Source organism: Mya arenaria, chromosome 14 (genome assembly GCF_026914265.1).
Source record: "Mya arenaria isolate MELC-2E11 chromosome 14, ASM2691426v1".
Lineage (NCBI taxonomy): Eukaryota > Metazoa > Mollusca > Bivalvia > Myida > Myidae > Mya > Mya arenaria.
In genome coordinates, this window is record NC_069135.1 from 22240750 (window position 1) to 22384928 (window position 144179).

The 144179-nt window shown below is 35.3% G+C and overlaps 4 protein-coding genes across 8 annotated transcripts; 3 read left to right on the plus strand and 1 right to left on the minus strand.

Moving 5' to 3' along the window:
* Positions 1-18957: 18957 nt before the first annotated feature.
* Positions 18958-68587, minus strand: LOC128216607 (neuroepithelial cell-transforming gene 1 protein-like). 2 transcript variants are annotated; one of them, XM_052923226.1, is made up of 14 exons: positions 68460-68587; positions 63518-63584; positions 62874-62945; positions 35605-35694; positions 34026-34250; positions 33159-33221; positions 28399-28495; positions 27589-27665; positions 27218-27374; positions 26524-26582; positions 24582-24722; positions 23403-23471; positions 20094-20277; positions 18958-19600 (listed from the first exon to the last, which is right to left on the minus strand). In XM_052923226.1, the coding sequence occupies exons 1-14, from the start codon at positions 68480-68482 to the stop codon at positions 19395-19397; spliced, it is 1530 nt and encodes a 509-aa protein (XP_052779186.1). In that variant the 5' UTR covers positions 68483-68587; the 3' UTR covers positions 18958-19394. The 2 variants fall into 2 exon arrangements, with proteins under 2 accessions (XP_052779186.1, XP_052779187.1); XM_052923227.1 differs by lacking the exons at positions 62874-62945; positions 63518-63584; positions 68460-68587 and adding an exon at positions 37071-37626.
* A 5262-nt stretch (positions 68588-73849) lies between these two features.
* On the plus strand, positions 73850-88014 carry LOC128216602 (uncharacterized). Of its 3 annotated transcripts, none has more exons than XM_052923219.1 (11): positions 73850-74039; positions 75287-75445; positions 76204-76261; positions 78490-78648; positions 79172-79338; positions 79896-80013; positions 80516-80682; positions 80876-80935; positions 81157-81244; positions 83971-84114; positions 84491-88014. In XM_052923219.1, exons 2-11 carry the CDS (start codon positions 75320-75322, stop codon positions 86131-86133), a joined length of 2730 nt encoding a protein of 909 aa, XP_052779179.1. In that variant the 5' UTR covers positions 73850-74039; positions 75287-75319; the 3' UTR covers positions 86134-88014. The 3 variants fall into 3 exon arrangements, with proteins under 3 accessions (XP_052779179.1, XP_052779180.1, XP_052779181.1); XM_052923220.1 differs by having other exon boundaries at positions 83992-84114; XM_052923221.1 differs by lacking the exon at positions 75287-75445.
* Positions 88015-106134: 18120 nt separating this feature from the next.
* LOC128216611 (protein Wnt-2b-A-like) lies at positions 106135-132645 on the plus strand. 2 transcript variants are annotated; one of them, XM_052923233.1, is made up of 7 exons: positions 106135-106257; positions 126524-126626; positions 127331-127463; positions 128402-128685; positions 129668-129784; positions 130469-130622; positions 131776-132645. In XM_052923233.1, exons 1-7 carry the CDS (start codon positions 106136-106138, stop codon positions 132012-132014), a joined length of 1152 nt encoding a protein of 383 aa, XP_052779193.1. In that variant the 5' UTR covers position 106135; the 3' UTR covers positions 132015-132645. The 2 variants fall into 2 exon arrangements, with proteins under 2 accessions (XP_052779193.1, XP_052779194.1); XM_052923234.1 differs by lacking the exon at positions 106135-106257 and adding an exon at positions 117239-118498.
* A 6911-nt stretch (positions 132646-139556) lies between these two features.
* Positions 139557-141305, plus strand: LOC128215915 (uncharacterized). Its single transcript, XM_052922520.1, has one exon. The coding sequence runs from the start codon at positions 139557-139559 to the stop codon at positions 141207-141209; it is 1653 nt and encodes a 550-aa protein (XP_052778480.1). The 3' UTR covers positions 141210-141305.
* Positions 141306-144179: the final 2874 nt, after the last annotated feature.

The window sequence follows — 144179 nt, forward strand, 5'->3', positions numbered from 1 at the left end:
ACATGAAACTAGACAAAATGAGAAATCAGTGTTGTCAAAATAGGGTTCATCAGCTAAACGCTTGTCTACGTTTTATAAAAATTAAAAAGACCAAACAAAAGCTATTTTTTGTCACCTTAGTGCAAGAACTCAATATCTGCTTCTATTTCTATATGCAGTTATTGAGTTATTGCACTAAGGTGATGAATTTTTGTATAAGCCAAATTTCTACTACACAAATCTTACTACGAATTTCTTTATTTTGACAGACACTGGCGATAAATTTTCAGTATTTTACCAACTATTTCTCTAAAGTATGGTCAAGAATTCCTTACAGAGTGGTTAATATAAAACAGTTTAAAATGAACAAAGCTGATTATCAATTATGTTGATATGATTTATATTAATATCATAATAAACATGTACCAGATAAATTGGTAAAATATGGTATTGTTAAAAACAATTCATAATCAAGAACTCGAAAAAAGTAATTTTATATTGATGACAAAAATTTAAAAAAATAGGGTGTAGAAAATGAACTCTTTGAAAAAGGCGCTGAAATATTACATTGGGACATTTTCAGCTAGCACAAGACCATAAATTAATCAAGCGTGCATGATGGTTCAAGGGATTTCTGCACATTAAGCTGGTGAATCTGAGGACATGTAGCTATTAATAGAAAACCAAATTTATGAAGGCTAATATTTTTTTAACTGTACACTAATCATACACTGTTGTTTTTTTTTTTGCTTTGATGAGTGAAAGATAATTATGCATCAAAATAAATATGTTTCTTTTTAGCATCAATCAATGTTTTACGCCTTTAAGGTGTTTTATGAATACCGCACAGACATGTATAAAATATTAATCAGACCTTTAACAAACAGAAAGAGTTGTTATCCTAAAATGATACAAGGAAGAAAATTGAAAACAATTATGATTTCAAACTTTTCAGTGTTTAAAAATGTGAAATAAAGTGGCTGTGCCCATAGTAAGACATGTATCTAAGCCACAAACATACAAAAATGACTGCAGTTTTGCATGATCCAAAAACAATTTTCTGAAAATGACAAATTCAAAATAGTTATATTTTCCGCTTGATACACCCCATTCATTTTGAAATATTTACCAAATACAAAAACCTCAAGGCCTCTATACAGTTCATATAAGGAATTATAAGTTGATCATAAACACAGAATGCTTTGACAAATGTGTAGAGATTAAAATGTCTAGATTTAAAAAGCCTTGAAAACAAAATCGAATAAGTCATTAAAATCATATACTAGTAGATAAGACATTTCCTGGTTAAGGACAGAAATTAGGATAGAAAGAAAGAATAAAAAGATGCCAGTATAAACACACACAAATTCATTGCAACAAAATGACTATAAAGTTATACATAATAATGTATATGGTTCTTATATTACTGTCAAAAATATGTTTAATGGAAATGGGCATAACCGTTCTATAACTAACGCTTGGCTATAATACAATGCCATAACAGTTACGTCACCCACAACCCTCAGGATTAAAATGATACACTCACAGCTGTATAATCTCAAGAACTTGACTAAATTCGCTTCCTGTAATCACATATTTTGACAATAATATAAAAAATTACAATAAAAAGGTACACCTATAAAATAATACATATAAAAAATAAATGGATCTACATGGTATATCAATATGACTACTGTAAGCACTATTTCAACATTTCATTGTTTTTACAAGTTTTTTTAATGTGAAACAATATAAAATATAGACAAATAACTCATTTTCTATGGCGGTATTTTATATTGTTTCATTTTAAAATTTAACAAACAGGGGCACATGAAAGGAATTGATGTTAGAGGGGGCGTAACTTAAGGGTGCAACCTTTTGACATGCAACCCATCCTCAAAACTGAAACTCGTATGGCGTGTAACGTTGGCAAGGGAGTTTTGGGGTAATACCTGAAGAAAATTCTAACAATTGAAATCTGGCACTTTGGCAATTTTATTACTTCTTTCTCTCCAGTATTGACCTAAAAAGTAACCTTGGGACAAATTAAGGGGGGACCGCGCCAGGTGCATCCCCCCACCCACCCCTAAATCTTCTGGTGATAAAAGCAATAGAGCTGACATAAGTCATCTGATATACACATACATGTATATAACTAATACAATAAAAGCACCAAATCAAACATTGTTAAACATTAGAACATAATTATATGAAACACAAACAAGAAATCCTATTACATTTTACACCATTTTTTTGCCCTGTTGCGCAAAAAAGGAAAAAGAAAATATTAGATGCACAGTGTCTATCTAAGGATGTGTGATTACCAGATTCAAGTATTTTTTTAAAAAATTGTTCAAATTTTGTGTGAAAAAACACCCTCATACCAATTGATAAACTTAAAATGTTTTTGACATGAATCATAAGTTATAACATCTCTTTTCAGAATTGAAATTTTCATTCAAGATTAGGGTCCTCAGCTCTTCTTAATATAAATGTACAATTTTCTTTCAAAGAATTTTTATCCATGAGCCTCGAGGTGTACATAAAGTGCTGACGACACACCTGTCCATTGTTATATGCATGTAAAAGGTCTTTTAATATTAAAACATATATAATGATTTAATTGATAATGCCCCCTTCTGCATATTTTTGAAAAATCCCCGTTTTTTTTAAATAGAGTAGAGAAACAACCATTCTTTAAATTAAGGAGGGAAAATCCTTCATTTTTTAGTAAGTGGGGAAATCCCCAATTTAAACCTCTGCATGTATGGTTATTTTACTCTAAACTACACATCACATACTAGTTTACCATGAAACAATCTCTAACCTAACGATACAAATACATATACTGGCCACAGCGTAAAAAAAGTTAAAAAAACACATGAAAACTGGACGTCAATATATATAGACAGTAAATACTAACTTAACCGTATGAATATATTGTTATAAATATATGCATGCATTTAAAGTAATATCTGCTTCGCAATAGAACACAGTAGTTAACCACACATGTGGAAAATATTCGGGGGCGTTTCAACAGGAATCCAAGCCGCCATTTCTATCCTATGAGGGATTTGCAACTGTGAAGCACTACTGAATAAAAAACTCTCCTTTGTTCTAATCGCACCTGGGATTTTTCTCCCCGGGTTCTACAAATTTTCCGACAAGATGAGCCAAAAAATGTTATAAAAAACAAAATCATTGTGAGGAAAGTATTAGTTGAAAAACATTTCAACATTGTCACAAAAAAACATGTTCACATGTTTTTCCTAAGGCATACGGTGGTGTAAAATGTACACTAAATCTAACAAAAACATATACTGTAACTACTTTTCCTATCATCAAATTTCAATTTTACACTTGATATATTTCATTCAATCTGGGCCCAGATGGTACAACATGAAAAAATCTGATAAACATTGGCTTGAATTTCAAATGATTTCATATGGTCTAGTTTTTACATGTTCAGTTTAAAATCAGCCAATTTTAAAAAAAATGTTTACCGTGCAACAACCCAGTCAGTAAGTGCTGGCCCACCAACGAGCAACACTGTTAACTGCCCCTTTGAAACCTCACCCATATACCGACCATTTTTCAGCAATTATCCTGCTGTTTTCAAACAAAACCCCTGCATGATTACAACATATTTTGCATACATTTATAAATCTTTATGTACCAGTATGTTGCACCTCTCAGAAAACACCAACATTTCCACCAACCCCCCTATAAACCATGGTCACACTTACAAGTCTGAGAAGATGAGAATGCTGATCGGAATGAGCCCATTTTGACCTCTCCATCCTTGAGATCCTCAACAAGGTCGCTAATGGGGATTGGGTCTCGGTAAACCTGGAACCGCTGATATCCCCCCTGCGTTACCAGCCGCGTGAGTACGAGTATTGTGTCGAACAGGAATAGTTGAAGCTTCTGTGAATTCAAAAGCAATATATAAGTAAGTAATATTAAACCTGCACTCTCACAGATTGACCTATTTTTTTAAATTTTGTCTTCAAATGGGCCAGTTGTTGTGCAAACGTATTGTACCCAGTAATATAAGACTGCTGACAAAAGATCAGAACACAGCTATTCATAATTAAGTTTGAAAGTTGATGCTTTATGGCTTAAAGCGTTACTAACGCTTGTGAAAAATAAATTTTCTACAATTTTCCAAACAATGGAGTTCTGTTCTATAGAGAATTGTTTATATGACTCATTTGAAGGCACTGATGCCAAATGAAGCTTATTCTGAGACAATTTTTTTTTTTAAAAAAATGTCAAAACTTTTTTTGAATTACCGGTAATGATGATATAATATTAATATTTGACCCTTCGGCCAGTATTCAATACTGATCTTATCTTTATCCTAAGACATGCCTCAGTAATTCCATTCAGCCTATCGGTCAGCTAAATATACAGGCCAATCAAAACTCTTAGTTTCTAATCTTAGATTTAAGTTCAATCTAAGTTGCTCATTGAATACGGCCAGAGACTAGTCTTCTTTTTTCCAAAAAGTTAAAACTTTCCATTTGAACTACGAATTTATTTATACCATGAATAACAGTTCTTTCATAAAAGAACAAAAGGAAAAGAACAAATATCTCTAATAATAACAGTGACAATGAAGTTAATACTATTTGAGTTATTATAAGTTCAACAAACAGTTAATTTGACTGTGTTCATTATCACCTTTACAGTACTGAAAATACTACTGCAAGTCATTCAATAACACATCTGACCAAATACGTTCATGAAAAGGTTATTTATAATGTCACTTTAGAAGAGGATTGCTCTGGTTATAATTATTTGTCTATGAATCCAGACAGAATCTATTTTCAAAAATGGCAACAGGAAAATTGGGTTAGTTTTATTGTATTGTAGAACTTTTCGAGCAAACATAAACGGTCATACACGGTGACAATTAGGAAACTCCCTTTTATATATAGATTTATATATAGAAAGTTATGCTTAAATGGATTTTTAGGACTTACCGCCAACAATTTTACAAACTTATCACTGATGACTTAAAACACCTTTAACATTTTTTTCTGACAGGTGCTCGGTTCATATGTGCATCAACATGTTGAAATAGAGATAGGGACTCGCACACTCTCAAATTTGTTAAATTTAATGAAATTCTACACTGAGAAAAAAAAATTCTTCTGTTTATTATATGCTTTAAAAGGATAAAATGACTGTTAATTTTAGTTTTTTAGAAAGGAGTGCCGAATTGTAAGAGAACGTTATGTCATTTCGGAAATGACGTAATTGAAAATGTGAACCAGCCCCTTGCGTACTGAAATTTGATTTGGAAGTGAGGCTTATGTTCAAAACAGGGAAAAATATCAGTTTGAAATAGAGAAATATCCTTTTTATTTCACTAATAAATCTCTATGAATCATTGGAAAAAGATATAATAAAAAATGTTTAACTTACGCTGCCTTTATTGTTTTTCAATGTCCCATTGCACAGCAGGTTTGATGCATTTTCGATGTCAGCATGTTTCTGTAAGACAAACAAAACAGCAGTAAGTTACCATAACAACAATATTAACCATTTTCCACAGAAGATAACTTTATGAATATGGCTTTAGACTATGGGTTACTGAGAAATCTTGTTTCCTAATGGAATGGGTTTTTTTATGCCGTGAAATATCGTGAATTTCTTTTCGTTCTAGCAATTTCTTAGAAATACTAAATCAAATGCACTAAAATAGTTACTGAATGCAAAGTCTGCAACAAATGCAGTGGTAAAATTAAAAGGTATTTAAAGCCAAGCTTTGTACATTAATCAAACCCACATTTTTGCCTGCTTATAGAGTTAACCGATATAATCTGAACATCAGAGTTTGTTGTTATATTAATTATCAAATTTCCTTGAAACAGAAAATAGCCGCTAACTTGTTCCAAACCACTTAATTTCTATTCCCCACCTCATAAATGAATAAAATGTTCGAAGAGAGAAATATTTCTTCTCAAAAACGGAGAAATAAAAATCTGATCATAATAAATATCAAGGGTTTTGCACTACCAACATGAATAAATATTAATGATGACTTCATCCTCAAATTCCTATTTTGATGTTAAAGCTGAAGTCTCAAAGGAAAACCATTGAATAGAAATGTGGTGGAGGGTTGGAAGCAATGGACATAAAAAAATACAATTCTAAATCGAGAATGTCAACAAATAAACAAACAAGTTCCCCCCCACCCCCCACATTTTTCAAGGTTTTTGGCATTTTCTTGCAGACAAATTTGGTTACCATGAAATTAAGAAATAATGGTGGATTAAATCATGTTTATGTACTTTAATGGGAATTATGATGAGTTGTTTTTTAATTAACTTAGCCAACATGATCGAATGAAATTCTTCCATACCTGATTATAATAGAGATGAACGTTATTAATTCACATAGCAAACAGAGTCAACAATTGATAAATACCCAAGTTTGTTTGGCCTCATCCAACCATCCACAAAATTACCCAAGTCAAAATGTGTTTTTTTTAGCTTCTCTGGGAGAGATGGTATTTGTAAGCTCTAATACAAAGCTCTTCTCGGCTGGCAATGTGACATTTAGCCTTAACGACATAAAGTTGTTGCATACCGGTCTGCTGCAAGCCCCAGACTTTCGGCAGTGTAAATATGTTCTAGCCTGGCACAAAAAATTAAGTCAAGCCATTTAAACATAACATATTGTTTTGAAATGCAAGATCACAACAAGATCGCATTGATCATTTGGACCAGCTGAAAAGATGCTCCGTCAGTTTAGTACCCTGTCTACCCCGATTGCGAAATACCCCAAGGCAAAGCCTTATCAAACTCAACACTTTTGCAAGCTTCAGTGTAACAGGGATCATGACAAGCTCTTAGTAAATATAGTGAGGGAAAGCAATAAACAAAGCCTTGTTATATTGTCGCTCTACCATGATAGCCATAACCCAAAGAAAAATAAAAAAATAAAGAAAACCCACTGTTTTGTAAGCTTCATGATAACTTGGATCATAAAAGCCCCGAAGGACCAGTAATGAACAAAGCATTCTTTTATACCCCGATCTACCATGAAAGCGAAAATCTAAAGAAAAGCCCATGAAGATAAACCCACTATTTTGCAAGCTTCTCTGTAACAGGGATGATAACAAGCTCCAGTGCCCATGAGGGCCAGCGTAATAGATGTACTCACAATATTCCAATTGAGAAAGGTAGATTAAATAATATTGAAAGGGTTAACATAATCGGTCAGCTGTGTCCTACACATGCGTTCGGTGATGAATTACATTATATATGTGAATGTTCATATTATGTGCCTCTTTTTCTTGGAAGGCCGAATCCTATAAATTTACAACAACTTTTTCAAAACAATGACCCTTAAATCCTTCTTATTTTTTCTGAGAAAAATAAATAATGCAAGTTGTACTATAATCCCACCTTCCTTATCCATTATAGTACGGTAAAATATAATTTCATAATGTAAATGTTGTTTTCTTAATTAACAAATACAATGTATTTGTGCAACCATGTGTTCATGCAAATTTATGTTTGTTGATTATGTATTTTGTTTTTAAAATTGATGCCCATATGGACCTAGTTTTTGAATAAAACTGAAACTGAACCTTTCTGAGTAGTTGCCATGGCAAACATTTCTGGATAGCAGGGTTGTCGAACCAGTTTGAATCCGTTTCCTCCTCGATGTCAGTACTGAAGCATAACTGGATGGTTCCAGCGAATCTGGTTGGTACAGACGACATTGATCTAAGAGGCAAACACAATTTTAATCTGCAGTTCAACGTTATATATTTTATAATTATATCTAACATGTACCCAATGCATTGTGTCATATTAATTTCTTCTTGCCAAGTCCAGATAGTTTGTGTCAATGAATTTATCTAACCATATCATAATTATCTGCACATATTGATACTGCTGGGTTGTTGTACCTGGAGGTACCTGTAGTACTGTACGCTACCAAGATATTCATAACTGATGTATCTGATATGATAAAAGGGTGTCTCTGAGTTTTAGTTTTAAAAAGTATGATTTCGATATGTTGAACTTTATTTTTATTTTCATTTCCATCAGTATAAACATCAACAAGAGTGCTATGGGCCGATTGTCAATATTTGTCTGTTATTTTATTGTCAAACAGGAACTCCAACTGTCACAAAAGACACCCCTTCTAATTTTAGGACATGAAATTAGGTGATAATTGAGTGTACGTTTTTCAAATTAAGAGACATTGTTGAAATAGTTTGTCATAACACTAGAGTGCCTTATATGGTCTGGCTCGTTACAGCAAATGCTCCAGATATTCTGTCCATAAACATATATCTTTAGAAAGTCTGAAGGTATCGTTCTATTCATAGAAAGACTATTCTTTCTGCGTGACAGTTTGTACGGCGTGTGCGATGCAGCAGGAGCTAGCAATGTGACTCAAAAGCAAAAACGTATATCGTATATAGCTAGAACTATTAGGATGTGCTAGAAAAAACAAACGACAAACCACAAATAGTCAAAAAGAGAAAGAATATCACAAATTGTCACGAGTAAGAATCTTAATTACTCTTTGTCACAAGAAAGATTTGATCTTTCTGAAAACCTTGCAATTTCTTCTGCCAAGACGAGCATTGCCGCCCTTGAGCAATCGCCACCAAAACAAATTCCATTTTTTCATTTTTTGGAAAAATTAACCAAAGCTTCTGAGTAAAAAGAATGTGACGTCCCCATCATCTACAGTATCTACCGAGCGTCGACCAAGGCATTCCCACTGACGAATGGGTCACCTCCTGCGATGTTCGTGGCACATCCATTGACGACCGGGGTACCTCCAGTGACGACCGGTGCACCCCCAGCGACGATCGGTGCATCTCTAGTTACGACCGGGGCACTCCCACGGTAGACCCGGGCGCCTCCACCGGCAATCGGGGCACTTCCAGCGACGACCAGAAAACCTCCAGCGACGATCCAGGGACCACCGACAAAACGACGCAAATTCGACCATTCCGACAAGTTTGGGTTCGATCCTGAATGGCTGATACACCACACTGAGGAACGGTTATGTTTTGTCAGCTGTGCCAGACACACAACTCAACAGGACGTAACGGCTCGAGAGCGTCTTTGTGTCTAGACAAGGTGAAGCAGCAGCCAACACAAGAATGGGATGGTCGCAAGTCTGAACGAAAATGACTCATCCATAGCAGAAAAAATCAACACATCAGCGAGTGCTATTCATTCAGCAATGAGGGTTCCACATTTCATTCTCGCTAAAATCCTACCGCTGTCCCTCTTCGATGTACTCGAAAATCAAATTTCATGCCGAAAAATAGGTAAAAATGTCAATGAGGAAAGACAAAATAAATACATTTTTGAAATGTATGAATGGCAAATGAAATTTGATTTTTTCTTAAATTGTCCATTTGTTGCTACATGTTTGCATGGTTTATATAACAATAAACAATAAGTTAAAGAACAATGTTTAACTACACATAGAACCAGTATTGAAGGCAAACAAGGAAACAGGTACTTTCATTGTTTACCACAACAGTGTGTGTGTGTGTGTGTGCGCGTGCGTGCGTGCGTGCGTGCGTGCGTGCGCGCGCGTGCTTGCGTACGTGCGTGTGTGTGTTCTTTGTCTACGTTTTATGCATTTGTATGTTATCTGCCTCTTTTTATCTGTGTGTGAGTGTGCGTACGTGCGTGTGTTATCTCCCTCTAAATCAGTGTGTGTGCATGCTTCTTCTACCTCAATATTTCTCTTCGTGTTTCTTTGCCTGTGCATATGCATGCTTTTTCTACCTCTCTAACTGGAGGTGTATGCTCTATTCCTCTGTTTTCCCTCTTAGTGTGTCTGTTTTATCTATTTCTATTCGTTCATCTATTTTTCTCCCTCTATCTTCCTCTGTCTCGTGTTGCCATCCACAGCCCATCATATATGTTATAACTTGATACATGATTGTATAAATATTATGTATAAAACCAATAATTTTCTACCATTTGCAATTGTATTTCATAACTTGGCCAGTTGCATAAAATTTAAGGTTCACGATTGCTTCTTGGTTGTCACCAAAAAAGCAATATTAGGGAAACATTTAGCCTCCCTACTTGGAGTTAAGGTATACACCATTTCATTACATTAAAAAGGTATTATATGTACGGACCCATGAACAGCATCATTTAAACGAAAATAATAAGGCCCTTTTAAGGGGTATGAAGTGATGATAATACTACAGTTATGATGGACAGACGGACAAAATTTTAATAGAATAATGCCATACATTATTGAAATCACACCCTATTACCACATTGTAAGAACACATGTCCTCGGAAAACATCTTAGATATCGAGTCAAAGATGAGCCTATCTAGACCTGACAACTGCTTGTCGCCTTATAGAAAGCATAATAGAGACATTCTAGTCTTTGTATATGTAATGACGTCAGTCTTTTGGCTATCGCCTGAGAAGAAATTAATGCGGACGATTTAGTTTCGAACTGAACAAATAATTACATCCGTCTACTGTATCCCCCAAATAGGTACATTTAAGGGAAATACCAGACCTGAGCTGATCATAAAGTGACATACACCTGCAGGTTGAAGCCATAGGAGACATAATTTTACAATAAGGACATACCAGACCTCCGCTGAACATATTGTGACCTCCGCCAACTGGTTGCCGCCTTATACAATACATTTAAGAGATATTATAGTCTATATCTGTAAATCTAACGACCTCTGTTTACCTGTTATCGCCTTATACAATACATAATATGGACACTCTAGACTAAAACTGTGTATTTAATGACCTCCGTCTAACGGGTGTCGCCAAAATAGGCACATAATAGGGACATACTAGACCTCGGCTGAACATATAGCACATGTACCTGTCTACTGGCTGTCGTCTACTACAATTCATTAAAGGGACATTCTAGTCTTGAACTGTATATTTATTGTCCTCCGTCTACTGATCGTCGAATTGTAAGACTCTTATTGGAACGTTCTTGTCTTGAGCTGAACACATAATAACCTCCGTCTACTGGTTGTCGCCATAAAAGACACAGGAACATACTAGACTTCAGCTGAGTATAATGTTACCTCCGTTTACTGGTTGTCGCCTTGAAAGACCCTAATACGGACGTTATAGTCTTTAACTGAACACATAATGACATCCGTTTTCTGGTTATCGCCTTATACATACATTATAGCGACATTCTAAGCTAAAACTATAAATTGAATGACCTCCGTCTACTGGTTCTCGCATGGGAAGACTCTTATACGGAAGCTAAAGTCTTGAACTAATTTTACAATGACCTCCGTCTACTGGTTTTCGTCCTAATAGGCTCAAAATATGGGCATACGAGACCTCGGCTGAACAATGACCTCCGCCTACTGGTTTTCGTCCTAATAGGCCCATAATAAGGACATACGAGACCTCGGCTTAACAATGACCTCCGCCTATTGATTGTTGTCCGAACAATGACCTCCGCCTACTGGTTGTCGCCCTAATAGGCTCAGAATATGGGCATACGAGACCTCGGCTGAACAATGACCTCCGCCTACTGGTTGTTGTCCGAACAATGACCTCCGCCTACTGGTTGTCGTCCTAATAGGCTCAGAATATGGGCATACGAGACCTCGGCTGAACAATGACCTCCGCCTACTGTTTTTCGTCCTAATAGGCTCAGAATATGGGCATACGAGACCTCGGCTGAACAATGACCTCCGCCTACTGGTTGTCGTCCTAATAGGCACATAATAAGGACATACGAGACCTCGGCTGAACAATGACCTCCGCCTATTGGTTGTCGTCCTAATAGGCACATAATAAGGACATACAAGACCTCAGCTGAACAATGACCTCCGCCTATTGGTTGTCGCCCTAATAGGCACATAATAAGGACATACGAGACCTCAGCTGAACAATGACCTCCGCCTATTGGTTGTCGCCCTAATAGGCACATAATAAGGACATACGAGACCTCAGCTGAACAATGACCTCCGCCTACTGGTTGTCGCCCTAATAGGCACATAATAAGGACATACGAGACCTCAGCTGAACAATGACCACCGCCTATTGGTTGTCGCCCTAATAAGGACTTACTATACCTCAGCCGAACAAAAAGTGATCTCCGCCTGCTGGTTGTCGCCTTATACAATACATTAAAGGGATATTATGGTCTAGAACTGTAAATCTAACGACCTCTGTTTACCTGTTATCGCCTTATACAATACATAATATGGACACTCTAGACTAAAACTGTGTATTTAATGACCGTCTGAACATATAGTACCTGTCTACTGGCTGTTGCCTTCTACAATTCATTTAAGGGACATTCTAGTCTTGAACTGTATATTTATTGTCCTCCGTCTGCTGGTCGTCGAATTGGAAGACCCTTATACGAACGTTCTTGTCTTTAGTTTTTTGCATAAATATTGAGCTGAACACATAATAACCTCCGTCTACTGGTTGTCGCCATAAAAGTCACAGGAACATACTAGACTTCACCTGAGTATAATGTTACCTCCGTTTACTGGTTGTCGCCTTGAAAGACCCTAATACGGACGTTATAGTCTTGAACTGAACACATAATGACATCCGTCTTCTGGTTACCGCCTTGGAGGACATTTATACGGACGTTCTAGTTTTAAACGGAACTCATAATGACTTTCGCTTACTGGTTATTGCTGTGGATATAATGACCTCCGCCTACTAGTTGTCGCCTACTGGAGGTCTTTCTTGGCCTGTTATTAGAAAGTGTTTCGAATCATGTTCAATGTTTTTTGGGTGAATCGTTGATCGAATCTTATCAACTTTAATGGAATAAAGTTAAAAACGTTATCGCCAAGGGTATTGCATGAACGGTACGGCCCCTTGTGCGTCCATATACTACAGGCCTTGCTTAAAAAATGTAGCTATATGGGCGTTATCACATAACAACGTTGTTTTTTGCAGATGCCAGGTGAAACGCCGATGAAGAGTTTTTGTGTGCTCTGCAAAATCAAAACAGAAACCAAACTAACTGATATCTTTGAAAATGGAAGGATAAAGCGCGTGACGGGGACATGTGCAGTTTGCGGCAGAAACAAATCTACGTTTGTCAAAGAGATGCACTCGGATAAGGGAACATATTATGTGGAATGACAGAAAAACATCACTACTCCTATAACAAAAAAACACAAACATTGGTTATCATGAAATGATACAATTGGCAACATATACATACATACAGCAGTGACGGATCTAGAGGGAGAACTCACCCCTATCAAAATGGTTGAAATTGCGCATTTTGAGAAAATCCTCTACTCCTTTGAACTGATTTTTGTTTGGAAATATCTCTTTTAACAGAGATAGATACTATTAATTCATGCATTGTTTCCTATGTCTTCATTCAGTTTCAAAGAGTTCGGACTCTTGAAAATAAAACTATACCAAATAGCTTAAATGTATTACAATATAATTTATTTGCATTTTTGTAACCCTGAAATAAGTTTCATCTACCACCTTTAATTATTTTTCTGAATAACTTTCTTAATTGACAAGATATCATCAAGAACTCTTAAGACATTGTTGAATATGTAGTCTGGGGTATTTTGACATAAACACGAATATCGACAGACTTCCGAAATAATGTGGATGCTTTTTGATCCAAAATCTGATAGAATCATCTTTTGTAAAACTTGTTTAACTCCTTACTACCCCAAAACATGTCGCCATGAATATCTGGTTCAATCCCCAAAAAGATCGTTCCTTAAAACTAAATAAAACATGTACTTTTTAAACGTTTTAGTTTAGTTCTGCACTTATGCATCGCATCGGGCCCTTAATAAAGGCAAACAAGTTTTGTAAATAAACTTGACCTAAATTTCAGCATTATGTGACTTAAATTGCGTAAACAAGGCTTTTGAACATTTCATCCAGTCACTTAATTTTTGACCAGATGAGATGATGATCAATATTCAGACTTGACCAACAAATAGCGACAATACCAGTTAAGTTCCAGGCCAGGTAATAATGTGGCCTCTCTTGCTGGAAAGAGTTGTCAATGATATTTGACATAATGAACCATTTTCTTACCCTACAAAACCCATAATTGAACCTGATACTTGCTCAAAGGGAACGATCAGACCAAGTTTGAATATAATCTAAGCAATTCCTATCAAACTATGGATCCGATGAACTGTTTCCAGACAAAACATTTTAAGCTTTGACCTAGTGTTCTAATTTTTGATGACATGTGATCCAGTTTTAAATATGTCCACGAGTACATCAAGGGAAACATTCTGATTAAGTTTAATGAATATTGGACCAAAAGTAATGCCTCTAGATTGTTCCAAAGGTTTGACCTATTGACCTAGTTTTTAGTCCCATGTGACTCACTGTTACATGCGATGAAGATTCCATTAAGGGGGACATTTTGACCAAGTTAGAACATTATCTGACCAATCCCTAGCACGATATAGTTCCGGACAGAAAAAAGTGTGACAGACTGGGACACGGACAGACCATGCAAATAAGTTTCCCCTCCCGAAACCTTCTATTCGGCGGCGTATCACCAGCAAAATGTTGATGAAGCTGCATGATCGGTCCCTATTGTTTATAATTAGGTCTATTGAGCTAAACAGAAGAGGATTGTCTTTTTGTTGGTATGTTTACGTTATGTATAATTGATATTTTAATGATAGCACAGGCAATACAAGAAGACGAGGCATAGCGGTCTTTGCTATAAAAATGTAGTTCTATTACATATAAAGACAGTTTTCAGTGGTTCATTTGTTTTGCTACATGCATGAACATGTATATACGTGATTGTTAAGTAATTGTTTGTTGGTAAGTCAGGTATTATTTTTCTAAAGAAAGTAAACTAGACAATTGATTGAACGTATTCAGTTTACTCCAGGCGTCTAAATTTTGCGAGGGCAGGTTAAATGGTTTGTCAAGCTGAGTAACTGCAAACCTTTAAAAACATCCTTAAAGCAAATTACTATCTCTCAAAATTACGACACACACAGCTTAGGTATTATTACATTTATTATATTCATAACATAATCAACAGTGTGATCTAGTTCAATTGGTGATGTTTCAAACATGAAACTAGACAAAATGAGAAATGTGTGTTGTCAAAATAGTGTTCATCAGCTAAACGCTTGTCTACGTTTTATAAAAATAAAAGCCATATTTGTAAAAGCCAAAATTCTACTACACAAATCTAACTAATTTCTTTATTTTGTATTTTGACAAAGACATTGGCGATAATTTTTCAGTATTTTACCTACTATTTTTCTAAAGTATGGTGAATAATTACTTACAGAGGGGTCAATATAAAAAAGCTTAAAACGAACAAAGCTATTTATCAATCATGTTGATATGATTTATCTCAATACAATAATATCATGTACCAGATACATTGGTAAAATATAATAATGTTAAAGACAATTTGTAATCAAGGAACTCAAGACGAGTTAGAAATTTGATATTGAAGGCAAAAATGTTAATAAAATTGGGCATAGAAAACTCCTGAAAAAAGCGCCAAAATATCACATAACATGCGATTTCTGCACATTTTATAACTGGTGAATTTGTGGCCATGTTACTATTAATTGAAAATCACATTTATAAATGCTAATATTTTTTAATCTGTACACAAATTATATGCTCTTGTTTTACTTTGATCATTAAATAATAATAATGCATCATATTCTATCTTTCCCACCTTAAAGGTGTTTTATGAATACCGTCATGGACATGTATTAAATATATTTAATATCTGAACTGAAACAAACAGAAAAAGTTGTTATCATAAAATGATACAAGGAAGAAATTTGAACAATTATAATTTCAAACTTTTCCGTGTTTTAAGATGAAAAATAAAATGGCCGTGCCCATAGTTAGACATGTATCTAAGCCACAAACATACAGAAATGACTGCAGTTTTGCATGATCCAAAAAGCAATTTTTTGAAAATATCAAATTCAAAATAGTTATATTTTCCACTTGATACACCCAATTCATTACCAAATACAAAACCCTCAAGGCCTCTATACAGTTCATATAAGGAATTATAAGTTGATCATAAACACAGAATGCTTTGACAAATGTTTAGAGATTAAAATGTCTAGATTTAAAAAGCCTTGAAAACAAAATCGAATAAGTCATTAAAATAATATACTAGTAAATAAGACATTTCTTGGTTAAGGACAGAAATTAGGATAGAAAGAAAGAATAAAAAGATGCCAGTTTAAACACACACAAATTCATTGCAACAAAATGACTATAAAGTTATACATAATAATGTATATGGTTCTATATTACTGTCAAAAATATGTTTAATAGAAATGGGCATAACCGGTTTATAACTAACGCTTGGCTATAATACAATGCCATTACAGTAACGTCACCCACAACCCTCGAGATTGATATGATACACTCACAGCTGTATAATCTCAAGAACTTGACTTAATTCGCTTCCTGTTCACATATTTTGACAATAATATAACAACTTACAATAATAAGGTACACCTATAAAATAATATATATAAAAAATAAATGGATCTACATGGTATATCAAAATGACTACTGTTAGCACTGTTTCAACATTTCATTGTTTTTTACAAGTTTTTTTTATGTGAAACAATATAAAATATAGACAAATAACTCATTATCTATGGCGGTATTTTATATTGTTTAATTTTAAAACTTAACAAACAGGGGCACATGAAAGGAATTGATGTTAGAGGGGGCGTAACTTAAGGGTGCAACCTTTTGACATGCAACCCATCCTCAAAACTGAAACTCGTATGGCGTGTAACGTTGGCAAGGGAGTTTTGGGGTACTACCTGAAGAAGATTCTAACAATTGAAATCTGGCACTTTGGCAATTTTATTACTTCTTTCTCTCCAGTATTGACCTAAAAAGTAACCTTGGGACAAATTAAGGGGGGACCGCGCCAGGTGCATCCCCCCACCCACCCCTAAATCTTCTGGTGATAAAAGCAATAGAGCTGACATAAGTCATCTGATATACATACATGTATATAACTAATACAATAAAAGCACCAAATCAAACATTGTTAAACATTAGAACATAATTATATGAAACACAAACAAGAAATCCTATTACATTTTACACCATTTTTTTGCCCTGTTGCGCAAGAAAGGAAAAAGAAAATATTAGATGCACAGTGTCTATCTAAGGATGTGTGATTACCAGATTCAAGTATTTTTTTAAAAAATTGTTCAAATTTTGTGTGAAAAAACCCTCATACAAATTGATAAACTTAAAATGTTTTTGACATGAATCATAAGTTATAACACCTCTTTTCAGAATTGAAATTTTCATTCAAGATTAGGGCCCTCAGCTCTTCTTAATATAAATGTACAATTTTCTTCCAAAGAATTTTTATCCATGAGGTGTACATAAAGTGCTGACAAAACACCTGTCCATTGTTAGTATGCATTTTAGTATTAAAACATATATAATGATTCAATTGATAATGCCCCCTTCTGCATATTTTTTGAAAAATTCCCGTTTTTAGAGTAGAGAAACAACTGTTCTTTAAATTAAGGAGGGAAAATCCTTCATTTTTTAGTAAGTGTGGAAACCCCCAATTTAAACCTCTGCATGTATGGTTATTTTACTCTAAACTACACATCACATACTAGTTTACCATGAAACAATCTCTAACCTAACGATACAAATACATATACTGGCCACAGCGTAAAAAAAGTGCAAAAAAACACATGAAAACCGAACGTCAATATATATAGACAGTAAATACTAACTTAACCATATGAATATATTGTTATATATATATATATATATATATATATATATATATATATATATATATATATATATATGCATTTAAAGTAATATCTGCTTCGCAACAGAACACAGTAGTTAACCACACATGTGGAAAATATTCGGGGCCTTTCAACAGGAATCCAAGCCACCATTTCTATCCTATGAGGGATTTGCAACTGTGAAGCACTACTGAATAAAAAACTCTCCTTTGTTCTAATCGCACCTGGGATTTTTCTCCCCGGGTTCTACAAATTTTCCGACAAGATGAGCCAAAAAATGTTATAAAAAACAAAATCATTGTGAGGAAAGTATAAGTTGAAAAACATTTCAACATTGTCACAAAAAAACATGTTCACAAAATCATGTTTTTCCTAAGGCATACGGTGGTGTGAAATGTACACTAAATCTAACAAAAACATATACTGTAACTACTTTTCCTATCATCAAATTTCAATTTTACACTTGATATATTTCATTCAATCTGGGCCCAGATGGTACAAATAATGATATACATGAAAAAATCTGATAAACATTGGTATGAATTTCAAATGATTTCATATGGTCTAGTTTTTACATGTTCAGTTTAAAATCGGCCAATTTTTAGGATTTTGTTAAAGTAAACATCAGCATCAGCATGGATGACATTGTTGTCAACCTCAAGGTGAAATATTTGACGATGTGTAATATATATAAATACAGTTGCTTTAAACTTTGTTACAATTTCAGCAGATCACAATTGTATCCATTAAATTATCAGAGCAGCAAAGATTCGAAAGTTAACAAGATGACGTTAGCGTTGTTAATTTGAACCTTAACTAAGTTCTGACCAATCAGCCCAATGAAAAACAATGTTGCAATCGATTAAAAATAAAATCCTTGATAAAAAGTGATATATTCAAACCAATTCAACATAAAATCCTTGATAAAAAGTGATATATTCAAACCAATTCAACATAAAATCCTTGATAAAAAGTGATATATTCAATAAAATGAATTTCATAAAACCACAAGGTTTAAAACTACACTAAAAGTAGAAATGAGTGTAAAGAATGAAAAAGTGCAGTTTAAAAAACCCATTAACTTATATTGAAGATTAAAGATTTTACCACAAGTAAAAGTCTAAATAAAAATGTTTTTGTGCTAATGTACACAAGTCGTTTATTGTTTACAACACAAATATCTTTTTAAAAAAAGGAAACAAATTTAAAGAGATCTATTCCATTAAACCATCTTCCATTTCATATTATCTTTTGTTTACCATAAGACATATAACATACAAAAGTTTGACTTAATTGCCACATACAAACAATTGTCAGATGTCACTCAAATACTTTCTAACATTGATACATGTACATAAATGTTAAACATATTGATATATGTTCTGACTTATATGTAGCCACAGTTCAACTTTCGTGACATAATTCCTTCATCAGCCATTTACATATCTTTTCTCCACTCATATCAGCTGATTGCAATTTTCCAGTCAATTTACTACCGTTCCGTCATATTGCACAATGCTACACCTTAGCAATTTCAAGTCCGAGCTTCCATTACTTTCAATCAATTCATACAAGAGAAACAACCCTTGCGAAGAAAACTTTGACCAAAATTATCTCCCTTGAGTAATATTCATTCCCCTTCAGAACTGTCTGAATGCAAGCGAACATTTGGAGCCAAATGGACTGCTACGATTTCTGGTGATTCTTTCTTTACGTTGTTCAATGCAGACCTGATTGAGTTAAGCCATTGTCGCTTGTCGTGCTCGTCGTTGGACATCAAAGTGTGTGACTGGCCCTTGCCTGATTCAGTGAATGAGACTCGGAACACATTCTTTGCTGAAAGTACAAGATTAGTTTTAAAATGAGATTAACCAGATCCATTTTTTTATTCTTGTTTTTTAAATGGTAAAAACGGTAAAGGTATTTTAGGCTATAGAGATTCAAATATAGAACTTGCTTAGTTAACCTTAAACACCAACTATATTTAAAATGAAATTCCATTAAAAATTTCATTGAAGATTGGATTAAATGCTGAACACAATGAAATATAAACAATTCTCCATTGCATCATTAAAACCCCGATATCCGTGCAACAATCCAGTCAGTAAGTGCTGGCCTACCACCGAGCAACACTGTTAACTGCCCCTTTGAAACCTCACCCATATACCGACCATTTCTCAGCAATTATCTTGCTGTTTTCAAACAAAACCCCTGCATGATTACAACATATTTTGCATACATTTATAAATCTTAATGTACCAGTATGTTGCACCTCTCAGAAAACACCAACAATTCCAGTAACCCCCCTATAAACCATGGTCACACTTACAAGTCTGAGAAGATGAGAATGCTGATCGGAACGAGCCCATTTTGACCTCTCCATCCTTGAGATCCTCGAGGACAAGGTCGCTAATGGGGATTGGGTCTCGGTAAACCTGGAACCGCTGATATCCCCCCTGCGTTACCAGCCGCGTGAGTACGAGTATTGTGTCGAACAGGAATAGTTGAAGCTTCTGTGAATTCAAAAGCAATACATAAGTAAGTAATATTAACGCGAATTGTTGTGGAAAGGTATTGGACCCAGTAATATAAGACTGCTGACAAAAGATCATATCACAGCTATTCATAATTAAGTTGGAAAGTTGATGTTTTATGGCTAAAAGCGTTACAAATCCTTGAGAAAAAATAAAAAATAAACAAGAGCTGTCACAGTATGTGACAAATGCCCCCGAATGTTACATTGACCTATGAACAAGGTCAGTACATGAAAAGTTAAAGATCAAACAAATACATATGGCAAGTTATTTTAAATTGCCTCTGTACATAAAAAAATACCACCCATACTTGACAACCTACATTCTTATGTCCTTATATTCAGCATTCCATTGTGAATAAACACTAAGTGTATATTTCACCTTAAAGGTAGGGACATGGGTCTTGCACGTGACACGTCGTCTTGGTATGTCGAACACATGTGGCAAGTTATTTTCAAATCTGTCCATACAAGAAAAAGTTCCAGCCGGGACATAACAACCAATACTCTGTATCCTTATATGGAGCCATCCATTGTGAATAAACACCTTAGTGTGACCTTGACCTTAGAGGTAGGGACATGGTTCTTGCACGCAACACATCGTCTTGGTATGTCGAACACATGTGGCAAGTTATTTTATTATCTGTCTATACAAGGGAAAGTTACAGCCCGGACACGACAACCTATACTCTATGTCGTTATATGCAGCAATTTATTGTGAATAAACACTAAGTGTGGCTTTGACCTAAGAAATAGGGACACGGGTCTTGCATGCGACACGTCTTCTTGGTATGCCGAACACATGTGGCAAGTTATTTTAAAATCTGCCCATACAAGGGAAAGTTACAGCCCGGACACGATAATCTATACTCTATGTCATTATATGCAGCATTCCTTTGTGAATAAACACCTAAGTGTGACCTTGACCTAAGAGGTAGGGACACGGGTCTTGAACACGACATGTTGTCTTGGTATGTCGAACACATGTGGCAAGTTATTTTAAAATCTGTCCATACAAGGGAAAGTAACAGCCCGGACACGACAACCTATACTCTATGTCCTCATATGCAGAATTCCATTGTGAATAAACACTAAGTGTGACCTTAACCTTAGAGGTAGTAACACGGTTCTTGCACGCAACACGTCGTCTTGGTATGTCAAACACATGTGGCAATTTAATTTTTAAATCTGTCTATACAAGGGAAAGTTACAGCCCGGACACGACAACCTATACTCTATGTCGTTATATGCAGCAATTTATTGTGAATAAACACTAAGTGTGGCTTTGACCTAAGAAATAGGGACACGGGTCTTGCATGCGACACGTCTTCTTGGTATGCCGAACACATGTGGCAAGTTATTTTAAAATATGTCCATACAAGGGAAAGTTACAGCCCGGACACGATAATCTATACTCTATGTCATTATATGCAGCATTCCATTGTGAATAAACACCTAAGTGTGACCTTGACCTAAGAGGTAGGGACACGGGTCTTGAACGCGACATGTTGTCTTGGTATGTCGAACACATGTGGCAAGTTATTTTAAAATCTGTCCATACAAGGGAAAGTAACAGCCCGGACACGACAACCTATACTCTATGTCCTCATATGCAGAATTCCATTGTGAATAAACACTAAGTGTGACCTTGACCTAAGAGGTAGGGACACGGTTCTTGCACGTGACACGTCGTCTTGGTATGCCAAACACACGTGGCAATTTAATTTTTAAATCTGTCCATACAAGGGAAAGTTACAGCCCGGACACGACAACCTATACTCTATGTCATTATATGCAGCACTCCATTGTGAATAAACACCTAAGTGTGACCTTAACCTTAGAGGTAGTAACACGGTTCTTGCACGCAACACGTCGTCTTGGTATGTCAAACACATGTGGCAAGTTATTTTAAAATCTAGCCCGGACACGAGTTATTGAGCCGGACACACAGACAGACGGAAGGACGGACGGTGCGATTTTAATATGCCCACCTTGGGGGCATAAAAATGATTGATTTGAAGCCAAAGGAAGCTTATTCTCAGACAAAAATTAAAAGAAAATGTCAAAACTTCTTTTTGTATTAATTAATGATGAATTGATGATATAATCATAATATATGACCTGACTCATTTTTTTTTCCATTTTTTTTTAACTTTCCATTTGAACTATAAATTTATTTATACCATGAATAACAGTTCTTTCATAAAAGAACAAAAAGAAAAAATATCTCTAATAATTCCAGTGACAATAAAGTTAAGACTATTTGATTTATTATTAGTTCAACAAACAGTTAATTTGACTGTGTTCATTATCACCTTTACAGTACTTAAAATAATATCGCCAGTCATTCAATAACATATCTGACCAAATACATTCATGAAAAGGTTAATTATATCAATACAAAACTTATGGCATATTGTCACTTTAGAAAAGGATTGCTCTTATCATAATAATTTGTCTATGAATCCAGACAGAATCTATTTTCAAAAATGGCAACAGGAAAATTGGCTTAGTTTGATTGTATTATAGAACTTGTTGAGCAAACATAAACGGTCATACACAGTGACAATAAGGAAACTCCCTTACATAAAGAGATTTATATATAGAAAGTCATGCTTAAATGGACTTTTAGGAACGGCTTACCTCCTATAATTTTACAAACTTATTACTGACGACTTAAAACACCTTTAACATTTTTTCTGACAGGTGCTCCGTTCATAAGTGCATCAACATGTTGAAATAGAGATAGGGACTCGCACACTCTCAAATTTGTTAAATTTAATGAAATTTTAAACGGAGAAAAACTTTTTTCTTCTGTTTATTATATGCTTTAAAAGGATATAAAATGACAGTTAATTTTAGTTTTTTAGAAAGGAGTGCCGAATTGTAAGAGAACGTTATGTCATTTCGGGAATGACGTAAATGAAAATTTGAATCAGCCCCTTGCATACTGAAGTTTGATTTTGAAGTGAGGCTCATGTTCAAAACAGTGAAAAATATCAAATTGTTATTTCACAGTCTGAAACGGAGAAATATCCTTTTTATTTCACTAATAAATCTCTATGAATCATTGGAAAAAGATATAATAAAAAATGTTTAACTTACGCTGCCTTTATTATTTTTCAATGTCCCATTGCACAGCAGGGTTGATGCATTTTCGATGTCAGCATGTTTCTGTAAGACAAACAAAACAGCAGTAAGTAACCATAACAACAAAATAAACCCTGTTCCACATAAGATTAACTACATATAAATATGGCTTTAGACTATAGGTTACCGAGAGATTCTGTTTCCATATGGAATGTTTATTGTTATGCCGAGAAATATCAAGAATTTCTTTTCGTTCTAGCAATTTCTTAGAAATACTAAATCAAATGCACTAAAATAGTTACTGAATGCAAAGTCTGCAACAAATGCATTTCCCTCATTAAGTGGTAAAATTAAAAGGTATTTAAAGCCAAGCTTTGTCCATTAATCAACCCCACATTATTGCCTGCTTATAGAATTAACCGATATAATATGAACATTAGAGTTCGTTAATACCCAAATTTCCCTGAATCATAAAATAGCCGCTAACTTGTTCCAAACCACTTAATTTCTATTCCCCACCTCATAAATGAATAAAATGTTTGAACAGAGATTATTTTTTCAGAACCGCAGAAATATAAATCTGATTATAAAAAATCAAGGGCTTTGCACTACCAACATGAATTTTGATGATCATTAATGATGACTCCATCCTCAAATTTCTATTTTGATGTTGAAGATGAGGTCTCAAAGGATTTTAAAGCATTCAATAGAATTGTGGTGGAGGGATAGGAATCAACGAACATAAATAAAATACAATTCTAAATCGAGAATGTCAACAAACAAGTTTTTCCCCCTCACATTTTTCAAGGTTTTTGCTATTTTCTTGAAGACAAATTTAATTACCATGAAATGAATAAATAATGGTGGATTTAAATCATGTATATGTACCGGTACTATAACGGGAATTATGATGATTGTTTCTTAAATTAACTTAGCTGATATGATCCAATGAAATTGTTCCATACCTGATCATAATGGAGATGAACGTTTTTAATTCACATAGCAAACAGCTTCAACAATTCATAAATACCCAAGTTTGTTTGGCCTCATCCAATCACCTCACAACATATCCCATGTGTTTTTTTCCCCCACTTTTCAATGTTCAGAAGAAAAAACAAAAGCCTACAAATGTGGGTCAGGTAAGATCAAACTGTTTTTGAACTGTAGTCTCATTGTACGAAAATTAATGCAAACCTGATCATCATAGAGATATGTGATGCGTGACCGATAGTAAACACATTTTGCTTCTCCTGTTCTCTTGTCTGCATCTCCAACAATTTCTTCTGCAAGCCTCACAGCCTCACTCAGGTTTTGGGCATCCAGCCAATCAGATGTCTGTGATAAAAATAGCAGCCAATAAAATGTGTTTTATTCAAATTACAGCCAATGAGATGTCATTATTTAAAAAGAGCAGTAAATAAGATGCATGCAAATTGAAATTTAAGTCAATAAAAAATGTTGTAAAAATAGCAGCATATAAAGTGTATGAGATAAATCCCTTAGCATATGCGAAGGTTATGATGGATAACTATTTTGTGCATGTGACTATTTTTTACGATTACTTTAGTTTTAGTTATTCCATTGTACATTAACAAGCAAGTTAGTGGAAAAAAACTTTCTAGAGCTAAATGCAAACCAATGTAACTTTTCAAATAAATTCAGCTGATAAGATCACCATTGGGATAAGAAATTGTGATTTTGACCATGACCTTAACAATGCCAGACACAGCTGGTTCTACCCAGAGTCATAGATTTGTTATTGATATAATTATTTCGTAATACGATAAAAACGTGACGAGTGGCGCAAAACACGTAATAACAAATAGGAAGTATCTTCCTAATGTTTGAACAACTGCAATATATTTCATGCCAGATTGACCAAAGATAAGGAAAACACAGTGAAAAACCATGATTAAATTGCAAAAGACAAACACAGCCATCAGTTTGCCATGATGAAATGAAGATGATTAATCTCTTGTTTTGAAAACAATTCTGAAAAAAACCCCAGTGTTTTCCTGAATAACCAGAATTATGTCAATTTATGATGGACTTATTTATGCAGTTCCAAAAAGCAGTTGTTGTTTTGAAAACTGTTCGAAATTCAAGTCTTGACTTGAATGAATGGGTTATGTGTCTTTTTCTGAAAAAGCAGAATTATCTAAAGACATTTTACTACATTATTATACTAATTCATGATTTTCAAAAAAACATATATATACATGTTGTTTTTTAAACAGATCAAATTTATTAAAGGATTGATTTTTTTCTTATATACTTAATGAGTTGATTTTTCATGGGTTAATTTTTCTTTTATTCTTGAATTTATGGGTTGATTTTTCTCATCTTGAATAAATGGGTTGAATTTTCTTACATCCTTGAAATATGGGTTAATTTTTTTTTTAAATTAATGGGTTGATTTTCCAATATTCTTGAATTACCGTAATGGGTTGATTTTTCTGGTCATTTTAAATCATACAATTTAAAATGATTCCTTGAATTTTAACTACGGTGGTTCTGAAAACAGATCCAAATTCCAGTTCATCCCAAAATGAATTAATTTCTTTTCTGTTCATGACATACAAATCAATTTTGGCATTTTCAGTCAAGTTCAATATACCAGTAATAGTACTTGACAGTCTAATAAGTTTTATGTATGTATTGCATCTGAATAAGGAAGGTCTAGCTATGACAGGTTTGAACTAGGATGGGAGACTTGTATAATAAGTACAGATAAGCCAAAGGTCATTCATTCGACATCAAAGACAATTGACATATGACTTTGACATATTGCATAATAGATTATTCATGACTAGCACAATGGGGTGTATAATTGAACCTGTTGAAAAAAACCTTTGAAATTGTTTAGTTTTATCTGCAGTTTAATTAAGGGGGTAAGGGGTCAAAGGGGAGATTGCCTTTAGAGGGGGTTGTCAGAGTTGAGATGGGGGTCAGAGGGCAGAGTAGGGGATCAGAGGGGAGTGTAGGTTTGGGTGTTAGGGGTCAAAGCGGAGATTGGGGTCAGAGGGGGTGTCAGAGTTGAGATGGGGGTCTGAGGGCAGAGTAGGGGTGGGGGATCAGAGAGAAGATGTGGAGAGGAAAATAAATGTCAGTATGAAATGGGGAAAACGAAACCTACGTATTTCAAAATGCTCTTCAACAGTAGTGGGTACTTCATGAACCGGCTTCTTGCTCCATCTGGAATATACAAACAAAACATTATTACAGTTTTGATCCCAGGACAATATGAATATTGTCCTTAAGATTCCCATTGGAACATTCAATATTTTAGTCAAAATTCCAGAGACGATAACAGACCAAAAATGCCATTCCTGAATACCCTGATAATTTAGTTTGAGAATGGGTGATTTAGACTCAACACAAGGTCAAGGGCTTGAACCCCTTTTGAAAGGGGCTCATGAAATGGGAAGCATTCGATGCATATTTGTCAATCATGAATGTGATTAAAAATAACTTAATCAATCTGAATTTTATCATGACTTCCAATATTTTTCAGGTCTTTCTTGATTTGCATTATCTACATACAATAGGAAGCAGAATATAACACATTTTTCAAAAATTTATACATCACTTAACAAAAGGACATTTATCCATTGAATTATAGTGGTCAGCTTCACAACAAACACTTCGGAGAGAGGTAATAGTATTGAGTTTCATCTATCTCCTCAATTCTTTCCACAACACATGACCACCCTCTTGCACAACATTGTGCCAACCAAAGTGACTTTGTAAAAGTTAACAGAATTTTCTGGACAATCGTTTTTAAAATAAAGTTTATAAACTGAAATACAATATTTATCATGATTCCATACCTAATAGTCCCCAAAGGTCTAATTTTCTACTGAATGGCGAGTCCTGACATCGTTGCAGGAAGTCGTCAATTGCCGGTTCCTCTTTCTTATCGTCCAGTAAAACCTTGCCGAATACTTGGTTTGCACAGAATGACACATATACACGCAGTCTTGGGATCTGAAAATTAAATCAATTAAATAACTATTTAGAGTGAAGTGACTATTTTTTACAATTCCTTTTGCTTTGTTTTTTCCAACACAGTGTATAAAAACAAGCACATAAGTGGAAAAAAACATTCGAGAGCTAAACGCCACCAATGAAGAACAGCTACAGTATGTTACACTGTATTCATCTATGCTTTTACAATACCTTAAATGTAAAGCTACTGTACCCAGTCTTTCAGCTCCTGGCCAATTTCTGCCGTTGTTCCATCGGGTCTCCGTTGGGTTTTCATTCTGTTTACCAAATCTGTGATGAGATACATCAGACAATGAAAAAAAAATCATAAAAAGAGGACATCTATTTACATTGATTCTACAGGAGACACTTTAATTTTACAACATCAAGCTGTGAACTACATGAATTTTATTTATTTGACAGAAGTGATAGGAATTGTGTTTAATTAAGTTATAGTAGGTTTCAACTGCTTAATATATAAAATTTATATATATACTTATATTCATCTTTGTGGACATCTTTTTATGAAATAAGAAAATAAATGTATTCTAATCTTCAGCAGTGCACGAGCTTACATGGCAATCTACAAATGTTTAAAGTTTTAGAGTTATGCTGAGGGACAAAGTTTGATTGAAGGGAAATAAACAAAAGAGCACTGAAAATGTCCATTAAATATAATCAAACCTTTACCTGAACTCAATATATTCACCAACTTGATGCTACCATGAACTCTATTTAAACTGTTAACCATTACATTTAATTATATGTTTGGCGCCAAAAGGGATAACGCAGCAGCTGTGAGCTAAATCTCAACTGACATTCAACCAGAATTCATATGGTATATGGGAGTAGTTTCACTATAAATGTCTCATATTTTTTGTTACAATTACTGCTGACGAGAAATCAAAAATGGCTGATAATTTCTTTTTGTGACACGATATTGAGTGCATCAAGGTGACAGATTATACCTCATCTATTTCTTCGGAAAAAAAGAGACATGCTTATAAAAAGCTAGAAAACCAACCTTCATGTACAGGTATGAGGTTGTCCAGGTTTCCGAATATCTGCCCCAGTTCTCCTTCTGTCATAAGCTGAAGCTTCCTCATACAGTCCTGATATGTCTGCAAAATAAAGTTTGATTTTCAACGTGGTGTGAACACAATATTATTGGAGAATAAAGACTTTTCTAATAGCACAGGAAATGTTTTTTTTATCTAGAAAATCTACACTTGCATTGTCAGTCTATGAGCATGCAAAACAGTGATAATATTTACTGATTTGGCAATTTATGGTGGCCATCTTGGATTTCTACGGCCACACAACCATTGGCATTTGATGGCACCAGTTCCATATATAACAGACTGTGACAACCATTTTAGTATATACCATGACTTTTTCTACTTATGTCTGTCACCCTTCCCTAACATCAACCAACTGTCACAAGAAAAAAATCCACCAAAAATAAGGCCATTCCTTGACAGTTTTTAAGGATGATCCTTCAACATGATCATCATGAATACTAAATTCAGTACTTGGGGAAAAAAATCTACTTTTCCAGACTGAATGAAAACTTAATTTGCTCTTATAAGAAGACTTAAATATTCAGGCGTGTCATGAATGTTTAATCACGCTCTGATCATAGTATATTCCTTAATAAAATGCACCTATGATATTAAAAGTCACTGCTTTCCTTTTTTTGTCTGTAACTCTATTTGAAGCTCGCCAATAGTTTACAAAATTAATTAATAGAAAGGGCGTAGGTAGAAGATTTTTCATGCAAAGCAGAAATATTCATTAGTCATTCATATTTTTTTTATTATCTTGCTAACATCGCAGAAGCTTTAGTTGTGTTTCACTCTAAAAATGGAAATTTATGTCTGGCACAAGTATGTATTATACATAATTTTATATCCAGATCTTCTTTCAAAGGAGACACTACATAAAATTTTATTATATTTCAATAACATTTTCATGGATAAACAGGCATCCAATTAATAATGCTGTTTTTCAATTTTGTCTGATACATGCAGTTTTTTTAACTAAGACTGTATCATTCTGAAAAATTACTTATTAAGGAATCTGACTCTCAAATAAAATAATTCCCTCAAACTATAATGTTAAATTTTGCCTGGTGACCAATATAATTATAAAATAATTTGAAAGATAGTTTCTCGCTTATAACAAATATGTAACATAAACGACCATACAGTACAGGGGTCTATTACACATAAAACTAAAAAAAAATTGTATATTATTTCCTCAATAACTGAAATACAACATAAATTAACCTAATCTGTGAAAACAAAACAAACCCACGCTTTAGTAATGAAATTTTCAGCATTTTTTTTACTTTTCTGCACACCAAAGCCCTTTACGTGATGCCATATGGGGTAACCAGGATTCCATATACCGTAAATGACTGGGTATTAGACACACTTTTTTCCCTCAGAATTTGATGTAAAAAAATGCCTGCGTATAATACCCAGTAACAATTTTTTGAACTTTTTGTCTGAGGTCAATTTTCAAGACGAGAGTTTGTCTAGTTTTATGTAGAAAGGGATGTTACTCGAGTCATATTGATCGAGTATATACGGGTTAAAACGGCAGTTGAAGATCGGAATACGGTATATCGTAAGACGTTAATAAGTTAAACAAAAATATTTTTAGATTAAAGTTATTCAATATTATTTTGAATAATAAATTGAGTTGAACAATAATTAAACATGCATATAAAAAGCAAAGTTTCGCACTGTCAAAATATTTTTTGTCAGTTGTTTGATAAGGTGTGAAAAACTCGCATTGCATTTTGTTCTGTTTAACATACCAATACTACAAATTGATGCGAAAATGGTCTATTTTTTTTCACACATTTACGCGAACTATATTCTTTTCTGTAGGTGTTGACATTTTGAGAACAAACCCCGTACAATAGAAGGTTTATGCATAACTTAACTTCATTCTCGACAGGTTATCGTTTACGATATACTGTCAAAAAGAAATCTTACATATTTTCATAAAAGGCACCTTTCAGTGCTATCCAGAAACAAATGGTGACAATCAGTTCTTTTTAATAAGTGCCTTTCCTAACATAAAACAAATTAAAATGAAACACATTTTGCATTATCATTGTATGGTTTTAAAGATAGCCATCGCCATTTTCACGAAAAAAATATTTTTCGTCACTGTCAACAAACATGGTGGCCGAAATTGACAGACGTTTTTGACATATTTTCTATGCGTCCTTTAACCCAAAACATAGATTTTTTCCTCATATTTTTCACGGATTTTTTTGTCTGTGTCTAATGCCCCCTATCGTCTTATACCCAGTCATTTACGGTAAGTTGATCAGAGTCCTTAAATGTAAGAAATTCTTACCAATATCAAATGTCTACACGCTGATAATTGTCTAAGTAACTAAAAAAGACATTCATTGGAAAAACACTACACTAATTATAAACACACAATTTATAGGAGCGATCATTTCTTAATTATAACAGATAATGCAAGTAAATGGCAGTTTTATAACCATTTCCTTGTGAGGAACTCATTTCTTTAAGAGGAATTTGTGGTCTCAGCAGTCGATAATACAACCATAAATCTCTTAGCAACCCAAGAGCTGTGATTAGCGAAGTCTGACTTATTTCTGATGAAAGATAATAGAAAAATTATACTGCGTCTGGTATGTCATTAATGTTGGTGTTTCGTTTAGTAAGAATCGTTAGAAGCACACCTATTGACTTTAGAGGGCCATGAGAAAGTAGGTATTTTTAAATATATGGAAATTCAGCAAACATTTAATAATGAGGAAAGAAAATAAAATCTGGCCAATATATTTAGATTAACAGTGACTGCAGTTACAAGATAAAATGATTCATGTATTTCAAGGTTGTTCAGTCCTGGAATAATGCTTTTTCCTTAGTGCAAGCTTGCATATGTTTCCTTTTCGGTAAATAATTACTTAAATAGACAACGCCTAAGAATATATGGTTGCTGATTTCTGCCATATGCCAAACGGCAGGAGGAAAATATGAAACAATAATCCGCCATAATTTTGCCATAACGCATGTTGGTTTTTGTCCAACCACTTGGCTTACCTTCATATTTTTGAGACCCCCATAAGTTTATCATAATATACGTATTTATACATACATATATATTTAGCTTTTTTTCTCCCTGACCTCTGATAAGAAAGAAGGTTGCTGTTTTCTTTGTCACGACTTTGACTCTTTAGAAGGGGTAACATTTCTGCATTTGACATTTCCTTCTGTTTTTGACATTCAAAGATGCAACGCTACATGGATCAGGCACCTAATGTAGATAGGTATAATAGTCTTCAGAGTCATGAAAAGAGCCTTTAGGCAGTCAGCTTCCTTTGAAGTGTGAAATTGATTGAAATGCCCTAGATGTCGCACTGGATTTGAAATTCAATCATTTGGGAAGAGCATAAGTCACAATCAAACGATGCTCCAAAACCTTCAAATGCTAATGTCAGGTAAGGGATGCTATTGAGACAGCAGCTGAGGGGCTGAAACTATTTCAGCGAAGGATATAACAAGGTATATAAGCGAAAGCGAAACAGGTTTTCAGAAGCTTTTTTGAGGGCTCTTCTGGTTCCAAATTTGAAGAAAACTGAGTGTCAATACTAACAACAAATAAAGAAACAACCAAATTCAATTAAAAATAAAATTAAAAGTGTCTTCTTTATTTTTATTTTATTTTTTATTTATGGTTGACGGTTGGATCTGTGGAAATCGGTGAATAAATCACCTCCCTTAGGGCTTAGTAATACATCCAAACTTAAGAGAGAAGTGACTTCTCTCTAGTTAAAAAAAAGGAGATGTTACCTAGGTGGATGGAGAAGTTTTCCAAAATGGGTATGAATTATATAAGGTATAGATGATCTAACCTATCAATCTTAACCTATCAATCCTAACCTATCAATCTTAACAACAAAACTATAAATTCACTCCATTATCATTAGTGTACACATCACATACAGACTGTCTGCACTTAAGTAAAGCATATGGATACTGATCATACAGTTCTAAAATAAAAATATTTTTTTTTTTTTTTTTACACCTTCAGCAAAATGCACTTTTCTCTAAGCTTTGTAAAAAGTAAAACCCTTCAACAAAACCGACAACTGCCCACGTCACTTTGTAAGACAAACCTTGGGCCTAAGAAAATAAAAAAGCGACATCAATAATTTAAAAACAGCCTACTTGAATTCCTCCTTTAGTACACAATAATATTTCAAGTACTCTCTTCGCGATAAAACCCAGGTAGATAAATCTTTCATAGAAATGGACAATATATTTGTATTAAAAACTCTTACAATTTCATCTTTCATATTTCCACATTAAAATGGTATTACACCTGAGACCACTCATGTCCCCATGTGGGTAATATCACATATTTGTATTACAGTGATGAAATGAATCTTACTTATATTGAACAAAATATCCAAATATAGATATAACCATGCTGTCATGACATTTCTGAACTCTTTTTACTCTCTCAATACTTCAGGATTTAATTATTTAACAAAAGCCTTAACAAACAATGTTACTATATCTGATAACAATATCGGATGTAGTTTTTTTCTTCACAAGAATCTAAATGCATTTAATCAATTCATTGACAAACACATTCCTACCTGTATTTGGACAAGATATAACCCGAAGCACACAATTTTGGCGGGGTGGGGGTGGGGGTGGTGGTGGGGGGCGCTATACTTTTAGACTAACTCACCCTCAAACCACATTTTACAACATATAAACTTACATTTTTAACAACATTGAGGTCCTCGATCAAATCTAGCTCTCCCTGGTACAGTTCATATATAGCCTGAAAATAAAACAACAGTACAGTCATCACTCTTATTGCAGGATATTTCTTTTTCTTGACCAACTTGAAGCCGAATTTCAGCCGCATTGCCAAACCTAAATTTTAACAAAGACAAAAAGTAAAAAAAAGTAAAGAATTCTTCAAGACATTGCATCCCAGGAATAATTAATGACTTCTTAAACAACAACCTTAATCACATTCTATCATCTTTTCTGTCTAGTTTTAAAAGCATTCTTGTTCATTTCTTGGAAAATTTGGAAATCCCAAATCCGTCGAAATGATGACTTTTTTCCCTATCAGAAAGGTCCCAAATGATGGGGGAAAAAAACTGAATTGGAATTCTTCAAAACTTTTCTGATGTTGTAGTGTCATTTTTTGCTGTTTTAGTAAAATGAAAATGTTGCATTAATTTTTATTCATATTGTCCCTGGGTTATTCTGAGACAATTCACATCTCTGATATAGCCTTTCAGACAATGTAATTGTTAGATGATAAGAATTAAATCTTAATGATTAAGAATGGGCGGAGTGAGCATAGCGAACAAGCCCTTCTTAATCGTTTAGATTTTTGTTCAGGTCATCTGATTGAATAATAATTCAACCTCATTGGCTGATACGCAACTCAAAAATCTGGCGCAGGGAGAGTGTATCTGATGAGTGGCAGTGGGCGGACCTTTAAATGCCGCGCAAGTTTAAATAATGATTAAGCCTAGTGCCTATCTGCAATTTTATTGGCTGTAAATGTAAGTTGTATTCTTATGTTCATGATCACTCAGTGAGAGAGCAGATAACTACAAGGTCATACCTCCTGTCGTTTAATATCCTGGCACGAGAGTGTAGACAACATCGTCCCATCTCCTGTCATCATGTCGCTCCAGGTTCGCGCCAGTCGGCATCTTCCCGGAGACGGGGGTGGGGCTTTGTAGGGCGATATTGTGTTGTTGTTGGTGGTTGTGTTGTTATGACTGTTGCCATGGTTGCGTTGATGGTGGTTGGTAGGCACGAGGGGCACTTTGAAACTCAGTGTGCGCTGAAAAAAGTAAGACTTAAATTTATCAAAACCAAAAAATGAGTGTTATTTTCAAATCAAATTGCTAATATTTTGTAAAAAAAACAAAACACTACTAGTGCCATTCACTTATTTCTTTATTTTACAATTAAATTTATTTGAATATATAATTACTTTTCAGTCATTATATATAAACCCTAAAGCTGCTGTATATTTAATGCCTATTATATAATAGCTTAATATTATTATTATTATTATTATTATTTTTAATATTATCATTAATATAATAGCTTATAATAATAAGCCACTAACAATGGCTTATCAGCCCTGAATAAATACCTTGGAATTCTAATCAGTGTTCCATGAATGGTAATAAATACATAATGCTTGATATTACAGGGATATTAAGTCATTAAACTATAAAAAAAATTGATTCATCGAAGATCACTCTATCAAAAGACAAAATCTTATTCAAAATGATACAAAAAATGTTGAGCGAAAAAGCTACATTGTAGGCAAATTTCAGATCAAGATTGGGACCTTAGCTGTACGATTCCAATAATGACAGGCCGCATTTATGCAATATTTAAACACTTTTCAAAGTGAACTTTATATGATCTTCATGGTCACCAACATGTCAGAAGGGAACAATGTTACAAGGCATGTCTCATTAGGAAGGTGGAAGTCTTTTCTGTTCAGTAAATTGTGATATCATATGCCATTAGCAGATTCTCACGATTAGCAGCTATTATGGTGAACTAATGAATCATCGTCATATTGTGAGAAAGATGCGGTCAAAAAGTCCGTTTTCTGACAACTGTTAAAAGCAATTTGTACTACAACCATTTAATGATACTATTGTCCAGTCCATAAAGGTCTGGCTAAAAGTGCTTATGACTTATAATCAAAAGTGTTGTTTGTAATTAATAGCATACTGATAATGTACTTTTGACTCCGCAAACAACTATCAGTTCCAAACTAGGCCTAAAAATAATAATCTGGTTCTGGTTACCCGTCTCCACTAACTGCTTTCATATGTTTAAAAGATAATTTGTGTGTTTTAATATGTAGTCTAAAAAGTTTTACACTCAAGATTACTTTAATTCCCCGAAGATAACAAAACTAAGATGAAGCCTGAAATGAAAAATAATTAAAATAAAACTGTCCTATTTACCCTTCCCCTTTTTAGGACATAATGTAACTCTAACCAAACACTTTCTTGGCCTTTTGTGTCTTCAAAGCTTTTATGGGTGAATAAGCTTCAAGACAAAGGACTCATAAGAGACAATTGATTGCAAGTGTACTACTCATTAGTGACAAAAATCGCCTAATTTCCCGGTTGGTCAAATAACAATATTCTTTTTTATTATTGTACCTTGAATGTTTCTGGTTTTCTGCTGGCTTTTGGCGACAGCAGATTAGCCAGGGATGAAACACGCAGCAAAGACTTCCGTCGACTCTTTTTCTGTAATAAATAAAAACATTTTAGTCTTAAAACATTATTTATCACATAGTTTCAGCAAATATTCACTTATTGTCATAATTTTATCAATAAATAAACGTTACTAAGCAACGAGCTTGGTTAAGACTTAAAAATGTTGTTACAAGAACAGGCTAGGGGTCACTTTTCTTCAATTTTAGCCAATAAAAACCTTTGGGTCATCACACAAAAAATAAGAGTCTGTTAAGGGTTACCGGAAAAAAAACAGTTTTTGCTTGGCCTAACTATTGTTGGAATTGAATTGAGTGAATTGTCAAACAAAATCCCAGTTCCACAACCTCACATTCTGACCAATATTTCTATCAAGTTTCATAATTTAAGTCTCATACTTTTATATTGGGCACACTACTTCTTATATGGACTGTTTGCATAAAAAAAGGAACATTATAAAATTACATGCTAGATTAAGAGGGATCATTAAGAAGCGCAAATTTGATTGATCATTGTGCGTTGACATCAATGACAAGTGTAACCCTGACAACACCTCCTTGCATGGTATTCTATTTTCTTATCTTACGGAATAATATTTACTGACCAAAAACGGCTTTTATGAACATTTAAGAGGTATCTTTTTTGAACCTCAGATTTCTGGTGCATGTAAGTACCATATTAAAATTCAAGTGCAGAAAATATCTTCCAAGTTGTAAATCCATCAAAACTAATAGCATAACAGACACAGTTCTACAAAACAAAATAAAACACTTGGTGCACACACGTTCTGCATCCTATTTCAATGAAACTTGCATAAAGTCCCATAAAATACAATTTTAATATGAATAAAGAAAACTGGCAGATAATTTATCAATCACGTTTATAGCCTTACGGTATTAAAACTTCAATTGATGGAGTTTTAATCAATATGTTTACTATTCTGCAAATAATAGCAGGTATTGAAAGTAATTAAAAATAATTATTAGGATTAATATTTTTGCAGATTTGCACAGGTGAACAACTTTTCAAACATTATCACGGAAACCAGTGTTAATCATATACAATGCATTTCAAAAGCATATTCACAATGTTTGAGATGGCAATAATATTAGTTAAAACAATTACAAAATATTTCCTTTAAACCCAAATTTTCTGCCACCTATAACAAAGCAAAAAATTGCACAACATGGGATACCCATTAGAAATATTCTAGAACAGAGCAAATATATAAAATTACCAGAGTATACAATGTTGTATATTGATATTCTGTTTTTGTGTTTATATTACATAATAAGTCCAGATTCATAGGTAAAGCACATTTAAAATTATCACTAGAACATTAAGAATGTAAAATATTAGGCAATTCTTTTTTCCAAATATTAAATCTATTCTATCCAAAAATGAATTACCTGTAAATCTCTCTGAATTGGCCAAAGATAGTTTGCGTCAAAATCCACGATATTAATCGACACACCACAATGCAAACACGATTTAAAACTTGACAAAACCAGAGTCTCCATTTATTGTCTGTCAGATTTTGATAAATTCAATCACAAAGTATTTATCATTAATATCCGGTATACTGATTTCCCTGTCCCTCAGTAATAGTTCTTCACATTAAATATTTTATGTTTCATAACATCACCAAGCTCTGACTATGTTCTGAACTATTCTTAGCACTTAAACTTCTTAAGAAACTGACAAAGAAATAAAACCGCCCAAAACAAAGTCTGATATTTCCTTTGCAATGTTTCAGCCCAAAGAACTACCCTAAGAACTCTTTTGATAAGAAAATCCTCTTTTAGAAAAGTTCAATATTCCACAACAAACAGAGAAAAATTCTGCTAAATGATAAGACCAGCATGTGTCTAACAAACCCTGATGAATGCACAATGCAATTTGTCACCGACGAACAATGTTTATGATTACTTATCCTTGAGAGTCTATCAAATTAAAGAAAAATTTATTGCGCTGTTTGTTTACTCAGCCCGTTCAAAATATTGACACCTTGTCTCTTTCGCTGTAATACAGATACTGAGGACTTTTCATCGGTTATCGTCACTAGGTACAGCAATCAGCAGTATAGAGTTCACCAATATGTTTCTAGCAACCGTAATGAATAACGGCTCATGAAAGATGCCGTAATTATATTATATATTAATCACCTTCTATACAGAAATGTTTCCATACTATTGATTTACGAGAGAAAAATAATGATGCAAATCACAAAGGAAAATTAATATTGTGTACAAATTTTTTATGTACCCTCTACTTATATTGAACAGGAAAATGATGTTTCAAGATATGAATTTTCTGTCTTTTAATTGAAAATTTAAATAAACATAGAGATGCAAGATCCCCATGCAACAAATGCCAATGCTAGTCTGGTGTTTATCCCCTGGCCCCAATTTACAAATCTTTTCAAGCTTATCTGGCTTAAGTAGCTTATTTCACTAAGCCAAAATACACACAATAAACTTAAATTCGATTAAAATAATTAAAAAAGAAAAATTGTTCATTGCCATTATTTAAAATGTATGGTAAAATCTCTGAATATATTACACAAATTATAGGAGTACAAAACTAGTGATTTTAGCTAATCCTGTAATAAGGGAATTAAGAAGTTTTAAGAAATTGGTGCCAGATGAGCAAGGGGCATTTCTTGAGACTAATAGAAGCCAGAGTTATTGGCCTTGCTCAACATTAATGTTTTGTTACTCAGGTAACGTAAGTACCAAATTTCAATTGAATACTTTGAGATAAGGCCAAGATTTTTGCCCACCTACGGCACCAAAGCTATGATTTTTTTTCTTTCCAAAAACTGACAAGTTGAAAATATGAATATATGTTAAGACAAGAACTGTAAGTTTTTTTTAGTTAAGTCATTTATATTTTGAAACAAAAACAACAAAACCTAAAGAACTATAAGTCGCAAATACTATCCTGGTTTTTCATGGGTTACATACTGCATGAAATTCAGCGTAACTCTCAAATATGATTTAATACTTGCAAATAGTAGTTTAAATGACAAAGGTTTGAAAAATTTTAAGACAGAAGCCTTGACAGCATTGCTAGTTATGGAATCAAATATCGGCCAACCATCTAAAAAAAATATTAATTTTTAAAAATATTTTTACAATTTTCTATTCATTTTGGCTCATGGACCCATTAGATCTGTGAAAATCAACGAACAAATCACATCCCTGACTACCTCATAACAGTTGTAGCAAAACTTAGTTAGATTGATTGTGAGAAGCAGCAACACTTTAATACAAAGAGTCCATAAAACTGTTCAAAAGAAAACTTTTGATCAATGTTTGGTTGTCAAGCGAGAGGATTCCAACTCAGCTTCCAAGTCGATCAACAAAACCACTGAGCATGTAAACAGACCAATTTAAGGTGGCGGAATTGATTTTGGCAGGGAGCATTGCAGGGTGTCGGGATAGTGTTAAGGTAACCAGGACAAGTGTTTGTCAAAACACAACCAAACAGTGACATGCTGTTATTTACGCAGAAACTTTGTGAGTTTGTTACAGACACATGCTGAGAAAGGAATCTATTACATATTAAAAGGATTTTATGGGATAGTTTTATATAACAGAATTCACCAACTGTTTATATTTTTATAGTTTTTTTTTATAGTTTTTTTATTTTATTAATTGTATTTTGAAAAATTTGCTTCTAAAAAATGGTCTTGAATTTAGATTTTTTTCTCAAACAATGTTTCCTAAGAAAACACCCCATAGAAGATAGGGGTTTAGTTTTAGTTATAGGGTGCTGCACCTGTCCTTTTTTGTAGCACCTAATTGAATGCTTAAAACAATCAAATAGTTCCTTTGTGTATATAAAAAGGCTTATTGAAACATAAAACTACCTCAATTAAACACATTTCTAAAAATGGGCCGATTTTTTAGAACTTTGTTAAAGTAAACAACGTTGTTAACGATTTTGTTGTTAACTTTTAAAAGTTGAACTTTATAATATGCTCATATATTTAAATAGAACCAGTACAGCTGAAACAATTGCCTCAAACCTAGTACATCACTACTGGGTGGGCACATAAAGGTTCTAGGGGATTTTTTTTTTTGAATGTTAACAATGATGACGTTAACAACTTTGTTAACTTTAACAATGTTCTGACCAATCATGCCATTGTTTATGAAATTCATAAAATCAAGTTCTTAAGAGACCCATACAATGTGCTCTTTTCAGCCTTTCCTGCTGTACCCTGCCCTCTTAAATACTGAATAAAACCTTTGAAGAAATGCCGACAAACATTGAAATGGTTTGTTTTGGTTTGGTTGCAATGATGATGTATCATGGTTAAAGAATTCAACATTTTCCAACACTCCATTAGCTTTTATCATTTTTGCCAATGTTTTTGATACAGAGATATCCAAATAAATACTCATTGCCAACTAAAGGTTACAGAATTGATTTTGATGTAGGAGCATAAAGTAAGATGCCGCAATTCTGAAAAGGTAACCAAGACGTGAGTCCAAACATGACCACGCAAAAGAAGGTGTCTCGTTGGAGACCAAGGAATTATTAACTCATGCAGAAAATATGTGAACTTCACTGTGAAAGAACATACGCACGCCCAGGTGGAAGAATGTTTCAACTAATGTTTTGAAGTTAATGATGAAAATTATGATGTACGCACATTAAATAAGATTTCATTAAATTAAACTGAAATTTTGAAATGATTTGAACAAAATGAAAATTATTAGCTGATACAATTTTTAAAGAAACAACTGACATGACAATAACTCTGATTAAGAGAGCCATCATTAATTACATCCTTATCATGACGGACGTTCATGGCTACATCTCGTTCATGGCTACATATCGCCAACTCTTTAATTTATAACAATAGCTTAGACTAAGTTACCTTTAGGATTATCAGTAATCAACAATGATACATTAAAGGGACTAGACACCAGATGGTCCCCAAGGAGGCAAATTCATTACTGCCTCATAACCAGCCAAGAATTGTTGATGCCAGCTTATTCAATCAGTATGAGGCCGATAATACCTCACTTTACATGATTGAAAGAATATGTTGTCACTGTCTCAAGTAGGTTAACCCATTTAAAAATAGCGCATAATGGTTTCCCAGTTTATAATGTGTAAATTAAGCATGTGAAATGATTAATACAGTTACATAAACCGCTTTTTTTTAAAAATTAACTGGTATTCATATGGTAGACAACCCCAGTAAGTTTCAAATTTGAAAAATACGCAAAAACTGTGAAAGATACAAGTGTCCATTAGCGTATGTAAGATTCAATGCACTGCATGTTGTACACAACGATATCAATTTTTTGTAAGTTTTTGACAATTTTTATTTTCCCTTGCAATTATTTCATCTGGTGTCTAGTCCTTTTAATTTGCTTCTGTCCTGACTGATTAAGAAAGTAAAAATCATACAACATAATAGCATGTTTTTTTATTTGTTTTATTTCATTTGGTAGGTAAAATAACTACCTACTTTTTTAACAAAATAAAATATTTGATATCAAATCCACTTGCATTTTATTTCTCGAAGGTTATTATGTAACTAAATTATTTTTTTTAGTTTAAATGTTATGAACATCTATAATACGCTAGGGTGGTCTGGTGACATGTCTGGTTTCTGCCGTTAAACAAAAAAAAATAACAGAACGCTTTTTAGTACTAATTAATCAGTTCAATTCTTCCAAGAAAAATATTCTGTTCACAACAATTTTACGATTAAAGGCAGTAAAACTGTTCTTTCATAGTGACACATAGTTATCTTTATGACCAGGAACAAAAAGTATGATGACTCGATTTTTTTTTCTAATTTTTTTGCAATAAGATACTTGTATCTTGCGATCTTAATATTGTTTCTGGTTTAATATCAGAGAGACACATTTTCTGAGACTGAAAGTTATTACCCAGATCATTCCTTTAATGTCAACTTTATTTTTTATTGACAATGAGAAAAAACTAAGTTAAATATGCGCATAATTGAAATTCTGTATCAAATTTGGTAAACATGGTATCAGTTATTTTGTGGAACCATTTAAGGTAAGCCATCCATCATTAGAATGCATAAATGTGTTAGACTAAAGTGCATTTTAAATATTAACATCAAGATTATTTCTTTGTGTTATTTATTTTGTTGTTTTAGAGTTAAACTTTGAATGGCTTGGCTTGCATTCCTTGTTTGCTTGAACTGGATGTTAAGAACCAAGTGCCCGCTGCGCTTGAATTTTCTGAGGCTTGATGTATTTTCACCGGTCCCTGGGAGTTCAAGCAAATGGGGTTTGACTGTATTTGCATGGATATCATGTTTTAAATGACACCATAAGGACACTACTATTATGATATGATACATAAAAGGGAGGTAATTTAACAAAATTTAACACAATTATACAAACATTTTATTAATTTGTTTCCTTAATTATGTCTACATATATAAAATACTTTTTAAAAACTTTTTAAAATAAATATTCAAAGTTAACATTTTGTAACTTTAAAATGAAACTTAACAAGCAGCAGTTCTGTATTAATGATGGAAGGATAACCTTAAATATGGTAACAGCTCAAGGGAGTGAAAATGAATGAACATGATAAAACATAAAAAAAATACAAATTCTCAAGCAAGAGCTCGTTGTTATAGATTCTAAATCCAGAGTTATGCTTCTTGCTCTACAAGCTTCATTTAAATATCTTGAAAAAAACCCAGTAACATCCAGGTAAAAAAAATCAGGCTGAAGTTAACAATGATACCAAGGATCAGGGCGAAGTTGACAATGATACCAAGGATCAGACTGAAGTTAACAATGATACCAAGGATCAGGGCGAAGTTGACAATGATACCAAGGATCAGACTGAAGTTAACAATGATACCAAGGATCAGGGCGAAGTTGACAATGATACCAAGGATCAGACTGAAGTTAACAATGATACCAAGGATCAGGGCAAAGTTAACAATGACACCAAGGATCAGACTGAAGTTAACAATGATACCAAGGATCAGGGCGAAGTTGACAATGATACCAAGGATCAGGCTGAAGTTAACAATGATACCAAGGATCAGGCTGAAGTTGACAATGATACCAAGGATCAGGGCGAAGTTGACAATGATACCAAGGATCAGGCTGAAGTTAACAATGATACCAAGGATCAGACTGAAGTTAACAATGATACCAAGGATCAGGGCGAAGTTGATAATGATACTAAGGATCAGGCTGAAGTTGACAATGATACCAAGGATCAGGGCGTACCAAGGATCAGGGCGAATTTGACAATGATACCAAGGATCAGGCTGAAGTTGACAATGATACCAAGGATAAGGCCGAAGTTGAAAATGATACCAAGGATCAGGGCGAAGTTGACAATATTACCAAGGATAAGGCTGAAGTTGACAATGATACCAAGGATCAGGGCGAAGTTGACAATGATACCAAGGATCAGGCTGAAGTTGACAATGATACCAAGGATCAGGGCGAAGTTGACAATGATACCAAGGATCAGGCTGAAGTTGACAATGATACCAAGGATCAGGCTGAAGTTGACAATGATACCAAGGATCACGCCGAAGTTGACAATGATACCAAGGATCAGGGCGAAGTTGACAATGATACCAAGGATCAGGGCAAAGTTGACAATGATACCAAGGATCAGGCTGAAGTTGACAATGATACCAAGGATAAGGCCGAAGTTGACAATGATACCAAGGATCAGGGCGAAGTTGACAATATTACCAAGAATAAGGCTGAAGTTGACAATGATACCAAGGATAAGGCTGAAGTTGACAATGATACAAAGGATCAGGCTGAAGTTGACAATGATACCAAGGATCAAGCCGAAGTTGACAATGATACCAAGGATCAGGGCGTACCAAGGATCAGGGCGAAGTTGACAATGATACCAAGGCTATCATAATACCTTGATACCTCAATATGCCTTTGATCATAATTATTGGATCTATTGCAGTGGTCAAAATTAGCACAAGCCTGCAAGAACTGCCCAGGTAAAATGTCTTGCAGGCTTGCTCAAATTCTGAATTTTATATAGCAGGGCTTGTTAAAAAATTTGATGCCAAGCAATAGAATAAGAGTGTTCATCCAAAAGTCTTATTTTGATGACTGCAAATGAACTGCTTGAAAAACACATAACATGTTAAAAATGGAATAGAAAAGTGGATGTCCCGAAAACTGTTTAAATTTTCAAACACTGTTTCCACAAGATTATGCATCAAAACTCTTCGTGGCAAATGCAGGACATCATGCCTTTTCATTGGGTTTACTATGTGAAGATTTCAGGTTGATTCGGCAAGGGGTGAAAAAGTCTTTTAGACCTTCTTATTTTGTATACTGGGTATATGGAATTTAAGTAGTCAGGTTTCAACTAGAACTCCCCAAGTCGGATGTGTCGCCTTACAAATTATTTACTGTCGACATTAAAGCTGTTAGATTGGCATTTCATTCATTTATAGACAATGATGTTGCCATTTAACTTTCAAGTGTAGGTGGCATTTGAACTGAAGGTAACAACGTTAAGCCGGACAAATAATAATAACTCTAAAAATATGTAAGCAAGAGCTACGGTTCTTGTGCACTGCACTTGCCCTAAATGAGATTTATCTATCTATTAAGTTTCACGTTGATACCTCTTATAGTTTACGATATATGCCTCTGACAAAATTTAAGCTTAAAAATTAACAAAGGGCAATAACTCTAAAGATATAGATGCAAATTACGGTTTTGTGCACTGCACTTGTCCTCAATGAAATCTATCTAGCTATGAAGTTTCAAGTTGATACCTCTATTATTCTTTCAGATAATGCCCTGACAAAACTTTAAGCATGAAAATTAACAAAGTGCAATTACTCTAAAACTAAGAAAGCAAGAGTTACTGTTATTGTGCACTGCACTTGCACTCCATTAGATCTATCTACATATGAAGTTTCAAGTTGATTACTCTTATATTCAAAATATGCCCCGGACAAAACTTAAAGCATGAAAATTAACAAAGGGCAATAACTCTGAAAATATGGAAGCAAGAGTAGGAGTTCTTGTGCACTGCACTTGCCCTCAATCAAATCTATCTACATCTGAAATTTCAAGTTGATACCACTAATAGTTTACGAGAAAAGGGCACATAGTAGCAGACTGTGATGCACTTGAACAGGATGAAGCACCGTTTGTTGGCGCACAAGAGTTGTGTGTGTGTGTCACCAAGCTGGATAAATGGGTTTCCTCCGGTTACTCCTGTTTCCCCAACAACACAATGCCTAAACACTTATGTAACATCATGCAAACAAGAGGGATAAATATTATGTTGTAATCACTTGTTTCACAATTGTAAAATAATTAAGCTTAAACGAAGCACCCTTCCTTTCATAACTCTTTAGCTCAAACCATAGTATATAATTATATTCAAATACAAAAAATCATTATCACTGACTGAAATCCTCACCTATTTTTGCTATAGTATAAAATGTTGACTAGAAAGTACAATTATTTTCTATATTTTTTAGCAGAAACATTGCCACCATTTCAGATTACGGAAGTGTCATCACATCGCTGGCTGGAAATACGACTGCGATTATTTACTAGTAGGCGCAATAATTTTCTATACTTTTCAGCAGAAACATTGCGACCATCTTAGATTACGGATGTGCCATCAAATCGCTGGAATTATGATGCTTTTAACTTTTTACTGCTCTTCACAGATTCAGCTCCTCAGATTCCAACTTCCTTGTTTTAATACATAACACTGCTAGATTAAAGGGAAATATCCTTCAAGTTGATTTTCCTTCTATATCTAAGATAGAGTATTAGCTGAAGGGTTATGAAAGGCAGAGCTCCAGACAGGATCTGAAAAGGGTAGGGTGCTATGTCAGAAAGGCCTCTCTTGATGCCCATTAAATGAGGCTTAATGGGGCACTGGCAATGCCAATGTTCAATTCTGATTGTGTATATGTTGTTATTGCTTCCAAAACGAAAAGTCTGTTATGAAAACCTAAGCTGTTATCTTAACTTTAGTGTCAATTTTTTTTATTTTTTTTTATTTATTTCTGAAAATTTACCCTGTCAAACTAAAGGGCACAGCAGGGTTCTGGAAATGGTAACAGGGTTCCCCAGCCTGCTATTAAGGCCTAGCTGGAGGAGCACTGGAAGCGATCTTAACCCTATCCTTCCTTCCCCCCTCATCCAGACAAGCACCAGCACCATTCTGCCTTTTTAGAACTAAATGCCTAAGACTGTAAAATATTCATTTGGCTCTGATTATATCTTATAATATAATTATAATTACATGCAAACGTTTCATATTTGGCAGTTGAAACCTAATATAACTTCAATTAAACACAATTTTTCAATTATTTCTTGTCAAATTCATAATTTTCTCAAATTCCTCAAAAGCAGATACAACTAACACTTTTCCCTTAACGAAACCTTTATTAAACCTGACAAAAACAGTGTATATACCGCTTATGTAATATTTTTTTCAGGTGGTATATGGAGATTTATCAGTGAAATAAAATTATATTTCATTGCTTAAATAGTGAAATAACATTTTGATACTTTCACTGTTTTGACATTTTAGCCCGATCTCAATTTCGTTTTTTTTTTTCGCCACCAAATTTCTCATACAATTTGATGCGCTTTTCAAAAAACAACAATGACTGTCATATCCTTTTTAGACATTTGATGAAAGGTAAAAATGTTCTTTTTAGTGTAAAACTGCAATATAATTCATCTTGAAAACACCAAAATATATACAACTTTGGTGCTCACATGGTGAAAGCTTCAAAGGTTTTAAACTACACATTAAAACACACATAAAATAAAAAAAATATTTTTTTATTTTTTACCAACTGACTATAAAGACGGTAGAGTCGGCACCTATATCGAAGGTAGGGTCGGCTAACCGGAACCAAATGTTGTTGTTTTTTAGGCCTAATCAATTGCGCTGGTCTAACTTCTTGCTACGACAGGATATTTCCCTTTAGGAGGAAGGAAGACAAACAGTTTAATTGACGTCATATGTCTGAATTTGATATAAAAGCGAAACTCTCATAAGAGCCATAAATATTCGATCAATTACAAGCCCATTTAGAAATCTGCTCAACACAATCAATCGTTATCAAGTTGCAAGATCACTCAAATCTGATTGGTTCAATGGAATTTCTCTCAAGTAAATTTTATCTATTTATTCAGTATTCATTTAAAATTTAAATCGGCAAAAATCATTCAATCATTAGTACATGAATACTTGAATCTGATTGGTCTCTTCCTTATTCTTATTATAGTGACACTCTTAATATTTATTACTGATAAGAAGATTGTAAACGTGTATTTACAAAAATATCACATGATTGGTGAATGCTAAAAGATTTACTGTGGTCTACTATAGTCTAATATGGTAGAAATACCACGTTTATTTCTTTCAAATTAAACTTGGTATCCTTCATAAGAACCTGCCATGATTGTTTTCAACATTTATTTTTCCTTTTTGGAATATTAAAACAATATTTTTAATCTGATATGGGAGTAAGAGTGCATCTTGAAATGTTTTTTGGTTGGATTTACTTCATCTCAAATTTTATAGTTCCCGTAATCAAAAACTTGCTGACATATAAGGCAATGATAAAATTTCACTAGCAGATCCAGAGGGGGGGATCAATTATCTCAGTTGAAATTAATCTTCATTAAATTTTATCAGTAAATTTAAAGATATCGTAATTCCAACAAGAGCTGTCACAGAATGTGACGAATGCCCCCGAATGTGACATTGACCTATAAACAAGGTCAGTACATGAAAAGTTGATCTTGTCCATACAAGAGAAAGTTACAGCCCGGAAACGACAACCTCTACTCTATTTCCATATACCCAGCATTTCATTGTGAATAAACACCTAAGTGTGAGCTTGACCTTAGAGGGAGGGACACAGGTCTTGCACGCGACACGTCGTCTTGGTATGTGGAACACATGTGGCAAGTTATTCTAAAATCTGTCCATACAGGAGAAAGTTACAGCCCGGACACGACAACCTATACTCCATATCCTTATATGCAGCAGTCCATTGTGAATAAACACCTAAGTGTGACCTTGACCTTAGAGTAAGGACACGGGTCTTGCACGCGACACGTCGTCTTGGTATGTGGGACACATGTGGCAAGTTATTTTAAAATCTGTCCATACAAGGGAAAGTTACAGCCCGGACATGACAACCTCTACTCTATGTCCTTATATGCAGCACTCCATTGTGAATAAACACTAAGTGTGACCTTGACCTTAGAGGTAGGGACACGGGTCTTGCACGCGACACATCGTCTTGGTAAGTGGAACACATGTGGCAAGTTATTTTAAAACCTGTCCATACAAGGGAAAGTTACAGCCCGGACGCGACAACCTATGCTCTATGTCCTTATATGCAGCACTCCATTGTGAATAAACACCTAAGTGTGACCTTGACCTTAGAGGTAGGAACACGGGTCTTGCACGCGACACGTCGTCTTGGTATGTGGAACACATGTGGCAAGTTATTTTAAAATATGTCCATACAAGGGAAAGTTACAGCCCCGACACAACAACCTATGCTCCATTGTGAATAAACACTAAGTGTGACCTTGACCTTAGAGGTATGAACACGGGTCTTGCACGCGACACGTCGTCTTGATATGTGGGACACATGTGGCAAGTTGTTTTAAAATCTGTCCATACAAGGGAAAGTTACAGCCTGGACACGAGTTATTGAGCCGGACGCACGGACAGACGGACGGTGCGATTTTAATATGCCCACCTTTGGGGGCATAATAAATTTCAGACAAAACCAAGCCAGATATTGACAAACAACAACTTGCTTTAACAAGATAAAAAAAAATGACGTAGAATTACTTGATACATTAAAAAAAAAAATCATAATTATTCTTTGACGTTTATTATTCTTTGACGTTTACTTAATTTCAATTAATTTCAATGCTAAAAGTGTTATGGTCACAGTATTTATATAAGAATCATATAAAATTTTAATGAACCTCAATGCTTTTTAACCGATAAAAAAACCAAGTTTCGCTACCTAGTGTGCGTATAATCAGTACGTAGTAAACAACAATTTAAATGGCTGGCAAATAAACAAATTGAAACGGTCAATGCCCAAACATAAGATAATTAGAGACCACAAGCCAAGCTTTCTTTAAGTCAAGATTCATGTACCATATTTGTCCTAAAAAACGTGCATGTCATTTTAAATGCGCCAAAGGGTCTTCTGCACGGATGTTATTTAACATGCAATTTACTACTATGGTGGCCCAGGTTTTAGAATTCAAAAACCATGGTGGCCCAGAATTTAGAATTGAAGGGTCCTGGTGGCCCAGATTTTAGAATTGAAGGGTCCTGGTGGCCCAGATTTTAGAATTGAAGGGTCCTGGTGGCCCAGGTTTTAGAATTGAAGGGTCCTGGTGGCCCAGGTTTTAGAATTCAAGCACCCTGGTGGCCCAGATTTTAGAATTGAAGGGTCCTGGTGGCCCAGATTTTAGAATTGAAGGGTCCTGGTGGCCCAGATTTTAGAATTGAAGGGTCCTGGTGGCCCAGGTTTTAGAATTGAAGCACCCTGGTGGCCCAGATTTAGAATTGAAGGGTCCTGGTGGCCCAGATTTTAGAATTATAGGGTCCTGTGGCCTAGGTTTTAGAATTGAAGGGTCCTGGTGGCCCAGATTTTAGAATTGAAGGGTCCTGGTGGCCCAGATTTTAGAACTCAAGCAGACTGGTGGCCCAGATTTTGGAATTGAAGGGTCCTGGTGACCCAGGTTTTAGAATTGAAGGGTCCTGGTGGCCCAGATTTTAGAATTGAAGGGTCCTGGTGGCCCAGATTTTAGAACTCAAGCACCCTGGTGGCCCAGATTTTAGAATTGAAGGGTCCTGGTGGCCCAGGTTTTAGAATTGAAGGGTCCTGGTGGCCCAGATTTTAGAATTGAAGGATCCTGGAGGCCAAGATTGTAGAATTGAAGTACCCTGGTTACAGTGCACTAAGCAGTCTGTGAAAGGCCCTGCTGACAGTATCAGGCTTAAGTTGAATGACACACCTCCCTGGGTGTTTATTAGTACAAGATTGGTAGCCTGAATTTTCATTAGTGGCAGTCTTGTCAGATGGTTAGTGTCATTGGAAAGTTCCGGAAAATCTCTCAACTTTCACAAAAGGACAGATACTGGTATTTTATAATGATGTAAACAGCTGGATTCCTATATGGAAGTGGTGTACAGCCCATTAATTGCAGGATAGCATTAACCAAGTTGTTTTTCTGACACATGTCTGACCGAATTTGTTTACTCTTACTTAGACATTGTGAGCTTTTGCAGGAATATAGTTGAAGTTTTGTCATATTTGTCCATATTCTGTATTTCAAAAACTGTTACCTTTCTTACAATATCATTTTTTAATATCCAGGTTGTCTGGCTAGTGCTTCTCAACACTTTATTTTCTGCACTTTGTCATGTTTGTTGCTTTTAATAAAAGTTGTTCAGGCTGGTCTAATAATGACACAACAATGATATTATAACAATATTACCATTTTATTATTATTAGTATTATCATTTTTAATATTAACCAGGGCTTCCAAAAATTATTGATATTGCAATGAGTCAGGGTCTATCCACATGACCCCCCCCCCTCCCCCCCAAAAATAAATAATATCAGCTATTATTTCGCTCTGAAATTGATCTGCCTAATTGTAAACAAATTCCCCAGGAGTTTACTCAATGGTATATCCAAAATATACTGTGAAAATAGCCAATGCCAATCTTGGTTGCACTAACACAATGTGAAAAATTTGGTTGATGAATGCAAATAAGTTTAAAATAAAGTTTTTTAATGCGTTTTCATATGATGATATCTATATATTGCTTTGTACTGCTTACCTCTGTTGCTTTTTATGTAATCTTTAAAACCGTTTATGAACCAATGGAACAGCGGCATTAAACAAAAAAGGCCTTTTGTCAGATTTTTGTTTGTAATAAAGTCAATCTAGGGAGCATAATTTGAAGCTATCATTGAACAGGTCGGTTGAAGTGAAACCAATGCAGACTACTCATGTATGGATGCTTTGCTTGGGTATGAGCCCGTCTCTTCAGTAGTTAGATCAATGTGATGAATATACGCCAAATCGTTGAGCCCTACAATCAGTTTCGTTGATATGGGAAGTCGTTCAACAGGCGTTTCTGAGATGAGGGACTTTATTTGAAATTCATTCTATTAAGGAGGACTTAATGCGGCCACCATCTATGCTCATGGTCATAATATTCTTTTATCAGTGATATTAATAATAGTGATATAAAAACATTGCATCACCTTAATGCAAAACCCTCAATAACTGCTTCAATTTGGTTATGCACATAAGGAGTCCTGCCCCAGGCTGTCAGATAATGGATTTAAGTGCAGTTGCAGTTATCTGCCTGGTAGGCTGCATGTCCATTCTGGCAACAGTGACGTAATCATTTCTAAGGAGCTTTTCTTAATGGAAAAGAATAAAACGTTTTAAGGCTTGAGATAACAGCATAAGGAAAAAGATGCAGGATTATGACATGAGCGGACAAAATCTTGGTGTTTGGATAACATTTATATTAAATCAGTTAATCAATTGCGTAATTATTCTAAATTTGGCCTCCCCATTTTTCCCAGTCACCCACATTAAAACACATAAATAATTATTATCAGGCAGAGAGTACAATAAATCATTAACTCGACTATTAAGGTCTGCATCTAACGAGTCGATCCAGCATGGTTTCCAGCAATTAACTAAAGAAACACTGACACTTCTGACGTCATCCCTAGAGACTGAAAGAGGTAACAGTCTCAATGCAATCTTGGGAACTTCCGTCTTGAGCACTTCACCGCCTTTTTACTCGATTTCCATCAGGTCAGGTTTGAAATCATGTGACCATAATGGTCTAGTGGCCGATTCCTATCAGGTCAAACATGTGTCGCTATTATTGCCAATGTCTGATGATGAAATTCTGGAACTTCTAAGAAGTGAGAAACAATTATTATACCATAAGAAAGCAATTCCCTTAAACGGGAAAAAAACACCTATGATTAAATTTAATGAATCAAAAGATAAATAAAACGAGGTTTGAGTCAGTCAAACAAGGGAAATAACCTGACAAAAATTAAAGCCAGAGTTCTGGGCCATGCTATACATGTACATATGTTTTATACCGATTGATTGCAGCTCCTTTTATATTATGCATTTCAGGAATGACAGTTTCAACTGAACATGTAACAATACGTAGCCTTACACACAATATGACCAAAATTTTCAGTTAATCATAATGAATGTGTTGTTCGGAGTATTTTAAAATAAAGTTTTTTAACTAAATATTTTATCATGAACTTAGTCTAAACATACCATACTTATATGTTTCAACTGCTTGATATCTTGATGATCATTAAAATGCAAAATATCATGAAGTAATACAAGAGTGCAGCCTTGCCACCAATGCTCCACTGTTTTTTTCATTTTAAAAGGGGCATTACTAAACAATTATTAAAGTGAGACATATGAGTCTTGTGTGTACAGTGTCAGGCAACATGATTGTGTACCATGTTTCATATCTTGAATAATTTTTTAGTTAAGAACAATGTTCAAGTCAACAACGACCACACCAAGTTAATGACAATATCAATACTTTTTTCTTCAAAACCCAGACAAGTTTGAATACGATTATTCTGAACATTGTTAAAGTTAACAGCCTGATTAACAACAGCCTGATTAACAACCGCCTGATTAACAACAGCCTGATTAACGACAGCCTGATTAACAACAGCCTGATTAACGACAGCCTGATTAACAACAGCCAGATTAACAACCGCCTGATTAACGACAGCCTGATTAACGACAGCCTGATTAACGACAGCCTGATTAACGACAGCCTAATTAACGACAGCCTGATTAACGACAGCCTGATTAACAACAGCCAGATTAACAACCGCCTTATAAAAGACAGCCTGATTAACGACAGCCTGATTAACGACAGCCTGATTAACGACAGCCTGATTAACAACAGCCTGATTAACAACCGCCTGATTAACGACAGCCTAATTAACGACAGCCTGATTAACAACAGCCTGATTAACGACAGCCTGATTAACGACAGCCTGATTAACGACAGCCTGATTAACGACAGCCTGATTAACGACAGCCTGATTAACAACCGCCTGATTAACAACCGCCTGATTAACAACAGCCTGATTAACAACCGCCTGATTAACAACAGCCTGATTAACGACAGCCTGATTAACGACAGCCTGATTGACAACAGCCTGATTAACAACAGCCTGATTAACAACAGCCTGATTAACAACAGCCTGATTAACAACAGCCTGATTAGCGACAGCCTGATTAACAACAGCCTGATTAACGACAGCCTGATTAACAACCGCCTGATTAACAACCGCCTGATTAACAACCGCCTGATTAACAACCGCCTGATTAACGACAGCCTGATTAACGACAGCCTGATTAACAACAGCCTGATTAACGACAGCCTGATTAACAACAGCCTGATTAACGACAGCCTGATTAACGACAGCCTGATTAACGACAGCCTGATTAATGACAGCCTGATTAACGACAGCCTGATTAACAACAGCCTGATTAACGACAGCCTGATTAACAACCGCCTGATTAACAACCGCCTGATTAACAACCGCTTGATTAACGACAGCCTGATTAACAACAGCCTGATTAACAACAGCCTGATTAACGACAGCCTGATTAACAACCGCCTGATTAACAACCGCCTGATTAACAACCGCCTGATTAACAACAGCCTGATTAACAACCGCCTGATTAACAACAGCCTGATTAACGACAGCCTGATTAATGGCAGCCTGATTAACAACAGCCTGATTAACAACAGCCTGATTAACGACAGCCTGATTAACAACAGCCTGATTAACAACAGCCTGATTAACAACAGCCTGATTAACAACAGCCTGATTAACAACCGCCTGATTAACAACCGCCTGATTAACAACAGCCTGATTAACGACAGCCTGATTAACGACAGCCTGATTAACGACAGCCTGATTAACAACAGCCTGATTAACGACAGCCTGATTAACGACAGCCTGATTAACAACCGCCTGATTAACAACCGCCTGATTAACAACCGCCTGATTAACAACCGCCTGATTAACAACAGCCTGATTAACAACCGCCTGATTAACGACAGCCTGATTAACGACAGCCTGATTAACGACAGCCTGATTAACGACAGCCTGATTAACAACAGCCTGATTAACAACCGCCTGATTAACAACAGCCTGATTAATGGCAGCCTGATTAATGGCAGCCTGATTAACGACAGCCTGATTAACGACAGCCAGATTAACAACCGCCTGATTAACAACAGCCTGATTAACGACAGCCTGATTAACAACAGCCTGATTAATGGCAGCCTGATTAACGACAGCCTGATTAACAACAGCCTGATTAACGACAGCCTGATTAACGACAGCCTGATTAACAACCGCCTGATTAACAACAGCCTGATTAACAACAGCCTGATTAACGACAGCCTGATTAACGACAGCCTGATTGACAAAAGCCTGATTAACAACAGGGCTGTTAACTTTTAAACATGAAATACTTGATGATGTGCTCACAGTTTTAAACATTAATGTGCTCACAGTTTTAAACATTAACAAGTTCAGCAGGAACAGCTGTCTTAAATATTGTTAGAAATACAGCAGATCAAAAGTGTACTCATTAAACTAACAAAGCAGTAACGTTTTGACAGTTGACAACAATGATGTTAACAACGTTGTTAACAGTAACAAAGATCTGAACAATCAGCCAAATTATGACCAAGAAGAAATTAACCAAGATTATCAAAAGCTTTAATCTATTAGCTGCGATCTTGTTGTTTACACAAGATAAATTCCATCTAAGTAGCCGTTTTACCAAATTGGCTCCTATTTTGCATTTTATAAGATTGTCACAATATCTTTCCTCAATCAGGAACCGATTTCCTAGTAAGGACAAAAACTCCACAATCAGTGGCCTTGAAAAACGTGACTTTGTCTCTGTCATAACAGTTCTCATTACCGCTAGATTTAATAGTTTTCTCATTACGGAATTTTCCTGCATTGGAACTTCCAGGAAATTAAATGCTTGGTGAATGTCATTGTTTTTAGCAATGCAGGTCAGTTCATGTATATGCACTCCTATTTGATTCCACTACATGTATATGTACTCTTATTTGATTCCAGTACAGGTATGTGTACTCTTGTTAGATTCCAGTACATGTATATGTACTCCTATTTGATTCCAGTACAGGTATGTGTACTCTTGTTAGATTCCAGCAGAGTTTGAATTTAACTTTTTTGATTTGCGAGTGTTTTAATTTTCAACTCGCAAAACCAGACACTCAACTCGCATTTTTTTAAAGCAAACCTTTGTGTTTGCCAGGAAAAAGTATATATTGTATGGAAAACAATGGTTTAAGGTATAGTGTAACTGTTTTAATGAATGATCATGTAATTGTACATTAAACAATATCATCATATATGTAACACTGACAATACGTTCCGAGGAAGTCTGATCAGGCCAGTATTGGTCTGTGCAAAATATTTTGAAAAAGTTCCTTAATTCATCATCTGTGTTGAGGGTCAAATTAATGTTCAGCTCCCTCTTCCACATCGAAACAGTTTTAACTGATGGATTATTTCATTTTTGCTTCATTTTTTGGAACTGATTGACCATTGCCATCAGCCATCGGCTATTTCAAAATCAACACGCATAAAACACTTATCTTTTTGCTTGTCATCATAATACTGACTGTGTCTCCATACGATTATTGCTTAATATGCTGCCAAAAATGAAAACGAAAGACCAGTCTACAAAAATACATAGTAACGAGTACCTGCCACATAGTAACGAGTACCTTACCTGTGTGCATAACGTTAATCTATGTCATCAATTTCTGTGTGATTATCGGAAAACAAAAGTAGGCATTTCTAAAATTAGTTTTATACCTACTGTGCCGGAATTGATCAACGATTATGTTCATATCTATTTCAAGGATTGCACATTTTCTGCAAATTTTGAACTCGCAATTTTCAATTTTGGCAAGCATTTTGCGAGTGTGCGAGTGCTAAATTCGAACCCTGTCCAGTACATGTAGATGTTCTCCTGTATCATTCCAGTACATGTTGATGTACTCCTATATGATTCCACTACATGTATATGTACTCCCTATTTGATTCCAGTACATGTATATGTACTCCTATATGATTCCACTACATGTATATGTACTCCTATATGATTCCAGTACATGTATATGTACTCCTATATGATTCCACTACATGTATATGTACTCCTATATGATTCCACTACATGTATATGTACTCCTACCGTATTATATCATGTATAGGACGCTAGCATAGATAGGACGCAGGCAAAAAAATAGTTGAGAAAACGGGTAAAACCCCTTAATATATAAGATAGGACGCAGCGGAAAAATGTTAAAATCGGAGCCGAAAAATTGAGGTTGGTAAAGTATTTATAACATATATTGAAGTAAAAAACAAACAAAAAATTGTATATTAGGCATATTTCGATAACTGTCTTGTGTATTTCGATAATTATCGTCGTATTTTGGTAATTTAGCGTACATAACAAAGATATATGTCTTGACATTTTGAGAACATTCACGCATATTATAAGACTTATACAAATGCCGTAATAGTCCCGACTGAGAGTCAACCGTTGCAACCGTTGCAATAGTCCCGACATGCCTTCTGAATGACAGTCAACCGTTGCAACCGTTGCAATCGCAACAAAACTGTATTGTCAAAACTGAGGATTGTTTTGATAAGGCTTGTCGCTGCGCGGATTAAAGCATGTAGGCATAATTAATGCGTGTCGGTAATTAGTCTTGCCAGCGGAAGGCACGTCAGGTAAAGTGCGAACAAACAACCATTTTTCTAATGACAGACAGCGGGTGTTTTTCACACCTTCGCACATTTGAAAAGATTTGATATTGACAATAATGCTACTTTGCGTTATGCACATTCCTTCATTAATTTTTTAAAACAGTAACATACAACAAAATGTTTTGTAAAATATCGAAACATTAAAATCATGAACAACGATTAATTGATATTTACCTCATTTCCCGATTTTCCGTTGCCGTTATAACTCAATCCAGTCAAAATGCTGACTCACATCGAGTTTTTGTGAGTAGCGTCCCTTTTATAAAAAAGTAAACACTCGTATTTTTTTTTCAATTTATTTCTCAATAAATCATTTTAAAGTAAACATTCAATATATTTCTGCGTGTGTTAACTTGCGTGATTTTACATATGTCAGTTGTTCTCTTCGGTGACGCAGTACAGATACTTACTATTACCGCGTTCTTCCCCGGTCCAATATTTTCGACCCGAAATGGACTTGGAAAAAACAGATGCAATTCTAATAGCATAGAAAGGACGCAGGCACTTTTTAAGACGAGAATTGGGGGTAAAAAAGTGCGTCCTATGCATGATATAATACGGTATATGATTCCAGTACATGTTGATGTACTCCTATATGATTCCACTACATGTATATGTACTCCTATATGATTCCAGTACATGTATATGTACTCCTATATGATTCCAGTACATGTATATGTACTCCTATATGATTCCACTACATGTATATGTACTCCTATATGATTCCACTACATGTATATGTACTCCTATATGATTCCAGTACATGTATATGTACTCCTATATGATTCCACTACATGTATATGTACTCCTATATGATTCCACTACATGTATATGTACTCCTATTTGATTCTAGTGCATGTATATGCACTCCTATTTGGTTCCAGTACAGGTATAATGCACTCAAATTTGATTCCAGTTCATGAAATGTACTCTTATTTGATTCCAGTACAGGTAAATGTACTCCTATTTGATTCCAGTACATGTATTTGCACGCATATTTGATTTCAGTACATGTATTTGCACCCCTTTTTGATTCCAGTAAATGTGCATTCAATTATCAAATGTGTATGTAATTATAAAAAAACACCTTGAGCCTGGAGTCTGTTTCATAATTCAAAAAGGTATTAACCTTCACAATACAGTCAAACCTGTATTAAGTGGCCACCCTTGGGAAATGATCAAAGTGGCTGCTTAAGACGGGTGGCCACTTAATCCAGGTTTGACATTTTCGCCACTTTAGCTTTATTCAGAGATGGAGTATGTATCTTAACCACCACCTCACACCACAATCAGTAACATCGGTATCAATATTATTGAAGAAGGTTGAATACAAATCCATTTGTAAAGATAAAATAAATTTATTTCAAATTTATAAATAAAATACATTAGATAAATGTTGAAACAAGGCATAAACAAAACGCACCACATACCGGTCTACACATTTCACGCTTATGCTTAAGTAAGAAATTGATTTGAGTCCTTCCACAGTTAAATTCCTTGGCAACACTTCTACGACCGTTTTCTAATAACTTTATACACTTGACACGTTCTTTTAGAGTCAAACACTTTCGATTAGTCTTATTTTCAGCCATAATGAAAGTTAAAAAATAAATATCAAGAACAATGCATTGTTAATATCCGTTCGTAGAAACATATTGAATCCGTGCACTTTGAAAAATAATATTGAAGTGAATAAAAATCGTAACTCGGTTCACGCCTTCGATTGACAATGCAAACTGTGAATTCATAATAACCGGTGTTTTTGTCGGTATTTAATAATTAACTTCAGTATTTAATAATTAACTTTGTAATTATTTAATTATCTTCTTAATTGTGTCATTAATTGGTCAATTCTGACCAAAACATTCGCCGACGTGTAAAAAACATTATTTTTCTATGAGTAAACACGCATGGCAATCGTGTGATGCAATATTCATTTTCATTGGATGACGGAGATACCTGATGCAGTCGTTCTTTTCCGTAAACTTCTATATGCAATTAAAGCTGTGTATTGGAAAAATTTATAAACGGAAGTGTAAGTGACAAGGGATTAGTGGCCGCTAATTAGTGTTTATATGGCCTCATGGGGACAAGAATAAGTGGCCATGGCCGCGTTCGACAGTTGGCCGCTTAATGCACGTACATTATATACTAAAAACGTACGGGGGGATTTGGAGTGACCAGTTAAGGCAGGTGGCCATTTAAAGCAGGTGACCGTTCAACCAGGTTTGACTGTAACTGCACTCCAAATTCACATTCCAAATTTTTTGTTGTTGTTTTTTCTCTCAACTTTTCACAAGACAACAAACATAGTTATGTAAGATGGCATTCTTTATCTCTAAAAACTCTCCAAATCGGTACATTTGCTTCATTTCCATGGTTAAAATACACTTTTCAAACAGAAATATTTTTAAATGAATGAGAGTCTAGGATTCTGCAGCATGTTGCTTTCCGTGCAGAACAGTGCCGTGGTCAAAGGGCCTTGAAAAAACACTATAATTTTTATGAGGTCACCAAACATGTTGAATGTGGGTGCAAAATGAGTGCAGTACATGGAGTACTGGTTTACACTTTGTACTGAAATGGTCAGTATTCCGGCAAATATCCCTTTTCTTACAAAAATTATGTTAAAAAAATGCTGTTTCCAAATGAACCATGTCCTCTTGATATTCGTTCTCATGAACTGTTAATCAAAAATGGATAAAGTTTTTAAAGGCAGTAGCAATTGTGATTCCCTTGATGAATATATGACAGCAATAGAACACACACATGAAAAGCAAATATTTTCCTGGAAGTGCAGAAAGTTGCCATGATGTTAAAACTAGGTTAACTTAATGACAATTAACTACCATTATCAGAATATGTAAGGAGGAAAATCACTTAAATCTGTGATAAAACCAGGCGCAGTTGTGTAATAAAGTAAAATTCATTTAATGTGTCTCTTGGACTTGTAATTTTTTCTCTCATAAAAATGGGTTCAGAGTAGGGATGTGATTATCCTAGCTGGCATCTGAAGTGCTGAAACCGCTGTGACAGGTTTGGGCAACACATTAGACCCCAAATGGAGGTTAAAGGGGGTGAAACACAACCAATATCAACCAGCTAAAATATCAGTTAAAACAAACAAAATGTTAAAACATTTATTTTTCTCTTGCTCCCTGGCATATCACACCCCTGATGGCCAGGTGCATAGGTTAATTTACAATGTTCAGTGCATCCTGCCTATGTAAAGAATGGGTTCCTAAGAATTCAATGTGTATAAGAGCCCAGATACGCAGAAAAAAGAGTCACTGGTTGGTGTTTCTGCAATACAGATTGTTTTAAAACCAGTTCATTATTGTTTTTCAAGTTTTAAGGGTATGGGTCATTTTTCTAAAATATCGGAATAAAACACCCTGATTTTAATTTTGTTTTAAGCGGAAGAGCTAATCCACAATGAATAGCGATATATAACTGCATTATCAATTAACATCAGAACAGAACATCATTATGTACTCAAAGGAAATTAACCAAGAAGACAGGCTTCATAATTTTGTTGCCTCAGGGACCAATAATCCAATTGAAATTGCAGCCATTCTTCATCCTTCAGAGTGGGTCACCAGCGTGTCTCGGAATCAAAATAAAGCATAATATAACTACAGGCATTCAACTCATTGCATGTGTCTAAAATGTGAAATTACATCATTTTAGGGAGAGTCAGACAACGAGTAATGGATATGCAATTTAATTCCACCCAAATGCATATATGTCTTCAGTTAGAGAAATGCGTTTGAATCCAAAGAAATTAAGAGTAACGACACTCATTTGGTCATTTTTATCGATAATGCAAAACCCTCGAAGCCCAATTCATTAACTGTATACCAGTGAAGTAAATTTTCATAAGATTGTCCCATCAATTATAAATCTGTCAATACTTTCTTTTAGAACATCTAGTAATTGCATGACACTTGGGCCTGCAATTAATTGACCAAAATAGAAACACTGCAGAATCTTCTTGAGAGATAAATGCCACAAAATAGCAACTTGTTTTTATAGCTATTGATTAGGACGGAGAATTATAGAATCGAAGGCTCATTATTGGTTTCAAGGCAACTGAGATTCGTTTTTCTTCGATGTAATGCAAGCTATGTATCAGGGGTTCTTAAGCTGATGACAGATTGTTTCCTAAGTCAATTATATTAATTTCAAGGTACTTTGTAGTTATTGATGCAAATGTCTGAGTACAAAACAGTCTTTACAACTGTACAACAGACTGAAGTTCAAGCTCTCAACTCGGATGCACTCGGTCTGGGTTTCAGACTGGAGCGCATTGGTGAGAAGCGAGTGCACTTACTACTGTGCTTTATTTGCAACCTTTTGCAACACACTTTGAGGACACAAATGAAATTCATTTGTTGATAAACTTATTTGAAAAAACTATTGGTTACATTTGCTCATGTACATTGAGAAGTAGAAGAAATTTGAACAAAGCACTTCCTAGAACTCAAATGTGAGCAGGGCTTTTCTGTCCATTTCTGGAAAAGGACCCTAGACAAATTGGAAAAATTTACACATTTGGGAAGAAATTTCAGGCATTTAATTTTCGATTTTTGGGATAGATTACCTGTTTTTTTCCAGTCATGTAATAATTGGCAATATTGTGAATAAATATCATCAACAAAATCATCAATTTGGGCCAGATTTCTCTGTGAAATTAGTGTATTTAACAATGAATGTCACCAAAAAGTCTTGATAAAAAAACGTATTTATAATTGTAAATGATGAAATGTTCCGAATGAATTGTTCCTGTGCTTAAACTTCACACTAAAAAGGGGTTTATGAAGAAGTCAGTCTTTTCGTAAATGTGATTTCATCTCATTCAGGATTTTTTTCTTGAAATTGGGATAAAGTATCCATCTTTGACATTGGGAATGGGTCGGTCATTCTGACCCATGATATGGGCAGAAAAGGCTTAGTGAGTCAATGTATAGAAGAATGAAGCTCATCCATGAGGACACCATTTTACAACCTACGAGTTCTCTTTTTACAAAATCATCATTATAAAGACAAGATTTACGGATAGAATAATAACTTCGAAGACTCATTATAACATTTCTGGCAAGAATATTGGAATAGACAGTTGACTGACATATCAATTTCCCTTCAATCTTATGACAATATTACCTTGCTGTTTCTCCTACTGCTTGAAATTTGTCCTCTCAAGAATTCTTCTCAGGCTATTCTTTAGAGGGCAATTTTCATCATATCTATTAACATCTAAATAGTTTCTTTTTCTTGACTGTTTTAAAACTAAAAGTTTATAAATTTTTTTACAAACATTGACTAAAACTTATCTTATCACTGCCCTTCACACAATTATTTATCTCCATTAACTGTTACATACCTATATACTGCTATTTCTACCTTATAAATATACATGTGCATGTAGCAGTGCCATTAAAGGGATTTCTTTGGACTTCCCCATTACAAGTTCAATCAAAATAATGCTCGTTTCCCAAAGTAAGGTCTGAAAAAATTACACATAGTAGAAGGCAAATAGCCCTCAGCCAAAACCTTAAAGGAATTAGCCACTAGATTTTACATGATTAAAATTTTGTCGCTGTCTTAGCCGAGTTTATCTGAACATTTAAGAACAGCGCATAATGGTTTCCTCAGTTTATAGTGTGTATATTTAGCAAGTGAAAGTCAAATGATTAGTGTATATACCAATACTAATTTTTAAATTTTACTGGGATTTAAGTGGTAGACAGACCCACTAAATTTCAAATTGGAAAGATACGCAAAACTGCAGAAGACACAAGTGTCGTTAACGATGTCATACATCGGTAAAAAAGATGTACTCATTTATATAAATTGTGTGTACCCGGTATGTTTTTGACTATTTTCATTTTGTCTTTAAACATTTTCATCTGTTGTCTAGTCCCTTTGAAGTTTTTATTTGATATATATGCGGTTTGTTTTTTTAAAGATCTACTAGTTCCTGAGAAAGCATGGTTCTAGGGACAGCCTTTAGTGAAAACCATTCCTCCAAAGTACAGCAGTTTCATCTTGTTTGAAAGCAACTGGTAACTGAAAGTAGGCACAGAATTGGGGGATCTCCTCCATCAGATTTTGAAGGGGCATCAAAAAATAGCCAGCTGTGCCTACACTAATTGCTGTGGTTTACCTTGCTTTCAGGTCAGTATGAAACTCCTTATGTACATGTACCTTCACATTTTGTTATTGCAATCTAGACTACCTTTACACTGTTGCCGGACTCGAAGCTCTGTAGACTGATGCTGTCATCATCAATTTTCCTCTTCCTTTTTCTCTGTAACAAAAAAAGCACACTGCTTAAATATTGTAGAAAGGGAAATAAGCCATTACAACTGTATGCATTAATCAATGTTTCATGGTGGATAATGCTTCTTGTTTACCTGTAAACCTGGTTTGCTTACAAAGAAATAATTGGTTTGAGAGGGATATAGTGGTTAAGGTGTCTGCCTCGCATCCAAGAGGTTGTGGGTTCGATCCAGAGTGTATATTTGTATAAGCCAAACAAAATAATTATTAAATGAGTGTGCTATATGATAATAAATTGTATAAAATATTCAAATTATGAAATAGAGTTTTACCCAGGTTTTAAAAAAAGAATGGATGGTGCAGAAGACAAATTGGGTACACTACATAAAAAGGGAGACATGGGCACCTTGAATCACTCAGGCTCATTGGCTGAATAAATTTTTGGATCATGATGAATTTGACAGAAAATGTGTTTATTTGAAGAAATTATTCGATTTCAAATGCCAAATAAGTGAAGTGTGCAAGTTCTTCATAGCCTGATTCAATGTACCGTTTTTACCCTGTCTTTCCTGGCTTAATTCCCACCTTTATTCAACTTACCAAACTGGACAGTTCCGGCAGAAGACCAATGACAGAATGGCGTCTGGATTTTGTAGCAGACTGGTCTCTAAAAAAAAATCAAATTATATCTACAAGGTATAGGCACATTGATGAGTGACATTACAGTCCACATGGTAGTCGTCAACAAGTAATAATTGATTGGTTGATTTCAAGATGAGATCAAGGCACTTACATATGAATATTCTGGTTAAATACTATACATATGTCAGAATGCATGTAAAAAAAAACATTCAATATGTCTGCAAGTATTTCAACTAATAAAAACTTTTAAAGAAGCTGCTTTGTCAATTTTCAAACTCCGATAGCGACAGTGCAGATTTGTAATTAAATATCTGTCTAGATTGGGACCAATAAATATCATACTATCAGGTTCTGAACTGTGGCAGTCTTAATCTTATCCAGGGATATAACTTAACTTTTCAGGACCACTAGCCAGCTGGGCTTGTAGGATTGTACAAACCCAGCATCAAACCCACCAATCCAACATTGTGCATACACATTTTATTTACATTTTCTACAATAAACAATGTTTTTAAGATGATTGAAGAACAGATAAATACATTGCATATATTTTATTAACATTCTTTAAAATGCTTTTGTTTTCCAAGCTTGAATGCTTCATAGCAGCATAAAGAAATAAAAACATAATTCTACAAGGGCACAGCCAAACTGGATTATTCTGGATATGCGATTGGGCTGGATTGGCTATCAAAATTATGCTATTTCCAGGCAGCCGATACTCTTTCGCGAAAGGTATTTCTCCACACACAGGAGCATAATATTCGGTGCAACTACGAAAAGTCTAACCTCCTGGCTAACTTCTTACTACTACCCAGGTTAAAGTATAACCTTTTTTTTGGAGGAGGAGCACTGACTGCAAATTTAAAAGTTCTATTTATGAATATATTGAAAGGTTTGAGAACAAGTTGAACAGTAAAAGAACCATGTTGTTTTGGCAAAAAGGTGATACCGTAAATGACTGGGTATAAGACGCAGTCAATAATATCCATGAAAAATCTGGGGAAAAACTTTTAATCTATGTTTTGGGTTAAAGGACGCATAGAAAATATGTCAAAATCGTCTGCCAATCTTGGCCACCATGTTTGTTGACAGTGAAAAATTATTTTTTTTCGTGAAAATGGCGATGGTTATCTCCAAAGCCATACAAAGATAATGCAAAATATGTTTCATTTTTATTCGTTTCATGATAGGATATGCACTGAAAAGTATTAAGAGTGACAATTTGTTTCTGAATGGCACTGAAAAGTACCTTTTATGACTATTTGTAAGATTTCTTTCTGACAGTATATCATAACGATTACCTGTCAAGAATGAAAAGTGAAGTTATCAGGGATGTGATTGACCTGGCAGCTGGAGGGCTGAAAATTTTTTGGCCATGGCCCATGGGTTTAAGGGGCGCTCTTTGGGTCAAAAGTGCACTACTGTAGAAGAAAAAAATGGATTTTTAGAAGCTCTTTTGAGGGCTCTCCTGACTTTTAATTTGAAGCAAACTGGAATATTAACTTAAACAACTGAAAGCAACCAAATAAATTTTTTTACCTAAAAAATATTATTATTTTTTTATTTTTTTTTGGGGGGGGGGGGGGGGGGGGTCTCTGGGGACATTAGATCCGCGGAATTCCGCGGACAAATCAAATCCCGGAGTTATGCCAAAATCTTATATTGTATGGGTTTGTTCTCAAAATGTCAACACCTGCAGAAAAGAACTTGAAAAAGTGTGAAAAAACAAGACCATTATCGCATCAGTTTGTAGTATAATGGTATATTGAACAGGTTTAAAGGCAGTGCCAATTTTTCACACCTTATTGAACAACTGACAAAAAATATTTTGCCAGTGCCCAACTTTGCTTTTTTATATGCATGTTTAATTGTTTCATTCAAATTAAAATTGAATAATTTTAATCATACAATATTTTTTGTTAATCATACAATATTTTTTTTAAATTATAAGCGTATCCCGATCTTCAACTGCCGTTTTAACCCGTATATACTCAATTGATATGACGCGAGTAACAACCCTTTCTACATAAATCTAAACAAACTCTCGGCCTGAAATCGACCTCAGAAAAAAAGTTCAAAAGCTTGTTACTGGTTATTAAATGCAGGCATTTTTTACATCGAAATCTGAGGGGAAAAAGTGTGTCTAATACCCAGTCATTTACGGTATCACCTTTTTGCCAAAACAACATGGCAATTTCCCGATTATCTTTGTGCCCTGCCACCATTTCCATAAAAGTGGATCAGTCATACTAAGGACATGTTAAAGTTAAGATGTGTGCAAATCAACTAAGAGATAGAGCCGAGTTTCCAGTGATTGGATAGCATCCTGTATGAAAATGAGCTTGTCAATTGCTTAAGTGCAACCATGAAGTCTGTATATGGGTAAACTTTAAAAAAAAGCTTGTCACGGAGAATGAGTAAATAAAAAGTAATTGTACAAGTGCACGTTCATTTATTTCATTATAATTGACAAAACCCATGAACATCATGTTTGACAATGTAATGTAGCAGTATTATAGGTCCCGAAATTGAAACGCATCTTAGGTTTAAACGTATGTATTAATCAAAATGTTTTGTTTTTTTAAATTGTTAGACCTCCTCCAGTTTGTCCAACACTGGAGCAGCTAGATCTAACTCTTAATTTATCTTTAAATTAAACATACAGTATAGTGATAAAATAAAACTATAAAAATAAAAAAAATAAAAATAGTACTACATTTAGCAAAATCAGACACAACATTTAGTCAAAAACCTAAGTAAAGTTCTTGTTATTGACAATTGTTAAACAGAGCGGGAAGAATGTCAGCACTGTATATTTATCATCATATGCCGGAAACCACTTTACTGAAAAAAATACATAAAGAATTTTGAAATTTTCAAACAGTTTTGTACAATTCCTTCTATTAATGAGTATAAGAGTACCAGGTGAAATCGGAACGTTTAACCCTTTAGCACATAGACTAGTGGCCAGATTACACCTCCCAGTCAATAGCCAACTTACTGATAAGCAGTCCTTATCTGCATAGGTATTTTCAGGATATTTGAAATTGAGAAAATGAATATAGCAGCATGACCTTAAAATTAATATAACTCCAAATAATTGTTAACTCCAAATAATTGTTTCCAAATCTTTTTTATGTGAATACATTTTTATAGATAATTAAATTATCTAATGAATGGTGTCAATAATGAAATATAAAATTATTTTATTTCATCTGTGAATGCATTTTCAAGATGGAATTGTAACATTTCTTTGAAATGTCATAATTGCATTAAATCAAAGGGTAATAAAATGCTGAGATCGATCTTTATTTTTTAACACCCCTATCATAAAAAAGACCCATATGGATTAAAAAGGCGACAATTGATGTTCTTGTGTATAATACACAATAATGTGGCAGGAATATCCGTGTCATCCAGCTGAGAGATCCAGTCCAGAGTGTCTGTTTAACTTTATTACCCCCTCATAAAATTCTTTACAAAAAGAAAGCCGAGAAATGTTTTCAAAGTAATGAATAAAAAGATCTAGATCATGAAACGCTTGCACAAATGTGTTTACTTGACCTATTTTACGACCGGAACCATGCTGGCCATCAATTAGCTCAGCAGAAAATTTACTCATCATTTTCTCGGCTACTTATTGTTTCTATTGTTTGTAACACAAAATATTATCTTCAAATAATTACAATCTTTATTGATTTTAATGGTTAATTCAACTGACATAATATATTCAATGATTTACACATCAATGTTTTTGGGGAAATTCCATACTGTACAGTACTGCTATTCCTCGAGGATTTATTACGTCACAGTGGGATCTCACACCTGTGATTGGCAGTATAAATAATAACCTTCAAGTTTTAGCAGATGACATTTTTGAGGGAAAATCAATACACAAAAGGTTAAGCTTTAGCTTTACAAACATCCGGGATATTGTTTACAAAAAGAAAGATGCAAAATTGAAGTATTGAAATGACCCTATTGATATATGCGGGAGATGCGTTTACATCCAGTAGTGTATAGGGTCGGTCAGATGCGTTTACATCTGCTAATGAGCTATGTCGGCCTATCTCGTATACATGCGCTAAAGGGTTAAGGTAATATATGTATTTTCTGCTTTTTATGAAAACATCAATCTTAACAACTCAGCCATCTACGGCAAGCTTCGAGAGAGACAATTTTCCTAGATAATTGCTGAGGTGTTTTGATTGAGGAAAAGATGTGCAAAATGGGGATTACAACTATACTTATTTACAAGTGTTAAACGGATTAACACAATTAATCATGTTAAAATAGTTAAACATAACACTGAATATTTAATGAAAACAATCAAATAGTAGCTGAAAGTAAATTTTCCGAAAATGAAACGGAGCTGACTGTAATTTTTATCTGACATTGGGACCCACCAATATATAAGTTTCACTTGTCAAAATGGATATATACCAGACATGTCCGACGGACATTCATATTGACTGCAATAATAGCAATTTATGATCCATGATGTCATTTCAGTCTTCCCGAAATGTGCCAGTCTGATGCATCTGTAACAGCATTTTATTACAACTGTTTTAATATGTTCTTGGTTTGCAACAAGGCACACTCAAAATCGTAAGCAACCCCTCAACTGATCAAAAGGCTTTGACTTCAGTGTCATGTTTGCTAAGACTGGCAAATATTTTTTCAAACAGGCTAAAACTTCCAACGTGCATGTCCGGTGGACAGGCAGAAATTTAACACTTTCGGGAATACTTGTCATTTATTATATTTTTACATGGAACTATTTATTACTTATTTACTGACGCGAAATTATGTTGCATATAAATCGCAGGCCGTATTTTTCGGCTGCTTTTCTTCTAGTCCATGGCATGTTATTGTAATTATAAAGTATAAAAGAACTGACCGATACCGGTTTTCATCTCCCATCTCCTCCTAAGATTGGTTCCTGAAAATTAAAAATGACAAACTCTGTTGTCAAACTTTCCAAAATAAACATGCAAATATGGCGGCCAATGCTTTGACCAATCGAATCAAAGCTTGATTGGTTAGTCAAAACGGTAAATTTACATCGGGTTTTTCCCCAAAAAAGAGTATCGCATTATTGAGTCACCAGTGAAGCCGGAAGATATTAAAACTATTACATAAATTAACATTTTGCAGTTTGTTTGAACGCATCAATACCCTCATGTTTTGCGTTTACGCGCACGTACCATTATTAGACACTCATAAACCGCATCACGCCCTATGAAAGTAGTTTTAACGGAATAAACGGTACCGGAGTAACAGCAAGAGGATTGAGACAAAATGCAAATTTTGCATTAATTTGGTTTTCAATGACCGTTTCAGTGCAATAGTTTAAGTAAGTACTGATAAAGTGTTTTGATGCGAGCGGGATCTGTTTGTGGAGTTAGTATGTTTGTGTCTCACGTTCCGAGTATCGTTTGAGCACTTAATTACCATATGTATCTAACGATGGTTTACAAATTGATGGTATTTTTAATATTACAATGTTACAATTGCAAACTCCATCCAAGGAACAAGGAGGCGTATTTAAATTTATGGCTCGGGGATCCGGATGTTTTCGGCAAATAAACAAAATGGGAATATAAAAAAACACACACGGTCAAATCCATCGCCTGGCGGTCTTACATGCAGTCCAAAATGTAGGGCATACTGAAGTTACCCAATGGAAATCATCACCCGTCTAAATACTCCGTTGGGGTTATTCATTGATGTTTGTTTCAATGTTTATGTTCGTATATTAAATGCCACGACGGACGCACAATCGGTAATATTTCTCCATGTTATAGCGTAAAGGTGCATTTAATTTTTTGTTTTTGTTGCACAATTTTCACGACAAACCATATTTGGTGTACATAGAGTTTCATACCCATTTATAAAATTCTGCCGTACACGATTTTTGCAAAACTTCATTAGAATACACCAATTTGAACATTTGTTTATATCTGAAATATAAATACAAAATTAATCTAATGAATACATACATTTCACCGCAACATCATAATTAAATGCTTTTATAAAGGACAACTAAAGTGGCTGTTTCGGTGTACGTTTTAGATTAAGGACTTGGACAATCTGGTACATATGGACTGCCATCCAGGATAAAAAAAACTTAGCCAGATTCCGTATTTCGAGATTTGGAATGCATGTTATATGTCAACCCACAATTATAGGACACACCAAAACCTACAACATTTAGAGGTTTGATGCGAATGGCCAATGGTTCCTTTTACCAGACCCGCCGTCGTTGGAACACACGTTTTTGTTCTCTGTACATACATGTACCATAAACATCATTCCAACTATGGCGTTCATATGTTTTTAAAGATATTTCTTTTTTAAATGGTCCATTTCTGAATCAATACGGAAATTGCCGAGAAGTTGCGATTGGATCTGACGAAGAGTTCCGCAGCATGCACCCTCTTTTTTCAATGATTAAGATACTGCACGCAGTAGAGTTAACACTGGGGACTCTTTGAGAAAGATGGGACCGGCAAGAGAAATTTGCAAGGGGTTATTCATAAGGTCAGTGCCTATATGGGCATGTGACAGAAACATATTTAAAGTTAAATAGTGGAAACAAAAACAATTTGAACACTTATAACGGAAGTACTACATATTAAAATGAACACGTCAGTTGCTGTAGTGCAAACACGAGATATGCAGATGGGTAAGCATTTACTTGTCATGGAGAAAGAATTAATAAAAAGTTAGTGCGCTTCATTTTTTTTCATTATTTACACAAAACCCACGAAGGTAATGTTTGACAATGTAACGTTGTAGTGTTAGGCCGAGAAATTGAAACGCATTTTAGGTAAATATGAATTGAAAAGCATCTATTTTTTAAAACTTACATATGAATCGAAATGCATCTTAGTTAAATCTGTCATAGTTGTAAGGTTTCAATGTGTAAAGGTTTTCAAGGGCTTAACTGGTCATAAAGGTGTGTGCTTTTCAATATACATCAACCAAATTCACAATTGACACATAGCATACAGAATTGATCAGTAAGAACATATAACAACACTTAAGATAACTTGGCAGAAACTTTTGTATACAGAATGAACATGCCAAGAAAGGCAAACACATAACCTGAAGACAATGGAAAGTCATTGCGAAAATTGTTTTGAAGGATAAGCAAATACAATTGAAAGTTAACTGGTGCACGTCCCTTTATTTAACAGTAACAGACTGTCATATCCATCGCCGAGTTAAGAAAGATATCAATCTCGACACAAGCTAACATTGAAAATAAAAATAGAATAAAAAGGGCAATAACTAAAAAACTGATCCCAGAGTTATGGTTCCTGTGTACTGCACTAAATGAGATATATTTGTGTATGAAGTTTGCTTGTAAATACACCAAAGACTTTTCAAGTAATGCTCCAGACAAATAATAATTATGAAAAAATACAAAGGGCAATAACTAAAAAATTCTGCACCCAAAGTTATGGTTTCATTGTACTGTATTGTTTCTCAATGAGATGAAAAGTATCTTCCATGGCCGCTCGTGTAAGATATATCTGTATATGAAGTTTGAAGTCAATACCTTGTAACTTTTCAAGTTATGCTCCGGACAAAAAAATAAGTATGAAAATTAACAAAGGTGAAAAACATAAAAATACTACACCTGGAGTTATTTTTCCTGTGTACAGCACGTTCATTCAATGAGATCTGTACGTATATGAAATTTAAAGTCAATACCTCATAGATTTTTCAAGTTAAACTGCTCCGGAAAAAAATAAGTATGCACATCAACAAAGGGCAATAACTAAAAAAGAAGTACTGCACCGAGTTCCTACGCACTGCACTTCTCCTCAATGAGATTTATTTGTATATGAAGTTTGCAGTCAATACCTCAAATTCTTTTCGAAGTAATGCTCCGGACAAAAATAAGTACAAAAAATAAAGGCCAATAACTAAATATATAATGCAACCAGAGTTTTTGTTCTTGTGTACTGTACTTCTCCTAAATCTGATATATCAGTATATGAAACTTGAAGTAAATACTTTCAAGTTATTCTCCGGACAGAAAATAAGAATGAAAATTAACAAAGTGCAAAACCTAAAGAAAAACTGCACCCATAGTAATTGTTTCTGTTCACTGCACTTTTCCTTAATGAGATCTATATTTATATAAAAGTTCCAAGTCAATACATCAATGGCTTTTAAGTAATGCTCCGGACAAAAATAACAATGGCCATAAACTAAAATTACCGCAGCCATGATATTAGTAAATATACACTGCACTTCTTCTTAATGGTATATGTCTGTATATGCAGTTTAAAGTAACATGCGCGCAAGCACGCACCCACACACGCACGCACGCCTACCATTCGCTTTTCGGCGGAGGATTACAAGTGCAGTATTAGAGCGCATCTTAGTTTTAACCTAACAGATGTATTGCATCTTAGTTTTAACCGTACCTACGAATCGAAATGGATCTTAGATTTAAATATAGGTATCCATCGAAAATACATTTTTTTTTAAACATACATATGCAGCGAAAGGCATCTTATTTTTAAACATATATATGCATCGAGAGTCATCTAAGTTTTGAACATACATATGCATCGAGAGACATCTTAGTTTTGAACATACATATGCATCGAGAGACATCTTAGTTTTGAGCATACATATGCATCGAGAGACATCTTGGTTTTAAACATACATATGCATCGAGAGACATCTTATTTTTAAACATACATATGCAGCGAGAGACATCTTAGTTTTAAACATACATATGCATCGAGAGACATCTTAGTTTTGAGCATACATATGCATCGAGAGACATCTTAGTTTTAAACATACATATGCAGCGAGAGACATCTTAGTTTTGAACATACATATGCATCGAGAGACATCTTAGTTTTGAGCATACATATGCATCGAGAGACATCTTAGTTTTAAACATACATATGCATCGAAATACATCTTATTTTTAAACATACATATGCATCGAGAGACATCTTAGTTTTAAACATACATATGCAGCGAGAGACATCTTAGTTTTAAACATATATATGCATTGAGAGACATCTTATTTTTAAACATACATATGCAGCGAGAGACATTTTAGTTTTGAACATACATATGCATCAAGAGACGTCTTATTTTTGAACATACATATGCAGCGAAAGGCATCTTATTTTAAACATACATATGCATCGAGAGACATTTTAGTTTTGAACATATATATGCATCAAGAGACGTCTTATTTTTGAACATACACATGCATCGAGAGACATCTTAGTTTGAAACATACATATGCATCGGAAGGCGTCTTATTTTTAAACATACATATGCATCAAGAGACATCTTAGTTTTAAACATACATATGCATCAAGAGACATCTTATTTTTAAACATACATATGCATCGAGAGACATCTTGGTTTGAAACATACATATGCATCGAGAGACATCTTAGTTTAAAACATACATATGCATCGAGAGACATCTTATTTTTGAACATACATATGCATCGAGAGACATCTTAGTTTTGAGCATACATATGTATCGAGAGACGTCTTAGTTTGAAACATACATATGCATCGAGAGACATCTTGGTTTTAAACATACATATGCAGCGAGAGACATCTTAGTTTTGAACATACATATGCATCGAGAGACATCTTAGTTTGAAACATACATATGCAGCGAGAGACATCTTAATTTTGAACATACATATGCATCGCCGAAAAACATCTTGGTTTTAAAAATACATATGCATCGCTGAAATACATCAATTCTAAACAAACATGTGCATCGAAATGAATCTTAAGGTTTTTTTTTTAACTTAATTCGAAAAGCACCTTAGTTTTAAACATATATATGATTCGAAAGGCAATTTAGCTATAAACTTATTTATTAACATAGATATTAGTTCTTTTAAATAACATATGGATCTTGGTTTTGAATCAAAACAGTAGTCGAAAAATGTATCTAGTTTAAAACTCAAATGTGAATCGAAACGTATCTTGTTTTAAACTTACGTATGAAATATTTTGAATATTACTTTATATATTATATTAAACACCGTAGTATTCGAATACAAATTCTAGTATTCGCTTAAAGTTTATGTTTATTGCGAACGGGGCTTGAAAACCAATTGGTATAACAATAATAATGTAATTAACACCAAAATATGTATGTCACAAGCTGGCTTTAATCCAAATCTTCGTTCCACTGTAAGAGCCGACTATCGACCCATGTTTAATGGTTAAAGCGTACTGTTTATCTGGGTGACTGCTCCATACACGGTTTATCTCAGGTATAACATTCTTCGTGTTCCTAACAGGAAGTTTTGAAATAAAGTTTAAACGATCATATTGACAAATGTGAAATACTGAACTCAGATACTGAACGGAATACTTCAGGATGATCACTCTGATTGAAGGATTGTAATTTTTTAGTCCATCGTAAAGGGACAGTGTTTTCAAGTCGTTGATATTATTTAGTAAGGTGAGTCATTTTTCCAACATTGATACTATAGTTGAGGGGTTCGGTGTTATACTAAAAGCATTGTGTCTGTAAATTGCTCGAAAGACAACGAACAGCTTAAAAAATAAAATAAATAATTGCTATAGCCTATAAATATTAATGTGAAAACTATAACACTTTTGAAGAAACAGTTATCTTATATATACTGTATGTAATACTTTACAACTTCCTTTTTATAAATCATGTATATGATTATTTTTATATACTGATAAAGGAGTCATGCCGACACGTTTAGATATTTGATAGTTTAAAAAAACACAACCTTTCTGTGTGAGTGGATTGACTATTTAATATTTATTACACTATGTTTAAATAATTCCACTGTTATAAATAACCTGCACGTAATTTATAATGCGTGAATAAGTATATTAACTATTAAAAATGCTCTGTCATGTGCAATGTGCAGTTGCTCAATGTAGATTAAATTAAATTAAATTTAAGGATTAAATTATAAACATGTAAACAAAATCAAGCATTGATTAATTTATTTGTTATGAAAACGAGTGACGACTCTGTATGATTACACACTTTATCGAATGAAGAAGTTTGATCATTGGTGAGAATATTTCTTATCTCGGATAAATGTTTGCTTGCTAAAGAAATCGACCAATGCCCCGCTACGTACACATATGATAAACTTAATAGAGAATATTAAATAAACAACGTTCACTGGCAGTTTTATATTGCTTTGATTAATTTTACAAAAGATATAATTGGTGGTATGGACAACGCAATCAACGAAATCATCGCCAACAAAACAGAAACATATTAACCCAGTGTTTAATTTTTAATGACACGAACTCTTTAAGTATGTTTTGCATTGAGTTATACAGCTCTAATCCTTACTTTACAAGAAGAAGTTCCATCGACATATTCTTACTTGCCCCTTCCTTATGTATATAATGTTAATTGTATATAGTAAATTAAAGGAGTCCTTCGTGTAACAAAGTAATTAAAACACAACAACATATATTGAAATTAATGATTTAGATGGTGTCGACGGACTTTGTCAATTTTATCCATAACTGAAAACAAAACCGTCGACTTTCTACATATATCTTTTATTTGCTGCTCCCATACAAAACAATCTCTAAGATAATGATGACGGTACGTCTCAAATCATGGCTTGCGGATCCGTCCTTTTGCCTTCGGTTAGATGGTGTTGTTGGGTGTCTGAATCATACTTGTAAACTATATTTTGAATCCAGAGGATGATTGATGTATCTTGATAATCTCCCAACATGACTCGCTTGATCATTTCCATCTGTGCGTTGATCTTGGTAGCAGGCAAAGGGATGTCGGAACAGATAGACAGCTGCAACAATCATGCAACATACAATGGTTGTAATAATGATTGTTCTCAATCAGTGAGTATTCATTATAATTCTTTCATGCCTTTTGATGAAATATGGAGTTTTACCAGAGAAATAACAGCAGTGAAAATATTTCAATGCAAACTAAGGAGTGAAAATATAAAATATATATTGTAGTTATTCCCCTTTGATTAAAACTGACTAGCTCACGTTTGAACCAGTATTAAAACACGATCTTACACTGAAATCAACAAATATCCTCTATATCATTGATTACTTTTATTCAAAGATATTATTCTCAGTATAGGACTGTGCTAATAGAGGTAAAAAAACTAGATAAGTGGAAACCAAATCCGACTACGTTAATTTTTGTCCAAAAAGTTAAATTTCGAGGTTATGACATGCACTGGTATGGACATACCATCATTTGGAATGAAATAATTTTAAACGACACGACCATCGTTACTTGCTGGGCGAGATTTTTGTCCCAGAATGTGTTTACATATTACTACGAGTAGTAGATTTATTTTGCAGTATGTATATTTCAATAGAAATATAATTTGGTGTGTCCCATGTTACAAACTTGAGAGCTTAAAAACAAGTTATATACCATCGTTGTGGTCATATGATAGCTCTTTCTCTACTAATGTTGCAAACTTTAATAGGTACTTTTTTTTAGAATAGTTACGTATCATTTTCAAATACTAAACGTAAAGCTGGTTTCTTTTCATGTAAACTGTCGCTTGGAATTACTTGTCGAACTATTTAATATTTGGACGTTGGGAAGTCTTACACGTTATTCTTTATTTCAGAGACCAAGGATCGACGGTGATGACTTTTTCTTTAACTGCTCTATTGGCACGAAAAAAGGTATGTTTGAATATCATTTCTAGACTGGTACTTTCATTCTTTTCGCACCATAACGGTTAGGTTTTATTAAAGAAAAGTCACGTTGAGTACCAGTCTATGATCTTTCATGGTTGAGAACCATACATCAGTTACTGCCATTGACCAACAATGACGTAGCTACGTATAGGCCTGGGCCTACAACCTTTTTGAAAAATGACTTAATTTGATTAACCCAAAAATGCAATAAAAACTAAAAACTACTCAAACACTTTGAACAAATCAAAAATTTGTTATATTAAAACCAAAGCAAGTTTGGTTTTTTTTTTTCAACTACTTGCAAGGTGTATTGCTGGGTTTTATTGTAATCATTGTAAGAGTAATGGAGTTCGTGTTAGGTGCATAAAAAATCCACATAATCACAGAATCATCGGGCCTACAAGTTTTTAGGCCCTAGCTACGCCCCTGACCAAAGAGGTATTTTGGATAACTTCAATTAAATCCAGATAAAATACTTACTCATTTAATGTAAATTAATGTGGTACAACAATGATTCGTAAATCCCTTGACCAATGTAGTAATTTTTAGAACAATTTAAGTCTTCATCTGAACTAGAAAACTCACAAATTACACATTAATTTATCTCATTGGATATCACATAACAGTTTATGAAAAATACAAAATCTTATCTCGAGATATCGAGGAAAATGACAGCCTTTTTTAACTTAACATTCGACCTGAAGTGTATTTAAAACACATTTAAAACAAATAACAATTTCTAAAAAAAATATCATTCAATAACAAAATCGGGGACAAGCCCAGTTTATTCAAAATTACAAAAATAAACCCTGTTTAAAGGTACAAGGCAAGGAACAATTTTAAAATACTTTCGAAACTGAAACAATATATGAAACTTTACATTCGAAGTATTGGGTCAGCATTTATATCCTTATATGCATTGTTATTCGTATTGAACCTGAAAACGTTATCTTAGCGGAAGATTTAGACATTTGAAATTTAAAGGAAAGCTTCCGTGTTTCACTTGTAGTGAATAAACAATTTATCAATTACTTCACATGTGTGTGAATTCAGGGTTGATGGAATCTTCTTATAACACAATCAGTCTAGTATTTTTGAAAGTCTTTGCTTTACTTAAACTGAAAATGAATAATGAACGAAGCAATTCATTAGGATTTATTTCATACGCCTGACGATGGAAAAACAGCGACAAGCCACAGTAGTCTATCATTTAACTAAGATCCTGTTTCAAGCTACACTTATTAAGACCAAACAAACACTAAACGAGAAACAAACAACGTCGCAAGACAACACACACTAAACGAGATACACACAACGTCACTAGACAACAAACACTAAACGAGATACATACAACGTCACTAGACAACAAACACTAAACGAAATACACACAACGTCACTAGACAACAAACACTAAACGAGATACACACAACGTCACTGGACAACAAACACTAAACGAGATACACAACGTCACTAGACAACACACACTAAACGAGCTCCTGCTTTGGTGTCATTTGACCTGTACAAAATTTAGTGACATTCTAGGCATTTCGAGATTTTCTGACATTGTTAAAGTGCAGTTATTCATAGTTATTTTATGCTAGACATTTGGTAGGAGTGACCCCTTTGATGAATCTGAAGATTTTTTTTAGGCTAAATGTCACTAAATTTTGTACAGGTCTAATGACACCAAAGCAGGAGCTCATTCCCACCAAATCACTGGTATGCACAGTAAGCACTGAGAACTGCAAGGATTAGCCCTGGAACCATGATAAGGAACAGTCTCAAGTTCAAGTATAGACTCAGACTCAGAAAAGCACTTTTATAAAATTGCAAAGACTCATCTCTATTTCATTCATTTTACAAAAATAAATATGTACAATTGTTTAAATTTGAAGCGAAATATAATGCAGTAGATTTCACCATTAAACTCCACTAAAAAGGAGATTGCAATGAAATGAAGATTTACAGTTTCGCCACTTGAGTCTTGAGATTTGAGAATGTTTATGTCATGGCCCAGGTAGTCAGAAATTTAACCAAGATCAAGTTTAATTAATGGCTCAATGATCAATACAAAAAAAAACAACTTAACAAGAGACGAAATTCTACAACACAACAAAGATGAAACATATATAAAAAATACCGCCATTGGCATGTGTTGGATGAAGTGCCTTGGCAAATGAATCTGATTTATATCTACTTTTATTTGTTTGCAGACGTGGAGATGTTTAAAACTACTAACAAGGATATTTTTAACCAAAGAAGGAAAGAAAAATTCGATGCTCCCGAACTGACAGGGATTGGGACATTTTGGATTTCTGATGAAAGAACGTCGCCCTCGCTTACACTGGAACTAACCTTCAGGCTTCCAAAAGGTCTGAAACATGAAATTAATGTGGATTTCTAAATTCAATCTAAAAGAGCTATATATTCAACTTGGTGACTCTTATGAGCCGTGTTCGTACTTTAAAGGATTTTTGCGCTATTAAAAAGCCCTTTCAGGAAAGTAAACCGCCAATGAAACTCTTTATGAAATGGCCGACTTGATTAATAAAACCATCAACAGCTATTAGTGACTTGATTCACTAGCATGTATGCAATACATTTCACTGAACTCATACGTACATAATTATGTTTGAATCGGAAGGTAAACCCGCTATTAGCTTACTATAACATACAGGCAATCGTGCTGTAGTAGTTACAAGTATACCAAAATGTCTTCGCGAATATGCAAGCACCTTCTCCATTTTATTCGTGAATGCTACGACCCGCTTCTTAGTCGTGTATTGGCGTATTATTTCATAAGATATTGTTGTACCAGTACATAATGACGATGTTGAGTATTATTAGACGCGTTAAATGGACATTTGCTAATTAAAGAAATGCATTTTATTTCAGCATTTTTCAACGGCGGCAGATTCGAATACCCGAAAGCAGTATTGCTTAACTTTACTAGCGTAGAAGGCGGCAACTGGAGTGACAAATTCTATCACGACTGTCCGAGGGAGAGAATTTTTGCTTTCCACAGATACCAACCGACTTTTGAATACGACGCTAACAATCCAGTAAGTTGAATATTAATACTTATACTTAGAATTTACGATTATGTACCCTAAAATGAGATCGCAAACGGATTCTGATTAATTAATTTAGAAGGATTCCGGCGAAAAAAGACCGCCAAACTTACTATAAGTCATTAATTGATTTCTGATTAAGTGGGTTCTTCATAATTTCGACAATACGCGCTGGCTAGTATGGAGCATTGTGCGCCAACACTAAGATTATTATTGTTTATCTTGACTTGATGACTAGATCCCATTGCAGCTGGTACACATTTGAAGCACTTCTTAAATTATTATTTGTCGATTTTGTAGTACTACGTTTAACCTTTGAAACAACTACAACTGCATAGACGTAAATGTTTTATTCAATATTTTGCCAGTCTAGTAAGGAGGATCCTATTTATAACACTTTTTTGATATTTCGTTATATACATTGTATATTTAATGCTGGATAAAATCTTGCAAAAATGAATTTCTTCAAATTTATAAAAAAATAATAGGCGTATTTGATTAATGCATTATTTATATACTCATTCTGAACAACATTCGTTTGTTTTCAGCGCTCCATAACGTACAGCTGCTTGTATGGCCTCGATTTTAAACTATTAAAGGGAGTTTATATTTTAACTTTTACAACGGTCGAAGGCCGTAGCAGGACTTACCAAGTTACTGTTCCAGGTATTGTGTTTTCCTGTACAGATTTTACGAGCATATAGGTCTTAAATAGCTAATTTCTTGTTGATGACATACATAACGTAACGTATTGATTTAGTCTGTGGATAACTTGATATTTTGGCGAAAAATCAACAGCAACCGTCGCTTAAAATCGTTCAGCTATGTACCAATAAGTAGAGTGCTTTAAGTGAAAATCTTAGTAATTTATCCGCACGCTGCTTTCTGCAAAATAAGCGCTCTACATACCAAGAGACAGACGCTCACGCTGGCAAACCCTTTGTTTTGTATCCCTGTTGAAGCAAAGCGCATAAACTGCAAAAGGAGAACCAAATAAGACATATGCTTCGTTATATGTATATCAATTTTAAGATAAAAAAAGAAGAAGAAATCCAATAGTCGCGTTTCACATATAAAGCACACACTAAGATATGTGTGTATTGTTCGCACGTGATCACTTTGAATGTATTTCTGTATTTGCTATACATGTTGCATGCTTATTTTGTAGTTCGTTTTCAAAGCAGTAAAGTTTGGAAACCTATAATTGCAACTAGTCTTGACAATGACAGTGGTAATTTAAGCGTCATCGTGGAAAAACAGCCCACAGCATTGCAGCACTTGATATACGATTTAAATCTTTGTAATCAGGACGATATATGCACGCAACAGAAACCGGTGAGTTTAATTTAAACTGGGTCAACTTCAGAAAATTAGATATTGTTCATTACTTTTCTGAATTTTTATACTAATTATGATATTTCCAAAAATACGCAAATGATTAAAGTTCGAATCTCATAGTTTGAAATACTTTAGAACTGTATGACCTCAACATATACTAATTAATTTCTTGACTTGACTTGTATTTTAGAAATCAATGTCTGGAAATATCACCCGCTTCCAAATTACAAATGGAGTCTATATTGTGAAGGTGAGAGCCAGTTTATTTTTCATTGCCACTAGCTAATGTAAAAGTTAAATTAAAAAAAAAACAATGAAAGTTACCCCAATTTAGTTAATGATGTGGACAAAATAGTACTGAAACTAGTTGAGGGTCTGCGTCCCTAATGCTGCTATATTTTAAATGGCTACGTAACGCGTACCGACTTGTTCACTTGTACTGGAATGTTCAACATGTTACTTTTGTTATAGGTGATTATACACGGTTGTCCACAGAATTATAGATGCGACGAAGAAGTGTCATACAAGATCAATGCTTTACAACTCCCTCTAACCAAAGGTTGGTATGATATATTTGTTAGTAAACGAGTTTATTCATTCCGTTTGTACCAGGCTTTTGTCGTGTTTACCTAGTGTTCACAGTAAGGTACTACTTAGGAACATAATGGTAATGTGTTTAATGGAATCTGATATTTGCCCAACATTACTACACTACTAATAAATAATTACATGTACCACTTAATTCATATCAATAAAATCGGCAGCCGAATTTTCACCAACCCTTTTCAATCCAGTACTCGTTATGTACGTTTTATCACATTAATAAACTGCGGAAGTGGGAGAGCGCAATTATAAAAAGTATCATCCTGCATTTTTTTTTAAATCCATATGGCCATATCGAACATATAAAATTAACACAGCTATTGTTATCGTATATTTGCCTAAAACCGAGCTTATTCCGATAAGTAGTAGTATTTTTTATGTTACAGTTTTGTTTTAGGTTTAAAAAGGTCTGCCCGAGCCAATTGACTATATTTAACCTTGACTCACCGTGCGTCCCATCAGGACTTTAAGTGTATTTTAGTGTCAAAACGGGCATAAATGGCGCGACTGCAATTCTTAAAAACAATGAAAATGGACAAGGGTAAAAATCTTAAACATAAACTGTATTAAGGGGGACAAGGGTAAAAAGCTTAAACATAAACTGTATTAAGGGGGACAAGGGTAAAAAGCTTAAACATAAACTGTATTAAGGGGGACAAGGGTAAAAAGCTTAAACATAAACTGTATTAAGGGGGACAAGGGTAAAAAGCTTAAACATAAACTGTATTAAGGGGGACAAGGGTAAAAAGCTTAAACATAAACTGTATTAAGGGGGACAAGGGTAAAAAGCTTAAACACAAACTGTATTAAGGGGGACAAGGGTAAAAAGCTTAAACATAAACTGTATTAAGGGGGACAAGGGTAAAAAGCTTAAACATAAACTGTATTAAGGGGGACAAGGGTAAAAAGCTTAAACATAAACTGTATTAAGGGGGACAAGGGTAAAAAGCTTAAACATAAACTGTATTAAGGGGGACAAGGGTCAAAACTTAAGCATAAACTGTATTAAGGGGGACAAGGGTCAAAAGCTTAAGCATAAACTGTATTAAGGGGGACAAGGGTAAAAAGCTAAAGCATAAACTGTATTAAGGGGGACAAGGGTAAAAAGCTTAAGCATAAACTGTATTAAGGGGGACAAGGGTAAAAAGCTTAAACACAAACTGTATTAAGGGGGACAAGGGTAAAAAGCTTAAACACAAACTGTATTAAGGGGGACAAGGGTAAAAAGCTTAAACGCAAACTGTATTAAGGGGGACAAGGTAAGGGCCCAATTAAACGGCACTGAACGAGATACACCAAGCTAAAAACACCACACACAGACCACATGGAACGGATTAGTCACATGGCACTGAACAAGATACACCAAGCTACAACCACCACACACAGACCACATGGAACGGATTAGTCACATGGCACCGAACAAGATACACCAAGCTACAAACACCACACAGAGACCACATGGAATGGATTAGTCACATGACACTGAACAAGATACACCAAGCTACAAACACCACACACATACCACTTGGAACGGATTAGTCACATGGCACTGAACAAGATACACCAAGCTACAAACACCACACACAGACCACATGGAACGGATTAGTCACATGGCACTGAACAAGATACACCAAGCTACAACCACCACACACAGACCACATGGAACGGATTAGTCACATGGCACTGAACAAGATACACCAAGCTACAAACACCACACACAGACCACATGGAATGGATTAGTCACATGACACTGAACAAGATACACCAAGCTACAAACACCACACACATACCACTTGGAACGGATTAGTCACATGGCACTGAACAAGATACACCAAGCTACAAACACCACACACAGACCACATGGAACGGATTAGTCACATGGCACTGAACAAGATACAGCAAGCTACAACCACCACACACAGACCACATGGAACGGATTAGTCACATGGCACTGAACAAGATACACCAAGCTACAACCACCACACACAGACCACATGGAACGGATTAGTCACATGGCACTGAACAAGATACACCAAGCTACAAACACCACACACAGACCACATGGAATGGATTAGTCACATGACACTGAACAAGATACACCAAGCTACAAACACCACACACAGACCACATGGAATGGATTAGTCACATGGCACTGAACAAGATACACCAAGCTACAAACACCACACACAGACCACATGGAACGGATTAGTCACATGGCACTGAACAAGATACACCAAGCTACAACCACCACACACAGACCACATGGAACGGATTAGTCACATGGCACTGAACAAGATACACCAAGCTACTAACACCACACACAGACCACATGGAATGGATTAGTCACATGACACTGAACAAGATACACCAAGCTACAAACACCACACACAGACCACATGGAACGGATTAGTCACACGGCACTGAACAAGATACACCAAGCTACAAACACCACACAGAGACCACATGGAATAGATTAGTCACATGACACTGAACAAGATACACCAAGCTACAAACACCACACACAGACCACATGGAATGGATTAGTCACATGGCGACTTCCTAATATATATTTTGAAATTACATTGTTTAGTTCCATTTGAGTTAATTTATCTCCAAATATTGATAATGTCAATATACTTACCATTTTTATGATTGTGACCACTAAACCTCTCTTGTATACAGATTCTCCTATTACCTATCCAGCGCAAGAGGACTGGAAGAAACTAGCTGCTATGATAACTGGATGTTTAGCCGGCATCGCTTTGTTGCTGTTAATTGCATACTGCATAAGGCGGAATTTGCCTTATCAACAAAAGTTTGAACACCGTTAGTAGATTGTTTCTTTTATTAACATTTTATGAAATGAGCTTTCATGTCAAATCACAACTGGTTAAAAAGCTACACGACAACAGCACTGATTGTGAATGCGCTTTTTGAAATTTTATACTACATATTTACACTAAAAGTAGGGAAGGCAAAAACGCCAAAATGAAACGCCGACAGACAATTTCATTTATATATAAACGACGAACTTTAACTTAACTAAATATCCGGCAATATTCTTTTGTTTCACATTTCTGCCAAAATAGGCAATACAAAGCATGCCTCTGACATGAAATATTTCTGTGTAATACCATATTTCTTAAAATCTTATTTAAAAGTTTTAAATATAACATGCCCTTCCGTTTTTATTCTTTTACAGAAAACGACGCAAGAGGCGTTATTATTCACCCATATATACAACTATCTAGGTGTACAGTACGACATCACGTAGTAGTGAACAAACTACACGCGTTTCTTTCTGCTTGTGTTGACTGCGATCTCTTGCCTGATGAATCTCTACGGAAGGTTAAAGATGAAAAACGTGCGGACAGCATTTTTAAAGGTTTAAAATTTGCAATCGTCATATGTCTTGACGAAATTTCCAACGACCCAACTTTTAGTCTGCTTTTAAAAGCCGCATTAAAACGACGACAGAATAACAATGATATTTTCATAGTTCCTGTGACGTTCTCATACATTCAATCAAGTATTCAGCCGGAAGGTTTGGCCCAGTTTCAGTGTTTAAAATTGATGGACAGTAGCCTTGGGCTTTACAAGAAGATTCATCCGAATCTGTCCGAAGACGCACTTAGTGTTTTTGCTAGTAAACTTATCAGCAGTCAAGAAGGGACAGAACTTGTCGATGATATTAACAGCGGTATTCCACATATTCCCCGAAATCTTCATGCAGAGAATAATCACTTTGGGCAGAGTAGTAACACTTCTCCTACCAAAATTGATCCTAGAAATAATAATATGTCCGAAAAAGAAATTTCAGCAAAAGAAATAATGGGAGAGTTAAGTATGTTTAACGACAAAAGTTCGTATGTGTCGGATCATATTTCAAAACAGCCAGATGTAAGGCTGAAGGTTTCAAGTAAAAAAACCCGCACACGAGATATGTCATTATTATTTGAAGACGATCACGTACCATCAGTTTCTGAGAACGAAGAAGACGACGAGAAATCTTTTAAAGTGAGAAGGTGTGTTGAATTCGTAAAAAGTCAACAGGAAATAACTGATAGCGAACGAATGCCATTGATGCATCATCAACAAGCGGGTATTATGAAGGTAGGGGTTGGGGTTTACGAAGACAATAAGGAACATCCGCTTGATACGTTTCAGAGATACAATCAGGATGGCGAGTCTGAGTCTGATTTTAATCAATACCAATGCTCACCAACTTCAAATGAAACTCCGAATAAACTTTGTCCTCGTTCCTTGTATGAACACGAAACGCGACCAGACTTTCTGGCGCCAAGAGAATTTCACCAAGATTCCGCGTATGACCTTAATCATCAGCTGCCATTTATAAATGGTCGACATCAAATAAATGTACATTCACCGTCTCCCCGGAACGCTCACAGAAATTTCCAGCTACAAACGCCTGCTCAACGCGAATGCCACCATCAATCACTTGGTCACCGCGGTTTGAACCATCATGTGCCTCAATCTTCTTTTAGATTTGTCTCACCAATGCCCGATGATTACAATGATGAGTATTTAGATGATACCCATCACAACGAGCCTTATGATAACTTAAACGAACCTCAATCCCAACAAATAGAAGACGTTCGATTTTCTGCTGTTGACAATTATAATCCGTTATTGAATCGACAGACAAAAGAAGAGATTGCGAACGTTAAAGCAAAATCTGCGTCTGTACCACGTGGTATTCACGAAGCAAGTGATGATCCATGGATTCCACCGTCTGATATTTGTAAAGAAAGTACGACATTTGATAAAAGCGAAGACGTTCTTGATATGCTTCTTGAATTCAACAAGAAAAGTGAAAAGCAATAAATTAAAATGGAACTAGTTTTATTACCATACCTATCGTTAGCATACGGAAGCAATGTTGCATTTTTAACTTAGAACATTATAGAAAAAGTGAGTATAGGTTCACGATAAATTCAAATGGTTCCTAAGCGAGGCGTTCACGATAACTAACTCTACCATATCATGGGTCATAAAAAATACTTTTTTTTTAAATGATATGTCGTCATCGTTTCAGTTTATTTATTTGTTTGCTTTACAATGTTAAACAGATACTTCATAAAGGTGGTGGATGGGTTTTGTCATAAACAATTCATTTATCTTTGTTCTTATTTTACTTGAAATAAAGATCATGCAAACTGCTTAACATACTTTGTATGAGCGGACATCAAGATAATTGGTTATCGGTGCTATAGATTTACAGAATGCACTAAACCTGTATGAGAACTATTGTTTACAGTGAAATTTAACTGTTAATACCTCAAAAACTAAGGTTGTCATTTTCTCCAGAGGTAGACTAAACCACCATACGTTTTCTTTATGTAATGATACAATAGATGTTGTTACGGAATATAAATATTTAGGAGTTATTTTTACTAAAAGTGGCTCGTTTTGTAAAACAAAGTACTATATTTCAAAACAGGCAACAGAGGCAATGTTCTGTTTGCTTAAAAAGTCAAAATATTTATGTTTATCTATTGATTTACAAATAGATTTGTACAACAAGATTATTAAACCTATATTACTATACGGTTGTGAATGTTGGGGTTTGGCAACAATTACATACTCAAAAAGGTTCAATTGAAATTTCTAAAATATATATTAAATGTTAAAAGTAGTACGCCAACATGTATGATATATGGTGAAACGGGTGTTAAGCCTTTACAAATAGATAAAGATTCACGTATGGTCAATTACTGGTCCAACTTGATCGTTCCATCATGTCATAAACTCTCAATCTCAGTATACAACGTCACATTGAGTAAATTCGTGTATTCTGCCAATGTTAGAGCTAATGACTTCAAATGGATTGAACATGTTAAGAATATCTTCATCAAATGTGGTCTTATTAATGTTTGGCAAAGCCACGAATTCCCAAATAAAAAATGGTTACAAAAGAGTGTTAAGCAGAAATTGTCTGATTTGTTTTTAAACGAATGGTACACTACTATGAACTCTTCAAGTAAATGTGTAAATTATAGATTGTTTAAAGAACGTTTTGAATTTGAAAACTATCTTGTTAAAACACCGCCAAAATTATTTAACTATGTTATACGATTTAGAACAAGAAACAATCATTTTTCTATTGAAGTAGGTAGTTGGAGGAATATAAACATAAATGACAGAACTTGCCACCTTTGTGATTCAAATCGTATTGGTGATGAATTTCATTATGTGTTAGAGTGTAGTTATTTCACTAACGAAAGGCGACGTTTCATTGATAACTGTAATTTTAGAACTCCGAATATATAGTCATTTAAACGTGTTATGAAATTAAACCCAGAATGTATTATGTTTCCAAAGTTGTGTAAATTTATGAAATGTATCATTAAAAAAGTTAATTATAGAATATAATGTACTCCTCTTTATACCATGATGTTAATTATTATATTATGATTGAAGTTCATTATTCAAAGCCTGTTTATGTGTAACTGTATAATATGTTCATTGCAATTCTCATTTTGTCATGCATGTATGACATGAGTTTACTGAATAAACTTGAAACTTGTTAGTTTTTACCGCTCATCGACATAAATTACATCTTGCTCTTTTAATTGCTTTGCAAACGAATTTATTTATTTATTCCTCTCAGTTTCATTACTAAGATGTTTGCAGATTTGGTGGGAAGTTTTGTCGAGTAAGTATTTGATGATGGTGTTTATGCTATTATAAAAGGTTTGAAGTTCTTTTGCATCTTTTATCATTCTTAATTGCCGGTTTTGCTTCCAAACAGTTCCAATGAAATGTGACATAATACACTTTTTTGCGAGTTTACATTAAAAATGCTTTACAGGTATTACAGTTTACGGGATAACTTAATCCAATAGCATCCACGTGCAAAATATATGTTTCAGTCCCTGTAAAAACGTTCTTTTGTAAACAAATCTTCGGGAGCGGATCGTTACTGATGCTGGCAAAACTCAGTGCCCAATCTCCCTGCATGTTTGATTTTATAATGTTAGTTTCAAATATTGTGTTTGTATTTACATACACATTCTAAGTGAATATATTTGTTTTCATGCAATAAAATATTGTTTCATTAAAATCATACAAATTCTAATTAGTCTGCATTGTTCTGAGCTTTGTTCAGAGCTTAAATTGACATAAAACACGTCTGCTGTATTGTTTGTCTGTCGTCGATTGACTGTTCAATAAGCTATAATCCTCTTTTAAAATGATCGTAGTATATTTGTAGCTGACTGTATTTTTCATAAACTATATATATATATATATATATATATATATATATATATAGTTTATGAAAAGGTATATATTGGATACCTTATCGCAAAAGGTCATTATTTACAGTTAACGCCATTGATGTCCTCTGTTTATAGCCCTTTTGAACAGTATTTCCTTATATATATATATATATATATATATATATATATATATATATATAGTTTTAAAACCTCTAAAATATTGGGGCCCTGTTTATATTTACACCCGAATTATTGGGTCCACGGTGTATTTATTGGGGCATACCTCAATATTGGGTCAAAGACCCAACATATAAGGACCCAACATAATTGTTTGTTTTAAATGTATCTGCAGGGTCAAATACGTGATTGCAACCTGTATTCCTAAACACATTTATTGGGTCGCAATTTCACTGTTGGGTCGCCAAATATACACGCACCGTGTTTCGTGTATATTTGTATATTATATTATATATTTTGACCCAATATTGCAATATATTGGGACATCACAATAAAGTGGAAAAGCTATCGTTATTGGTATATGTTATACTTATTTTTTTCCATACACAGTAACAACAAACCTTAACGTAGCAATATAACACCTTAACCGTTTAGTTGATGTACTATTATATAGATGATGACATCATTTTCTATAAATAATTCAATTTTTTTTTTTTGCTTGTGAATAGCTTTGAAAATATGATGTAAAATGGAGAATTTGCTCCTTAGGAGCAAAGTTTCCATGTTTCATCGTGTTTTTAAATATCACATTCTACATTCTCTAGATGCGTTAGAATGTGTCTCTATCAGTTATTGGGTAGATGTGAACATTAACATGTAACTCAAAATAATTTAATTCATAGAATAACTCCTATGTCAGCCAGTATAGATCCCAGGAAAAAAAATCAGGCATTCTAGTGCAAGAAAACTTTCTAAATATTACTTTCTATGAAGTTTAATGCTCCTTCCCTAAAAATCTGTTTCTTAAATGCTAAATAATGGTTTATTTTTTTATTTCTTTCCTGTACATCATCGTATCACTTCATAAGCATACAACTTGAATCCAAATGAGACGCCGAGTAATTGGACGTCCCATTCGGATCCAAGCTGGTTGACATTCTGATATGAGTTAACAATCAACATACAATAGGGGAGTGGGTACACTGACGAGCAATGAAAATGCAACAAGTATTTTTGAGTGTAACTACAAAACGTGCATTTTCGTAGACAACAGACCAAGACATATTTCATATTAGTTACCTATGCTACTCCCTGAAATGGGTTTTGTTTTCTGAAATCAACCATGACTGACTACGGCCGGACTTCTGGCGTATTCAACGTCCGCGACGCGCACGCTTTCTTAGCGACGTTTTTAAAATTCGTTTTTACTTTTATTGCACGTGTGCGTTGATTTACTTTATGAAAATCACCTGAAATAGCAAATCTCTAAGAAATAGGCAATGACACGATAAAACAATCGAAAAGTCAGTCTTCAAATTGAACGGTATAACGTCACGGGCTCCGTTTCAGACTGTCCATGACAAGGTACACAGCGTGCAACGCCGTCAAGACAGAATGTCTACCAACGTTAACGTAATCGATTCCTTGCAGCCCAATCGACGACAGAAGACTTGGTCAGGACACGGTGGTAAACCAAAACATTGGAAACTGTGTCAAGAAGACTTAGGGACTACGGTGGAAGTTGTCATCGGCTTTGCAAATTGTCGTGTTGCGCCGTAGCCATCGTATTGAAGTTACAGTCAGCTTGACACAGGCGTGGTAACTGTGTTGCTCTGGGTACCACATCTTGCACACCCGTCTCTCAGGCAATGCCTTGTTTAAATTTTCTTTTTCTGCAGGCATTAAATCTTAACACTTTGCTAGATGAAATGACGACCTTAAGAGATGTGTATATGTTTGCATTCAAAAGATATTGAAGCATATATTCTTTGTTGCGTTTTCATTGCTCGTCAGTGTATAATCCGAAAGCAGACGAAGACAACCAAAAATAACACATAGGCAAAGCAAGTTTGTCGTCACTAAGTATTATCTAACAACTGTCAACAAGTGTGTATGTGTTTAAATTTTCCAAACACTGCTGTCTGGTTGTGAAAGATGTTTGTAAAGCACTGACAAATCCTGACGAGTCCTGACTAGCAATTGTGTATAATTAATCAGAGCTTAAGATAAGGTGTGTATTGCATGTTCTAAAATATCCATTTCTCAATCTATTCCTATGTTTGACCACTTATTAGAATCGCAACCGGATGTTTGGATTCCTAGAACAGGGGGAATGTCTAATATATGGGCATCGCAGATACGGCCACAGTACCACTTCCGGGTTTAATCAGCGTGTTTCCTGGTAGTATCGTGTCAGTGTTACGAAAGCTTTCCATTTTATTAAATCATATTTTAAAGTATTTCAAAACTGGATAAAAATATCTCGAGAACATTTCAAGGATACACCCACTCTTATCCAGAAGCAGTTTTAGCCACTTGTGCCTATTTTATAACAACATGCTGTCGCATTTATAATTCCACAAAGATGTAACGCCCTCGCATTTTTGAAGGAGTAACATTTTTGTGGACTTAAGGTGACGATGTGACATCATGTGAAAATTTCATTAGCACCTTTCTCAACCATTTACCTGTTTATCACGTGTTTTCACGCCCTTGCAAACAGAGTAGACCCAGATCAGGCAGCTCCTAAAGATCTGGGTCTGCTCTGCTTGTTTCACTCAGGGGTGACAAAATTCCAGAATTCCGGATTTTGGGCAAGTGTCCAAAAAAAATGTTTTGGACACTTGCCCACTCATTCTCAATATGTTTCTAAAACACATTAAGAATTAGTGGGCAAGTGTCAAAAACAAATTATGTTTTTTTCTCAGCTCAAATACAGTTTTCACATAAGCTTGAGTCGGATATTGTTTATGAAATTTGGACCAGGTCTCTTATTCTTGCATGCTCAGACTTCACCCTTCCTCCACACAAGCACAGTGCACCTATTGAAAACTTTGAAACTTAAAGTGGTTGAAAATTAAAATGAAATTAGAGTATGTGCTCCTATAGAGCAAAATGCTCCATTTCCCATGATATTTTGAAAGGTATTCAGACCATCATTTTTTTCAAGTTCATTTTGTGCTCTTTTTTTTTAACTTCATTTTCTATAAATTTGTAAACAATACAAATTTATAGAAAATGAAGTGATGATCTAAAATTAATGTATGAAGTAAATAGGACTGCAACGGTTCACCGAAGTTCGGTTATTTTCGATTCTTTTTTCTCGGTTCGATTTTCGGTTTGGCGCCGCAAAATTTCGGTTCGGTGCGTCAATTTACGGCCATGACGGCCCATTAGACTATACCGCTTATTTGGACCAATCAGCTTGCCGATAATATTCTGCCTACCGTTGTTAGGTAAAAATGTCTGAATTGTGCGATCCACTGGCTGCTTTAAAATCGGCACTTTGGAAGCATTTCGGCTTCTTCAAGAAGGCTTGCAGCATAACTTGATAGTTGATACAGTTGACAGATGTATATATTAGTCTTATTAGATGAATATTGCAAGTAAATGAGTTGTTTTAAAGTGTTTCTATAATTATCTTGTGTTCCCTATTTCCGAACCGAATAATCGATAACCGAGAGGGTAATAATCGAAACTGAACCGAACCGAGAAGTACCTGTATTGTTGCAGGCCTAGGAGTAAAGTGTTAAGACTTTGGAATAGTCTTGTGTGAATGGAGAAAACGTTCGAACAGAAGCTGATAATCATTATCAGCTTCTACCAAAATGGTTATTTCATTCATTTGATTGAAAAGTCCCAACTGTGAACTGAATACATAACACTTGACAGTTCAAAAGGTAGCAGGAGATTGCATTTTGAGTCTTGATTTCCATTTAAACCCAGGAGCTTTCGGGGGCTTTGCCCCCTGGCACCCCTGTTCACTAAACAATGTAGTTTGAACTTCAGACCAAGGCTTGTAAGACAATTAACTCTCAAACCAGGACTGGTGGGACATTTTAATCTTAGACCTGGACTAATGAGGCAGCAGGCAGTGCAGTGCTGACCAGATGGAAACAGTTGACCCAACAATGTTATATATATTACTTGCAAAACCCTTAGAATTGTTGGGTCATAAATTTTCTCGCAAAACCTGGTGAAAGTGATGATATATAGTAGACAAAATTGGCTAGGGGCCCAAAAAGAGTCCCTTTAAGCCAAAACAAAAGTGACAGTTAATATGGTTCCGAATTAACCAACAATGTTGCCTAGATGCCCCTTAAGGTTACCTTTAGAGCTAAGAAAGCTACAAGCTGTAATGGAGATCAGTGATCCAACAACATATTATACATGAATACCTGTTGGGTCATAAATTGTTTTCATACAAGTCCTGTTCCCATAGAGACCATGACCATTGAGACAGTTTACTCACAGGCCAAGACTAGTGAGACAGTTTAATCTCAGACCAAGACTAGTGAAGTATCAGGCAGTGCTAACCAAATGAAATTGACACAACAATGTAATATATACTACTTACAAAACCCTAAGAACTGTTGGGTCATTAATTTTTTTGCAAAACCTGATGAAAATGATCATATATAGTAGACAAAATTGGATAGGAACTCTTTTGAATCCCTTTAAGCCAAAACAAAAGTGACAGTTTTGGTCAGACCTCGGGCCAAAAACTTGCTCAGGATGTTTTTCTTGATGATGTCTTGATCGAGTTCAGTCATGGATGGGGCAAGGTCAAAAAATAGGTCAGTAGGTCAAATCTTCGAAAAATCCTGTTTACCCTGTAGGAGCCCCATTTTTTGCCCAATCTTCCTGAAATTCAGTCAGAATATTTGTTTGATGATATCTCAATCGAGTTTGACCATGGGTTGGGCCAGGTCAAAAAGTAGGTCAGTAGGTCAAATCTTTGAAAAATCCTATTTAGGCTTTAAGGGCCACATTTTTTACCCAATCTTCCTGAAACTAGCTCAGGATTATTTCTTGATAATATCTTGATCAAGTTCAATCAAGGGTGGGGCCAGGTCATAAAGTAGGTCAGTAAGTTAAATCTTAAAAAATCACAAACCTTCACCTTTGACATTAGTGCGTAAATGGGCACTCCCAACCCCTATTGCATGCACAATTGTGAAAAAGTGCCTTCATGCTAGACCCAGTCCTTTTGGGGCATGTGTCATGTGACTGTGACAGCTCTTGTTAATCATTTCTTTTTATATGCCCAAAGAAACTTTGGTTGTATTTTGTTATGGCGCATCTTCCGCTTGTCCATCCCTCTGTCTGTTTGTCTGTCAGCCATTCTTGTCCGCTCAATAACTTTAATACTATTCAGCTTAGGGCAACCATGGATTAAAAATTTATGACCCAACAATTCTTAGGGTTTTGCAAGTTATATATATATTACATTGTTGGGTTAATTTTTTTATGACCCAACAATTATTCAGAGTTCTCATGGAATATATAAAAAAATGTATAATACATTGTCTTTTTGTCTGTTAGCCATTCTTGTCCGCTCAATAACTTTAATACTATTCAGCTTAGGGCAACCATGGATTAAAAAATTATGACCCAACAATTCTTGGAGTTTTGCAAGTTATATATATATTACATTGTTGGGTCAATTGTTTTATGACCCAACAATTATTCAGAGTTCTCATGGAATATATAAAAAAATGTATAATACATTGTTGGGTCACCAATCTCAAATACTACCAGTAGCTATCTTTAATTTGAAGGTTATGTTATCGGGCACCAAGGCAACACTTAATTAGGGACCAAATCAATGTCAATGTCACAGTTATCTGATATATAGAATGCCTGTGCACTCAAACATTTCTGCTCAATACCGTAACTTGAATAACTCGATCAATAGGTCATCGCCACCGTGATCTTTAATCTAGTCAGTACCATTAATTGAAACGCATTCAGCTAAGGACTACCTTATGTGGTGTTATAGATGATCATGGTCTGTAGTTGATGCTTATTTTTATACCCCCAGAAACCAAGTTCGAGAAGGGGTATATAGGAGTTGGCATTGTCGTTGTTGTCGTCATTGTCATGGTTGGTGTAGGCATGAAAAACTTTAACCTTGGCTATAACTTCTTTGTTCTTGAAGCTACTGCAATGAAACTTCACACAGCTGTTTACAATCACAAGGGCTTTAATCTGACCAAGAGCCATAACTCTGTGATGCTTTGTTGTCAGAATTATGTTTATGGTCTTGGGAAATAATAGACGAGAGTTGACCTCCATGCACGGGACTTATAGTTTTGAATTGTCTCTTCAAGACGATTATTGAGTAATAGCCCATAATAACAAAACCTTGTTGTGTCAGGAGCTGGGGCAGAAGTACTGATGGTTCTAGGGTTTTTGTGTCACCTGCTGTAGGCAGAAGGTGACACTAAACGATCACTTCTCTGGCGTCTGTCTTAGTCCGTCTGTCCAGCCGTCTGTCCGTCCATCTGTCTGTCCGTCACACTTTTCATGTCACGCGTTTTAGCTCACCTGAGCAAAGCTCAGGATGAGCTACTGTGATCGCTCGAGGCATCCAATAAATCGACTATTATTCTTTTGATATAATTAGAAATAATATAAATGATAATATAAATATAAGAAATGAACGCCTACTCGCTACATTTCAACGGGTATATGAATACAACAGGTCGCATGCATAGTTAATGTAAACCCCTTCGGGGTTTACGAACTCTGCACGCGACCTGTTGTATTCATATACCCGAGAACAGACGCGAGAAGGCGTTCATTTCTTAATTGAAATTAAGTTTTAAATTTTATTCATAATTACACCTGTAATAGCCTATAGGACTTATTCTTTTTGGCTGAAATCTGTTAAGGTTTTGGGGTTAGTGTTGTAATGCACTGTTGCTCCATGAAATAATATTTGCCCTAGGAAGCTTATATGTGACGTCGTTTGAAAAAATGGGACCAATTGCGGGACAAAAAATGCAAACTTAGATCAGACGCCGCTCATTCTGCGCGACGTCTGATCAAAGTCTGCACTTTTTGTCACCCATAGACGTGTAGAGAAAACATTTTCTCTCTCTGTGTGTGAAGATTAAACTAAAAAATAACGACACATGTGTGAAAACAGCTGATATATAATGTCAACATGTTTTCCGCAATTGGTCCCATTTTCTCAGACGACGTCACATATTTAAAATGGAAGTGCCCTGTATGCTGAACATAGATTCTGCATAGATACTGTTTCAAACAATTGATAATTTTAGTCAAATTTCACAGGATTTGAACTGAGTCATTTTTAGTTTAAATCTGATTGATAGTTGAAATATTTGCTGTAGGGAGCTTATATTTGAAATGGAGATGCAATGGAAGGCTGAATATAGATACTTCATAAATAAAGATGATGAAAATATGTTTTATCCAAATTTTAACCCTTTACCTGTTTAATGTTCATGTAAAAAAACTCTGCCTACTATGCATATATTATTAGATCATTTTCATAGTTTGTGAATTATACTTGTAATTTGTAGAACAATATCCAGACTACAATATTTTATGTTGCAAACAGAGCAGTGTAGTGGACATGATATTTATTATCATATGTTAATATAATAAACACCATGTCCACTACAGACCATAGTTATCTCCCCTTGATGTGTTAAAGTAGGCAAAATAAGCCCTGTCCGGGATTCTTCTTTGTTATTATTCAACAAATCTTTATCAAACTTTCAGAAATTAATGGCCATGTTGTAAACTTTCGCCTCTGTGAATTTGGTACGGGTCACATGACCCTGACCAGAGTTATCTCCCCTTGATGTGTTAAAGTAGGCAAAATTAGCTTTGTCCGGCCTAACTCCAGGGCAAAAAACCTAGACATGGAGGGGATGTACTTATTTCAAACAGTTAGCTCTAAGCGAGCTTTGCTCTTTGTTACTTTTTGTTGTATAAATGGTACAACATGTATTTTTATGCCCCCTCTCTTAAAAAAGGGGGGGGGGGCATATAGATTTGCCTTTGTCCGTCCGTCTGTCTGTCTGTCTGTCTGTCTGTCATTCCGTCTGTCTGTACGTTCCGAAAAGTTTGTGTCGCGTGTATCTCAAAAACCGTTAGTAGTTCAGACTTGAAACTTCATGGATGTAATACTCTGGGTGGGAACTTGCGCACCTGGGTATTTTCATCCGGCCAAAATTGATATTTACAGAGTTATGGGCCTTGATTTTGTGAAAAAATGGCATTTTTAGTTTGTGTCATCTGTAACTCTAAAAGCCTTTGTAGTGCAGACTTGAACTTCATGGATGTATTACTCAGGGTGTGAACTTGTGCACCTGGGTATTTTCATCCGGCCAAAATTTATATTTACGGAGTTTTGGGCCTTGATTTAGTGAAAAAAACGGCATTTTTAGTTTGTGTCATCCGTAACTCTAAAAGTATTTGTAGTACAGACTTGAAATTTCATGGATGTATTATTCAGGGTATGAACTTGTGCACCTGGGTATTTATCCGGCCAAAATTTATATTTACGGAGTTATGGGCCTTGATTTAGTGAAAAAGCGGCATTTTTAGTTTGTGTCGTCCATAACTCTAAAAGCGTTTGTAGTAGTGACTTAAAACTGCATGGATGTATTATTTAGGGTGTCAATTTGTGCACCTGAGTATTTTTAGCCAGCTAAAATGTATTTTTACGGAGTTATGGGCCTTGATTTAGTGAAAAATCTGCATTTTTGACAAAGCACTTGTGGGGGCATCTGTGTCCTATGGACACGTTTTCTAGTTCATAAAAGAGTTCTTTAAGAATAAAAGTTAAAATGAAATTTTAGCTTTGTCTGATTTATTCCCAAATCATTTGAATTTTATGTATTATTAACTTGGAGGTGTGTTTCTTGAGGCTAAGAAATCCAGTCCCTACCTAGGTTTACAGACCGCTTAAAACTAGCACCTAGGTTTGGAAAGGTTGGGGAATAATCTTTCGTAGGCAAGCAAGGTCATTTTGCTAAAAGCTAGATCGTTTCTTTTTAAGCAAGATTAAAATCTACCTCTGACTTCCTCTTACTTTGAGAGTCTAGCTGAAGGAAACGCACATCTGATGACTTTAAAAAGTAGGACCCATGCAAACATTTTTGGACTGATTTTTCAACGAAAAAAATCGTCTATTAAAATAGTGATGTCCGGGCGGGCGGGCGTCCGCACAGGACCACCTTTTGGTAAAAGTGCTATAATTATTTTATCCTTCAATGGATTGCTTCCATATTTGGACAGTTGCTTCATTGGATAGTCCCTTTCATGTGACATTGACCTTGACCTACTTTTTGCCCCGGAAAATCCGTCCATAATGCGTTTCTCGATTTTATTTTTTTAGCTCACCTGAGCACAGCTCGGGGTGAGCTTTTGTGAACGAGCGTGGTCAACAATTTGCTAATAACCTAATAACCACTTTATAGGCCAGAATTTAGAACCTTGTGTCGCCAAACTTGCTCATAATGTTTTATATTGATAATATCTCGACCGGAAGCTTTTTTTTCTTCACTATTAGATCTATTTAGACAAATAATTGATATTTTGTTCCATGTTTAGGTCAATTATTTCAGGGTGACATGGCTTACGAGCATGTGCAAATAAACAAACTAGCTATAGCTTAGGTGGCCGAACTTACGTACTTCAAGGGGCTAGCTCACGTAAGAAGACTTTAAAAATTCCAATCATAGTCACACGGCCTGTAAACGTGGGCGCCACCTCTTTTTATGCCCCCAGAATCTGTGATTCGGGGGCATATAGGTTTTGCCCTGTCTGTCTGTTTGTCTGTCTGTGTCACGAAAACTTAACCTTGGCTATAACTTTTCAACCATTGGTCATAGAGCTTTCATACTTGGCATGTGTCTTCCTTGTGACAAGAGCTTTCCAGCTGTGCAAGATTTGTAACTCTGTCTGCAATATTTAAGGAGTTATGCCCCTTTAACCGAAAACTTAACCTTGGCTATAACTTTTCAACCATTGATCATAGAGCTTTAATACTTGGCATGTGTCTTCCTTGTGACGAGCTTTCCAGCTGTGCAAGGTTTGTAACTCTGTTTGCAATTTTGATGGAGTTATGCTCCTTTGAAATTTTGAGTTTTTTTACAAAAGTGCCGCCTGGGGGGCATTCGTGTTTCACAAACACATTTTTCTTGTTTTTAGATGCATTGAAAATGCCCCTATGCAACTTCACAGATACCAAGACATATTTCCACAATTTCCTAGATTGAAGCAGTTTGGATTAAGCAGACGATAATTTTATCGGCGGGTTCAGGGTTAAACTATCGTAAGCAAAATTATGTGTGGCCGCAGCCACTTAATATAGTGACAAAAACATTTGACGTCATCTGCGAAAAAGACCTTATTGCGGAACAAACCATGACGTACGTCATAAAGCAGCTGCTTTCACACGTTTATGTTGATATTTATAGTTTATACTGCACACAGAGTGATAAAATGTTTTTCTACTAGACTATACAGTCCTATGTGACAAAAAGTGCAGGCTTTGATCAGCCGCCGGGCAGAACGAGGCGTCTGGTCAAATCTTGCACATTGTGTCCCTCCATAAGGTCCTTTTCCCACACAACGTCATTTTTCAGCCGTTTTAGATCTGCAGTCCTGTGCTTTTCAGCTTATTGTAGAGCTAAGCCATTAAAATGTTAAGTGTCCTGAAAAAAAATGAAACTGTGTAGACGGTCAGTGTGACACGTGCTCGCTTAGCCCATTCAGCCCTAGCGACGAGTTTCAGCGTCCTTTGCAAAAACGTGTAAACCAGATCAGAGGGCTCCTGATGGAGCCCTCTGATCAGGGTTTCACTTTTTGTAAAAAATTAGATTTATTCATATTGTTTTCTCAAAAAAATCCCCCAAAATCTCAGACTGAATTTGTCTTTATAGATCGCATGGAAAAGTCCATTTTAAGGCTAATGCTCAAGGAACTATCTGCACTTTTGTTTTAACGCACTTATGCCTAAAGTCGACAAAAGTAGACATAGGCAAATGGTGTAGACCCAGATAAGCGGACTATGTTTGCTCAACCTGAAATTTCCAAAAAAATCAAAAATCTTAACACTTTGGAAAGTTTGTCCTTATTGTATCAAAATAGACTGTTCCGTGGAATAAATTGGAAAATCCCACTATTAATTCAGGCATGAATAGTAGTGATGTACTGATTAATCAGAAAGTCAACGAATCGTTGACGAGTAGCCCTCTGACTTGACGATGACGGCCGCAAATATTCGTTGACGAAATTTGCCCAAACCCGAAAATGCTTCATTAGTACTGTAGAAGGCATGCGTCTTTGCCTTCGAAAAAATACTGCACTTTTATCACTAGTTTTTAATTGAAAGAAAGTATTTTTCTATAAGTTCTCTATATCCTCCTATATACCCCCAACTTTTGTGTCGGGGGATAACAATACTGTATCAAGCATCAAAGAGTATTATAGTAGTCATTTAACCTTTACAACATTAGTTCTAATGAAGTTTTGCAACTTTTCTCACAAACATTAATACTGTCCCTTTTAGTTGACTTTAGTCGATAAATCGTCAACTTTGACCACTGATTAATCGACGAACTTTTTGGGGGCTGATTACAATCACTAATGAATAGGTTAAGTGATTACCGAATTATTTTTTTAAAATGGTTCTTTCATATTTTACCTCATTCTAACTGCAAGTTCACGATTATACTAGCAAATGTTACTACCGCTGTTATGATATACCACTATACCGGTATATCGAGGGGTTGCTGCCAGAAGCACATAGCTCCTTCTGGCAGTAATCCCTCGATATCATTCGATGTAATTTACACAGGTTCTTAAGACCTCCAAACTGTGTGCAAGAATAGCGGTCCATTCAAGACCTAGGGACTGTTACAGAGGGACTTCGAAATTTCCTTAACATTGAGTTAATGTTTCGTTAATGTTTGCTGGTAAATAATGGTTACAGTAGTGAACTTGATTAAATTGACAACTCTTCCGGTTCCGGTTTGGTATTACTGATTGAATTATGGGATGTGTCAATTCTTATGCAAAATAGTTTGGATGCTGGGACTCTCACAGCTGGCGGTGTCTCACAAAGTTTCCATCTGTAGGTATTTGCAACGCTCAAATACATGTATAATGGCCACAAAATGTTTGAAAACGCTGGATTTTCTTAGTTTGTTAAAGCTTTTAATGGCATCATTGATTAAAAGGTTAAATACTGTGGTACACGTATTAAGGTTAGGTGTTGATAATAATGACAAAAAGTTATGTTTATTGTTTAGCGATTTATTAACACAACGAGCTTCATTAATACTAACCCTATCCAATACAGTAACAATTATTAACGTATAAAACATGATAAAAAGTATACATAATTCGAATTATCTGCACTGATTAACCCAATCATCCAAATTGGTAGAGCTGTTACGAGTATCCGAGTACTCGGATATCCGTGAATCAGGCCTAAAAATCGTGTACGGATATTCGTCATTGCCGAGATCGGTGGATCGCAATCTTTTGCACATTATATAAGTTATACAAAGTATAACGTTTTTGTTCATTATCTTGCCATTTTAAACTGTTCATTTCTGAACAGAAAGTAAAGAATCAATCTATAGGTAGCAACGAACCTTTGTCATTATATAAGATTCGATGATATTCTTGTATGAATTTTCAAAACACAAAAACATGTTTTGAAATTAAATCTTAAATCAGAATGACAATGAACAAGAAATTAATTATAATTTTATGGATATAAAATAATAAATAAATAAATCGGGCTTATTGGTTGACAGGACTGATACACACACGCTTTGTAAAATAAATAATTTGCCAGCATTAACGTTTGACTTAAATGATTCGTATGTGAGCTATTCACTAGGAGAAAGAAACTACTGAGTAAGAACAGTCATAAGGGTATTGCTAGTATTTGCTATCTTTCCATTGCTGTGTTGTTATTATTATGTCTCCCCTTCTCTGAAAGGGGGAGACATATTGTATTTGTAGTTATTCTTATTCTTATTCTTATTATTCTTAGTCTTCTGGGAATTTTTTTGTCCGAGGCAGAACTCGGAAACTACTTGAAGGAATTGATTGAAACTTGGAACATAGCTAGATGGCGATGTGAAGTTGTGCCCCTTGCAAGAGTTATAACTCTAGACCATTTTTTTGCAGAGTTATCTCCCCTTTTTCAATTTTTTAATGGTGTACTTTGTCCAGAGCAGAACTCAGAAGCTACTTGAAGGAATTGATGGAAACTTGGAATATAAATAGATGGCGATCTGCAGTTGTGCATCCTGCAAGAGTTATAACTCTAGGCCACTTTGTTGCAAAGTTATCTCCCCTTGTTCAATAGTTAAATAGTGTAAACTTTGTCCAGAGCATACTATGACAACTACTGGATGGAATTTTATAAAACTTCATATAATTGTAAAGCTCAATGAGAGGAAATGCATTATTCAGGGGCCATAACTCTTAATTACATAATCACAGAGTTATGTCCCTTTGTTACTTTTTCTTATCTAGTTCTTCTTCTTATTCTTCTGGGAATTTTTTGTCCGGAGCAGAACTCGGAAACTACTTGAAGGAATTGATTGAAACTTGGAACATAGATAGATGGCGATGTGAAGTTGTGCACCTTGCAAGAGTTATAACTCTAGGCCATTTTGTTGCAGAGTTATCTCCCCTTTTTCAATATTTTTATAGTGTACTTTGTCCAGAGCATAACTGAGAAACTACTTTAAGGAATTGATTGAAACTTGCAACATAGATGACGATGTAAAGTTGTGCATCCTGCAAGAGTTATAACTCTAAGCCAATTTGTTGCAGAGTTATCTCCCCTTGTTCAATAGTTAAATAGTGTAAACTTTGTCCAGAGCATACTATGACAATTACTGGATGGAATTTTATAAAACTTCATAGAATGGTAAAGCTCAATGAGAGGAAATGCATTATGCAGGGGCCATAACTCTACTTTACCTAATTACACAGTTATTTCCCTTTGCTACTTTTTCTTATTTGGAGCATACCATGAAAAGTATTGGATGTAATTTGATAAAACTTCATAGAATGATAAAGTTCAATGAGAGGGATTGCTTTGTACAGGAACCATTACTCTAATTTACTTCATGACAAAGTTGTCTCCCATTCTTTAGGTCAAACATATGCTAGGGGAGACATCTGTTTTCGACGCTATGCTCGAAAACAACACCCATCTAGTTTTCAAACTGAATTTCGATGAACAGATGATGAAAGCTATAACACAAATATCAAAATAGATATTATTTTACAACACAAATTTAAAGAAAATGATTTTCGTAAGGTGTTTATGTGGTCGTTAATTAATGCTGATGATTCGTGGTTCGATCTGTGAATCGTCATCTCTGACTCGTGGATCGAATCGGATCGCCACTTGACCGGCGATCCACAGCCCTACAAATTGGACAATCATTATGTAATAATTAAAATTGATAATAGAACTATCACTAAAATATTTTGATGCTCTTTTCTGACAATATTGTCAATATTGTCAAACATTCTATTTTATCTAGAAGTCGGAGGCAAAATTACCTATTTATATTTCAAAGTGATATAAACCTTCAAAGCAAATAAATAGGATCCTGATGAAACAACTACAGATGCTGTCTCGACGGGGTCCAAACTATTTACATATCAAATTGGTTACAGGGTTGATTGTTCATACTTCTTTATATCCAGAAGTTCTTTTTACAATATTCAGTTAAAAAAAACTAATGTCTTGCTGTCAGTTTTTGATTGCCTCCAACTGTCCCCACTTTCAGGAAACGACTTAAGCCTCTTGGTGGGCCAATTTGGAAATTGGTTCCTGATCCAATTTTGTTAACAGATCTGATCATCATGTCTACTAGAAGTAAGACATGTTATATCTAAATCCATACATTTTGAAATTTTAAATTCATTCAGCCCTAGTGTCAAAGATAAGCGTGGAATCATACCGATTCGACCCAATAGCTTAATGCATTTTATATATTATATATAACATATTGGGTCTAAAGCCCCAGTAAAATGATGGGTCTGACCCAAGAAGTTGGTGACACTAAAAAGGTACCTATGTCTCAAGATTTTCTGATGTATATTGATATACATAGCATTCCAACAGTCAATCTATACTGTATATAGGACAGTGACGCCTGTATCACTATTATATCTAGTAGGTCCCAATAAATATGGATAGGATTATAGTCCCAATAAGTTGGCGAGTTTAAGTATATATATATATATATATATATATATATATATATATATATATATATATATATATATATATATATATAAGGAAATACTGTTCAAAAGGGCTATAAACAGAGTTCTCTATTGTAAACTGCCCTGGACATCAATGACGTTAACTGTAAATAATGACCTTTTGCGATAAGGTATCCAATATGCAATTGAAATTTCTTATCATTGGGCCATAGGTAATACTGTTAAATTTAAATGCCCGTTGAACCCATATATATTTGATAGTTTAAAGGGTAATGTCGAATGATTTTTATTACCAAAAACAATTGACCTGACCTACATAACAGATACAATTATGATAGTTTGTATTTTTTTTATTTCAACTGAAATCGGACATGGAATGACCTAATTTGCAATGTCTCAAGGCCCAAAATACGTTTACTTAAACAAGAAATCAGTGAATCTTTTATGTGTTATTTTTCTTCAAGGAAAACCTTTTGAAATATGCCAAAATAAAATTGGGTCACCAGACATCAACGTTATTCATATTATTATATACTGAAAATGAGTTCACCGTGAGGAAAAAAAGATGTCTCAGATAATAAGGCAGATAGCCCAACATTTATTGATAAGAATACGTTAATTCTTATGATATCCACATCAGTACGTCGCTGCAGTCAATTATATATAACTGATTAATTCTTTGGTTTGATCAAATGTTTATTGATTGGTGAAAGTAAGACCCTCTTTAATAAATGTTAGAACTTAATATGGTAAAAATTGTTCATCCTCTAATTTAGATAGATTTTAATATTACAATATTTAACCTATTTATTGTAACTTACTTAATGTTATATTTTGTATATATACTCGTGTGTACTATATTGTTTGTTACTATGCATTCACGTTGACATTGATAATTATAAATATATGTGTTGTTGACAATGTACATTGTACAAGTCGAAATAAAATGTCTGTCTGTCTGTCTGTCTGTCTGTCAATATTTATTCAATAATTACTATTCACCAATCATGTCTAAATGTGCAAAGTAACAAAAAGATAGCCTGTGGACAACTTACGGTATCCAAGTTTTATACGAAATGGCCGCTGTGGTCTTGTGGTGTTGGGACGTGTGTCATTGAGTGCCGTTCGTCTTTTGTCACGTGACTTTAACTACGTCATGTTAGAAGCTTGAGCTCGCCCCTTTAGTTTCCATTGTGTTTCGGAATCTCTTTAAAGATGGTTCAATTTATGTTACGCACGATCTGATTTTAATTCGAAAAATATTTCTCAGGTGCGCGGAGGAAACATTAAGTACGCAAATAAATCTTATGGGAAAAGTTTGGTGAATAAATCAAACCCAATTACTTTATCTGAAGTTACCAGTTCATATGCGTTCCTTTTAGCCATAAATCGAACCGACGAAGCACAACCTTCGGCGAAAATCTTAGACAAAATAAAATAAAAATAAAACTTCGTGTTCAGGTGATTTTCCTTGGTGATGATTTCTAATGGATAAACATACAACCATGTTTGTTTATTTTATAACCATTATGAGGATCATTCACTTTCTTCCGAGAAATATCTGGAGTTTTAATTACTCAGAGGGATCGCTTGAAGCCGCCCTTTATAAGATATTTAAGCCAAGCTAGAAATACTTATAGTTAAGTTGTACGTTGTTTTTTCTTTTAAAATAATACCGAAGAAGAGTATATTTTGTTTCTCACTTGGAATATTTTTATATCTCTGTGGATATCGATATATATTACGCGACATATGTTTTGGTACTTAAAACAAGAGATCAGAGACAAAATGCTGTATGTTACCTAAATCGAAGTTGAAAGGTGTCTATATTATCGGACAGAATCAAGTGAAATGCCATCATTTTTATATAAATAATTTTATCCGTTCATCAATTGTGCTTTTCTGTGCAGTTTAAAATAAAATATCAGATTCCAGAAATCAGCACCTAGAGGTTAGCTCGAACCGACAGAAAACTGAAAAGCAGATATGAATAAATCTTAATTGATAGTGATGACTAGACTTTTAATACTTTATAGATGACATGGGAAGAATTTTGATTATATAATGAATGTCTTTTATGAACCATTTATCAACTGATATATGTAGTGGTGGGCTCAAAAGTTTCCTCAGAGAGCGGCGAATTGCGTTTTGTTGATAAACGTGCTTAACACACTCTTGGTATCTGAACAGCCATACTATGAACGTCATTTTTGTGCGAACGCATGAAACAATACGGTTATCGTTACCATCAAAGGGGACGATGAAGACAGTTATATACTGTCATTAAAGTATAATAATGTTGTGAAGAAAAGCGCTAGGACATGATTCAGAAACGATGTGAAAAATAAACGCGATTAAAAAGTTCCGTTAACGTCAATCAACAATGCGACATGAATCTAACGTTATTTGAGACATTTACGTTGAAAGTGATCGTATTATATCTGACGTCATTATTCGCTTGGTTACCAATAAGGACTAACGTCAGCGGAGTGACGCTTTTGAGCAAACCACGGTATGTATAGTATATGAATGTCTAAAGTCATATGTTAACATGACTGTATTTCTGCCTGTATTACTTGAAAAGTGTTTTTGAAACAAACTGTCTTTTTATCTTTTTAAATGATCAATTATTGGTCTTTGATACAATAATCGAAGGGTAATAACAAGCTTGGACTTTTCCTATATTTTTAAAATGCATTGTTCTAGGTATTTCCTACTTTCATGCTTGATATTTAGTGTGTTTTTCTACAATAATGACGAGCCAGCGTTAGAATATTCGCAGTTTGATCAATTAGAATTGAAACGGGTTATGAGACCTCTTGCGGAGCACGTCAGAATATCTCATTAATTTAATTAACATACACTCGAACCCCGTTGGCTCGAACTCTCAGGGACCGGCGAAAACAGATCAAGCCTCGGGAAATTCGAGCCAAGCGGGAATGCATACCTTCTGTAGAAAGAATTCGGCTCTTTACATCCAGTTCGAGTCAATGAGGAAATTGAGCCAAGCGAGATCTAGCTAACGTGGCTTAACTGTACAATTGTATTCCAATATCATTTCTCAATTAATCTTACTAGAAATATCATGGAAAATAATCTACTTTTAAGGTAAAATTAATGTTATAATAGTAAAGTGAATTTTAGTGCAATTAATGTGGCGCTTTACGTGCGCAATAATATAAATAGAATACTAATGTGATTTCACTGACTGAAACAACAAATGAAAAATAAAACTAGCTAATTTGAAGGACTTTCAAAGTAGTTCATCCGTCGTAAATACATTGAAACAGTTATTACTGGGTTCGGCTGATTTTTATCGACAGTTAAAATATCGATTCCCTGACGAGTTGCGGGACTGTGAGCAAGATACAATTAGTGTTGCTAAATCGAATAGAAGATTTAAACGATTCTTGCTGGATTTCCATGATGTTTGTATGTACGTTTCAGTCATCATGAACATCGTCTAACAACAACATTAACACTTAAGTGAACGCCAACATTGGGCTCCGGATACCTGTCATGGCTTTTTAGACTTTTGGTAACTAAACAATGCTTAAGTGTTCAAGGTAGTAAGCAATGTATTCTATGTAATTAAGAAACATTTGTCATGAGTAGTGTTGATGTATTATGTAAAGTCCATGTCATTTCGATCAGCCCTCGTATATTAAACTTGCTAATTGCAAACACCAATCAGAAACGTGTAGATACCAGATGATGCAGTTGTAAGGAAAATTGAAATTTGTCAAAATCTTACTTAAAAATTCATTTCGTTGTGTTCAACGCATTGAATCTTACTTACTGTTGTATTTTCGCGGTTTCTACCTGTTTTTCCAATTCGAAATTAACTTAGTTTGTCTACCACGTAATTTACAGTTAATTTAAAAATTGCATCGGTATATGAATCTGAACGAATCACGTGACGTTCACATGCTAAATATACACAATAAACTGGGGAACCATTATGCGCTATCTTAAACGGGTAAACTCAGCTGAGACAGCGACAAAATGTCATGTTATTAGTAAAATGACTTATTATTAGCCTCATACTAAGCTCGTATTGACAATTCTAGCTTGTTTTGTTGAAATAATGTATTTTTTTTTCTTTTGAGACAATCTGGTGTCTAGCCCCTTTAAAGACTTCTTTTTTCCTAATTATATAAACAAATCCTGAAAAATTATTTGGTAGAAGCCATAAACACATGTTTTATAGTATGCACGTGTTATCTTATGTATCGGCGGCCTTTTATTAAACTTGGATAGGCATTCTGAACTCCTCGGCCATTTTCGAAAACAGCCTCGGATGTATATATGGACTGTTTACAACGTAAGAAATCTGTACAGATAAACTATACTGCAAGTAGTTCGCGTGGTAATTTCAATTTAACAGCTAAACTTAATGACTTAACTCTTAGGAATTTTAATTATGTTTGGAATAATACACTTCACTGGCAATAAATTTCAACTCAGATATACATTTACACGTTCAAAGAGTACATTTAATTAATAATATAATTTAAAATTTAACGAACTACTTCTACTAATGTAACGGCTTACATCCGAGGTTGCTTTCAATAGAAAATGTCCGAGGAGTTCCGAGTGTGGAATAGGTTGTACAGGTTATCTTAGGCTTGTTTGCATATTGCAATGATTTGATTGGTTAAAGGTATTTTTTGAATAGTTATTAACCAATCAATAAACATTTTGGCTATTTTAAGTAAGACAAAAAGTTATCCATTCTTACATGTATATTTGACTTATTATGGCTTTTAATCCGGTTATATCTTACAATGTATTTTCGAGCACTACCTTTAAACCCTAGATTGCTGGTTAGTGTTTAAAGCACCTTTCGACCTCCTATCATAATTGTTTATATCTCAAGGTAAAACGATAATTATACACACAGACAAACAGACGGATTTATATTTTATATATCAGGTTTATGTTTGTTTTTTCTTTTGTACAATGTACATCGTCAATAATGCATATGCATATGCTTACAACAAATTATCGCAACGTATATATGCACAGTAGCAAACAAAAATACATACATATATGTGTATATTCAAACATATTGCAACGTTATGCGATGCATCTAAGTATAAAGTATTTTTATATTACATTCCGAACCTTTTATGTCGAGGGGAATACAAATGATATCTTTAGTTCATTTTTCAGGGAAGTAACCCGGATTCAATGTAATATCAAACAATTTACATCTATGCGAAAAAAGTATATCTACAGTTTCATCGATAAAATATGCAGCAAATAATCATTGTCTACGTTTCTAAAACTGTTGTATACCAAATAAAATTATTTTGCTTTTTTTGTAAACTGTATGTTTTTGTTTCATTTTTGTATATTAGATGTTGTGGGAACTGAAACTTAACGAGATAGGAACAGTTCTTATGAAACACCCTGTATGTGCAGCATAGGAAAATAAATAAATATATTTGAGGCGTGAAGGTTCACGACGAACGCAACCTAGTGCATGGGAGACGTTTTTGTTGTTCCACTGCGATGCTGGCATTTTAATGTGTATCTCTTTCGGGAAAAAAGAGCTCTTATGATTTAGTCTAGAGGTTTCCAATTCTATATCAAAACGTGTCTTAACCGTAAATAATAAACTCAAGCATCAACGAAAGCATCCATGTTACTAACTTATCCGAATATTTTATAATTACATTCTGGCCTGTTTCTGTGAATTTGCCAAGTTCAATTATAAAATGTTATATTTCATATGTTTAAAGCCTCATTGTGCATTGTAGCGTCATCGGTTACTAATTGGTTTGTGTCGATTTCAAAATTGTTCACACCTGTAGATCCTGTTAGAATATTTGTGTATTCAAAGCCAGAAAAAGCAATATCTAGAATATTTAACCATGCGTTCTGTGCTTTAAAATATTATTTAGCAACTTTCTTTCCGTGTTGAGGTGATGTTATACTCTGATAGTGTTTACATTTCTAAATCTAACAAGACAGGGTTTAGGTTATTTCTATTATTAAAGTGCGACAAATCTTTAGTGACTGAAGTGATATGGCTGGTTATCAAACTTGTCCGAGATGCCCATACATATTTTGGCCAAACTTTGTGATTATTTGACAGAGGCGTCTCAAGTAATTGAACCAACAAAACCGATTTGAGATAATTTCTATTATGAAAGGTCGATAACTCGCGATGGACTTTGCCGATATTGCTTATCATAGAATATTTTCTAGAGATAACGAACATACACATTGTGTCCATCTTTGGTAATGATTCGACAAAGAATATTTAAGTTATACATCGGAGTCGACCGTTTCAGATAATTTCTATACTTAAGGGACGACAACTCTCTAGTGACTTCAGCGATATGGCTGGTTATCAAAGTTGTCCGAAATAGTATGCACTTTCAGACCAAAATTGGTGATGATTGAACAAATGCTTCCAAAGTAATTGATCGGACAACATACTGGACGCCAGCCGCCCATTCTCCCGCCCGCAGGTGAAACTATTATTCGTCCCGTTCTCCAAATACAAATGCTAAACACCATATGTGTGTCCAAGTAACGAACAAAAAAACACCTAAAGATTAAATTATTATTAAGCACAGGGATCAACATGATTGCAATTCCATTTGATCTTAATCGATGGATTATATGATGGGCATTTTAATTGTTCAGAATAGTTAAAATTAAAATCCATACAATCTTTCTTGCATTACATAAATATTTGCATTGCTGGAATGACCAATTGCTATCACGGCGTATTTTTCGTAATCTTAAAACAACATCTACATTCATTTGATTGATAATTTCATAATATTTGTTAAGACATATCCACTGCACGTCGTTAACAATTAAACAAAATGTTTCATATTTATTTAAGGGCTTAGCAACGTACAAACGGATTAATACATCATGTGAATTTTTCATTTTTCAATGATGCCTGAGTCACATACATCGTCTTAACATTCAACAAACAAAAGGAATAATAAATAAAAAAAAGGCGGGTCTAAGGCCCGAACCGTAAAACATTAGCAGTTATGACAGTGTATGCTTTTAACGTTCTACAGCAAATTGAAGGATGCAGCCCGAACGAGGCCTTATATTTTCGGTTGAACGTTAAAATATATAAATGCATACTATCAGGGGCCATATTCAAATAATTTCTTACTCACTTTTTTAGTTAGGCGAAAATTGTCGAATTTTTGCGATAAATATTTTAAATACCCACTACTTTTTATTTTTATGAAAATAATGTATTACTTGGACCTTTTCCTTGCTCCTTCTCATTTGTGTGTGTAAAAACATCAATCCTTTTCGTTAAATTAAACAAAAAGCAATGTAACACAAAATTTGAGCATTTGACCAAGATGCTTATGAATACGCCCCAGATGTATAAAAGCCGTCATCTTTGTTTTTCTTTCTTTTATAAAGCTTTTTTGATGCGTATGCAGTCTGTTTGTAGTGTTTATGCGTGTTTTGTGGTGTTAGTTCATGCTTATTAGGGGTTTATGTGTGCTAATGTGGGGTTTGTACGTGCTTATGTGGGGATTGTACGTGCTTGTGTGGGGTTTGTATGTGCTTATGTGGGGGTTGTACGTGCTTATGTGGGGTGTGTATGTGCTTATGTGGGGATTGTACGTGCTTATGTGGGGTTTGTAAGTTTTTATATGGGGTTGGTACGTGTTGACGTGGTGTTTGTACATGTACGTGCTTATGTGGTGTTTGTACGTGTTGATGTGGGGTTTGTATGTGTTGATGTGGGGTTTGTACGTGCTTATGTGGGGTTTGTACGTTTTTATATGGGGTTGGTACGTGTTGACGTGGTGTTTGTACGTGCTTATGTGGGGTTTGTACGTGTTGATGTGGGGTTTGTACGTGTTGATGTGGGGTTTGTACGTGCTTATGTGGGGTTTGTACGTGTTGATGTGGGGTTTGTACGTGTTGATGATGGGGTTGTACGTGTTGATGAGGGGTTGGTACGTGTTGATGAGGGTTTGTACGTGTTGGTGAGGGGTTTGTACGTGTTGATGAGGGGTTTGTACGTGTTGATGTGGGCTTTGTACGTGTTGATGTGGGGTTTGTACGTGTTGGTGAGGGGTTGGTATGTGTTGTGGGGTTTGTACGTGTTGATAAGGGGTTTGTACGTGTTGATGAGAGTTTGTACGTGTTGATGAGGGGTTTGTACGTGTTGATGATGGTTTGTACGTGTTGATGAGGGGTTTGTACGTGTTGTTGAGGGGTTTGTACGTGTTGATGAGGGGTTTGTACGTGTTGATGAGGGGTTTGTACGTGTTGATGTGGGGTTTTTACGTGTTGACGTGGGGTGTGTACGTGTTGTTGAGGGGTTTGTACGTGTTGACGTGGGGTTTGTAAGTGTTGATGAGGGTTTGTACGTGTTGATGTGGGGTTTGTACGTGTTGATGAGAGTTTGTACGTGTTGATGTGGGGTTTGTACGTGTTGATGAGAGTTTGTACGTGTTGATGTGGGGTTTGTACGTGTTGATGTGGGGTTTGTACGAGTTGATGTGGGGTTTGTACGTGTTAATGTGGGGTTTGTACGTGTTGGTGAGGGGTTTGTACGTGTTGATGAGGGGTTTGTACGTGTTGATGTGGGGTTTGTACGTGTTGATGTGGGGTTTGTACGTGTTGATGTGGGGTATGACGTGTTGATGTGGGGCTTGTACGTGCTTATGTGGGTTTGTACGTGTTGATGTGGTGTATGACGTGGTGATGTGGGGTTTGTACGTGTTGGTGTGGGGTTTGTACGTGTTGATGTGGGGTATGACGTGTTGATGTGGGGTTTGTACGTGTTGATGTGCGGTTTGTACGTGCTTATGTGGGGTATGACGTGGTGATGTGGGGTTTGTACGTGTTGATGTGGGGTTGGTACGTGTTGATGTGGGGTTTGTACGTGTTGATTTGGGGTTTATACGTGTTGATGTGGGGTATGACGTGGTGATGTGGGGTTTGTACGTGTTGATGTGGGATTTGTACGTGTTGATGTGGTGTATGACGTGGTGATGTGGGGTTGGTACGTGTTGATGTGGGGTTTGTACATGTTGATGTGGGGTTTGTACGTGTTGATGTGGGGTATGACGTGGTGATGTGGGGTTGGTACGTGTTAATGTGGGGTTTGTACGTGTTGATGTGGGATTTGTACGTGTTGATGAGGGGTTTGTACGTGTTGATGAGGGGTTTGTACGTGTTGATGTGGGGTATGACGTGGTGATGTGGGGTTTGTACGTTTATTTTCTCTCGTTCAGTGTCGTTTGGGCCCTTACCTGTTGCATCTAAGTAGAGTTTAAAGTTTTTCCCCTGTATATTTTATTGTATCATACAAGGGCCGTAAACGTGACATAGTAGAAGCGTTAAAGCTTTCTTCTCAAATTTATTGCCATTATTTTAACGCATGTATCACTGTTCTGGTTTTCGTGTATTATCGCCGCACTAGATCCTTTGATTATGCTTAGACTGTGTATATCTGTGAAAGTATCTGGAAATTGAAAGGTTATATTTATAAAAAGAACAATAACAAATGACTCTGTATAGCATGGCCAAAAACAAAGCATCGAAAGGCATTATAACTGAGACATGAAAGCCACGCCTAGGCCAGCTTCAAGAGTTTCCAATCAAGTTTTGTGATAATACCTGGTAAATCATGTTGGAATCTGCATGGAAACTTCTTAGTTGAAAAATTTGAAAATTGATAACGAAATGGACTCGATTGAAATATAATGCCAATCACAATTATAACCAAGTTTGGCTAAGAAAAGTGCCAAGTTAGAGAGCGGAATAATTCATCGAAGTTTAAAGCCATCCTATCTTTTATGATACTAAAATACGTCCCTTTAAATATCGGGCATATAACTAGGTAATTTAGATGTAAATGTTAATGTTAATTTGGTCGTTGACCACCGCAGTTCTAAAAGCGCTGGGCTTGATACGCCCGTGTATGCATTAATATGTCAAATATTAAAATTGTTATGTCGATCTGCCGAGATCTGCCGATGGTAAATTCCGAGTAACGGTTCTTAAAGTCTGCAAGCCTAGTGGCATAAAACGATTTTCTCATAACAAGATTTTGCATTCTCCATCATGGCGACTCCGGGGGCGTCCCTTAATAAGACAATGATTTCACCACATGGTTCTGTCTTGAACATGATGAATACAAATGTATGACATGACAACTTAATGTGTAATCTTTTAATGATCTGAATGAAGCAGCTGCAAAATGAAAGGAACGAAATGTAACAAACTGATTAACATTAAAGTGTTAATTTAATTAAGCACAACTGTATTATAAGATAATTGAGTTGCATATAATAAGCTATTTTCGAGCAGAGATTAGTGTTTATAATTAAGACTAATGCATTTGATTTAAAACCGCTGGGATCGTGAAATACGTCTTAGTCAGAGCAAAAATAATCCCACTTTTCTTTCACACAGCACCAATATATACCAAGGATTACTAAAATACTCTATATATTCTGTACATCTTAAAGTAGCATAAGAGTTGGATAATGCAAAGAAAACCCCCCAAAATAATCGCAAAGTGTATGAAATACAATGTTTAACAGTAAACAAAAACTTCATGACAAACACAAAATTCCCAAATACAAAAATATAGACACAGACTTATCATTTGAAATAATGATGGATGCTATGCAAATATTCCATACATTTCGGGTTAAATAAAGAACTAAGAATGTCCATAAGTTAATACAGACCGAAGAGAGCCGTTTCAAATACAGTCGAACCCCGTTGGCTCGAAATTGCATGGCTCGAATTCCTCATTCGCTCGAACATGGTGTAAAAGACCGACTTCTTTAATGTTCGACTGTATTGTTAAATTTCATTGAAATGCTATTATTTTCATTTACGCTAAACTTATGTCCATTTTTTGTTTAATTAAAACAAAAATGTTAATTAAAATACTATTGTCTATGAAATAACAAAATGCATATGCCTTTCATATCACGTCATGCCTAGTCACACGTATTCGATTATTTTGTTTTTCAAGGTTCAATGGTGAACACTAATTCAATCACTTTTGTATTCTTTACCATTCTGCACGTCTACTTTGATTGGTAAAATGTTTTATGAATCAAATGCTGCCAAGAATATATCACTGAAACCATTTGGGAGTCTGCGATGAGATTTGTGATTCTTCTACACGCCCATTTGTCATGAGATATTGCCCTAACTGACGTCTTCAACGTGTGTTTATTTAATTTGTTGGTATAACTTTGTAAGAATGACCACGCTTTTATAACCAAACTTATGGGACACAGCAATGAAATAAATCGAACGATCAAAAACAAAACTAAGTATATAATGCCAACTGCAAACCCCTTAAAAATAAGGACTTAATTGTTTCTTAAAAACCTCAACAAATATTTGAAGTTACATGTATATGTTTGTTCCAGTCTTCTTGAAATTGGCAGAGAAATATAATAACATTTGTTTCGAGGATTAAAGCAACATTGGTGCACCAGAAAGAGTGTTTGGCATTCAACTGTGTCAAAACCATTCGGATTGGCTTTTTAAAAATTATTTTACTGAAGAATGGGGGTGGTCGCTTGAAAAACGCTCCATGAGTCCAATTATAATATTTAAGAGATAAGCAAGCGACATGTATGAGTAATCATTGATAAATGCATTGAGTAAGAGTTTGACTAGCATCAACATGAAACCTCAGCTGATCAAACCATTCATGGACACTGATTAAACATGAACCGGGCACGTAGTCTACTGACAAATATACAGAGGAGCGATTTCATTCTTATCTGTGGCAATTCAATACAAGTAACGGCTGTTTAAATTGATGGAATGGAAACTAATCTAAAGTAGAAAACGCCTACGAAGTGGACTAAGGTCGAACGACCCACATCCTAAAAGGCGTAACGGAAATTACATATAAGTTACACAATGCGTTGTATACGTTACGCTATGGTTATTTTTCAATGACACGGAAATAAAAGATTTAAGATGCACCCATCCGACAACATAAACTATTTGACCGGCGTCACTCATAAATACCTCTACCATTTTTAATACGTTACGTTTGAAGGGTTTGTTTGCCTTTTTTTAATTATTTTTCATTTGAAATAATTTGTGAAACCTTTTTGAAATATAATAAGATCATCATTATTTAATTGAGTCTCAGTTTTCGTCTTGAACGTTTGTAGTGAATTTGCGATTTAGGTTTAAAAAAAATATTGTTTGTTTTATCTTTGCTGTTATATCGTGTCTGTGATGTTAATGAACTTGATGGTAATGACAATGATGATACTGATGATGATGATGATGATGATGACGACAATGACGACGAAGATGATGATGATGATGATGATGATGATGATGATGATGATGACTTTGATGATGTTGTTGACGACGACGATGATGATGATGATGATGATGATGGTTTAATAAACCTGTAGAATTCAAGTTTCTATAAAGCAGAACGATGCACGGAGAATTTTCAGAAACCGGTGTAAATTAGGCGAAAATTTGCACTTATTGTACAATAAAATCTGCACCTTTGTTGTTTGGTTTGGGCTGGCGGTTTTTATTAGAAAATTAGATTAGGTTTAAAAACTGTTATCGCCACAGTTCTTAACGTGTATTTTCTAGTCTCGTATGTAATAAAAATGTCGTCATGAACCTGGTGGTACATCTATTGACTTCATGCTAGTTGATGAAGTACACACTAATTATAATAGCACGGCTGACTTTGATGTGAGTTTTTTTAATATATAACAGTTGCATATTTAGTTAACAATAATGTAACCGATGCAAACTATATGCGCATTCCTTCCAATTGTAAAAATCAACGACTATTGTCTTGTGAACATATGACTAGAAAGAGTGATAAGCATTATCAGTATAAAATATTGTTCGATCTCACAATAACCCTCACCAATATGTATCAATTATTTAAACAATTTGAATACATGACGATACATGTGCTAAATGCCAACACTTTCTTACGACTATCTATTAAGTAAAAAGTGATAATCAAATTTGGTCATTTTACAATAAAATGTTCTGCCTTATTTGAAACACTTTGTATGACTTGAAAAGGCTGTGGGTAACCCGCGGGTATAACAACAACCATCTTATTATTAAGCTGTGTAAATGTTTATGAAACATTAATTTGTTTCTTTAAAACATTTCTGTGCCATGTAAAGCGTAAACAACTATATAGCGCTTTGCTATATCGATATTGATATCCAATGCGATGCCATGGTATGCGAAATTTAATATAATTATAGCTAAAGTTAGAGGCACTTGAGCGGATATTTTTGGATTCCGTTCGATTATTTCATTTTCGCCAAGTTTGATGGAAATATTAACGGGAATTGTTTGATATTATTAAATGACGTGCCTGTGAAAATTAAAAGCCTCTATGACTTTATCATCGCTTGGATCTGACACGAGCAATCTACCACTCGCCTCAGAATCTTAGAACAAAATCGTGTTGTGTGATTGGATTATTGAAATTTTCGACAAGCGATGTAAACCACACATAGATAATGCTTGTTCATGATAGTCTCTACCGGGTGATTGTTTTATAGCCCACTGTCTGGCACTTGCATCTATCACCCCTGTACTGTTTCTATCACTTGGGCTAAGTTGTCAACTTCTAATACAGCAGAACGGAACGTCTAGCTGATTTATGGTGATTAACAGAGGCAAAGGCAAAAAAACGATGGACCAGCGTCAGAGACATAGGCTGTATTGGAATTGTTGAATTTCATAACACCCGCAAAACTGTTGTTGTTGTTTTTATCAAAGAGGAGGAGCAAGAGACATTACATTTGGGGATCAACATTTAACTTTCTGGAATAATTATTAACGCTACAGCAACGAGACAGACGTAAGAAGATCATTTTCTCGAGCTCACAATATTTTGATACCGCCACACACACAGTTTGTATGGATGAGAGCGGAATTATGTCTTTAATATTGCGTATGTGAAGTGATGTGCTAAACCAAATAGCATTCGAAACAACATGCAATAACTACAATTAAAAATATACGAAAATAATCATTTGTCTGTTCCAAAAATAATACTATTGATTTATAATTGCGAGTTTATTGTTTTACTTCTTTATGCCGAAAGTGTAAAATCTGTTAATTGCCTTCACATTTCTATGAATGGGCTGAAATACCGTTTTGTGAATGGACTATCAAAGAGAAAGGACAGTTTTGTAAATGGACTATAATAGAAAAAATAACCATAAGAGGACTGTTTCAACAGCGAGTACGTTGTTGTAAAGCTATTAAATAAAGCTTTCGATGAGCTTCGTCGTCAGCCTCCACAACAGTAATTAGGGGTAGGACCAGAAACTTTGAGGCAAGCTTTTAGTACGTACAGTGTGATCATTTATGAAGAAATAACAGGCGAAAGAAGAAGGGGACAGTGCATGTAAGAAATAGGAAGAGAAGGCACACTTATTGGAACAGTTTGACCGGATAGTAGTAGACTTAACTTGTTAAAAGGGTATACGATGGTGTAAAAAATCTAATGAAAACCCAAACATGTAATGAAGAATGGTTTAATGTTATGCATTTTTAAATTTATTTGTTTGAATATGGAAAATAGAATTGTGACAAAATGTACATTGCGTACAAAACCCCGACAAATAAACCACACCTAGACAACCAAATGGATACCACAGAATGGGAAATAATCGTTTGACAAATGCCTTTGTTTCCTTAGCAACATTTTTCCTTCTATTACATCAAGTTACGGCTACGTGGTGGTGAGTTTTTATTTTATTAAGATATTTCTTTCATCAAAATTTGTTTAAGTCAAGTTATTGTATTTTTTAATATTAAAAACACATTAACATACAGATTTTGAAGTGATAAGTTAGACTTAAAGCGCTGTCCGGCAAAACCACGTACATTTTTTGTATTAATGAACAACTTAAAGATGCATTCTTATTCCCAAACAAGATTTGTCACAATTAATACAATTGTTTTAAAATACCAAAAAGGATGAATAAATTTCGAAAACAATGGTTCTTATAAAGTAAGCCGAGTTCAATTTTGAAAGAAAGGTGCAGAAAACACGGCATTTCTACCTTATCAGACGATAGTAGATCACAGTTAATCTTTTAGCATTCACCAATCATTAAATAATTTTGCGTTTTCAGCTATTAAATACACGGTTACAATCTTGAAGTTGAAGTAATAAATATTTTCCATAAATGTATTATTTAGTAAGTAGTTAAAGGTTTATCACTCAAAAGTTATGTTTGTTGTTCATGTGTATGTACTGATTTTGAATAAGAGTCTCACTTTAATGATAACTCTCTTACAGTTATTATGGAACTTCAATGATGACCTACCAGTTTTTTTCGCATTACACACATACAAATTTTAATGGTTAACCTTATGAAACATTCGCAAGGCGTTTTATTTCAGTTTTTTTGGCAAGATGAAAATCTGTTGTTGATTTTATACTTTACACTTGTTTAATCGTGCTCTAGATCGAAGCTATTCTGTTTTTTGACCAGTAAATATAAGACGTATCATCATCCCTCCTTTACTTCATATCAACATAAGTGAAACGAACGATGGCTTCCATACGGTGTACATTGAGAAGATGGTTTTAATCTTATTCAATTCACCTAATAACCATCTAATGATATAGCTGTTTGACAACAAGAACTTTAAACGTAATATAAAAAGCTATATTTGCCAGCTGTAATATTTCAGAATCAATGTTTAAGTGCACTTTAAGTTTAATAAGAGTTTATTACTGGTAAAGAAAATGTTAAACCATCAGAGGAAAAAGGGTAGAACCATTATTTGTTTCTTCGTTCCGCGGTAATTACATATGATGCATTTTGTGGACGGGGGCATTAAATTACATTATAAGAAACTCAATTAAGACCGGAAATGGAAAAAGTATATTTGATATCTCGGAACAAAGGAAGGCCGTAGAAAATTGATTACAAATATGGCGAAATTAGTATGAAACTGACAGGCTTGTTTTTGTGTTGACTGCAGCTTTTTGTTTATCGCGATATCGGTCTGATATCTTGAAATCGATCCTAATGGCTTACAAGAATAATTATGTTTTCATGAAAATAAGAAGCAAGAAGTTAGATATTATGATTAAGGCGACTTTGCAGTTTCCAAAAATAATCGAAGTCGATCAATGTCACGAAAAACCAAATTAGAAATAAATTAAGTTTTTTTAAGTGTTATATAAAGAATACGAAATAATTCATAAAACATTTGTCAATTTATAACTATTAATGCCACTGCCACTACCACTACCACTACTACTACTACTACTACTACTACTACTACTACTACTACTACTACTACTACTACTACTACTACTACTACTACTGCTACTGCTACTGCTAACTTTTGCTACTGCTGCTGCTGCTGCTACTATTTCTACTTCTGATACTGCTAGTGCTACTGCTACTGCCACTGCCACTACCACTCCATTAAAACAACAACAACAACTAATTCTACTTCAACTGCTACTGCTACTACTACTTCTGCTACTACTACTTCTTCTTCTAGAACTGCTACTCCTGCTGCTGTTGCTGCTGCTGCTACAACTAATTCTACAACAACTACTAACATAACTATTACTACCACTGTTACTACTACTACCACTGTTACTACCACTACTACTACTACTACTACTACTACTACCACTGTTACTACTACTACTACTACTACTACTACTACTACTACTACTACTACTTACTACTTACTACCTACTACTACTACTACTACTACTACTACTACCTACTACCTACTACTACCACCACCACCACCACCACCACCACCACCACTACCACTACTACTACTACTACTACTACTACTACTACTACTACTACTACTACTACTACTTCAACTACTACTAGTACTTCTTCTTCTACTACTGCTGCCGCTGCCGCTGCTACAACTAATTCTACTACAACTTCTACCATAACTATTACTATCACTGCTACTGCTGCTACTACTACTACTACTACTTTTTCTACGACCACAACGACGACGACCACCACCACCAATACCACTACACTGCTACTGGTACTGCTTCTTCTACTACTACTATTACTTATACTACAACATTTGCTGTCTTATACAATTCATCACTCTTACCAATTTTGAAATTATTGGTGCTAAAACCACTATTTTGAAACCTGATATTTGTAGTTGCCTGAAATGGACGAACTCGGGACAAATATAGTACATGATTGAGAAAATTGTTCGCCGCTTCTCAAAAAATACTCAAGGAACAAAAGCCAGTTATGACGTCAAATTGTATGGTTTTCCGAGCACAGCCCTATGATTGGTTAATTGCTTAATCGAATCGGGTGTTGTGTTGCAATGGCTAAAGTGCACCATTTCTTTATTCAATTTACACTCATCTATTTAATGTGCCATTGCCTAGCCGCCTACAAAAAAAACTTGTAAGGTTATGCAGTTCCTTTCGTATAGTTTATTGCTTTCACATCTGGGGTAGTCAGTTTTATGATTTTTATTCACGTTTAAATGTCAAAATTGGAATAACTCTCGCACATATCCACTAGTTTCAACTCAATGGTCAAAATCTGAGTGCAGATTTCTGGTATTGACATATTCCTAAAATGTAAGTTATTCGATGAGCAATTCGTTATATTTAATCTTTCGTAGTTCCAAACAATTTGTAGTTACATTTGAATATCCCCCGAGCCTTGATATAACCTCAGTTGATTATACACATAATATAATGTTTTCAATTTTTAAGCATGACTCTAAGTTAGATTTGAAAACTTAGAGGTTGAGTACTTAAACACTACTTGAAACACCCAGTGAACTAGTGTTTCGCTGTGCGTTCTAAATCGGTACCCCATTGTACATGTAATACCTGGACGTTCCCTACTATTGTTGCAAGAAATGAGCCACAAGTAGAGAGTGTGTTCGTTCCATATATGTCCAGTGTGAGGGGCTGATGCTTCTATTATAACGTTTATTCATTGTCTATTTATACTCCATGTTAAAGATGCACTCTTACTCCCACATAAGATTTACCACAATTAATATTATTGTTTAAATATTCCAAAAAGGATTAATACATATCGAAAGCAATGGTTCTTATGAAGGATACCGAGTTTAATTTTGAAAGAAATGTGCATAAAACACGGTATTTCTACCTTATGAGACTATAGTAGATGACAATATATCTTTTAGCATTCACCAATCAATTAATATTTTTGCGTTTTCAGATATTTAAAAACATGGTTAAAATGTTGTTATCAGTTATTAATATATTCCATAAATGCATTATTTAGTTAAGAAACTAAAGGTTTATCATTCAAAATTTATATGTGTTATACATGTGCATGTATTGATTTTGAATAAGAGTGTCACTTTAAATTAGTGGCAACAGGTAACAAGAAACTGAAAATAGACAATACTAAGCACATGGTTATGAATTATACAACATAACATCGCTTAATAAATGTCTTTAACAGTCTAGTATACAATCAATACTTAATTCAAAGTTTATGTGCTTAATGGTCGCATGGTACTTATACGATAAAACAATGTAAAACAATTCAAACAACAACCAGTTATTCCTAGCAACACTTAGGGTCTAGGGGACTAAATGTTCTTGGACTCATGTCCGGTCTCACCGCTTTATCCATCTTGATTTCAGTGATGTGATTAAACTGCAAATCAAATGAATTGCAAATCAATGCAACATGTAAGAGTAAAATTGGATCTAAAACAACCTTGGTATTGTGAAATTGCATTTTTTAGAACCACGAAAATACATGACAAACTACTAAATGCAGCCAAATGGTAAACTGCCTTTAAAATACAATTCATCAGACCAAATGCCATCTTCAGCAATACTGTAGAGAACAAATACATACCTATCATATAATGTGTACAACTTTTTAACACATGAAATCGAAGATGTCTGCCTCAAATCATATTTCAAAACTATTACATAATCCTACCCGTTGTGTACACACCGGTCTTACTGACCTGTGTGAAAGCACTCTAAGCATGATGGGAACGCACTACTTTTTCAAGATGGCGGCTTAAACACGGAAGTGTCAAAATTATAAAATTGTAAAGTGAAAAACAATTCAATTTAAACGCCGTTTGTGTGATCTACTGCAGATATTGATAATAAGCGAATAGAGAGTTACGAAGGGCGGATAAATGCAGATTTTAATCAGAATCATTGTTTATATGATAAAACAAAGTCAGGCAATGACAGTAATGTAGGAAAGACTGCTATGTGCAAGAAAACACTCTGAACTTTTGATTTTGAAAAAAAAAAAGAAAAAAAAGAATCCCTACCTACCCTACCTAGAAATTTTGGGAAGGTAACATGGTTACCCTAAACAAACAATTATTTTTTGGGGGGGGCCTTATACAAATACAGAATGAGCCTTTTATATACATACACTTCTGGTTTAGACCCAGGGGTAAAATTCAGGATATGATTAAAAAGTTATGTAATTTATTAAGTAATTGTCCATAAGGGGACCTGCTAAGCATACACTGACAAATGAAACATTTTATCTACAGAAATTACCATTCAAGTATCATGTGTGCTTCATCAATAGCTATGCAGGAAATAATTCCCTCTCTTTCCATTGCACTCAATAGATGGGTTCCATTATCATTGCTAAGTAGTGCTTCTGGATGTGCGTATATCAATATGTATTTCCCTTTAATAATGTCATCTAGAGGCACATTAACAATACTTTGTCCCTGTTGAACAGTGTCTTCATCATCAGAATTGTCGTCATCGGCTGCGGTCTGACCACTTTGACAATTATAGTCCAACCAGCACGCATTAGTTCCTTGTTTGCTCATTGAATTTATTTGATCATGATGCTGTTCAACGGTGTCAATATTAAGCAAACAGAAGAAACAAGGTCATACTTTGCTTTTAACACAAATGGGGCCACTTGAAAAATCAAACTTTTCCCATATCCGGTTGGCAAAATAGCCATCACATCATGTTTACTTAAAACATGCATCAAACATTCCCTCTGACAGTCTTTCAGTGGTTTTACAAACCCAATTTCCTTAGACACGCGTGTTATTATTTCGTCCATTGTTAGTTAATTTAGTTAGTTATGAGTACCTCATAGGAAACTTGTGATTATACAAATGGTGATGTTTTATTCATAATTATATTTAACTGAGAGTATCTGTCTAATATTGATTCAACATCATCATCATGTCATCATATGCATCATTATCTTCAGCATCAACAGCATACTTATAATCATCATCATCATCGTCATCGTTGTTAGCATCGTCTTCATGTTTGTCTTATGATTATTTGCCATATTTTCATTCTGTTTCACAGGGCCATATCGAAAATAAGATTCTGTAGTTTTGTACATGATCTTAATATGTCACCTTCTTAAAATAAAGATATTATTATTATTATGTTAAAACCGAAAGTGAAAGTACATAGTTTTAAATATCTGAATAAAATAATAGTAACACGGTCGAACTTTTAATTGTATCTTGAATTTTAAGACCACTGAAAAATAAGTAAACCATTTTTAGTCATTTGAAAAAGATATAATGTGTTTTATTAAAAAATCGCCATCCCTACGCGGACTACTTTATGTCGGAGTCTTTTTTACCCCAAATGGGGGTGAGTAATGCGCATTCGGAGCTCCTCGGCCATTTTTTTCAAAAACAACCTCGGATGTATATGGACGGTTTACATACTTAAAAAGTGGCACGTTTAAGTCCGCTGCAAATAGATCGCGTAGTAATCTTATTTAGTAGTTAAAATTTATGACTTAACTCTTGGGAATCGTAATTATGTTTGCAATAATACACTTCACTGGTAATCAATTTAAACTTAGAGCAATGAATACAACTCTTAAACACTACATTTAATTGATGCTTTTATTCAAAAAAATACGGACTACTTCAACAGATGTACCGGCATACATCCGAGGTTGTTTTTGAAAAAATGGCCGAGGAGTTCCGAATGAGTAATGCGTCGTAAGACACAGGTCTATTTTTGAGACCGGTGTGTACACATTGTAATCTTACCAAAGAGTCCAATATTTACAGCTTCAAATTGTTTGAGGTTACAGATAACTGATTTAAATAGTCAGATGACCCACAGACGGCTACACCCTCATTTATTGATTCAGATATTTATGCATGTTTAGTCTGCCTGTTAGGCCTTAACCATGTGTATATTCTATAATGTTTTTGGATTCTTGGCTTGTCCCTGTAATTCCCATTGCTATATTTGAACATGTAAGTCCATCGATTAATGTGTCTTGCATGCTAAACCATGTAAATATGGTAGAAATAATAAGCAAAGGTTGCACCATAACGCAGCATTTTAGAATGTTTTTAAGGGCATTGGGGGGAGGCTAATTTTCGGACACTTGGGACCAATTACGCCCCTCAAATCCTGAAAATGCATCAAATTGAGATGATATTGTTATTGTTAAGCATGTTTATCACTTTTGAGTTACATTTGAGTTTGTATGAGTAAGTGTTAAGTTCATCTAAACCAGATTCATTTTGCCAGCTTAAAGAAATCAATAATGTAATTGAAACTTCCGGGACGATCTCAGCAGCTAAGAGATAACCATGAACTTATATAAATGCACACGGATCAACAATACAACAGATACACAACGCCACAAGACAGACATAGAGCACAAATATATCCACACATCGTTAAACAAATTGTTGATGTTATCGCATTGATGCGGTCAGTGCATAAATAGTGCATCTTGTCCAACATTTATCAATGAGGGCTAATTTAAATCATTGAGAGTGCCCATGATACGGTTTTCAATCGAACAGCTGTTTGGTTCATAGTTATATATTTACACCTCAGCTCCCATTCCCTAAATGAACAACATTTCAGCAATTGCGTTTATCAACCGATGAACGCAACATTTTCGGATATGTTTGGATCTCAGTTCATCGCAAAACAATAAATATGAAAACTATTAATCTTGTTATTATTTGTATAATGTCAGCAGATCCCGTAAAATTTAAATAATATGAGGTATTTTTTAACAATTCTTGAATAAAATAAATGAATTATAAGTGTAAATATAAGGAATGAATTGCGGGGTTGATATCATTATAGGGGATATGAACGCAATTGGGCTGGTCAAATTACGCTTGGAGTCCTTCGGACTCCACACACTTTGACCAGCCCAATAGCGTTCATACCCCGATAATGACATAAACCCCGCAATTCATTCCTTACACACACTCGTTAGCTTTAATAGAGTAACATATTAATTGGGCCAAAACACACAAACAATTTGTTATGCACTTTTAGCAAGCATACTAAATACAGTCGAACTCCGTTGGCTCGAACTCCCAAGGACCGGCGAAAACACATCAAGCCTCGGAAAGTTCGAGCCAAGCGGGACGGGTTATCTTCAGTAAACAGAAATCGGCCCTTTACATCCAGTTCGAGCCAACGAGGAAATCGAGCAGGCGAGTTCGAGCTAACGGGGTTCAACTGTACATTCTTTAGACACGTACAGTAAATATAAAGAGCTTTGCAAATTTTCGAAAGATAATTTCAGCAGAATTCGCATAAGTAGCTGCAGCTCATTTGCAATTTTTAGGTTATAAGCCAGTTAACGGTCCTCTCGGTGAGCACTTTTGTGATCTGTGTCAATGTCGATGATCCGCAGAATCTAGAATAATATATAGACTGCATCATGTGTGCACGTTACCATATTATATATACCATATACATTAATCACAACATCCTTATATTCTTGCAGGTTTATTAGCCAGCTACCGCTACACGCGGTGGGCGCTGGGGTGATTTGTGACAACGTCCCAGGCCTGGTTGGCAGACAGCGTAGAATGTGTAGGCTCCACCAGGTAGCTATGCCATTTTAGGAAATATAGTTTTACCACCGTAAACAAAGTTTAAGAAGGAACATACTAAAGTCACCTTTGGTTGTTCGGTCGGGCGAGTAGTCTGTTGCCAAACGTTTGTGGAGCATTATGTTTTCAATATTTTTGGAGGCCACGACTAAATAATTTATTCAAGAGTTATCTGCCCTTTAATTTATTTTTCGGTTAATAGCAATATTAAAGGGCTTTGTGGAACTAGCTTCTTCCATAGGGCTGGAGCGGTTGATCTGAAAATGTATACGCTTGCTTCTCTTGAAGTGTATACATATGACGTATATCGAGACATATGATTTTAGCGGGAAATATGACGTTAGCGGGAAATATGACGTTAGCGGGAAATATGATGTAAGCGGGAAATATGACGTTAGCGGGAAATATGATGTAAGCGGGAAATATGATTTAAGCGTTTATTGTTTACTGGGCGGCGCCTATACAGAGACGCGTTGTTGAGGTCCTTGATACTTAAAAACTAGTTAAAGGATCCTCTTGCATCATTTGATATTACACTTAAATTGAAATCTGTCAACTCTGCAAACAGTAACCCTTTTTAGAGGCACAAGGCAAGTGTCCAAACGAACCCCATTTCTGCGTGACATGCTTCAGTAAGTCAAGTACCCTATTAAGATACCACTTAACTGCATTGTAAATCCCCTTTTCTCCTTCTTCAGGACGCTATGGTGATTCTGGGTAAGGGTGCACTCGAGGGTGTATACGAGTGCCAACATCAGTTCCGGAAGCATCGATGGAACTGTTCTACGCTGCACAAAGACTCGTCCGTGTTCGGGAAGGTCCTTCTTAAAGGTTTGTCCTAATTTGGGCATGATTCGTAGAATAGAATTCAAGAAAAAGGATTAGAGTGGTCGAGATATATAGGTGTCTGCCCCTCACTGCTGTGGTCGTGATTTGAGTTGATAGTTCCACATGATACGTAAAATAATATGTTTAATCACTGAATGAGGCTGGTAGTCGATTTACGATCCATAAACGTTGCACGTGATTCAAAATGCACTTGTTGTTTTAGGTGGACCAAACACCTGGATCAGTCAATACTTCAAAACTTTGAAATGCTAAATTTGTTAACAAATAGTAGTAAATTCAGTTCGGAATCATAGTGATGCTTAGGCCTAAAAAACGGTTTGGTTAGGGTTACATCCTTTTCAAAAATATATAGGGTAGGTAGGTTTTCTTATTTTTCATTAGGCTTTATAAATGGTATTTTCATCATTGGAGAATGGTGTTAAAGTAATCTTCTGCGTAAAGCATTCAAGGTTTTAATCTATATATTGTAAAGCAATGTTAGGGCTTACCACGGCACTTACCGGATAACCCAAATAACCCGTATGTAAATTTCGAACAAGTTAGTGTTTGGCTCATAAAATACACGCTTTGATGATTTGCTATCCAGTGGTTTATAGAAGGTTGTCAGTAAAAACAACAGTGAACATATTCATTTGAGATGTGAGATAAAAGCCCGCGGTCCTTCACACAGCGCATTAAAGGACACAATTCCAGTCTTTTCGAAATGACGTTTCGTGCGCATACAAGTCGGGACACAACAAATAATACTGTCATTTTATCCTGAGTATTCGTTTAATGAAAAAAATCAGTGTAAGATCGCAATATATTTCCCCTCGTGAACACCAAAAGTAAATACATAATTCTATAGCATTTTGGCTCACTCGATACAATATATTGCGATCTTAAATTGAAACAAAACACTTATTTCGTATTATTTTCAGTTGGCACCAGAGAAGCTGCATTTGTGTACGCGATTTCCTCCGCGGGCGTGGTCTACTCGATTACCCGCGCGTGCAGTCTGGGACACCTTAGCACGTGCGCGTGTGACCCAAACAAAAAGGGGCGTGGTCGAGATAAGCGTGGAAACGCCTTTCAGTGGGGCGGGTGTAGCGATGACGTGAATTATGGGCGAAGGTTTGCAAAGACGTTTATAGATGCCAAAGAAAGACAACACATGGACGCCAGAGCGTTGATGAATCTCCATAACAACAATGCCGGCAGACAGGTAAATCCGGTTCGGTAGCGATATTTCAGTACAACAACATAGTGAGGGTATATGGTATAGGTGTCCGCCTCTCACCCAAGAGGCTGTGGGGCTTGTTGGCAAACAGGAGTACCTTCTTGTGATCTCTCGAAATGGACACCAGTACTGGTTTCTACCCATAACACGGCCTCGAGCATGATTCTATAAGCTGTCGTCACAATCAGACTATATACATTAGTATAAACTAACTGATTAAAACATATTTAATAATATTATGATTTATTTTTTAAATTAAAAGCAAACCTTGCGTTGAACAGTATAAACTTGTAGTAAGTCGCCATAGTTGTATTTGAAGTATGATTTTCTTCTAATTATAAATCGAAAACTGCATCCTGGTGCTTTTCCGGTCAACAAAAATGTTAACATTACAAGTATTACCCAAGTATGAACTATCCGCGTAAAACATTAGGTCAGTCTCATGGATTACCCATCACTGATGCAACTATTTGAGGCCATCATTGAGGATTTGTCCAGATATATTTCTGTTAATCAATGTCCACATCACCAATTGTGTCGAACATATGATCATGGAACGTATGTCAAACACTCAAAACTATCTATATATTGTTTTCATTATATAAAGAAGAAAACTAGACAATATAAGGAGTAGAAAAAGTAATTTTACGAATCAATGAGATTAAGTTGATCCGGGAGGAGTGTATTCGACTCCCGTATTTTGGCAGATTCGGATTTCACGAGGCGCTAGCCCCGGATCAAAACGCAATACTGATGACACTTTCATTTTTATACATTACAGGTCTAAATCACTTAAAAGAAAATTTATTACCTTATTATGTTTATCATTATGACGTGACATCAGCAGGAAAGAGTGGAATACGGTTTTAATGAAATGTAGTGGAATACAGACTACCGTATAATGCGAAATTTGTTGCGTGCGGATTTGTGCCAGGTATATTTTAATAGTTTGCTCCTATTCCCTTAGGTGGTAAAAAAGATGCGGAAGCTAGAGTGCAAGTGCCATGGTATAAGTGGGTCATGTGCAATGCGCACTTGTTGGCGAGCGCTGAGGGACTTCCGGAAAGTTGGCACTTTTTTGAAAGTAAGTTTCTTGTTTTATCATAAGTGCATATCAAATTGATTTTGTGTTAAGCGTCTGGTTCAAAATTCAAATCCTGCCAGCCCCGAGAAATAAACAGGCATATTATACTTATTAACCTCTTGGAGGCATACAAGGAGGCGCACGGACAAGCAAGCGGGCTTTGTCAACGTTAAAAACAAAAGATTAAATACATTTGCAACTTTTTAAATTACTGAAATCGTTTGATGGTATAAAATATAGATAGACTATTTAGATTCATAAAGTTAGTTTTATGGCAATGTTTTGATTTAAAAAAAAAAATGTTTTCGAAGATTCAAAGCGTGCCAACTAGATGAAGATTGCAAGTATGTTCCATGGCCCAGAGGTAAACGCGGTTTAGTGAGTTTCTGCAAAACACCCTGCGCGAGGGTTTGGATGACCCTATCCTATACGCGCGGCTATTGTAGATGCTATTTCTCCCACCTCAGTTAAACAAAATAAAGTAAAATCATTAATAAAACGCAGAATTGGCATTTACAGGTCAGATTTAATAAATTTCCAAAGATGCTATCCTATGTACTAGTCGTTATATACTTTTGACATCTTTTAGCGCAAAACAACGGTATGTGGCAGAGGACGACTTTTTGTAATTTTAAGATAAAATGGTCATACGTACAAGAAATTATGTATTTTTGTTCGTTACAGAGCAAATACAACGGTGCTATACAGGTGATGATGAGTCAAAACTCGGGCCGAACGGACCTTGTAGTGGCGAACAAACACCACAAAGAGCCAACACAATATGACCTCGTATACTTTGACCCTTCGCCTGATTACTGTAACAGAAACGTTGAGCTAGGTAGGTCCGAAGTAACAGTAGTAAACTTCAATCGGAACACCTCGGCCATTTTCCATCGAAAACCACCTCTGATGTATGCCGTTGCATTAGTAGAAATAGTTCGCAAAATTGATAATAATTATTTTAATTTAATTGTAGTATTTCAAAGTGAAATCTGTATAAATTGATTTCAAATGAAGTTTGTATTGCAGTAATCATTAAAATGTCTTAGAGTACAGCCCTGAGGGTTAACTGCTTAAATAAAATTACTACGCGATCTATTTGCAGCGTAGTTCAATGTAAGAAATTCTGACTCTGTGAACCGTTCAAATTCATCCGAGGTTTTTTTTCGATAAAAAATGGTCGAGGTGCTTCTATTGTAACGAACTACAGTTGACATGTATTTTATATATTAATTTGTATTAGACATGTACCTCTAAATGCATAAATGCACTTTGACCTGGATTCTTATTATTCTGGTCTTGTATTGTCTCGAAGCAAGAAGGTAATTATCAAAGGTGGCAGTTGTAATCAGATTTAGGCTTTATATCTTTTGAACATTAGTTATGTTACTATGCACGCCCAGAACTCGTCTTAACAAAACACAAACAATGTACTAATGTCCGTATATTTGAAGTCAGTAAAGCCGTTGAAAAGGCACGGCAGCAAAAAGCTCCGGAGTTTGATAATATTCCATATGAGGTTTTTAAAATGATATTGCAATATCATTTCTACACATTTTCTTTAATGTCTGCTACCAAACGGGTAAAACGGGCTTGACCGTACTAAGGTGTACGTAGCAAACAAGCCCATCTTAATCATTAAAATTTTAATTCAGGTCATCTAACTGATTAAGAATACATCCTCATTGTCAAATAATCTGACTCAGTGTGTGTGTATTGGATAAGAGGCAATGGGCGGACCTTCAAACAACCGCGAAAGTTTAAATTCTTAATGATTTAGCCTCGTACTTAATGATTGCCTATCTGCAATTTCATTGGCTGTAAATGTTGGTTGTGTGTTAACGTAGCTTTATGTATTTGTTTGTGCTTCATCTTTATTTCTTTAGACAGGCTATTGGTTTAACGGTTGGCTACTGTACTAACTCAGAGCTTGTCGCTATAGTTACCATTGTGTATTTGTTATATCTATAAATTATTTTAAAATGTTTTAGGTTCACTCGGTACAGAGGGACGAGTATGTAACAGCAGCTCCCTAGACACGGATGGGTGTGACATAATGTGTTGTGGGCGGGGCTATAAAACGCACGTGGAAAGTCGGGTCGACAAGTGCGAGTGTAAATTTCATTGGTGTTGTGACGTCATTTGTAAGAACTGCACGCGCACGATCGATGTTCATACATGTCTTGGTTCAGACGACCCACAGCTACGTAACAAATATGGGAGAAATTAGTGATTGGAGCAGATTATACATTGGAGAGAAGTTTTGAATATGTTGGCACGAAGGATAACTCCGATGGTGTCTATCGACGTTGTAATACATGAATTACATCGCTTTATTTTAAAACTTGAGTATAGTGTTTATCGGTGATTCAGCATTACTTATTGTGTACAAAGGTATCAAATTGATACTAATTATGGTAATGCTTTAGCAATCTTACATTAAAGTGTATATAAGGTTGCGATTCAGTAGGTGCAGTCGATCCATACTAAACAGTATTTTCATTCATAAGGTCATCCTGAGTAGTAGTATTTCCGTTTAAGGTCATCCCATGTGTGACAAAAACAACAAATGAACTGATAAGTGTTTTTAACACCTTAATCCTATATCATCAAAATGATTAAGTATACTGAATTCGAGCTTATATAATTTTGGACTTCTTAATTGTTGATATGTGTAATACAAACTGGCAAAATCTGCATGGAACATCTTCGCTTAAAAGAAGACATGAGAACCGCAGTACAGATTCATCATGATCAAAATAAATAAAGAATCCAATATTCTCTTATTTAACTGAGAGTAGAATTATCCTTTTGTAGATGTGTTCATATTACAAAAATGTTGTTATGATTATGTGATATGCGAAATACCTCATTGTTTTGTAAATAAATGTATAATTTTATTCTGTGTGCCTTTATATTCCAAATTAACGTATGACGTCAAAATATGTTTGTGTGACCGGAGAAAGTATTTCGACGTAATATCAGGATCGAATCCTTATTTTGATTTTATAAACATGCTCAATAAATTAATTTCCATTGATATATCAGTAGCCAATTGTATAGAACTTGGAGAAGTTACCCACAGGTTATCTTTCGGGTTGTTTGCAGGTACAAATGATTTGATTGGTTGATAATAATAATTGATTAAGTATTGACCAATCAAAAGAATCAACCAGTTTTATACAATTGACTACCGTAATACCTTTAGTATAAAATATATTGACATATTTAAGATTATTGTATATCAAAGAAACTGTTCAGAAAAAAGGTATGTTACTTGTTCTCGATGTCAGATTAAAGCAGCAGAATTAAAGTTGAACGACAAGATAATCTACTATTTATCATTGAAAAATGGAAATGGAAACACATCAAATTTATTAACGTCTTATATTAAATGTTATATAATTCAATATGGACTGACATAAAATAAAACAAATACTGTGGTATGACTCTTACACAATCATCAATGTAAAGTACAAATCAATTTCAATTATTCTATAAAATATAATAGTGTATCATTTTAGTTAATACATTTACATTTCGTATCATAACTAAACATTACGAACCGGAATTACAAGCGTTTGTAAAAGATTGTATTTATCTTATACAAAAATATCACATGTTTGGCTAAAATCTTATGATCCCTTTTCCTATTTATACGAATAATATAACCACACATACATACATATTGTGAATTAAGACTAAGAACCAATCTATAAAACATAATTTTGAACAGTTTCAGGCTGATGATTCAAGCATAAAATACAGTGTAGGCAAATTTTCGGTCTCATAATTCAAGCATAAAAATACAGTGAAGGATGATTTTTCGGTCTCATGATCTAAGCATAAAATACAATTAGGCTGATAATAAGTCTGATGATTAAATCATAACATACAGTGCAGGCTGATTTTCGGTCTCATGATTCAAGCATACAATGCAGTGCAGGCTGATTTTTCGGTCTCATGATTGAAGTTAAATTTGAAGTGCAGGCTGATTTTCGGTCTCATGATTCAAGCATAAGATTCAAGCATGCTGTTTTCAAGCGCATACTCGACAATACAGACAATATAAGCTATGACAGTGATATTTATATAGCATAAATGCATACTTTGGGTACGATATAAATCAGCGCTTAATCTATGGAAATAGCTACGATGAGATATAGAAAAGGATTTAAAATATACCCTGACGAAAGTACATTCAATCTTAATATCAGCAGCATTGCTCTTTAAAATGGTTACATGTATTCCAAAAGTATGCTTCAAAAAATGCTATCCGAATATTTACTATAAAAAAACATACATCAACAAGCGGTTTTGTTTATAACGCTATTGATCGAGGAAAAACATTCTCCTGTACATGTATTGTCGATCTATCTAAAAAAAACAAATGTCCGGATAACATTCTTTGGAGTGTTCTGTCCCGATACACGTGTAACCGTACCTTAACCGTAACAATACCTAACCATTCGAATGGATGTCAACGCTTTAGTTGCTACAAACGCAACTCTAACCAGGTTCGCTTAATAACCAAGATTGGGCGATTATTCAGAACTTTGTTAAAGTTAACAAAGTTTTTAAAGTCATCGTTGTTAACTTTTAAATCTGTATTGCTTTGGAAGTTTCACGGATTCATTAACGATCTGCCGTATACATTTCCATGCTTTATTCAAATAAATGAGCACATCGTAAAATAGTTCACCTTAACAGTTAGCAACGACGTCGTTAATCACGCTGTTATCTTTAAGTGCTGAACAATCGGGCCATTAATGATTTCCAAACATTGATGCGCCCATTTTTTTATTTTTTGTTTGGAATTCCAAGAAGTATACCTGCCATTAAAACAACGTCTTATTGTATAATATGGGGATATCCAAGCTTATCCTCGCCCTACAATACCTGATTGCAGGACTCTATTCTTAAGACCAAGTAGACGAATACTGAGGCTGAAACCCACTTTTTGTACGCGATATTCAGTGCCCTTGTAACAAGTAACGTAGAAAACTCTAACAATTTGGAAGTATTCGGTACGCAGACTCTCAAATTATTTACTATTATTTGCTACGCAGGATTCGTAAAGAAAAGGTTGGAGTCTTTGAAATGCAAGGGATAGGGCTGGTATGGAGGCCTAGCTGGAATAAACTAGAAGAATTGCAAGGAATTCTACGCGAATGTTGACATTACCAATGTTTCTATCTTGGCAGCACTACTCTTACGATTACCAAGGGCGTTGTTTGGCTCAAAACGATGTATATGCCGATTTCGATGTGGGTTCGGAGCAAAATCAGCTAGAATATTGGAGAAACATATGTACAAGTATGTCTTTTTCTTAAAATTTATGTCAGGCATCTTTATTTCTTCAATTTTTCTGACAAAAAGTGAAGACTACGACTGACATAGTATATAAGATGCAACGCCCCTGATTATCTTCTAGGGAAGATCACTGCGTATATTATTGCCAAAATAATTACAATTCCATGATGAACAAATAGAAAAAATTCCCAAAATTTCCGAAACTTCCTTTGATGACGACATGTTAGAACTTGGTTTAGGAAGACACCTAGAACTTGACATTAGTAGGGACGATGAAACCGTTGAAGAAACTAACTTTTGGAAAAAAAAATCTCAATTTAAAAGAATCGGACAAGGATGATATATTACTTAACCGAAAAATTTCGTCAAATCATATACAAGCTGTTAATATTCTTCTTAAAAAACAGTTTGGCAATTCGATCCATGGCTTACAATAACCCAAAAAGGTGCCTGTTCGGCTCGAACAAGAAGGTAGGTGGATTTTAAAACTACCCATGGATCCAGTAACTTCTCCCGCTACCCAAATTCATCACACTCATAATGATCACTGGGTCTCAACCATTTTAGATAGTGAACATATATATTTGTTGGATTCTTTGGGCAATGAGCGAAAAGATGATCTGGTAATACCAGATGGATTAAAAATTCAGCTTTCACAAATTTATAGTAGAAATAAAGCTGAAATAAATGTATTGATTCCAGACGTAATGAAACAGAATAATAGTATCGATTGTGGACTATATGCCATTGCTTTTATAACATCTTACTGTGTTCGTAAAATGTTATGTTTCCAATTAATATTCGATTCAAACAAGTTGCGATCTCATCTACTCCAATGTTTAGAAAACGAAGATATAACCGAATTTCCGTTGACAAGTAAAACGATCAGTCTGCGGAAAAAGAAAAGCGTCAAATCTATAAATATAAAAAACTATTGCATTTGTAACCTGCCAGAATGTTATGATGATATGGTTCAATGCGACGACTGCAACAAATGGTACCATAAATATTGTGTAAATGCGCCATCTGGCGTTTCGCTAGTAAATGCCGAGTACATGTGTGGTCTTTGTAAATAAATTTAACAGAAATGAGTCCAATAAACCATTATTTAATATAAGGTACATTATTTGTTATTTTAATAGCATTTATACCGTACATCATAATTCCCGAGATATTTATTCATCCAATATTATTTCGTAATTGCGCCATGTGTACCACGCCTTTCATATGAACAAGTTTTCTATGTATCATATTTTCCAATACGTTTTATCTTCATATCCATTATGCATCTGTTTATGAAATATATGTCAAATGACACTCTTGAAATATTGAAATGTAATGTATTTTGATCATACTTTGTTCAAACTGTTATGTTATTACATGCTCGTTCTTCAGAAATACCTCTTTCATTTGTTTATGTTTGTTCAATAAATAAAGTACATCTCTCAAATATCTCTGTCAATATGTTATTTTTGTTAAGAATGACACTTAATAAATGATTTCAATGTTTGTTTGTTTAATCAATGACACTTGTACCCCGTAATAGGGCCATTAACACCTTTTTCCTATATGGCTATATTGGCTGCGCTACCGCTGCGTTTTCCCTATATGTTTATATTGGCTGCGTTAATCGCTGCGTTATATACCGACCCCAAAATAATCGTTTCAACAATCAGTATAATTTGACCTACTTTGACCTTGACTTACTTTAAAAACACACACAATAGTTAATTCCCTTAGTGTTGATGTTTCGTGCGGTGATACCATGTGACCAATTCCTGCTAGGCTTTCAATATTCTAAACAGTCGTGGCTACGAAAGAGTAGGTTTTTTTTCTGTTTCCACGCGATTCACAACGGATCCACATTTTATCATTCCTAAATAATGTAGACCTGTTGACACATGAAGTGCTGACGTCACTGGTCTGTGAGTATATCTCGGGGAGTTCGAGATCTGTAGAAGAAGCAAGACGTACTTTGATATACTGCTTAATTAAAGACCTCACGTGTTCTTTCCCTAAAGTTAATGGTAAGCTAGGTTTGGTCTAAGTAATAATAGGGAATACTTTAATGGTGGCAGCGGTGTTTTATTAAGCCGTTCCAGTGCAATTGTTGCTGAAATTCTGCAACTTTTGTTGGCAAATTTTCCTCGAGAATTTTCCCGCGTTTGAAGCCACATTTTTTCGTCAATTTTTGGCCATTGTTAATTTTCTTCTGGTCTTACCAGTTGATTATTTGATTCTACGTCGTAGTCTCCATAGACTGCCACTAACCCGGCCCCTTTGTTTACTTTTGTTTGTTTTTTGAGGCCTTTTCAGCGTCCTTACAGGGATGATAAAATTCCGGATTAATCCGGAATTCCGGATTTAAGGCCTCACGGATCGATTTTGAGATTAATGTAAATCCGTTGAGTTTTTTCTAGGGGGGAGGGGTACAGGGAGCGAATCGAGCTCAGTTCGAACAATATGGGTACGAAAGGTGAGTTTTCCGGAAGCGTAAAGCCGGAAATTAACGAACCTATTTACGTCTTGGCAATCGAGCTATATGATTGGTTAAGATAGCATCCGGTGATTACGGAAATTACCGATGGGACTAGAAGACAGTATCCGGATGGTCGTATCCGGATATGACAGACGACGAAGACGAATAAACGGGTATTGGAAAATTGGAAAAAAACGACCACCACCAACTTCTAAAAACATCGATTCGTCGATTTTAAGGGTATATTTGCCATTTATTTTTAAGAGAAATTCCCAAAACGTTTCTTTTTAAGTTAATAGAAAGTGATCAAACTGATAATGAATTTTGCGCATGTAGCATTATTTCGGACATCCCGATTCGGATTGTGTCATAACTATCGATTTTTATTTTACAAATTTTATTTGGCCGATTGAAGTTTACGCTGTAAACCGTTTCTTTATTATTCTCATAATGTTTGAAGCTTTGTTCTCAATAAGAAGTGGCTGTTGACCATAATGGGAGGTTCAAATGAAAATTGGTTTGGTTCAAATTTAAACAAAAAAATGAATAAATATTTTGTAGTAGTAATACATATTACGTAGAGGCAGTCATTTTATTTTCTATTTGAGACAGTTCAACAAAACTTCTTGAGGACCCAGTTTGAGTGAGATTTAAATTCTATAGTTGTGAGTGTATTTCCAGTTATGTTGATGGTTACAAAAGTCAGGGATGAACAGACACCTCAGCCAGTGCATCCAGTTGTTCCTGTCAATGACTGACAATTCAATCCAGAGGCCATGATACTTGGATTTATGGCTGAACATGCTCCCTGGCACCACAGTAGTGTGTCTTACTTAACACACTTGCCAAAGATACAAAAGCTCTCAGCGAATTAAAACTTCAAAGGTGTACAGCATCATACAAGATGACTTACGGAGTGGCTAGCCATTTCAATGATGAACATGTGGAGGAGTTAATGGATCTCGGTTTTGTTTCAACTAAGACAAGTCAACAAACACAATGAAATACTGTTGCAGCTATTTTTCTGCTATAGAGAAAAAAATAGTGTTGAGACATTTGAATCTTAAAAATCACTAGGGCTGATTCTGAATCAATTTTCATAGAATTTGAAAGCCTGTTTGAGAGACTTGAACTGCCGTAGGACAATCTAGTTTGTGTTCTACTGGACTCATGTAACACCATGAGGGGAAATAATCTGGCTTAGGGACCAGAATACGTCAAAGTCCACCATGTCCACAACGGCTACGCTGCCAAAGCATTTAAGTCCCGTTTGGATATTACTTGGAATAATATATATATAATAATTAATAACACTATATTCTCATCAAATGTGCAGAAAATGGAATAAATACTCTTTTTATGATACATAAAAATTGAATAATTAACACTTTTACAATAAACATTTGCAAGCATGATAATCGATATGTTGTTCATTATTATAAATCAAACATCCCACAGTGTAGACTGTTCATACACAGGCATTTGATCATAGCCAGTTGAGTTTTATGGGAAGTGGGCAACTGAACCAAAATGTCAGGTACATGTCTAATGCCTGTGACTTCAGGTAAAAAAAGTAAATTTAACTTTGTTTAAAGACAAAGGTGTTAAACTTCACTGCTAAGATTCCTGATAATTGTTCTGATTGTGGATGTATCGTGTTGTACATAATTATATCTACCAAACCGAAAGATGTACTCCTTGAACACTATTCTAAGGCAAAAAAGGGTATTAGAATCCCTGAAATACGGAAAGCTTCGCCCCCCTTGTCCCCCCACCAGGGCTTTGCCCTGGACCCATCGGGACCTTCAGCGGCCCCCTGAACCCCACGCAGACATTTTCAGGATTGGCAACTTGGCTCTGTTATCATCCCTGGTCCTTAGCAACTTTTCGGACGGGAAGAGTAGCCGGACAGAAGACAAACAAGGTCGGTGGTTGTACAATCAAGTTAATCTTCTACTCAGGAGCATTTGATTTGTAAGCATGGCCAGTAGTAAAGTGCTTGTAAACTTCTTGTCTGTTGAAGACTTGCAGACAATTCCAAATATTGGCCCAAGGTTAGCATCTACTATTGTAGATTTGCGTGAGCATTATGGCAATCTCACACCAGAAAGTTTGCAGACAGTGCTTCGGCATAAACTGTCGGACACTGTCATGCAAGAGTTGGATTTCACCCCAAACAGAGACTTGGTCGGCAACACCTGCCCACCTCCTCTAGGTGTTCAAACATCCCATACCACCCCTCTTGTTTCAAAAATTGAGCTAGAGGTTGACGGGTTTGAGACCTTGGTTGCCTCTGCACAAAAGCAGTTGAATGACCGCATTGATCAACTTACATCAATGCTACCTAGTGTCCCACAGCACTATAAATCTGATCATGTATTGCCACGCCCCAGTGTTTACAATCAGACAAATGCCCCTGTTCCAATGGCCCACCACTATATGCCAACACCACAACAGCTGAAACCCCAGTACCCCGTTCAACAAAGGTTGGACCTGGGTAGACTGCGAGAAAGTGACAGTGACGAGGATGTCCAGTCAGCGTCTGGTATCCCTCGCTCTTACAGTACCCGACAGAAAAAGGTACGTATGCATAAAAGCAGTCGGTTACCTCACTCCAAACTCCTGTCCCTTCACCGTCTTGATTCATCTACTGATGAGTCCGACACTAGACAAGCCCCAATGATAAAGAGTGAGCAAGTCAAGTTACACTCCTCCTTACCTGATAAGGACCATATTTCGCAAAAACATGCGGAATACCCCCAAAAGGTAGTACAGGCGTCCCCTCATGGCCACTCTGTGCGCAAGGGTAGTCAGGCATTAAAGGATATACCTAAATCTCTGGTATATGATGGTAAATCGAGCTGGCATTCATTTGAAATGAAGTTTCAGCAGTGTGCACAATCATTTGGCTGGAGTACAGATGATTGTAAACTCTGCTTATTACATTGTTTGTCAGGGAAGGCACTCGACAAATGTGCTCGATTGCTTCAATGCAGTCCAAAAATGCCTTACCGTTCTTTATTGAGCAAACTTAAGGAGCGGTTCGGCTCAGAGTTTCCCGCCTCTGCGCAAGCCAAGTTCGCTGACGCTTCCCAGGAAAAAGGTGAGTGTATGGAAGACTGGGCAGATAGGGTACAAGAGTTAGCGGCTGAAGCTTTCCGGTCACTGCCGGAGACCTTCACAAACCAGCAGGCGATAGACCGCTTCTGTCAAGGCCTGCAAGATCGAGAAGCTGGTCATAGCACCTTCATGCGTAAGTATACAACCATTGAAGAGGCCATGAATAACATCAGGTTGTTTCAGCATTCCAAGAGTGCTATGGGCAAGAAAAAATCTATTCATAAAGCAGTAGATTATGACGAAGATGTAGCAAATGTCTACGCCGTTCAGAATCCTTCTGGACCTGCGTTAGACATGAGCGTTCTCAAGAGAGAACTACAGAGTCTGCGAGAAGAGGTGAAGCGGCTTGGAGAAGCTAGGCCCACTCAACTGCGTAGCAGACAACAGCGTTTCAACCGTCCGCGAGGTACGTATGGCTGTTACATTTGTGATAGTAAGTCGCACTTGATCGCCGAATGTCCCCACAAGAAGGACTTTAAGGCGTTTGTTTTAAACGCAAAAGGGTCAGGATAGGGAGCCAATCCTTGACCCAAGAATACTCCGGCTCAAACCCAGAACAGCGAAACGAGGTATGTAGCAAACTTGTTTCTAATGAGACCGTACCATCCAATTCACTACCAGACGCCACATCTGCAGTCGTTGTTTCATTAAATGAGACCACAAATGACATACAGTCAGATGAACAAGGCAAAACACCTTCTCCTTGTTTGACACCAGGTTCTCTGCCAGCTGATGGTACAGTACTTGCACCTCCTGTGAAGGTTTGTTTGTTAAAGTCCATATCAGCATTAGCAAAACTGGTATGCGAGTTTGTTCTGAATTGCGATGTGTCGGACAATGTTGTCAGTGCGAAGCTCTTGCAAATTCAGAATGGTACAGAACATGTCATTGCCTATGGCAGTTACATCCTAACGGAAGAAGAGCAGAAATACTGCACTACAAGAAAAGAGCTGTTAGCAGTTGTAAGATTTACTCGGCAGTATAGACATTATTTGCTTGGTAGACCTTTTAAGGTCCGGACCGACCACTCAAGTTTGACTTGGTTGTTAAATTACAAAGAACCGCAGGATCAGTTAGCTTGTTGGATTGAGGAATTGGCTCAGTTCAACATGGTCTTGGAGTGCCGATCAGGAAAGAAGTCACATCCTGGTCACTGCAATTCATATGTAGCTGGAGTTGCAGTTGGGAGATCTTCCTTGCGGTGGTTGTAATTATTGTGTGAGGGCTGACAACCAATGTGGTTCATTTTCCCGGAAGGTAGATGTAGTTCCGATGACAGCGCAGAAGGCTGAGGTTGGGGAAGGTCGCGCCTTCGTGAACCCAGCATCCGGGAGCGTCTGTCAGGGAGTGGGGGCTACAGCCACATTGGGTAGTACACAACGGGCACATAGTATCTCGTGGCCGGAGGGCTCAATGATACAGAGTGAGATTGTGCACAGGGGATCAGCGAGTGCTCAATACATTACAGAGCAACAACACCATGTCTGTGACGACAGTGGCAAGCCGGTGGACAGAGTGGGCTCTCAGCAAATAGCTGTCTCTGAAGTAGCCGTTTCAACTGAGCCTGATACTCAGGCTTCTCCGACAACAGCAGAAAGCAGGACATGGGATCCAGGGGGGCATGAAGTATCAATGACAGCCAACGCTTATGGTCAGCGGCTGTAGGCAATATCCTGAAGTACAGGATTAGCTGCCTTCCGTTTCTTCTAGGTGGGAGGGGGAAGGTGAAGTAGATGGGTTTACAAGAGTTGAGCCCATAACACCTAGTTGCAGTTGGTTACTCCATGTAGCCTCACCCAGAAGTGCTGGAAGAAAATATTTACTGATGTAGATATTTTGGTAGACGTCGGTGGTTCGTTCAACTTACTGGTTGGACCAGCCCTAGCAGTGATCTTGTCAGATACTTTTGACTTGATCAGCCTTCTACAGACCCCGGTGCCATCCCAACAAAAGAAACAGGGGGAGAGTGTAGTGCGAGTGCACTCTTTGACCTGTTGACACATGAAGTGCTGACGTCACTGGTCTGTGAGCATATCTCAGGGAGTTCGAGATCAGCTGTAGAAGAAGCAAGACGTACTTTGATATACTGCTTAATAAAAGACCTCGCGTGTTCTTTCCCTAAAGTTAATGGTAAGCTAGGTTTGGTCTAAGTAATAATAGGGAATACTTTAATAATTTATCTTTGGGTTACAATGGGTCGAGTTTTGTTGAATTGTTGTCCCCCAACCCTCCACCCACCCATACAGCAGTTTTAGTCCCATAAAGAGTAAAAAAAAATATTAAAGCAGGCTACTTGTTTTTGTACAGGTAAAAGGCAAGAGTTTGAGTTTGGTTTGAGAATTAAAAACATGCGAAGATTGCGCCCAGTGTGGGGCTTAAACCAACGACTGCCAGACCACAAGCAACTCCTGGGAGGAAAAGTGCACCCAGTGTGGGGCTCTAACCCACAACTGCTGGAAAACTAGCACAGTGTTCTAACCAACTAAGTAACGGGGCACCTGGTTCTTACCCACACACACTCGCTATACAGTGGCAGATCCAGGAATTTCTAAATGGGGGGGGGGGCACAACTAATTATAAACATAGCAAACTTTTTTGAATGCATTATTTTAATCATTTATTGACATGGAATTAACATTTGTCTTCACTGTCAATGATGTTTGGCAGAACAATTGAATTAAAAAGATAGCATTTACTGATCTAAGATAAACCTTTCAAAAAACAACAAAGATATCTAGCCGGTTTGGATAATCGAACCAGGATCGACGGATTAACAGGCCAAGTCGTTAACCACTCGTCCACCTGAGACACACATATATATGCCATTGAATAAATGCTATATTTTGATTGCACTCAATGATACTGTAGGTTCGGATGTCATTGTTATTTAAGTTAACAACTAGACAAATTCCAAAAAGGGTTTCAAATAAATTGTTATGTATTAATTTACAAAGGCTCTAGCTTATTATTATTCCGAGAACTAGACGATAATAAAGGCCGAAATGGAAATGGAAAGTTTCAAGGCGTTAATGTTTTGAATTTAAACTTTTGTTAAATGCATGTCATGCACACACACACACACACACACACACATCTTGTTGACACACAATGACATTATTTAAAGCAATGACGAACATATAATGTGCACATGTTAACAATTTAAAACAATTTATATTTCTGGTATATGATATATTCCGAAAACAGTAAACTTACGCATATAACTGCATCCATATTTGTCTACTTTTGATCAGCTGTCTGTGTAAAATCTGGTGCCGATTTTTCTTATCAAATGTTTTGGCACCGATGTCATTTTCAAGAGACTTTTTCGTTTCGTATAGTCGTATACTACATTATACTCCATAACCAGGTTCAATTGTTTATTTGCTCAAATGTTTATACATGTATACAATTCTAATTGTGACAAAACAACTTATTAGCACAGTTAAATCAATAAAGATGTGCCCCAAAAAACATTACTTGCCG

What these genes read in the sequence shown, in the direction of transcription:
- LOC128216611 (XM_052923233.1), top strand. Translation starts at nt 106,136, where the DNA reads ATGAATCTAACGTTATTTGAGACATTTACGTTGAAAGTGATCGTATTA. An exon ending in CGGGAAGGTCCTTCTTAAAG is followed by an intron (nt 127,464 to 128,401) that starts GTTTGTCCTAAT and finishes TATTATTTTCAG; the next exon opens with TTGGCACCAGAGAAGCTGCA. An exon ending in ACAACAATGCCGGCAGACAG is followed by an intron (nt 128,686 to 129,667) that starts GTAAATCCGGTT and finishes CTATTCCCTTAG; the next exon opens with GTGGTAAAAAAGATGCGGAA.
- LOC128216602 (XM_052923219.1), top strand. Translation starts at nt 75,320, where the DNA reads ATGACTCGCTTGATCATTTCCATCTGTGCGTTGATCTTGGTAGCAGGC. An exon ending in CTCTATTGGCACGAAAAAAG is followed by an intron (nt 76,262 to 78,489) that starts GTATGTTTGAAT and finishes ATTTGTTTGCAG; the next exon opens with ACGTGGAGATGTTTAAAACT. An exon ending in AATACGACGCTAACAATCCA is followed by an intron (nt 79,339 to 79,895) that starts GTAAGTTGAATA and finishes GTTTGTTTTCAG; the next exon opens with CGCTCCATAACGTACAGCTG.
- LOC128215915 (XM_052922520.1), top strand. Translation starts at nt 139,557, where the DNA reads ATGGCCAGTAGTAAAGTGCTTGTAAACTTCTTGTCTGTTGAAGACTTG.
- LOC128216607 (XM_052923226.1), bottom strand. Translation starts at nt 68,482, where the DNA reads ATGGGAGATGAAAACCGGTATCG. An exon ending in AGGATATTAAACGACAGGAG is followed by an intron (nt 33,222 to 34,025) that starts GTATGACCTTGT and finishes TTTTATTTTCAG; the next exon opens with GCTATATATGAACTGTACCA. An exon ending in GCCAGGAGCTGAAAGACTGG is followed by an intron (nt 27,375 to 27,588) that starts GTACAGTAGCTT and finishes TTTAATTTTCAG; the next exon opens with ATCCCAAGACTGCGTGTATA.